At 41.3% G+C, this 112,130-nt stretch overlaps 15 protein-coding genes across 20 annotated transcripts; 10 read left to right on the top strand and 5 right to left on the bottom strand.

Annotated features, from left to right (window-relative positions):
• The first annotated feature begins 23,275 nt into the window (after positions 1 to 23,275).
• LOC6544670 (chromatin modification-related protein MEAF6) lies at positions 23,276 to 24,451 on the top strand. Its single transcript, XM_001971971.3, has 4 exons — positions 23,276 to 23,529; positions 23,597 to 23,810; positions 23,945 to 24,076; positions 24,184 to 24,451. The coding sequence occupies exons 1-4, from the start codon at positions 23,278 to 23,280 to the stop codon at positions 24,366 to 24,368; spliced, it is 783 nt and encodes a 260-aa protein (XP_001972007.2). The 5' UTR covers positions 23,276 to 23,277; the 3' UTR covers positions 24,369 to 24,451.
• Positions 24,452 to 24,484: 33 nt separating this feature from the next.
• LOC6544669 (probable G-protein coupled receptor Mth-like 2) lies at positions 24,485 to 26,579 on the bottom strand. Its single transcript, XM_001971970.2, has 8 exons — positions 26,532 to 26,579; positions 25,912 to 26,453; positions 25,698 to 25,851; positions 25,458 to 25,634; positions 25,160 to 25,399; positions 24,924 to 25,095; positions 24,662 to 24,856; positions 24,485 to 24,599 (listed from the first exon to the last, which is right to left on the bottom strand). Exons 2-8 carry the CDS (start codon positions 26,407 to 26,409, stop codon positions 24,557 to 24,559), a joined length of 1,479 nt encoding a protein of 492 aa, XP_001972006.2. The 5' UTR covers positions 26,410 to 26,453; positions 26,532 to 26,579; the 3' UTR covers positions 24,485 to 24,556.
• Positions 26,580 to 26,985: 406 nt separating this feature from the next.
• Positions 26,986 to 29,969, top strand: LOC6544668 (transmembrane 9 superfamily member 3). Its single transcript, XM_001971969.3, has 4 exons — positions 26,986 to 27,300; positions 27,366 to 27,923; positions 28,106 to 29,070; positions 29,136 to 29,969. The coding sequence occupies exons 1-4, from the start codon at positions 27,190 to 27,192 to the stop codon at positions 29,278 to 29,280; spliced, it is 1,779 nt and encodes a 592-aa protein (XP_001972005.1). The 5' UTR covers positions 26,986 to 27,189; the 3' UTR covers positions 29,281 to 29,969.
• Positions 29,970 to 31,246: 1,277 nt separating this feature from the next.
• On the top strand, positions 31,247 to 32,417 carry LOC6544667 (collagen alpha-4(IV) chain). Its single transcript, XM_001971968.3, has 2 exons — positions 31,247 to 31,352; positions 31,423 to 32,417. Exons 1-2 carry the CDS (start codon positions 31,316 to 31,318, stop codon positions 32,322 to 32,324), a joined length of 939 nt encoding a protein of 312 aa, XP_001972004.1. The 5' UTR covers positions 31,247 to 31,315; the 3' UTR covers positions 32,325 to 32,417.
• Positions 32,418 to 33,324: 907 nt separating this feature from the next.
• LOC6544666 (membrane-bound alkaline phosphatase) lies at positions 33,325 to 35,193 on the bottom strand. The gene has a single exon (XM_001971967.3). It carries the CDS (start codon positions 35,150 to 35,152, stop codon positions 33,599 to 33,601), a length of 1,554 nt encoding a protein of 517 aa, XP_001972003.3. The 5' UTR covers positions 35,153 to 35,193; the 3' UTR covers positions 33,325 to 33,598.
• Positions 35,194 to 35,451: 258 nt separating this feature from the next.
• LOC6544665 (alkaline phosphatase) lies at positions 35,452 to 37,886 on the top strand. The gene is made up of 3 exons (XM_001971966.3): positions 35,452 to 35,602; positions 36,306 to 37,450; positions 37,521 to 37,886. The coding sequence occupies exons 1-3, from the start codon at positions 35,518 to 35,520 to the stop codon at positions 37,863 to 37,865; spliced, it is 1,575 nt and encodes a 524-aa protein (XP_001972002.1). The 5' UTR covers positions 35,452 to 35,517; the 3' UTR covers positions 37,866 to 37,886.
• A 303-nt stretch (positions 37,887 to 38,189) lies between these two features.
• Positions 38,190 to 40,644, top strand: LOC6544363 (cytochrome P450 307a1). The gene has a single exon (XM_001971965.3). It carries the CDS (start codon positions 38,517 to 38,519, stop codon positions 40,131 to 40,133), a length of 1,617 nt encoding a protein of 538 aa, XP_001972001.1. The 5' UTR covers positions 38,190 to 38,516; the 3' UTR covers positions 40,134 to 40,644.
• Positions 40,593 to 47,061, bottom strand: LOC6544362 (serine/arginine repetitive matrix protein 2). The gene is made up of 3 exons (XM_001971964.3): positions 46,000 to 47,061; positions 41,907 to 45,944; positions 40,593 to 41,848 (listed from the first exon to the last, which is right to left on the bottom strand). Exons 1-3 carry the CDS (start codon positions 46,695 to 46,697, stop codon positions 40,819 to 40,821), a joined length of 5,766 nt encoding a protein of 1,921 aa, XP_001972000.3. The 5' UTR covers positions 46,698 to 47,061; the 3' UTR covers positions 40,593 to 40,818.
• Positions 47,062 to 53,591: 6,530 nt separating this feature from the next.
• On the top strand, positions 53,592 to 63,845 carry LOC6544361 (putative mediator of RNA polymerase II transcription subunit 12). 4 transcript variants are annotated; one of them, XM_026977038.1, is made up of 8 exons: positions 53,592 to 53,808; positions 54,011 to 54,114; positions 55,944 to 55,970; positions 57,078 to 57,275; positions 61,542 to 61,786; positions 61,922 to 62,528; positions 62,565 to 63,204; positions 63,373 to 63,399. In XM_026977038.1, exons 2-8 carry the CDS (start codon positions 54,019 to 54,021, stop codon positions 63,393 to 63,395), a joined length of 1,836 nt encoding a protein of 611 aa, XP_026832839.1. In that variant the 5' UTR covers positions 53,592 to 53,808; positions 54,011 to 54,018; the 3' UTR covers positions 63,396 to 63,399. The 4 variants fall into 4 exon arrangements, with proteins under 4 accessions (XP_026832839.1, XP_001971999.1, XP_015013264.1 ...); XM_001971963.3 differs by having other exon boundaries at positions 61,922 to 63,204; positions 63,373 to 63,845; XM_015157778.2 differs by lacking the exon at positions 55,944 to 55,970 and having other exon boundaries at positions 53,612 to 53,808; positions 61,922 to 63,204; positions 63,373 to 63,845.
• An 815-nt stretch (positions 63,846 to 64,660) lies between these two features.
• On the bottom strand, positions 64,661 to 65,728 carry LOC6544360 (bladder cancer-associated protein). 2 transcript variants are annotated; one of them, XM_026977040.1, is made up of 2 exons: positions 65,662 to 65,728; positions 64,661 to 65,405 (listed from the first exon to the last, which is right to left on the bottom strand). In XM_026977040.1, exon 2 carries the CDS (start codon positions 65,315 to 65,317, stop codon positions 65,078 to 65,080), a length of 240 nt encoding a protein of 79 aa, XP_026832841.1. In that variant the 5' UTR covers positions 65,318 to 65,405; positions 65,662 to 65,728; the 3' UTR covers positions 64,661 to 65,077. The 2 variants fall into 2 exon arrangements, with proteins under 2 accessions (XP_026832841.1, XP_015013847.1); XM_015158361.2 differs by having other exon boundaries at positions 65,560 to 65,726.
• A 150-nt stretch (positions 65,729 to 65,878) lies between these two features.
• Positions 65,879 to 67,169, bottom strand: LOC6544359 (CAAX prenyl protease 2). The gene is made up of 2 exons (XM_001971961.3): positions 66,645 to 67,169; positions 65,879 to 66,586 (listed from the first exon to the last, which is right to left on the bottom strand). Exons 1-2 carry the CDS (start codon positions 67,048 to 67,050, stop codon positions 66,084 to 66,086), a joined length of 909 nt encoding a protein of 302 aa, XP_001971997.1. The 5' UTR covers positions 67,051 to 67,169; the 3' UTR covers positions 65,879 to 66,083.
• Positions 67,170 to 67,199: 30 nt separating this feature from the next.
• LOC6544358 (succinate--CoA ligase [GDP-forming] subunit beta, mitochondrial) lies at positions 67,200 to 69,250 on the top strand. Its single transcript, XM_001971960.3, has 4 exons — positions 67,200 to 67,423; positions 67,513 to 67,642; positions 67,712 to 67,811; positions 68,062 to 69,250. The coding sequence occupies exons 1-4, from the start codon at positions 67,373 to 67,375 to the stop codon at positions 69,029 to 69,031; spliced, it is 1,251 nt and encodes a 416-aa protein (XP_001971996.1). The 5' UTR covers positions 67,200 to 67,372; the 3' UTR covers positions 69,032 to 69,250.
• An 84-nt stretch (positions 69,251 to 69,334) lies between these two features.
• Positions 69,335 to 71,531, top strand: LOC6544357. The gene is made up of 2 exons (XM_001971959.3): positions 69,335 to 70,193; positions 70,258 to 71,531. The coding sequence occupies exon 1, from the start codon at positions 69,444 to 69,446 to the stop codon at positions 70,185 to 70,187; it is 744 nt and encodes a 247-aa protein (XP_001971995.1). The 5' UTR covers positions 69,335 to 69,443; the 3' UTR covers positions 70,188 to 70,193; positions 70,258 to 71,531.
• An 8,406-nt stretch (positions 71,532 to 79,937) lies between these two features.
• On the top strand, positions 79,938 to 92,163 carry LOC6544506 (nascent polypeptide-associated complex subunit alpha, muscle-specific form). The gene is given in 10 exon segments (XM_026976867.1): positions 79,938 to 80,028; positions 80,235 to 80,360; positions 85,816 to 85,945; positions 86,980 to 87,308; positions 87,448 to 87,676; positions 87,739 to 88,302; positions 89,394 to 89,432; positions 89,499 to 89,687; positions 89,752 to 89,805; positions 89,865 to 92,163. Coding segments are annotated over 9 exon segments (3,318 nt in total). The 5' UTR covers positions 79,938 to 80,028; positions 80,235 to 80,336; the 3' UTR covers positions 91,625 to 92,163.
• A 5,346-nt stretch (positions 92,164 to 97,509) lies between these two features.
• LOC26526035 (prisilkin-39) lies at positions 97,510 to 99,400 on the top strand. 2 transcript variants are annotated; one of them, XM_015158724.2, is made up of 4 exons: positions 97,515 to 97,763; positions 97,830 to 97,935; positions 98,108 to 98,395; positions 98,963 to 99,400. In XM_015158724.2, exons 1-4 carry the CDS (start codon positions 97,737 to 97,739, stop codon positions 98,986 to 98,988), a joined length of 447 nt encoding a protein of 148 aa, XP_015014210.1. In that variant the 5' UTR covers positions 97,515 to 97,736; the 3' UTR covers positions 98,989 to 99,400. The 2 variants fall into 2 exon arrangements, with proteins under 2 accessions (XP_015014209.1, XP_015014210.1); XM_015158723.2 differs by lacking the exon at positions 98,963 to 99,400 and having other exon boundaries at positions 97,510 to 97,763; positions 98,108 to 98,640.
• Positions 99,401 to 112,130: the final 12,730 nt, after the last annotated feature.

Here is a 112,130-nt window from a genome sequence, read left to right as displayed (position 1 = left end):
TAATTTTAATAGTTAATACATCATCACTCATTTGGCCCAGACCATGGAGGGAAACAACTTTTTAGGGGAAAAAATAAAAGTGTTTTATGTAGTTGGCTGAAATATATAATAAATCATCATCATCATCACGGCAGAGAATCAATACTATGTTGTATATGTACATAAAATAGTTACAAGTACTTAAAATCAACTTCACTAGGAATATATAGGTGCCGTAATTAAATGCGTAATCTAAGCTTATTGGGGAAAGGAACGCGCTTTTAACATTTAAGTAATTTGAATAACAATGTATTAATGGGAATAGTTTATTTTTTTTAATCGTGCATCATTAATTTTCAGCCGTCCAGAAAAGGAAAGAACTTTCAACTAATCGAATAAACAAAAGTGATTTTCGGGAATTTTTAGCATAAAACTATTGCGTCTTAGGGAATGGAATCCCGATCAACAACAAATCTCGCATATCCCATAATTGAAAGTTAAGAAATGGAAGAGGAAGCATTCTCTTTTAAATAAATATGAACTCGTTGGGGCTAAAAGCAAAAGCCTCTGGCCAACAACAAGTGCGTCTTAGGCGGTTGTATTATTTAACACCCAAACGAAAAAACATGAATACGTACAGGGGGGATTACCCTCACATAGTTAATGTGAGAGATATACGGGTATATGCGTAGGCCCAAAAAGCCGGCATCTACAGCTGGCTTGTTGGCCCGGCTTCATGGCCAACTCATCATCGTTTTGCCCGCTTTTGATGGCTCTTTCTGGCCGTTCCCGCTCTTCCCTCTCATTTTTTGGGCGCAACAATCATTTCTTTTCTTTACATTTCATTTCGTTTTTTGGTTAGCCAAGTTTATTTCAAGCTCACGCACACACGCAGTCGGCCAGGTTCATTGACTTCTTACCAAAAAATAAAAGGGGGAAAAGGAACAACAATTTTTGTATCTTTCGGTTTCTGTTTCGGGCTCTGTCGCGTTCTTTGGTTCTTCTTCGTGGCCGCATTGTGTTCTTGTTGTTTTCGTTTTTTAAACATTTCGTTTTCATTGCTGGAGTTCATTGGCCACCAGTTTCAGCACCATCCAAGCCAAAGAAGCTGCCGGCCGCACTTCAACAAATAAATGATGGCTGAAATGAAAAGGCCCAGGAAAGTTACCAGTGGTAGCAACATACATACAAGTATAAGTATTCATTATTTATTACATTGGTTATTGGTTTTGCTTTATTTTTTGGCCAGTAAAAGAAATTCTTCACTTGCCTCCTTTCCCGATTTTTGTTTTGCATACTTCTCTTTGGCCCGTTTCGAGTTCGTCGCCTGAGTCTTTTGTTTTTCGGGTGCTTTGATTGATTACCGGGATCAAGGCATAATAATTCGAAAATTATTTTGCATGACACAACATCAAAAACTAGTTAATTTATTGTATTCAATCTTCACGCAATGGCGGTGCAGAAATTGTGGAAAAAAGGCTAAGGTAGTTAAGTATAATTGGGCACTGAGCTGCGGTTGCGCAACTCAATTCGATTTGCATTTCAAGACGCGGGACTTTTTGTTGGCAATTAATTTCTTCTAATTGTTGGCAATTATGCTTTAGTCAGAGTGGAAATAATGAAGGTCATTGGCTGTCATTTATTTTTAACTTTTAATGTGAGAATGCATAAGACTTAAACACAGCTGTTAAGAGAAGAAATCAGTATAAGACCTTTTATCCGTCTTATCATCATTCCCTTCAATGAATGTTTTTTAAGGTTTAATGAAAATATTCAACAATCAATCACAAGTCCCAGAAGGACTCAAGTCCCCAACCAATCTTAACCCAAATCTCGTAAAGACCTCTGATTGTCTGTTTGTTTGGTGTTTTGGTCGGTTTGTTTGCTTGGTCACTCAACAAATTAAGGAGTTCGCCTCAGTTTGCCACTTGTTGTCAGCTGCTACCAGCAATAACAATCTCAGATCTTGCCATCAATTACGGCTCTGTTGGCAAAAAAAAAAACACTTTTTTTGGCCTTCCCAGTGGGTAAGTAGTTCAACTGCTGCTGTTAATGTTGCAGCTGCTTCTGTTGCTATTTCAACTGCTATTGCTCTTGCTGATGTGAGAACCTGACTCCGGGCCCACGCCAATAGAACACCAGAATACGCCAACTAAAGTTCGCCTTTTTAACTGTTCCTCAGTCTCCACAGCAGCCAAATGGTGGCCAACAAGTGCACTGAGAGAAAGCAACAACCTCTGTATTCCCAATTATATTTACAATCCTTTTCTACCAATGATATTGTAATATACTTAAATAAAGCCAAATTACGTTACTTTGTAACATTCCATATGCCAAAATATATTCCAAAATATAGTGTGTCCAACTGATCCAGATTTTACGGTGCAGTTCTTGGCTTCTTTTCTACGATGTTAGGGGCTGGAAAGGTGTTAAACACACGCGCGAATTTTGCGGTAAAAGCTCTCACCACGCACACACACTCAGATGGAAATGGAGATAGAATTAGAGATGGAGAGACGTAGACTCATTGATAGCCCGCCACTTGGCGGAGTCTCAGCTCCAGTCTTCAGTCTCCAGTCTTCGTTCTTGAGCAGTTGTTGTTATCTATGTGCCAAACCTGATTTACTTCATGATTATGTTTAAAAAATTAGGTTAGGAGCAATGAACTTGCCATTCGTCAGAGGCTGGAATGGCAACAGAATCGCGACCGAAGACTGAAGACTGGAGACTGGAGACTGGAGGCGGAGGAGGACCTGGAGAATCGGGCGGAGAAAGACGGGGAGACAAAGTGAATGCTTTTCTCTGTTTGCCTGTCAGTCTGCGTTCGCCTATCCGTCTGTTTGTCTTAGTAATAGACACCTGTACAGGTCAAATTGGTCGGCTGTCTAAGAACGATTCCGCTGAACGGACTCGACTGGACTTTGATTGGTCCGCCGGTGAATGCCAGTGCCCAGGATTGAAAGGCTGCTCCAGCAGAAGTGGAGGTGAATACTATTTGAACTTAGCCGAAGCTGCCATTTCATACAGGCCCATTTAAAGTTCAACACCAAGTGGCGGTAAATGGGAAACTAAAATGATCATACAACTGCGATTCAAGGAGTTTAGACATATTTTACCTAACGAATTAAGCAGGTCACAGTGTTCAATACTCTTAGCAGAAACCAATCATATCAAACTTGTATAAAGACAAATGATATACCTAGTTACCTAGTAAATAACGCTTTTTAAAAGTAATGGATTGGTTTTTTGAATTTATAGTATGTTATTCAAGCAGTAAGTTTGATCTTTCTTACTGCTAATTAAAGAAGATTGCAAAACTCCTATCTATTAACGCTAAGGATGATTAAATCGAAACCGCGCCAATAAATGACTTGAACGTCTGCTAAAAAACTAAACAAAAAAAGTATCTCAAGGTGCGCTTTGCCATCCGAAGACTGTGAGAATCAATAAGCGATACGCCGATCTGCCGATCCCAACTCGCTGCAGGAATTCACTCTTTTTTCCGCAACGAAATGAAAAATGTGTGCTAAGCCAATGACCGACAGAAGCGGTACGCCAGCGGCAGCAGCAACAACAACCACTGAGCCAACAAACAACCGAGCCAACAAGAGCAACAACAACGGTGCAAGCGGAGCGCACACAAAGGCAGAGCTAACTGTTAACACGAATACGTGTGTACGGCATATTCGCAAATCGCGAAGAGGTGAAAGAGACTGAAGATTGGGGAAGAAAGAGGTGGTAAGAATCGTGAATCGGCCAAAAACCCCCCTCCTTGGCCCCCTCGAATCGACTTCAAGTGTTTGTGTCAATCTCAGCTGCCTACGTCGCTGCCAACGCCTCTGCCGCAGCGGCACTTTATGCTTATGATTACTCCACCAACACTCGAAGCTGTAGGAAAAAAGTCTAGAAATAGAAAAACCACACAGCAGTTGGGGAAACGTTCTACATTTTACTTAATACCAATTAAATGCGATTTGGCGATCTGACCAACGGTAAACGGTAATGCGTGGTAAGAGTGTTTGGGACATTTATTTAGCAAAGAACGATTGTGTTTCGAAATATTCTGTAATCAGATGGAAGATAGAAATAATAGTCTTTCAATTCAAAGATACTTTCAGAAATAGTTTTCTATTAGTTGAACAAAATGAAGATAAGATTGTTTGTCCTGTGGAAAATCAGGTTAATTCCTAATTTGGCTTATATCCTGTTTGCTCTCTCAATTTCGTCCACATAGCTGACCCACAAAACGTTTGAAAATTATTCATATCCCATTGACTGAGGGTTGTCATCTGTTTACCGATCGCATTGTTGGCCATTGTTGTAGGGTATAGTTTGCTCTGCATTGTCTGGCTATTGTGTCTTTGTATCTTTCTATCTCCTCCGAGTTGTTTACTGACCAATTCCGTTCTGCGAAGTTTATAAAGTGTAACAATGAACTCTTAAGCTGTTGTCGCTCTTGTTTTCGGTTTGTGGACTAATGCTGATTGATGATCGAACACATGCGAAATCGGATATACTGATTGTATATTGAAAAGCATATGTCTTTTTGGATTTGGCGTGACAAGGTACTTGCATAATTATGAACCGTTAGATCGGTGCTTAATAGCGCGGCTGTATCCTGTAAAAGGAGCGCTCCCACGATCCAGGACTCCCGATCGTAATTGCCACGGCATCAGCGTGCAGTAACTGTAAACATGCAACAAAAGGATTTCCTTTATTCCTACCACCGGCAACAGCAGTGGCATCCTCGGTGGGATCACCGGGATCACACCTGACGAAATCAAAAGCGTTCACAGTTATAAGGACGAGATCCCATGATGATAATCAGTGAATCAGTCCCAGCATCTGTCGAGGTTTTTCATTTCGATGTGTTTTTTCACCGCTTTCTGGGGTTGGGAACAATAGTCGAATGGGAAAATTTCCCATTCCGCGCGAAAATTCTCGAGTTTTTTATGGGATTCCCTGTCTTCGTTTTTTAAGGGATCCTCCCTTTGATGTGTTTGTGTTCCAGTACCCAATAATTATGTAATTTTAGATGCAGGATAATAGACGAAAATACGAAAGGCGCATAAGGAAGTGTCAGTCCTGGATATGTGTGCTCATTTCATTGAGAGATCACTTTGATTGCCATTTGAACGGAAACGATGACCTGGAAAACCACCGGACAAGGAAAAGGATATGCTGACCCAGTTAGCTCGGAAACGGAACTACTGATCCACTTCTCAGCTAAATGGAACATCACTTATCCCTACAAATTTCCTTTAGCTTTATTTCATTTCCTTTGCTCATTTCCTTAAGTGCGGAAAATCTGTTTATGGTCCTGTCAAAAACGAAGAATTCCCGATAAAGAACACATTTTTTAGGCCGGCCTCATAAATTTGATGGATGACCTAGCAGCAAAGGGACAATTTCCAAGGATCGCAGTTGCCACAAATGATGCAACATCTCGTCACGCCGTCTCAGGTAACACAATCCTGACCATTCCCAAAAACGCAAAAACTCTGACCCATTGTCCAAAAGGAGCGAGACAGACACGCGCAAATTTGACAGGGATAAACAACGCATAAAGAACACAGTTCAAGGACTTTGACATGCCATTACTTTCTCCTCTTTGCTGTTTTTTTAAGAAGGTTGCGGTCATCATTTTCGCCAAACTCAGGTAACAAACTCAGAGAACAGCCCAAAATATTAGCCAACATTTAGGGGTCCGCATTGTGAGGAAAATGGTCTCAAATTTGCCGAAAATATGCGTATGTAATCTTCAAAAATAAACAAGATTATAATAGCTAATTGTGTGCGGCTTTCTGGCATCTGGAATTTGTCATCATGTATCTTAAAAATGATGAATAACCATTTTTCGTGACGTTCATGGCTTACTCATCCTGGGAATCGAAATTCAGTAAGTTGTCAAAAGGCAACTCCCACTCCCTCATTTTTGTGCCGAGTTCCGCTTGCGTATGGATAATTTAAAAACGAATTCAAATCCAATTGAAGCACAAAAGAAAGCAACACCGGGAGCAATTCGCAGCTCAGAACTTCGGACACACAACACCTTTGAATTTTATACCCGTTTGAACACACCTTCTCGGGCCCCAAAAAGCGCGTGGGGCGATGGCAGGTGTGGCGGGATGGGGAAAATATGTGGGCTTTGTTCGAAGCATTTTGCGAGCACCAACTCTGTTTGCCCAACTCATTCGACATAATTTAACGAAGGCGAAAATAAACAATTTGTAGCCTCATTGCTGCTGGTTTTTGCTGACGATCGTCGGTTGCTAATCAATGTTTGGCTCGGTTTCTCGTTTCGCTTTTCTTCTTGCCGAAATTCTTTTCGCTGTCAATGACTCCCTCCATACAGACTGAATGAGTTAGGTTACAAATTAGATTAGATTGTATTAAAAGATATAACACATATAATGTATCCTTCAAACATTTCTCGTAAAGGCATTTAAACCCAACCCAAAATTTCATCTTCCTTGCCAAATATCTCTTCCTTGTATCCCAATTTTGTAATTTCAGCTACTGTGCACGTAAAATTGGGGAATTGAAGTGATTCACTTCACTTTTCAACAAAAACAAAATACCCAAAAAGCGGTTCAAGAACGGCAGCGAAAGAGTTGTGTATACATTTACTCTCTCGCAGGCCGAAAATCTGACAGAGGGGCATAAAAAGCGCGTGTACGGGGCGAGAGTGTTTCGTGTAAAATTCGGTGAGTTTTGGGCCAGCTCGCTCTTTTCCATTTCATTTTCGGCTCTGGCCCAAAATGTATTTAACCAGCAACAAAAAAAGAATACAATATCGTATAATATCGAGAAGGTCAACAAACTGAGAGCCGCGTTAAAAATGGACTGGGGGTGGTGGGGGAAAGAAGACCACTGACTGACTGACTGTTGGTAACAGAGCATGCATTGTTGTTATTTTCATTATATACTTTGTGCGTTCGTTGAACTCCGGCGTTTTTATTTTTTCGGCAGTTGAGCAATCTTTTTTTGGGCATTTTATTTTTATTTTTCTTGGTTTTTCGTGCGCATCTTCGTTTCAAAACGAAAGACTTAAGCGACGAACTTCGGAAAGTGGGCGCGTCGCGCTGTTGGCCTCAATTTTTCGCAGGAAACTAAACTGATTTGCCTACCGTGCGAGGACGAGAATGGGTTGACCAGAATTCCTTGAAAGGAGAAAGGCAGTTAATGGCCAAGAATCGAAACGAACCCTTTGACGGATGATTTTATGGCTTTATGACCGTGTCCTTGCCATAATTAGGGAATTGTTTTCGGACAGTAGCCGCACTGCTGCTATTTCCGCTGAGAAACACGAAGTAGAGTGAGTTATCCTTCTACATCCTGTGTGCGCAACATGTGCGTTACAATCGATTGTCTGGGGTTTGTATAAACACTCAATTTCTATATCCTTTCTTTGCCCGCTATTTCTTTTCGAGGGTAAAATATCATTTTTCTCCATTTCACGCAATCAAATTGATTGAGGATCCACGCAATCCTATATCCCATACCTTTTCATTAGTTGATGGAAAGAGGAAAACGAAGCACCTGACGCCGCTAAACCTTTTTCCCCCTTGGCGGGTTTTTAGCGGTACCTGTACCCCGGGTTCCGCTGTTGATATTCAAATAAAGCAGACTCATGTCCTGGACCAGGTAGCGCAACATTCCTTAATCCTTCCTCAATCTCGTTTTCGACCGAATGAAAATAGCTCTGGGATGTGTGTGTTTGCTTCGCAAGCGGCTCAAAACGAAAGGATTACGGTAAAAATGTTGTTTTCCAAACCATTCTGCGCCTGTTTATTGTTCTATTGTTCCCAAGGAGCATAGAATACACACGGGGAGAGTTGAGGTGTATTGGAGTAGGAGAATTCCATGCGGAATACCTTGGTTTGTAGGCGTCAGAGGCGGAACCGAATGTCGCTCCTTCGATTGCTTCATTTCGTTTTATTTTACAAGTGAGAATTGCGAGAAATGGAAAGGAGCAGCCTCCTCAGCCACATAGCGGGTTTTTCTTACTTTTTTCTCGTTTCTCCCACCGTCGCTGTTCATTATTTAAATTTCACAGAGACAGGAAACTCGTTTCTGGGTCTCGAACGTGGGCATTATGTCAAAAGGATGCATTGTCGCGGCTGCCATTGCATAACTGTAAATGCAAAGCGAGTGGGTTAACAGCAGTTGTCTAAGAGGATGTCAAGTTGGGCAACCGATTCCGGCGGATATCAATTATGACAGCATGTTGAATGAATTTGTTCGAGCTGCCAGGATCGGAAAACGAGTAGTTGGAGCAGCTGGCGCGAAATGGATTCACTTCATTTGGAGGCACCGTTAGGTTCGGTCTTAGATTTTATTCTGGTGATCAGGGAATCCAAGAGGATTATTATCCAGCTTTGTTGAGCAACAGGATGGATGGATACCTCCATCCTGAGCAAACGTAATTTGTTATTTTGGGGCTATGTAAATGCCGGGACATCTGTTTGACAAGCCATGTTACCCTCACGGATACAAAGTTAACTGTAAAATGCTATTATAAAGGGTTTCTTCAGTTCAAAGTAATATACTTTATCTGTTAGCTGTAGGGAATTTATAAAGTACTATTCTATTCAGGCTTTTCTTCCAGCTATCCTTAACCCATATTTGAAAACCTTATTGCTGTATTACATTAAAACTTCAAAATCTTAATTTCTTCATTGATGAATAAAGCAAGTTTAAGCACATTTAGCAAAGCTGCAAATAATTTTATGCGAGGAATAATATGTATAGTCAATGACACCCAAACAGGAATTTATAACTTAATTTTATGTGAAACTATAAATTTTTTGATGAAAATCGAAATTGCTCGCTTTGATCATTAAAGATCATTTCCCTCTAAACGATAAAAAATGCAAATTATATTCAGCGCAAGTTGCCGAAATGATCTCTGATTAATGATATGATCTTTGCCAATTTCGTAGGATTTTTATGATACGTTCCATGCCTTAGAACTACCATAAATCAAAACGTCCATATCTAATGAGCGATCCCCCAAACCCAAAACCATTATTTCAGCTCTATGTTGGATACGCGTGTTATCCAAATTTATGCACGAATTCTCACAATAGACTCGCACACGAAGACAGAGAGTTCTTTGAACTTTGGCTGCGACTATAACGATTATGTCTTCATAGGTTCAAAAAGCTAAGCTAGGGCTTTGAGCTGAGCTGGGGAAACGAAAACGAAATAACATCATCATGACATAAAAGCGAACTACCAAAAAAAAAAAAAAACAAAACTAAAAACTTTAAAAACTAAAGCCCCACAGAGACCGACAAAAGTTCATTCGCCTCACGGTTAGACAAATTAGAAAAATTAATACGCCGCTGAGTTTTCAAAGACCCCAAAAGAACTTTCCCCGCCCCTCGGCCAACCGCAATAGTGCGTTCAAAAATTTGTTTCTGTGTTTTTCTTTCGTGCCTTTTCTTTTATTTTGAGCGGAAACGTAACAAAGTTAGCTGGGACTGAACTTTTGATTTGCTTTCGAGGGGTATATGTATATAGTTCTGTTTTTATTTTGGCAGTTCATTGACCAGCAGACAAAAGAACGACAAGACCAAAGATAAAGCCAGCCCCTAACCAAGAATGGCAGTCTAACCAAATGAACTTTAACACAAAAGCCAGGTTTCAAGATGGAGTTGGGAGCTACAATCAAGCCAAAATTACTCAACTGCTTAGAAGCGGGAAGCGAGATGGCAGCAGCGTTAAAAGGAGACAGAGAACGCGACTCAGTCGGTCATACTTTCAAATTGCAATAAAGACCGGGAAAAAAACTGCAATCGCTGGCTGCAGTCAGAAGAAATAAAATGCAAAGAAGAAATACAGAAAGAAAGCCTTTCTTTTTGCAATGGAAAAACTGGTTGGCTGCTGTGAAAGACAGAGAAAGAGAGAGAACCAAAGAGAGATGGTTGAAGAGACACGGAGATTGGCAACGAAAGTATCTGGGCAAAAAGAATTCTTCTACTTAGATTTTTGCGGAAATTGTCCCTCTCTTTCCATTCCATCTCTCCATCTCAGTCTTCTCTGCAGTTCAACGGAGTGCGTTGAACTTGGGTTCTCCACTCACACACAGACACAGAAGTGGAGTAGCAAAAGAGATGACAAATAATTAAATGGCAGAATGCTCCTCTCCAGCAGGTTTCATTAAAGATTTCGGCTAACTGATAAGGCGGCAAGATCATCAAAATGCTATTACGATTGCAACCGATGCATCGGATGATGATTGTGGAAAATGCACCACGCGCTGGGAATTCTAATGCGTTTCGTATGCCTCTCCATGTGGGTCCTCTCCCCGTCCCCTTCCCGCAGTCTTTCTTCAGCGTCGGCAGGTTGAACTTGATGTCTTAGAGGATAAGAGCTGTTAGGCATTCTTTGTGGTTTGCACATTCTTCGAATGGCTGTTTTGAAGTAGAACAAATCTTTGCTGAAATTATAGTGAGATAATCTATGGAGTCCAAAGGAAAGTCGGAATATTAAGCGAATGCCATAAGCTGAGACAATTGTGGGTCTTGGGGAGCCATGATAATTGTTTGTTCTTCGGAGGGATTTCAGGCGGCTTGCTTTTATGTTTTTATTACCCTAGGATCAGATATTCGTGGAGTAATGGAATGCTATCCATAATAATATCTTCGCATATAGCACTTTTCAGGCTGAACCAATATTCAACCGACTTAAGACCTTGTACATATGTGTACTTAAATCATTTGTTGTTTATCATATATTATATCGTCAAGCCGAACATCCTAGCGGTCATTAAATATACTAACGCACTCCAAGCGGCAAAAAAATAACCCTAACTGAATAGTTTTGGCCCACTTAACTGGGGAAATTCCCCCACTCATCGGAAGAATTCCCCAGAATGTTGACGAAATCTATCAAGTTTTCTTCTGGACGGCCTGCAGTTCACTCACATTTGGCCCTAATCAAAACGGAACAAAACAAATGAGTCAGAGATCTTGTTTACATAAATGTTGTTATAGTGGTTACAGTTGTTAATGCCATGGTCAAAATTAACATGTCGAGCGAAGAAGAAGGGGGATTCTTGTTTGCTGGCTTGTTTGTGACTTATTTTTTGGCCAGTACACTTTCGGTTAGTTGGCTGCAAGTCTGAGTCAAGCCGTTAGCCCAATTCCATATGCGCGATATTTCCCGATTCTGATTCCAATGAAAAGAAACTCTTAAAATGAGTCAGTCGCAGTGTTATCGCAAAAGTCGATGATGAAGTTGTTGATCGGCACAGAAGTCGTTGACTTCATGAGGCCTCCGTTGGTTGTTTACACGCCAAATTATTACAGATGAACAAAAGGCGAAGAACCGCAGCTCCGGCACCGCTCGAGAGTTGGAGTTTTCAAGTCTCCATCAGCAGGTTCAACGACCGTTTTTGTAACACGAACGAAAAGAATGGTTCGAAGAGAACCTTCTTTCTTTTCAACGTTGGCTGTTTGCTGTTGTTGCGAATAAGAACGCGAATATATCGCAAGACAAAGCGGGCGACGATGGCCAACAACTTTCACCAATTTGTTTTGCTTTCGCAGTTCTGGAGACGTCGACAACAACGACAGCAAACGAAAGACTTCGACGACAAACAATTGACAGGCCAAGTCAATGAGCCAAGTTGTCAGTCGGCCAATGCGAAAGGCATCTCCCACCAAAGAGTTCTACATGGATTATACATAGGCCTATGCACGGGGAAAATGTATCATCAAGGTATAATAGAAAGCAACATATATTGTAAATAATTTATCTTATTTATTAACAAGTGAAAAATGTTTTTTTTATTACAAAAATTATTTATTCGAAATATTCGTTTAGTATCAAATGGTTTTTTGAGTGCTCTAACATTTCTATATATTTTATTTATGTACACACCCATCCCACTGGTTCTTTGATAACTTTCCCATTAAAAACTAATAAAGGCGCTTGCAACTTCCGTTTGAGTCGCGCATTGCCGTCATTTGATTAGCAGACAAATAGAACGTCACGTTCTGTTCGGGCCAAGTCAAGATCCACCCCCTTCGATGATATTTTTAACCATGCTGGCCGTGCTCACTAATCAAATGCCTCGTTCAATGTTCTGGAAGCCTCGTCTTCATGCGTAGCGGTTAGCTTACGGTACTTTTCGTTTTCATTGCACGTCAGCAGAAGAAGAAGAAGCGCAAAAGCAGTGGAAGCAGTGGAAGAAGAAGCAGCAGCAGCAGCAGAGCCGAGAATGTTTAGCCTAGATTCGAGCGCAGGTTCGTTGAACTGGCTGCTGGCTGACTCTTCTGGCTTCGTGTGCCTTCGCTCGGCGAGTTCGCGTCTGCGGCTCTTCTTCTTCCTGTCTTCCTGTGCTACCAGCTCGGCCAAGTTCGTTGCCTAAGTCTTTCGTTTTTGCCTGCGATTCGCGCGGAAAGTTAAATGTGATCGATAGCAAAATAAAATGTATGTTACATTTTAGGTTTATTTATATTGAAGTTAAGTATTTCCAAAATATATAGAACTCAACTTTAATGTTACGGTATTAAGTAGATTTTTACTTATAGAAAACAAAAGATACAAACGTTTATAATACATCTGTCCTGAAATGTTCAACATTAGCCATCCTCGCCCAAGTCATTTGTTTACAAATAAAACTCAATATTTAATGTTTTTTATACCTGAATGGTAGTTATAACGAAGAATTTTGCCATACAACAACCAGCTCAGAATAGAAAGAAATTTGCGAAAATGCTAGCCGAAGACGCGGTAGTGGGAAATGCAGCATAAAAAGTTGAAGCAGTCGGCCGCGAATGCAGTTGTACTCGAAGAAAAAGAAGCTGAAGTCCAAGTCAGCAGAGAAGAAGAAGCAGTTAAAGCCAATGACCGCAAGTAACTTACATTTGAAAAATGTGTGCAAAAAGCACAGCGAAAGGAGACATGCATACAGATGCACTTTAAAGAAAGAGGGAGAAAGGCGGTGGCAGAAAGAGAGGCAGACAGACAGATGCAGCAGAATATAACAGTACTCCGCGGTAGCTTCGCGATTCTTTTTGCTACCCAAAGATGCAAACCGGTCGCCAAGAAGCATTTTCCAAGAAAATTATCGAGGGAAAGGCGCAAGGCGAAAAAAAATGCCAGTAACAACTTTTAGGCAAACATCGGAAAAGTTTTCGAGCACCAGAAGTTCTTGGGGAAACATTCACCTAGGCGCACTGATGAAAGCAATCTCCAAAATGCAATTATGAAATACATTACACTTAATGGGCTACTTTTAGGTTTACATTATATTTTAAACTTACCGCAGTCAGATCGCTGGAAGAATGTAGAAGGCAGTTCTAAAAGTGTTCTAGACATTTCATTAAAAATGTAAATTGCTAAAATAATACAACTCGCCTAACAAAGAGATTTAATTAATAGAACAACGGCACAAATACATTTAATAATTAATGACTCAAAGATTGAGTTCAAAATATAAAGGGATCTAAATTTGAAATTGCCTGATTCCAATCCTTAAATCCAATCCATTAGGATTGGAAATGTTTACATATTTAATTTATAGTATTCATTTCTTTTAGTTTTCAACATTTTCCAAGCAATTACCTTCATTGAAGAGTCCCAATCAAACTCTCCTAGATTTATCTATTCCCAACCACAACCCACATATCACTACTATCTCCCGAGTATCGCTCATCTTCATCTGCACTGAAATAACCTTCCAACGACCGCAATTGATGTCAAAAATGCATTTTGTTAACCACAGGAAAAGGAAAATGCCAACTAAAAATTGCAACTAATTGAAAATTGGCAAGCAAAAGATATTTCTTGGCCATAATCACACTCAGTACAGAATGCAGCTGGGAACGCTTCCCAAAACAGCAAAAGCAGCCAGAGAAAAAAAAGAGGAAAAACGTTAGGAAGAAAACGTTCTAACCACAAAAAACAACGGCAGCAAAATGTTGCACAAAAAGAATTCCCAGTGACCTAATTTTGCACTCAGATGCAGTTGTTGTAGCTATCGGTTGCCATTGTATTTGTTGTTGTGGCTGTTGGCGTTAGTTGGCCATTGCCTCTCATTGCTGTTGCCATTTTTTCTATTTTTCGTTTTTGTTCTCGGCCCGGAAGTTCTTTGCCCATGCGCATGAGAGGCCGAGGAACTTGCAGCTTGCAAATAACTGAAATTATGCCCACTCTGCCTCTACCAATTCCACTTTTCTACTTCGACTTTTACGCCAGGCCGCAATAAAATTATAGAGTACAGGAACCGATCGAATCGGCGGGAAGAGGCCAAGTTTCCGAAGAACGGTTTTGGCCATTGGCGCTTTTGGGCAATGCAAAAATTTTCGCAGAACGTGAAATTGTTTGAGTTTGAGTTTCCATGACAGCTAATTTTCTTTGCCAGCGGCCAGATATGGAAAATTACCTTTTACTGCACAATGGGAAAAGGAAACATTATTAGTTCGGTATTGTCATGTGGCGAAATCTGAGCGCCGAATTTTGTATGAATTTCGATTTGGTACCGTATCTCATAGATACATTAGTTATAAATCTAACCCAGTATAACAAACTTTTTGCCCTAAAATCACAGATTAAAGCTATTACTGTGATATAAAAATCGAAGACAATACACATATTTTCCACTTTTTATCCCCCTAAAAAAGGATGTTGTGGTAGTTTTTTCCTTTCTTCATCTCCCGCACATCTTGCTCTCTGGCTTCCTTTGGGTTTCCCCTCGATTTTGAAAATCGTTGCCCACTTTGTATGCTGTAACAGGAGCGTAATAAACACTCGCCTAACGGGGCTTTTCTTTATTTTCGCCAGAGAGTGTGCAACTTCAGTTGCCACAAAGCAAAGGCAACCACGAAACCAAGCGGCAACAACGAGAAAAGCCAGAACGCATGGCTGGAAAAGCCAGAGAACCGATCGCTAAGTGAAATGCTGCAGCGAAGTGCATTATAACCGTACATTTTGCACACAGACACACACACGCACACATACCCACTTGCATGGGAGCTATGCAATTTTCCCCTTTTTGCTTTTAACGCGGCTGGAATACGGATTCTATTTGCCTTCAGCTGCGGCTCGGAAAGCAAAGTTTACTTTGGGTGGTGATTCAATTTTTGGAATTCGATTTGAATAAATTGTATTATTTTAACTGGGCTGAGCTCTAAAATATACCTAAAAAATATTCTAGGGTTAGACTTAGCCGTGAGCTGAATGGCACATATGTATTTCCCTTAAATTCTTCTTTCAATTCTTAAGATTCTATTCTATTTAAAAAAGTTTTTTGTGACCACATAATAGAGCTTTCTAGAGCTTAATAAATTAGTTACTTCAACTGAGTTATACAAATAAATTAAAGGAAAAAAAGAGATACAAAAGTATATCATTATTATTTTATATTTGAAACTATATGGTATGTTGCAGATACCAAAAATGTTGGATATGTTGAACACATTTTCCTGAATTTCTAGAAGCAACTCCTTTTGCTTGCTCTTCGTGTTAGAAGTTTGCCATAAAGTTAAGCGAATTTGATTTTGGACTGCAAGAGAAAGCAGTTTTTTTTGCTTCTTTCTTTCTGCAACGACTGCAACTGCAACTGCAACACCAATACCAATGCCAATAGACCGTCGGATTTTGCGCTGCGCATGCGCAACTCTGTTAGAATGCAATTTTCTGTTTCGCTTCTCTTTCTCCGCTCGTGTGTGTGAGTGTCTGTGTTTGAACTTTGAAAAGTGGGTGAATGTACAGTAATGTTTGCTGCATGCTCAATTGCAATGCTGCAAGCAAGAACAGCAACAAAACGTGGCAAATTCGTGATGTTCTGTCAGGGCCAAAAGCAGCTAGGGAAAAAGCCAAAGGTACAGGGCCAAATAAGGAAATGATTTAGGGCCGCAGGAAAAAGCATTCTCCCAAGTAGATAATCGCATAAGTTTGCATTTGAAAAGTTTTATTCTATAATTTCATTGCGCCTTTTTCGCAATGAAAAAGATAATTGTTGTACAATGCTAGGACATTCCATTTCGCACTTCATTTCTCAAAATCAAATCTCAATCAATTGTACTTTTGAAACCATTAACATTATAGATCGCTAAGTGTTGAAATAGTTATCCTGATCCTGCTAGCGATAATGATTATTCCTAGTGATCGTTGGTACATTGTAAAAGTTAAACCCTTTTCAAACGTTTTCTTATGAGTTCTTTGCAGCATTTGGCTGAGAAAGTTATAGCTTCGCTAATATATTGCTCTACATATATATTTCGCTCGCTCATTGTATTTATTGTGGCCCGCTGTTGCGTTTGTCTTCGAACGGTTGTTGAAGGCCACGTTAATCTTGAACTGTTTTATAAATTGGCACACTTATGCAAAGTCAACGACTCGTCGGCGCTGCTTTCCTCTCTCTAGCTCTCCATCACTTGCTGCTTCCTCTGTCCGCAAAACAGTTAGCTTACTTCGTCCAGCTTCGTGCGGAGAGCCGAGAGCTGAAAGCCGAGCTCAGACTCTGTGTGTGTGTTGCGTTGCATAACTTTCATGCCAACGGGCAGGCAGCATTAAAACGGAGCGCCACGAAAGTTCATTCGCCTCGTGCACTCCATTCGCCCCGTCTCTTTCTCTTTCTCCCCCACCCACTCTCTCGGCCGTCTGGCTCTCTGTTAACTGATTCTCAGCCTCTTGGAGGCCAACGCACAGTCGCGGTCAAGATAATAGTAGCAATACTAATAATAGTAGCTGGAAAATTCATTCATTTAGAATTTTATGTAGCCACAACTGACAGCGAAAATCAAAGATTTCTCTTAGACACCAATATCCAAGTATTGATCTGTATACTTGTGGTCTTGACTGTCCTTAGACTGCTTTGCTCATTTTACTGAGCTGGGCTTTCGTTTCAGTTTTGTTGGCATTGTTGTATTTGCCATTGGCGCGCAGCTTGAAAAAGTTTCTGGTGTGTGCCTTGCAGTGTTGTCTCTTGAAAAAGGAATGTTTGTTGTTTGTCATCGGCGACGTTTTTGGGTGAATGTGTTTTGGGTTTCGGGTAGAGAAAAAGAGAGGGGATTCGATGCTGGAGACGATGACGATGTCGTCGATCTGTGCAGCATTGTTAAAGGTCAGTTCTCTTACCTAACTTTGATTGCACATTTTTCGGTTTTTGTTTTATTTTTCGTCGAAACGTTTGCGTTTGTGCGTTATTTGTTGGTCAACAGCTAAAAGGGTTCGGTCAACCAAAGAGCAAGGTAAAAAATAATAGTTTGACAAGGGCAATACCCAAAAGGTGCGAAATACAAACAGAACGTCAAGTGTCCATTAAACAATTTTGAAGGAAGTTTTTAGAATCATTCAATGGCAAGAGAGGCAAACGACATCAAAGAACCACAGAGGACAAACGTGTATTGACATAAATATATATATATAAATATATATATTTTTATATACATATATAAATATCACATTTTTAGAAAAATGTTCCTTCAAAATCCAATTAAGATAAGTTGAGTTAGGGACTTTAGAACTTCAGTTCTGGAACATTTTTTAATTTCTTTGAATTTCTACATCAGAATATTACAAAAAAATTTAAGAAAATATATTTCCAAATTTAAATGCAGATATTTAGATAATCGCTCCAGAAACATTTAGAGGTATGCCACTCCAAAATCCGATTTATATAGGTTGAGTTATGGACTTTTGAACTTCAGCCTTGGGACATATTTGAACTTTTTTGAATTTCGACAATATTATAACATCAGAAAAATTACAAAAAAATGTAAAAAAAATAAAATACTAAATTTGAATGCAGATTGTTAGAGAATCGCTCCAGAAACATTTAGAGGTATGCCACTCCAAAATCCGATTTATATAGGTTGAGTTATGGACTTTTGAACTTCAGCCATGGGACATATTTGAACTTTTTTGAATTTCGACAATCAGAAAAATTACAAAAAAATGTAAAAAAAATAAAATTCTAAATTTGAATGCAGATTGTTAGAGAATCGCTCCAGAAACATTTAGAGGTATGCCACTCCAAAATCCGATTTATATAGGTTGAGTTATGGACTTTTGAACTTCAACCTTGGGACATATTTGAACTTTTTTGAATTTCGACAATATTATAACATCAGAAAAATTACAAAAAAATGTAAAAAAAATAAAATACTAAATTTGAATGCAGATTGTTAGAGAATCGCTCCAGAAACATTTAGAGGTATGCCACTCCAAAATCCGATTTATATAGGTTGAGTTATGGACTTTTGAACTTCAGCCATGGGACATATTTGAACTTTTTTGAATTTCGACAATCAGAAAAATTATAAAAAAATGTAAAAAAAATAAAATTCTAAATTTGAATGCAGATTGTTAGAGAATAGCTCCAGAAACATTTAGAGGTATGCCACTTCAAAATCCGATTTATATAGGTTGAGCTATGGACTTTTGAACTTCAGCCATGGGACATATTTGAACTTTTTTGAATTTCGTCATATTATAACATAAGAAAAATTACAAAAAAATGTAAAAAAAATAAAATACTAAATTTGAATGCAGATTGTTAGAGAATCGCTCCAGAAACATTTAGAGGTATGCCACTCCAAAATCCGATTTATATAGGTTGAGTTATGGACTTTTGAACTTCAGCCATGGAACATATTTGAACTTTTTTGAATTTCGACAATCAGAAAAATTACAAAAAAATGTAAAAAAATAAAATTCTAAATTTGAATGCAGATTGTTAGAGAATCGCTCCAGAAACATTTAGAGGTATGCCACTCCAAAATCCGATTTATATAGGTTGAGTTATGGACTTTTGAACTTCAGCCTTGGGACATATTTGAACTTTTTTGAATTTCGACAATATTTAGAGAATCGCTCCAGAAACATTTAGAGGTATGCCACTCCAAAATCCGATTTATATAGGTTGAGTTATGGACGTTTGAACTTCAGCCATGGGACATATTTGAACTTTTTAGAATTTCGACAATCAGAAAAATTACAAAAAAATGTAAAAAAAATAAAATTCTAAATTTGAATGCAGATTGTTAGAGAATCGCTCCAGAAATAGCTCCAGAAACATTTAGAGGTATGCCACTTCAAAATCCGATTTATATAGGTTGAGCTATGGACTTTTGAACTTCAGCCATGGGACATATTTGAACTTTTTTGAATTTCGTCATATTATAACATAAGAAAAATTACAAAAAAATGTAAAAAAAATAAAATACTAAATTTGAATGCAGATTGTTAGAGAATCGCTCCAGAAACATTTAGAGGTATGCCACTCCAAAATCCGATTTATATAGGTTGAGTTATGGACTTTTGAACTTCAGCCATGGAACATATTTGAACTTTTTTGAATTTCGACAATCAGAAAAATTACAAAAAAATGTAAAAAAAATAAAATTCTAAATTTGAATGCAGATTGTTAGAGAATCGCTCCAGAAACATTTAGAGGTATGCCACTCCAAAATCCGATTTATATAGGTTGAGTTATGGACTTTTGAACTTCAGCCTTGGGACATATTTGAACTTTTTTGAATTTCGACAATATTATAACATCAGAAAAATTACAAAAAAATGTAAAAAAAATAAAATACTAAATTTGAATGCAGATTGTTAGAGAATCGCTCCAGAAACATTTAGAGGTATGCCACTCCAAAATCCGATTTATATAGGTTGAGTTATGGACTTTTGAACTTCAGCCATGGGACATATTTGAACTTTTTTGAATTTCGACAATCAGAAAAATTACAAAAAAATGTAAAAAAAATAAAATTCTAAATTTGAATGCAGATTGTTAGAGAATCGCTCCAGAAACATTTAGAGGTATGCCACTCCAAAATCCGATTTATATAGGTTGAGTTATGGACTTTTGAACTTCAGCCTTGGGACATATTTGAACTTTTTTGAATTTCGACAATATTATAACATCAGAAAAATTACAAAAAAATGTAAAAAAAATAAAATACTAAATTTGAATGCAGATTGTTAGAGAATCGCTCCAGAAACATTTAGAGGTATGCCACTCCAAAATCCGATTTATATAGGTTGAGTTATGGACTTTTGAACTTCAGCCATGGGACATATTTGAACTTTTTTGAATTTCGACAATCAGAAAAATTACAAAAAAATGTAAAAAAAATAAAATTCTAAATTTGAATGCAGATTGTTAGAGAATCGCTCCAGAAACATTTAGAGGTATGCCACTCCAAAATCCGATTTATATAGGTTGAGTTATGGACTTTTGAACTTCAGCCTTGGGACATATTTGAACTTTTTTGAATTTCGACAATATTATAACATCAGAAAAATTACAAAAAAATGTAAAAAAAATAAAATACTAAATTTGAATGCAGATTGTTAGAGAATCGCTCCAGAAACATTTAGAGGTATGCCACTTCAAAATCCGATTTATATAGGTTGAGTTATGGACTTTTGAACTTCAGCCATGGGACATATTTGAACTTTTTTGAATTTCGATAATATTATAACATCAGAAAAATTACAAAAAAATGTAGAAAAAATAAAATTCTAAACTTGAATGCAGATTGTTAGAGAATCATTCCAGAAACATTTAGAGGTATGCCAATTCAAAATCCGATTAAGATTACTCTACGATTTAGTTTTTACGGCTAGCATTTAGTTTAATCAACAAATGCGCTCATAAAAAGCAAAAAACATAATTTCAGGAACCAACACAAAAGGTGTGATTCTATTTATTATATTTAATACAGCATGCGATGAGTGCAATGACAAAAAGAGCTTTCAAATCGCTTAGAACAAATCAAAAATCTGAAATGCATTCGTGCCCACACACAAAAGAGCAACAACAAAAACACAACGAGTGCAAATTGTGACGCCCCACTGAAACGAAGCGAGCAAGCGAGATAGCGCCATAATGGCCGCGACATTCAACTTGAACTTTTTGCGCACCTGCTCTCTCGCTCGCTCGCACATAGAAAATAATCAAGATCAAGTTTCTTCCGGCATTTTGCACATTGCAACAATAAAAACTGGAGCTTTGCACACAAAGAGCAAGAGAGAGAGCCCGAGAGCGAAGAGAGCAAGCTTAGAAAGCTTGCATTTGCATTTGAATTGCATGGGTGTGTGTGCATGGCAAGTGCATTTCTGTTATCTCCGCTATGATGTCACTATGCCACCCATTAGCTTGCAAGGGTTAATCGCAAATATTTAAAATAGCTTTTCTAACAAATATATTATTTTAAGAGCTTTGTGTTAATTAATAAGGCATTTATGAACGTATCAACCGTTTTTAGCTAAATAAATGGTATTTCGTATTCGAATGTGCCTACTTTTGAATACTTTGTCATCAATAGGAAGAACATCCTAATTGAACCCCCTACTAAACCCATTCGAAAATAGTGTAATGTAAGTTTTATGAAGAACATAAGTGCGGAATTAAAATATAGTCGAAATGCAGCGCCAAGATATTCGTCTTGCTAAACGTTTCATTTTGCAGTTTTCCCTATCTGGCCAAAATGAAGCAGACTCATTTTCACTCGCTTGGCGTTGGGAAAGCGCCGGCTCGGCCTATGTATGCTATATGTGAAATTCTCGGAAAAGTCGAAAACACACGAGGAGTGCAACAACAACGTCATCGTTGCAAGCATTGAACTCGATTTTGTTTTCATTGCCGCCTGAATTTCTAAAACGCAGCTAATTAGTCGAGAGTGTTTGCGTTGCTGCTGCTGCTGCTGCAGTTGTTGCACTTGCAGCACTGCTGCTTCTTTAGCTGTGTTCCACTTTTCTGGCAGTTTTCCACTTTTCCACCGGCCAATGCTGCGACTGCTGCAGATTTCACACGCGGCCAAGCAATTCATCATAAAAATTATAGTAAACTGCCATCCAATGGCACTGATCAAAAACAGTTGCTATAAACAACAAATTATTAGGCCTAAAATATTTGTACGAGTATGTATATAAAGCTATCGAGAAGCTCCAAATAGATTAGGCAGTAGTAACATACTCTTCTTTATAGACAGGCATAATAAACTTGAATCTATTTTTCCCGGTGTAAGCCAGAAGAAGGCGGCTTAAGCCGATCGAGCATCAGAGTTTTCAGTTGGCAGATGTTTGCTTAAAACCAAATATAAATAAGTTTTTCCAAGTCTAAGTCCAGGCCGCGCCTTGTGTGTTTGTTTAAATAAAATGAAAGTTTTTTTGCTGCACTTTTTGTTGTTTCGCGAATAAGCGCGCGCCAATGTTTGACATACATTGAAACGACTGCAGTCTGTCAGTCGATCACTTAGTCAGTGAGTCAGTTAGTCACCTAGTCACTAACTCGATTGTGTTAGTGGAACACGGCGGAATGGCAGACTTTGTTTAGTCAGCGACTTGCAACGGTCGTTGCCGTTTCGCTTTTGCTGGCCGCTGCATTATGATTTCATTTTCTAATCGAGTTCGTCTTCATCCGCAGCCTCACTTTATATTGCATTTCTATGGTCAACGCGAAAGGCGATGTGCTGCAGAAATAAAATCACGCATACGCCGCGTATGACGAAAGTGAAATAGGCGCGACGACGAAGGCCCATAAAAAGCGGCAGACAAAATAAAGCCAAGTAAAAGAGAAAGAGTAGGCGGCAAGAGAGCGAAAGGCGAAAAAAGTAGACGGAAAGAAATAGAGAGCTAGAACGGTAGCTTCACTTTTTTTTCGGCAGTTCAACAAACTTTGAAACGAACTTGGGTCAACAAACTATGCAAGACCCACGGGGAGATCATTAGAAGATCACCATCAAAAGACGCTGATGATGGCGCTACAGCTGAACCGAATCTTTTGTCTGTGGTACACGCATAAATAAAAAATAACAAGACGGGAGGTCAATGGCAGCTACACTAGCTTCAGAATGCAAAGTGGTGAAGGGACAAGCGCTGTAGAATAAAAGCTACAAAAAAGTGAAAAAGAAACATAAAAATCTTACACAAATAGGTTGGTGGTCATTAAGTGCTGTAACTGCGTTCTTTGACCCCGATTATGATATATTTCTTGAGCCGTATTTGGTTTCCAAAGTCCTTATCATTGACAGTAGTAAATAAATGCGTCAGTATAAATATATATAATCGTTCAATGAATTTATTATGAAAGTCATACATGTACTTACTTCATTTGATATATTTCATCGTATATGCAGTACTACAATTTTAAGAATCTATTAAAAATGCAACATAATATAAAACATAGTTAACGAACCGGCTTGCCGAACTTTATAAGCCGCGCCACCTATGCAAGTAAGTTTGAAACTACATTATGTTTGAGTCACAGCTGAAATTAAACCACCGACCAGAACCGATAGTCCGAACGTCTGCTCGGATATCGATATGATGTGTTGTGTGATGTGTAAAGTGTTTACAGCTTTTCAACATCTGGTCACATTGTACAAAACAAAATATAAATTTGTTGAAATTCCAGCATTTTCTATAAATATGAGCTCGCCAACGAGTAAAAATGTCAGCGAAACGAACGGCAACAAGCCCAAGAAGTCGGGCAAAACGAGTTCGAATACGAAAAGCGGCTCCATGGACACACGCGCCGAGTTGGCGGACCTCATCAAGAAGAAGGCCGAAACATCGGTGAGACATAATATAAACAAACCCGAAATCGCACCACTTTATCATTATTGTGTCGCATGAATGACAGGAACAACTGGCCAACTTGGAGCGACAGATCTACGCCTTCGAGGGCTCCTACCTAGAGGACACGCAACTCTGCGGAAACATCATCCGCGGCTGGGAGCGCTACCTCACCTCCAACAAGGCCACCAATTCCAAGGCCGACAAGCGGAATCGCAAGTTCAAAGAGGCCGAGCGCCTGTTCTCCAAGTCCAGCATTACCTCCATGGCTATATGTAATCGTAAGTGCGGTGTATATAAACCAGTGTCGATTGCTTGTGTGATCTATATATTCTTTGTTGCCAAAAGGGTACAGCTTTTTAGCTATGTGTACCCTTTAGTTGTTAAAATTATTCGTATATTTATTCACCTACAGCTGAGCGCGCCAGCGAATCGGATTCCATCACCAATGAAGACTCCAGCGACAATCAGATCTCAATCAATCAGAACACCACAACGGCCCACGATGGAACCACGACAATCAAGAGCACACCGAAAGATGAAAAGGGTAAGGCAGAACATTAGGGAGCTTTTACTTTAGCGCTGTTCACAAGACAGGAGTCTACGTACTTTCTTTCTACGTACTATTCCCTAATTAAACCTATTTATTTACAGATTCACCCTCGCATCGGAACGAAGGAAGTGTAGTTGGCGGAGTGGTGGCGGGATCTACGAATAGTGGAGGCAACAAGGATCTCCTCGGCACACCCACTTCGAATACCAAGAGTAAACTGTCCACGAACTCCAGTGCGACGGCGAAGAAGAGCGGACACATAAACAAGAAGATTCGACATCGATGATGACTGCTAAACACATAAAGCACTCTTTACGTTCAAAGTTTTAAAATTCAAATTTGTACAAGAAATAAAGCGAATGTAGATTTACAATTTATTTTATGTGCATAAAGATTAGAGCTATATTAACTTTATTACTATCTCATATTTTAAACCATAGAGTGAGTTGTGATAAGCATACAAATTGTTTGAGATCATGTTGTTTTCACACTTTCGACACGAGGTTTGTGAAATATCCTAGAAAGAGACATATGTATTAGAGAATTAGTTACTCGAACTGCGGACTCAAAATGACTTACTGCTCCTTGAATAGGGTAAGAGTTTTGCGCCTCAGAATAAATAACACAAATATAATGATGCCTTGGGACCAGTTGAAGTAGTCAAATACCAGCACAACCATTTCTAATAGTTTTTCGCGTTGCACAAAGTAGTTGAAAATCTCAAAGCTCCACGATATCCCCATTATGGTGAAGAGCAGCAGAAATAGTACGTAGCTGTAACGATAACGAATCCATAGCAGTAATCTTATACTGGCATATTCAACAATTAGAATTAAATTACTTCTGTTTCTCCGACTTCATCCCCAGTTCTCTGCCTTCCTGGAGAGCAAAATTCCTAATAGCCCTCTTGGATTCGCTTAAATGCTTGGCCGTCAGGATAAACATGATAAAGTTGAAGCCAATCAAGATCACCATTGGTCCATAGAAGTAGAGCATTGCAGACCAATTTTCAGCTGAGGATGGAAAGCAAAACATTGGCGTGCTGGGGCCACAAGCCGAATACAAAACAGAACCCACTAAAGATCCAGCAATGGCCATTGCCGCCCATGCAAGGCTTCCAATCGTCGCTCTCCACGAATTCACCAGCCAGAAAGGTGACTCCGGTCAAGACCAAAGGCATTCCCCAGGCGAAGCAGCTGTATCTCAGGAACGCACGATCTGACCGATCGTTCATTGAGGTGAGAAATTTCCAGAGGTGCCGGCTGATGACAGATAGCCAAAAGAACGCAGCCATGACGAAGTAGTATCCCAGGAAACCTGACGCGAATGGTAAAGTGGGTCAAGTTGTGTTAAAAGGTGTCACATCTAACCGTACCTGCTATTTGACAGAAACTCCTCGTCAACTGCCACAGATTAAGGAGTAGGAATAGGAATCCGAAGAACAGGCACACCACGTAGCAGGTAAAACACTTGCCCTCCAAATTCATTAGCTTCTTAACGCACAGGTACACGGCGATTGTAAGAACGAAACATATCAACGATATGGTCATCACTAAAAGGACAAGAAGGATGTCGAACTGAGCAGCTCCCATGCAAACTATGGGTTTCACCTTACCAACGGTCTGTCCCATTCTAAACACCTCTACAGGGCAGTTTTGGGGTACAATTCGAATATTGTATACGCCATTGTTATTAAGAGTAATGTGCTGTAGACAGTACTCCCGCTTGTTCAAATAAGCTTGATCGAGGTGGCGCAGGAAAGTTCCATTCTACAGAGGATCAGCAGGAATAAATCATGCCGAAGAAGTCATATTTTCAAGCAGCCATACCTCAAACAACGTGTACTGAAACTCTTTTTCGCGGTTGTCTACGTAAAACATATTATCACAGGCCTTTGGCAGGTCCCACTGCACTATGAAGTCCTTCTTAAAGTGCCTTTGCACCACGGATCCGTCGGCAAGGGTCACATTTAGAATGGGGTCGAGTAATTTCCGCTCTCTGCTGGTCATGTTGGATTCGCATTGGTTGTTGCCATTCATTATGTGGTCATGTGGGCAGCAAAACCGGACGCACGGCCTGACTTTGCAAACACATCCTCTCATGTGACTCGGCACCTGCTCCTTTTCTCCGTTTCCCAGAAGCTTGAATTCATATTTAGCCGTCAAATGGGCGGGGATGAGCACGCCCTCGTAGAGGTACGATCCATCCGAGAACCTCTCGGCCTCCGTGATATTTACAGTATCAAGGAAGTTGCAGTCGGCAATCTCAGCATTCGAAGGTTGCAGCTTCAGCAAGAGGTATGTAATAAAGGATCCCACAAGTATCATCGTTCAACCAACACGCTAATACTCGTAACTACGGATTTTAACTTCTTTTAAATTAAATGAAAATAAATTTTAATTTAAATTATTTTAAATTAAAGGGGACTACAAAGAGGCAACGACATTACTTTGAGGGTGCTAAGCAACTGACTGGACGAACAGTCCGCCATAACTATATTGCTGTCAAAATCTGTTTATCTGGACATTGGGATGTTGCTCATTTATTACTCAACTCAATAATACTCGACTAATGATAATAATCCATAACAGGAAATGAAAATACTGGAACATAATTTTAAAATGATTCTTTAAGTCGAAATGATATCAATGATAATAATACTTGATAAGCATAGAAAAGAAATTATGAGAAATATATTGAAATATGAAATATTATATGAAATATTATATGAAATATAAATGGAATGCCAGCCAGAAACCAGATACCATGGTCTGAGTAAGCTTTCAAAAAAAAAAGCTTATTGAGATAGCTCTTGAGATAGTTTCGAATTCCCGCCATTTCGATAACACCATGCAATGTGCGGTATTTTTGTAATACTCTTACACACGATAAGTTCCCAGTCACGTTTTCGTTGGCATTCACATTCATACGTTTTCGAGATACAACCCTAAAAGACGAGAAGGGAATTATTTCTGGTGTCGGCAAATTTGTGTGTTTGCCACAAAACTGTTTGAAAACGCAATCTTAGCGAGGGATATTGAACCAGGCCGGCAGAGCGAGGTCACCGGGAAGACGCGCAATCGAGGTCACCACCTGCACAAGCCACGATGGGCAGCAGCGCCACGAAAACCACTGTGCCGTTCCGTGCAATTTGTTTATGTCTGCTGATCGCCAGCTGCTACGTGTCGCTCTCCCAGGCGGATGAGCACAACCACAAGGTGAGTCTGGATGCCATATGCCACATCCCTCGAGCACTGACTACATGATCCACTTTGCCGCGCAGTACAATGACCGGGAGGAGGTGGTGCTTTGGATGAACACGGTGGGCCCCTACCACAATCGGCAGGAGACCTACGCGTACTTCTCCCTCCCGTTTTGCAGTGGCCAAAAGTCGTCGATTTCGCACTACCACGAGACGCTGAGCGAGGCCCTCCAAGGAGTCGAGCTAGAGTTCAGTGGCTACGAGATGGAGTTCAAAAGCGACGCCCCCAAATCGGTCATCTGCATGGTCACCTTGCAGGAGGAGAGCGCCAAGGCGTTCACCTATGCCGTGAAGAACGAGTACTGGTACCAGATGTACATTGATGGCCTGCCGATTTGGGGAAAAGTCGGTGAGCGCGACGAGCGCGATGGCAAGTACTATATCTTCACGCACAAGAAGTTCGCCATTGGCTACAATGGCCAGCAAATTGTGGACATCACCCTGACCACCGAGGGTCGCGAGGAACTCAAGCCGGGCTCCCACATTAACTTCTCCTACGAGGTCAACTGGAATCCCAGCAAGGTGGAGTTCAAGAACCGATTCGACAAGTATCTGGATCCCAACTTCTTCCAGCACAGGGTGTGTATAATAAAAAAGCTAGGATAGAACTTATTTTACTCCACGACTTTAAAATACATGATGATTTATATAAATAGCAAGAGGCAGAGGTCAGCGCAATCTAAAAATTATCTAAAACCATTGCTTTCCATTACTTATTATAAAAAGTTTGGTGACTCCTTTTTTTCTGCAATCTTTTATAGATCCACTGGTTCAGCATCTTCAACAGCTTTATGATGGTCATCTTCTTGGTGGGCTTGGTGTCCATGATTCTGATGCGAACTCTGCGCAAGGATTACGCCCGGTACAGTAAGGACGAGGAGGTCGACGACATGGAGCGCGATCTTGGTGATGAATACGGATGGAAACAGGTGCATGGCGATGTCTTCCGTTCTCCGCCCAACACGCTGCTCTTCTCGGCATTGGTGGGAGCTGGATACCAGCTGATTTCGGTGGTTTTCTGTGTAATCATGTTCGCCATAGTTGGTGAATTGTACACGGAACGCGGCTCCATGCTATCTACGGCTATATTTGTGTATGCCGCCACTTCCCCAATCAATGGATACTTTGGAGGATCACTTTACGCCCGACTGGGTGGACGAATGTGGATCCGGCAGATGCTGGTGTCCGCTTTTACAGTTCCAGTATCTGTCTGCGGCACGGCTTTCCTGATCAACTTCATTGCCATTGGATATCACGCTTCGAGAGCCATCCCCTTTGGAACCATGGTGGCGGTCACCTGCATCTGCCTATTTGTCATCCTGCCCTTGACTCTGGTGGGCACTGTCGTGGGTCGCAACTTGGACGGCCAGCCAGATTTTCCATGCCGCGTCAACGCTGTGCCACGACCTATTCCCGAAAAGAAGTGGTACATGGAGCCGCTGATTATTGTGCTTCTTGGCGGCGTCCTGCCCTTTGGATCCATTTTCATTGAGATGTACTTCATCTTCACCTCCTTTTGGGCGTACAAGATCTACTACGTCTACGGCTTCATGTTGTTGGTGTTCAGCATCCTGACTGTGGTCACGGTGTGCGTCACCATTGTGTGCACCTACTTCCTGCTAAATGCTGAGGATTACCGATGGCATTGGACGAGTTTCATGGCAGCGGGCTCCACGTCCATTTACGTGTACGCCTATTCCTTCTATTACTTCTTCTTTAAAACCAAGTAAGATCCTTTTTACGAAATATTGTCCACATAGTTATATATCATTCATATGCATTCCTTTACAGAATGTTCGGTCTGTTCCAAACGGCCTTCTACTTTGGCTACATGGCACTCTTCAGCGGCGCCTTGGGTATTATCTGCGGCACCGTCGGCTATGTGGGCACGAATCTCTTCGTGCGCAAAATCTATTCCAATGTGAAAATAGACTAATGGACCCTGCGACTGCAACCCGCCCCCAGATCTGTATATCATCCTAATCGATTTACACTTGTATTTATTGCGTAGAGTTTCCGTTCTGTTTCTCAACTTTTGCTCCAGTTGGCTCTCCTCTCTTTTAGGTTTCCCACTTCTCATGTTGGTGTGAAAATGAATGCCAGTCCAATATATTCGCACCAAAGATTATAGATTCAGTTTAACGATGTTTACGCTAATTACATATATTACCTAAAAGAGTTCCTTCGGAATTATAAGTCTAGGCGCTTAAAGTGAAAAAATGTAGGAAAGCAATGTGAATTGCTAGCTCTTTCTATTGCATTTACGTTTGGATAGATTTAAGAGTCATTTATAAATATTTCGCATGAATTTTTGTTTTGTAATCTCTTTTTTTCCAATTTGTTTTGCTTGTCTAAATTACTAACCAAGCTTGCTTACACAAAATATTTGATATATTTCCGAAGATAACTTTTATGTCATATATGTGATTTTCTATTACGTATGCTTCGTTGCATACAGTGTACATCGAGTATTTTATTTGAATTGTTTGCCTAGATAACTTATCAATCTATGCAACTGCAACAAAATGTGACGAACTTGTTTGCGCCAATTAAGTTATGTACGATGCAAGAAATGTGCTGATTAGCAATAGTCGATAATCTAATAATAAATTCAATATAAAGCCAAACAAATTGTTTATTGCAATGTATGCCACTACATTTTGTCCATTATCAGGGAACACACAGATCTCTTCACTTTTACTGCTTTTGATTCACTCAGTAACACTGACCCTCAAATTGTTTTCCACTTACTGGGGGGCAAACAACTTCAACCGGCTTATCTGCCCATTTATTAGGGGGCCAGTTCTCGCATTTCACTTCTTTTTCGCTTTGTTTGGGAGCAACAGGATGGCGGGAGTACTTTGGGATTATTCCATGACAACACCATTGATAAAGCCTTTCGGATTCTTGTCGTTAACTGATGAGGTGTGATTTGGTTCAAGTACCTGAAATATGTTTTTATTACGTATACGACTAATCACTGCAGTGCTTACACAGTGTTATACCCTGAGAAGGTTTGGTAAGGTTCCCAGAATCATATGGCTTGTTTTAGTAAGTACCAGCAACTTTCCAGTTCATTATCAGTACTAGTTTTGTATCTGTACAAAGTACTGTTTAATATAAAGTTTCGTTAGCTAGGTTAGCTTAGATCTGAACACACCCTCAAGATAAGAAGTTTTGTTGTGAAAAAACTAGTTTGAAGAGTATTGAGAGGTTCCAGCAGGTGCCACAAGCCACCCTTCAACCAGATTTAGTCTCCTGCTTATCTGGACTTTCAAGAGGCCCAATGTCATCGGACTGCTAGTGGGCACCTACAGAGTGAACGAGTCCCACTAATGACGCGTGTTTTCGGGGCTTTGTCTCGTCAATGGAATGCTTAGATAAGTCGGAAATGTCGCAGAGCCTTTTCATTTCCATCCGTGGTGGAGTGGAAACTGATTGGAAACATATTGATTTCGTAATTTATGCTAATTCTGGGCAATGGAAACTGAAAAGGCGCTTGGGATTATCTCCCCAGAGTTTCCGTTCCGGTGAAATGCGATGAGTTTTGAAGCGATTCAAAAGTCTGGGTGTCATTTTGATGGGCATCGCCCACATTTGGTCAACCAGAAATTTTAAAATCTGATCGCTGTTTACGACTTGATAGACACTTGATGTATTTTTGAACTGGTCCCGCTGATTGGGGGCCAAGAATCGAGAACCCTGCTGACCCAGTTTAAAGGCTTGTTTCGGTCCTAATGATGTTTGTGTATCTTGTTGCATAAATTATCATAAATGTAAATGCACCTGATGACATTTCCCCCTTCAATGGTTAAGAACAGTTATAGAGGTGCGGGAACAGTTATAGAGGTGTGTTTTCTGTTCGATCTAGAGATTATTTTGTATTGGACTCGAGGTCTTCAGCTTATAAAAGCAGAAGTCGAGTTCTTGGCTCAGCTCAGTCCGATCTGAAGAGATATCCGAAGTGCATCATGAGTTTTCTGGGACTCTTGGCTTTCCTGGTTTCGGGTAAGTTTATAAAATATTTATATTATTATTATATTTTCTTACCATATTGGAATACAATATTTTCCTTCAGGTTTGTGTTCTACCGCCCAGGCGTCGCTGGTGAAGTGCTCTTGTGATCCTGGTCCACAGGGAGAACGAGGACCTCCAGGACCGCCCGGACCTCCTGGCAACCAGATCGGCCTTTCTGGCGGTGGATCTGGCTACTGGGGTTATCCACCCACAGGTCCTTACCCCCCAAATCTGCCTTTCCTTCAGGGACCTAGAGGCCTACCAGGACCGCCGGGTCCTCCTGGATATTGTTTCCCATGCCCGGCTGCTCCACCATTGAGAACCTTTCCGCCGCCTGGAGTTCCTGTTCCGCCTTTCATTTCCACCCCAGCTGGCGGCGGATTTGGAGGAGCCTCTGCACTGACCACCGCCGTGGGCAACATCATTGTGATTCCGGGAGGTGCAGGAACGGGATTAGCTGGCCGCGCTCAGTTCTTCCACATTACACCAGATGGTCAGGTAATGCAGATCGATCGACCGCAGAATCTGCCCAGTGAACTATTCGATACACCAGTGAGCCAAGGAGCCGGTGCGCCCATTCCTCCACCTCAACCCACATCGTCATCTCTGTCGGGGATCACACCACCAGCAGTTCAGGTGCCGCCCACTCAGCCCACACCCAGCGATCCGGGAACTCAGCAGCCCACACTATTGCCCGAGAATGTAGAGGAAACTGTGTTCGCGGTGGGCAACCGCAACGACTTCCTGCGAGGTAGCTCCGATGCCAGCGACTGGAGAAGGATTCTCCTCCTGGGAGAGCGACCCACCGATGGCCTACACAAGGGCCAGTCCGTCCAGCAGCCTAATCCCAACCAGCTCGAGAGCAGCGTGGAGAACTTTCAGAGGGCTCTGGTCGAACTGAAGGAGAAGTATGCCACGCTCATCCAACCGCGCACCTCGAACCAATATGCAGTCATCATTTGAAGGGAATACTTAAGATTAAAGTTAGTTGAATAATTTAACAAAAACGGTACTGATAATATCTAAACAGAAGATAAATTACCTTTTGATATGGGAGAAGATTTTTTAAGATGTCTCTTTGTGTTTCCTTATTTATTTGTGTGACTTGTTATGTCGAACTGGTTCTCAAGTGTTATTCGTTCAAACAAATTACGATATCATTTCTTGGTATGTGCGGATAAAATTAGAAACACATATTCGGGGTATTCCCCAATAGATTACGCATGATAATTGTCAACAATGAATTTGCGTTAAATAATATACGTACATACATAAGTACACGAGATTCTCAAGAAAAATTCAATTGCCATAAACTCACGATGCCTAAATAAGATTTTTATTAGCATATTAAGCGCCGGTATTTGACGTTTTTTAGACCAGTCTACCCATTTTAGAAAGTTAATAAGAATTTAGGGTACCTACCCAATCAATTTGATTCGAATCAAATTTCATTTCCTGCAAATAAATTGTATTTAGTGGCAGCCAAATTTTTAGATAGACCTAAAATAGATTTACCTACTTGATAGAAATAAAATTCCTTGAAAGCGATAGGTAAACAATTGTCGAGTCCATGGGATTCACTTTTCAATAAAGAAAAGCGATAATTAAATTTCTTAGAATTTGTGATATGGCAATCACAGATATAAACAGATTTTTTAGAGATGGAAGTCCATCCTTTTGTTGCGTCATTTAGTCTATACACTCTCAAAAAGTTTAACATTTATCACACATTAACGCTAATATTTAATCAGAAGTACAAATATATTTTTTTAAAAGAGTTTTTTTTTCCGCAAGGAATGCCCCATGAATAGCAAAGTCCAATATATTTGTTTGGCTCCACAAAGCGTACTATCAAGATCTTAGAATCTAGAAATGGAAAAGTACCCAATCGAAAGTATGGTAGATAAAAATTCAAAAGCAAATTAATTTCTCATTTTTCAGTTCAAAGTGAAAATATAAATGGTTCTTATTAATATAATCAGATTTAATCGGGCTCTTATTGTCTGCTTATAAGCAGACACTATAAGTACATTTGGTTTTAACATTGATAGGAAAACGTTATTGAAGTATAGGATTTAGAAGTCCCTGATCGAATATCTTTTCTCGAGAGCCGCGTGTTCCAGCACCTGTCAAATGTTGAGTATTCATTTAAAACGATAAGGCGTACGTGAGAATCGTCTAGTGGATGTGCTAATTAAGAGTCCTTCTGTGTGTCAATCAGCTCGTGGTTGCGAATCCTAATCGCAAGCGGTTAGTCCATCGCCCACGCAGGCAGCAAATGCCATCATGTGGGGAATGGTGTTCTGCTCGTAGACGCCGGTGAAGAGATGTGCCCAGGGTCCAGAGGCAAAGACACCCACATCCTCACCGCCATGGGTTTCCGATTCCAGGGGCACCATCGCGGGGAAGAGCTGATCGAAGTCTCCGATGGTGGGCAGACTGGTGGGATCCTCACGCTCGTGGGTCTCCGTGTTGTAAAAGTCCTGGAAACTCTTGCCGTTGGCATAGCTCAAGGCCAGATAGGGTTTGCCGTCCGTGCCCTTCGCCTTGGCAGCTCCAAAGATGTCGCTTCCTCGAGGTTGGTAGCCGGAGACACTGAAGGTGTGCGAGTGATCCGAGGTGACCACAATGAGGGTCTCCTCCGGATTGGTCATCTGCCTTGCCTTCTTGACCGCCTTCGAGAGTTCAGCGGTCTCATCCAAGGCAATCCGTGCCATTGTTTCGTGGTGGCTAATGTCAATCTTACCTCCCTCTACGAAAAGGAAGTAGCCTTCCTCCTCGGTTTCCAGTACTTCAATAGCCTTCTGTGTCATCTCCTCCAAGGTGGGCTCTTTGTTATCCGGATCGTCCAGCTGCTGCAGGTGATAGTGCAGATGGCTCTTGCTGAACAAACCCAACAATCGTCCGGTTTCAGTGGCATTCACCTTGAGCAACTTCTTCTGCGTTTTCACAAAGGTGTTGCCCGCGTCCAAGGCCTCGAATTCCTCGACGAGATTGCGTCCATCCGTGCGCCGTCCCTTGTCGTAGTGCTCCGGACTGTAGAAGCTTCGCTTGCCTCCACCCAGCATGACCTTGAGTTTACTGCCCACCTCGCCGTGGATCAACTGGACAGCTATGTCCTGGAGTCCCTCCGACAGCTCACCGCAGGCCTCCTCCAGGACAGCGTTGTTCTCCCATTCGCGATCGGCGACATGGGCATAGACTCCGGATGGCGAGGCGTGGGTCACTCGGGTGGTGGTCACCAGTCCAGCAGCTTTGCCCGCATCCATGGCCCATTTTCCCAGGGAGAAGACATGGTTCGATTCATCGGCCATCGCCGCACAGTCGCCTCGTTTCACATGCGCATTGACGCCGATGGTTCCGTAGTTCGCCTTCACTCCGCAAAGGTATGAGGTTGAGGTACAGGCGCTATCGGGGACTATTTTGTCCACCGAATAGGTTTTCGATAGCCCAGTGAAGGGGAATTCCTCGAAGGAGAGCTTCAGCTCCTCGCCTCCAATGTAACTCCTAGCCGCTGCCAGAGTAGCCAGTCCCATGCCATCGCCCAAAAACAATATAATGTTCTTGGCCTTCTTGGTATTTCTCACAAACTCCAACTTCTCGCGGATGAGTTTCTTGCTGGCCGAGTGCCAGAACTCCTGGGTTTCCTCGCCGGAAATCGTACGCAGTCTGGGACTAGTGGGCAGGTGTGGATGCATTCGCTCCTCGTCCACGGGCGCCTTTCCAGGAACCGCTGCACCCAAAACCACGGCCAGCAGACCGAGGCCAATCAAGAACTTAAGACTCAGCATTTTCGAGATGCTTTCACCGTGCCAGCCAAGTGAATACTGTACTCCGTGGTTCCATACCACCCATTAATATACCATCAGGTGCAGCTCGTGTGATCGGGATCGGGATCGGGTAATTTACGACACCTTCTTACCCAGACCGTGATACTCACGTTTTTAGGCACTCGAGATAATTAATCGATCGCCACTTTAGATTGCTCAAATCACAAAAACAATCACCTATGCGGCGTATGTATATTACAGGAAGACCGCTTTGAAAAACCGGAGGCTATATAACCGGGCCATTTCGTCAGTTTTGGCCAGTCTCGCGGTCACTCCCGAACGGAGCATTTCTCAGTTTAAAGTCACCGCCCAAGTCAAGTCCCAAGATGGTAAAGAGTAGCCTTATCTTGTGCTTCGTCGCTCTCCTGGTCGTCCAGGCTCGGAGTGATCTAGCCGATGACCAAGAACACGGTAAGTGGAACCGAACGGTATTACGAGGTGAACTGCCGAACGAATCCGATTGGCCAAGACCCAGCTTATCTACAGCCAACTGGAAAGCTCTCTCGTCGTATCGCCTATTCGACTTAGTCTATTCGACTTGGCTAATCTAGAGCTATTTTAAAAAGCATTCAGTCATCGAGTAGCTGCATAATAGTTTATGACTGAACTGTTCACGTGAAGTCATATTAATGATATGGGGCCATTCCCATTAATAGATTTATGTTCAACAAGTTTAGATTCTTGAATTCGATTAAGCGGATCAGGTACTAAACGCTTTTATAGGCTTCGACTGGTAGTTATAAACTAAAAATAAACTATAAATTATGAACCAAGAAGGAAACAACGAATTTTTAATAATTGTTCTTGTTAGAAAAGAATGGTAAAATTGTTACTACAAGAATGAAAACAAAAGGTTGTATTTCCTTCCTGTATAGAAGCTTAAGTACTAAAATCTAATGTGTAATGATGAGTGCACCAAAATCAGCTGAAACGTTTTTAACACGTTTTATTAAGTTATCAAGCGATAGGGTGGTAGCCGAAACACCATAAATAGCTATAATTAAAACTGATTTATAGATCTGCTCGAGATAGGCTGTTTACCACTTCAAAAATTAGTTTTATTGGACCAATTTTCCCGCCGATTAGTTGCTAACCCAAAGTCCGGACTTTACAGCCCAACATCCCCGTCTGCAATCATCACGCGACTTCGAGGCCCTCGACGAGGAGCTGGAAACACGATTCTGGCATGATAAGGCCCAATCGATTCTGGCCGATAAGCTGGCCAGCTATAAGAAGCTCAATGAGAATCGCGCCAAGAACGTGATCCTATTTTTAGGCGATGGCATGTCCGTTCATACGATCGCAGCCACACGTGCTTTCATGGGCGATAGCAACAAGCAGGTCTTCTTCGAGAAATTCCCCTACTTGGGTCTGTCCAAGACCTATGCCGTCAATGAGCGTACTCCGGACTCGGCCAACACAGCTACCGCCTACTTGACCGGAGTCAAGGCCAACTATGGCACCATTGGAGTCAATGCCCAGGTGCAGAGGGGCGATTGTGTGACCAACTCGAGTACCCATGTCCAGAGCATTGGTCAGTGGGCCCAGGAGGCCGGAAAGTGGGCCGGTGTGGTGACCACCGCCCGGGTGACACACGCTTCCCCAGCCGGAGTTTATGCCCACGTTGCCGAGCGGAGTTGGGAGCACGATGGTGAGATTATCAGCTCCAAATGCAGTCCCGACATCAACACGGATATTGCTCGCCAGCTGGTGGAATGGCCAGTGGGTCAGGAACTGCGCGTCATCATGGGCGGCGGTCGATCCTATTTCCGGGATCAGTCCCAGCACGATGAGATCGGCGTTTCGGGCCTGCGAACCGATGGTCGCGATCTGATCGACGATTGGCAAAAGATCAAGAAGCAGCAGGGAGCGGAGGGCAAGTACGTCTGGTCACTGAAGGGCTTGAAGGAAACCGACCTCAGCAAGACGGACTATCTGCTTGGCCTCTTCGACACCTCCCACATGCCCTACCATGGCGATCGTCGGCGCACCCATTATGAAGATGCAGAGCCATCCCTTTCGGACATGACGGAAGCCGCCATCAATATGCTCAGCAAGAACGAGAAGGGTTACTTCCTGTTCGTTGAGAGTGGACGCATCGACATGGCCCATCACGCCACCAAGGCGAGGAAGGCTCTGGAGGATACCGAGGAATTCGCGGCTGCCGTGGAATTGGCTAGGAAAATGACCGACGCGGAGGACACACTAATTGTGGTGACTTCGGATCACTCGCACACCATGTCTATCAACGGCTATCCGGTAAGAAAGTAACTCAAATTTCAAGAAACCAAAATAACTCGTAAACTATGTGCTTCTATCTCCTATTCAGTACCGCCGACAGAACATCCTTTCACTAGCCCCCAATCTGGGCAATGATGAGCTGCCCTTTACCATCTTGTCCTATGCTAATGGTCCGGGCTTCGCTGAAACCTACAGTCCCAAAGATGGACGCATCGATCTTTCCCATGCGGACACAACGAAAGCAGACTTCGAGTTCCAGGCCACAGTGCCCTTGAGCAGTGAAACCCACGGCGCTGAGGATGTGGGTGTCTTTGCCTCCGGTCCCTTCGAGCACCTTTTCACCGGCAACTATGAGCAGAGTTCCATCCCAGCCATGATGGCTTATGCCGCCAACATTGGACCATTTGCCAAGGACAAGATTAACGAGCAATAAAGTCCCAACTACAGTCGCATACTCATAAGGAATACTCAATAAATACTTAAGGGGAAAACCAAATGTTACGCTGGTCATTCCCGGCCAGTTAAATATACAAATATACTTCTCGCAATTTTCCACCAAAAGGTATTCAGGTGCTCGGAGGAGGGCTGGGGATCCCAGGGGCACTGGGGTCTTTCTTGCTGACGGATATTAAGCGGGCCACGCGAAGGCGGCAACTAAAGCTGTAAACAATTTTTGAGCTTGAGCAAATAAATCCGGCAAATGGCTGTATCAGCAATTTGGCAAGTACATGTTTCAGTTACTTGGGACTTTCAGTCCGTTGAATTGCGTTAATCTGAGCTCTCAGAGCAGCAGGAACCAAGTCGTTCTAATAAATGTGTAATTCAAATAAATTCCAATCTCGCCAACGGACATTTGCATCCTGATTATTCATGTCAACCTTCGAATGGGAAAAACAAATGCTTATAGCCAAAACAAACAGGTAGCAAACAAGATAATGGACAGGTAATGTCTCAGCCCGCAGATGGCAGAGCAGTTTTCCCGAGGGATCTGGGCAAGTCTGGCCTACAGTTTACCTGGCTACTGGAGTCGCTTGGCCATCGTTAGTTGTGTTTCGTGCTTCCTACTTGCAAGAGCTCAGCAAAAATGCTGGCTTTTTTGATTTACACTATCTTGGCGATTTTACTGAGTGTCGTGGCCACGTCCTACATATGCATTCTATATGAAGTCAAACGCCGCGTAATTCAGCTCGTTAAAACAAAGAAGTCAACTGAAGTCCATCACATAGCTTATCAAAAGTTTAATCAGGCTCCTGGGCCGCGACCATGGCCCATTATTGGGAATCTTCATCTGCTGGATCGATATAGAGACAGTCCCTTTGCGGGATTTACGGCGTTGTCAAGACAGTACGGAGACATTTACTCCTTGACTTTTGGACACACCCGCTGTTTGGTGGTGAACAACTTGGAGCTGATCCGCGAGGTGCTCAACCAAAATGGCAAGGTGATGAGCGGGCGGCCGGACTTCATACGATATCATAAACTATTTGGAGGCGAGCGGAGCAATTCGCTGGCACTCTGCGATTGGTCACAGCTGCAGCAGAAGAGAAGGAATCTCGCCCGACGCCACTGCTCGCCCAGGGAGTCCTCCTCCTTCTACATGAAAATGTCCCAAATTGGCTGCGAGGAAATGGAACACTGGAATCGGGAGCTGAGCAACCACCTGGTCCCTGGAGAACCGATCAAAATAAAGCCTCTGATTCTCAAGGCCTGCGGAAATATGTTTAGTCAGTACATGTGCTCTATGAGGTTTGACTACGATGATCTGGATTTCCAACTGATTGTTCAATACTTCGATGAGATATTCTGGGAGATCAATCAGGGACATCCGCTAGATTTTCTACCCTGGCTATGTCCCTTCTACCAGCGACACCTGAACAAGATCATCAACTGGTCCTCGACCATCAGGCAATTCATAATGAACAGGATTATCCGACATCGGGAGCTGAACATCGATTTGGATGAGCCAGATCGGGATTTTACAGATGCCCTACTTAAAAGCCTGATTGAAGATAAGGATGTCTCCCGGAACACGATCATCTTTATGCTGGAGGACTTCATTGGCGGACACTCAGCGGTTGGAAATCTCGTGATGCTAGTGCTGGCCTATATAGCCAAGAATCCGGATATTGGAAGAAGAATCCAAGGGGAAATAGACACAATTACAGCAGAGGAAAAGAGGCCAATTAATTTACTGGATATGAATGCAATGCCGTACACGATGGCGACGATTTTTGAGGTGCTGCGATATTCATCCTCTCCAATTGTTCCCCATGTGGCCACCGAGGACACAGTGATCTCTGGCTACGGGGTGACCAAGGGCACCATTGTGTTCATCAACAATTATGTGCTGAACTCCAGCGAGAACAACTGGGTAAATCCTACAGAATTTAATCCATTCAGATTTTTGGAAACATCAAAGGGACCAAACACGAACAATTTTAAAGGTTCTGATTCCGGCATCGAAAGTGATAATGAAAAACTTCAACTAAAGAGGAATATTCCCCATTTTCTGCCCTTTAGCATCGGGAAGCGGACTTGCATCGGCCAGAATTTGGTGAGGGGCTTCGGTTTCCTGGTCCTGGTCAACGTAATGCAGAGATATGATATCAGCAGTCATGATCTTTCGACGATTAAGATCAGTCCGGAGAGTTTGGCACTGCCTGCCGATTGCTTTCCATTGGTCTTGACACCCAGAAAATAATAAATTGCCAATAGATTTGATTATTGGACAAATCTCTCTAAGCGCTAGCAACTAAAGTATATAACAGAAATAGCTCAATATATAAAATCGATCCAAAATAAGATTACTGCAATATCTTCTATCGAACATAAGAAATAAGCTGAATCAAATAGTAAAACTATTTTACTGTTGAGTATATTTTCTATTATTCCACTAACGCAAATACAAAACTTGTATTTCATGTTTATATTTTGTACGATACCATACACGCAAAGTCTTACAGCTGCTCACCATACTATAAAAATTTCACATACATTCGATTCTTGCGGATCTTAATGTTAGATTAATTCGTTAAGAACTTCGTTATAATAAATGACTCAAATATGTTTACTGTGTACGCCGATTGTTAATTCAAGTATAATTCTTAAGCGAACTATTTACATTTTTTATTTTCTTTTAGAAATCAATAAACGTGGTCCGAGTTGGATCATTTATAAATGACATAGAAACTTAAAGCTGAATAAACCTAAATCGACCTCTATGAATAAATGCAACTTGTTTACAAATGGTCAATTAAAAAAACAAAATATTTAGAAAATTAATCTAAATGTAGGTATAAAGGATGCACTTGTTTATAATTAAAGATAATTACCTAAAAAAAAAACACTATTATTAAAAAAAATCAAACTAGCAAAATACGGATCTACTACTGGGTCTCCACAAGGAGCTGCGGCTTAACGTCCACCACAGGCTGTTCGGCTGTCTCTGTTCCCACCTCCTTGAGATCATCGCTAATCTCCTCCGGACTGGCAGTTCCGCATACGTCATCAACGTCCAAGGTCTTGGGCAGCGGTCCCAACTTCTTTAGTATATCCACTGGCATTATCTCCTTTATAGTGGGCACCGAATTCACAGTGAATTGAGACGGCAGTTCGGGTAGAGTCGGCAGCTCGGGCAGGGGTGGTGGTGTGAAGTAAGGAGTTTTCATCGCGGGAGGTGGCGTTGAGTTAGTAGAAACAGGCAAGGGCACAGGCAGCGGCACTGGAACAGGAACTGGAACAGGTGATGGTACCATTGCAGCCGGCTGAGTATAACCCTGATAACCACTTCCATCCAACACGGGTATGGGTTGTGGTAGCACATTAACAGGCACAGGAGAAAGTACAGCTCCACTTGGCATTGGCGGTGGACCACTCAGGTAATAGGGCATCCCATCGGGTACAGGCATGGGCATCGGTAGCGGCGGCGGAGGATGTTTGCTGAAGAATTCCTTAAGCATTCCTTTTGTGACAGCATCGACATGTGGAGGTAAAATTGGCGGGCGGTGACGCAGAAATCCTGGAGGAATCTGAGGCAGGCGGCCGGTCTTCATGAGCATGGCAAAATGCTTGGGATCGAAAGGAGGGCGGTTGGGTGAACGTAGCATTCGTGTGTGCGTCTTCACTATTGCACCTTTGAAAGGATCAAAATGAAAGTATCGGAACTTCGGTTTCTTCTGCACCAAAACAGGCTTTTCTAGATTTGCTGGCTTGGTGGTCAGTGGCGGCGGTGGTGGAGGTAACACAAGTAACTCATCGCGGATCTGTTGCAGCTTGGCGGCGGCTTGGGTGCGACGCTCTTGATATTTCCGCAGGGCACGTTCCACCGCCATTCCAACGACCGCGCGGTCTTCGTTCTCGCTCTCGTAAGTGGGCAGCACGTTATCCACGAAATTTACGCCTCTCCGCTTTGGTTTACTGAAAAAAATTATATTATTATTATTTTTATATACATATATTGAGAACTCTGTCTTACCTCATGTCCTCCACTGGTTCATCTATCGCAGCTGCCACAGTGCTCTTCTCCGCTTCCATTATATCATCACCGGAAGGTACTATCTCCAAAACGTTTCCTTTTTGTACGGCCACCGGCATCACTGACGCCGAGGGCACCATCGATGGAATTGCCTCCATTGGCGCTATAGGAACAAGGGATTCTATGGGCATCATCGGCGCCATAGGTAGTTCCCTAAGAACGGATCCAGATGGCTGAGGTGAGGAAGCTACTTCGCCCATATAATCCCCATATGTATTCGAATAATCTTCAGAGTACTGGGCATACGCTTGTTCCATGTTGTATGCGGAGTCCATGTAGGCGGCGTATGCGTCATAGCCCTCACCCATCGTATCCTGATCTTCCTGCTGCATCAATGACATATTGTAGTAGTAGGCAGCTGCTTCCATGCCCTGATTCTCCTCAAAATAATTTGCGAAGGCCCCTTCTACGGACGATCGAGATCTTGGTGATATAGACCGTGATCTGGACCTGGAGAACGATCTCCTTCGTGTTTTGGACCAACTGCGTCTCATCGGCGGCGATGGTGGTTTGAAGGGTAAGGGGGAACGCGAGCGAGACAAGCGATCACGTTCTCGATCTCGGCTTAGTGAGTGACGACGGCGGGAATGAGGAGGTGACCGTGGTCCAGCCAATTTTGGTGGAATAGGAGATAATGAACTGCGTTTTCTATGTCCTGTTGTTGACGGACGTCTTCTTCTATTTGGACTCCTACTGCGCGTTCGACTCCTTGTTAAGCTTCTACTATGACTTCTCCCCATCTTAGTTCCTCCGACTGTAACTCCTATTCGTTTAGCGTATCTTGGACCCCTTCTGGGCGATGGATGACGCCGACGCCTGGGGCTGGGAGTACGGGACTTGGCCCTCGAGCCGCGACGACGGGCCCTATTTCTAGAAATAGAACGGGACCGGGATCGTCGACGACTAGCTGCTGGTGGTGGTGGACTTCTTAGCTTGGGCTTAGATCGGTATTCGACAATGGTGGGTTTTACAATAGCAATCTCCTTTGCTGGCTTAGGCGGCTCCGCCTTGGATGGTTCTGGTAGATCTGGTTCATCCTTGTCGAAAATTACAGATTTTCTTGTTAGTTTCAATGGCGAGATGGTCAATTTGATGGCTTCCCGATTGGCACTAAAGATGTTGTTAACAGGAAAGACTGTCTCCTTAACTACTTCTTGTGCCTGAACAGTTTCTTGTTCATCGACTGGCTGCTGATCCTCACTGGAATTGCTTTTAAGTTCCTGTTTGCGATATTTATCCATGATTGCGTTGCGCTGCATTAGAAATAAGGATTCCATTTTTAGCAGTTCTTCGGAGATCTCATCGCCCGCATCATAGTTTTCGCGCATCATCTGAATCCTAGCCAGATTGTCCTCAAGGCTCTTTAGTTTGCGAAGGTCCTTGCTAACATTGTTTTTCTTTTGTAGCTGATCCTTACCAGGGTTGTCATCTTGATTTGTGTTGCAATTACCTGATGCTGTAACCGATTCATCATTCGAAGAGTTTTCATTGGCTTCGTCGTCCTCTGAGCTGGAGTCCTCCTCTGTGTCGCTACTGCTGCTACTTGTTGAGGAAGTCTCGGTACCCGAGGAACTTTCTTCGGCTGTGGAATTGCTCAAGGAGCTATTCTTAGAGGTGTCCAGCGTTTCCGACTCCAAATGCTCGGTGGACATCTTAATACTATTCATGAATTTGTCATATAGTTCATGGATGTTGCTCGTGGGCAGCTTCGCATCTTTGGATCGCGGAGGAGGTGTGCTGTTTGCGTTCCACAGAGCATTGGAGTCATCATCATCGCCATTAAATTGAGAAGCTATTGGAGGCAAGGGTGTAGCGTTAAGAGATGCGTTTGCATTTGGAGCGGGAGTAGGAGTAACAGGAGGGGCGTTCTTTGGCATACTGGCCATTGAATCGTCGTTTTCCCAGTTGTCGATGTAGTCATCCGTATCAGGACTTTCTTGCTCTTTTGCGGGTGGAGGAGCATTGGCCGCCACTGCACCGTTTCTAACCAGAACATCGCGCCCCATGGGTCGGGGAGGCGTGGCATTGCGTTCGATTTTTATGGTGGTTCGAGAGTAGTTCATTTGCTGAGGCGGGGGAGTAAGATCTTTTTCCTTTTTAATGCTGAATTTTGTATACTCATCACTTCGTCTTGGCTGGGATCCAGTTTGATGACTGCCATGTAATTGATTTCTATCGTTTTCTAGATCTCTATCCCAATCCTCAACATCACTATCGTGTCTTTGAAGTCGCCTCTCCTTGCTTGAAGGGCGTGAGGAAGATTTCCTCCCGCTTAATACTGATTCGCGTTTGAAAGGATTTATATGTCTTGGTTGGCTTATGTGATGATCGACCTCTGCCCTACCACTAGCAGATCTATTATGCCTGCTATTTGGAACGGACTCAGCTTTAATCTCTTTGGGAGCCTCTTTTCTCTCTTTGTATTCATTAGTGCGACGGAACAACTGCTCTTTTGTAGCCAGTAGAGCATCCAAATGCAAATCGCTGTCTTCGAGCAGGGCGCCAATCCTACTGTGAATTTCACTGGCCTTGAGAAGAGGAGCCAGTTTGTCGGCTTTAGCGACTGGAACAATAGGAATGGACTTAAACGGCGGCGTAGTACTTCTTTCAATAGTTGCAGCTGGAGCTGAAACGGCAGTGTTTACTCGTGGAGGTGAATCGGCGAAAATATCAAAATCCTTGGGCTTTGCGTTATTACCAATAACAGTCTGAGATATCTGAACTTGTGGTGGTGTCATTGGGGGAGTTCCTTCTCTGCTCTCCCAAGATGAAGGCGCCTGGTTTATTTTTCTTGAGTTGTGATCGCTTGCTATTGCACTTTCACTGTAGGAAACATGCGGCGTGCTTGATCTCTTGGACCTATCCAATCCATTTTCCTTCTGCGGATCCATGCATTTTTCTTGATATCTTTCTTTAGTCGTTTCCCGCGAACGCCCCCTTACTTTGTCCTTGTCGCTCTGTTTTGGACATTTCGTTACTGATTTTTCTCTCGATCGCTTTGTTTGCTTATCCTTGGAACGTTCGTCTGATTTTTCTACTAATTGTCCCAACAGTTTGTCCCTTTTACGATCGGATGGCATTTCTTTTGAATGTTCTATTGCATTTATTATTTTTGTTTCTTGTTTGTTGTCTGGTGACTTATTCTGAGTTCTTCCATGCAGTCTTTCCTTAGAATGGTTTCTATCTTTTTCTTTGGAACCCTCTCGAAGCTTTTTGATTGCGTTTTGCTCATTCGTATCCTTATTTTTGTCCTTGGATTCGTTTCTTTTTTCGCTATGCTCTTTAGATTTTTCCTTCAGCTTTTCCTTATCGCCTAGCCTTTCCATGGTTTTTTCTCGACGCTTATCCCTGGATCTAGACCTTTTCTTCGATTTCGCTCTGGTGTGTTCCACATCCTTTCCTCTGCTTTGATCTCTGGCTTGTGATTTTTCGCGTGTTTTAGTCCTCGCCTTATCGCTCTCCCTAGATCCGTCTTTGGTTTTACCTCTGGATTGATCTCTTTCCTGGGACTTTCCACTTACTATAGTTCTAAGCTCACCTCCAGTTTCATCCTTTTCTGTAGATAGAGTCATATTTTTTGCTCTATTATGATTTTTATCTTGGGATCTTTCTCTACTTTTCCGCCGAGACAAATCTCTATCTCTTGATGTTTCTCTTCCTTTTCCTCTGCTTTCATCCTTGTTCTTGAACTTTTGGTGCGTTTCTCTTGACCTCTCCCTAGTTCTTCCTCGATTTTGGTTTCTGTCATGTGATCGAGTACTCGTTTTTCCTCTTACATCATTTCCGTGCTGGGATTTCTCCCTCGAACGATCTATTTCACTTAATGTTTCAGTGGACTTTGTTTCGCCGGGAAGTTTCGCTTCCTTGGAGTTGGGGTCAGCAGTTTCAGCTTTAGTCCTGCAATTTTCATGCTTTGTATTGGAGCACTCGGAAACAAGATTGAAAACAAACGACACTGGCGGCTGCAATGCTGTCCAACTAAAAATAAATCATTATAAACTGAGCTTTCAATATTAAAATGGAATTTACTTACACCACATCCGATTGGGGTCGCTTGCCACGGCCTGAATTGCTGTTATTACCTGTTCCTGGGAGATTTTGCGGTGCATACACACCCGGCGGAGGTCCTTGTGTTGGTGGCCCACCCATCATGGGAGCTCCCATGCGATTCGACGTGGGTGGGCGTCCATAGAATAGCGGCCTCATGCCCCTTGGTCCACCCCTGTTCATTCGTGGCATAAAGCCCATGCGGGGAAAGTCGAAGCAAGGAGCTCGCATGTGGAATCTTAGCGGATTAACGCCCAATAACGGCGTGGGTGGTGCTTGGGGAAGGGCAGCTGCTGCAGCCTCCTCCTGTTTCTCCTTCCTGGCCTTCTGCACATCCTCCACGTTTTTAAGGTCCTCCCCTGAGGAGTCCGAGTCCGAATAGAGGCCTTCGCTATCGTCCACATCTTCGGTTTGGGCATTTGGTGTTCCGATAGATCCGTTCTCTTTGCGGGTCTGTTCCAGAATGCTACCTGGTAGCTTCCGCAGCGTTTTGCTTATCATCAGCTCCTTGGAGAGCTGCTTTTTGACTGCCGGACTCCCGGGGTGATGATGGGGCGGGGTCACTACCTCGCCTGGTTCCAGACTATTGGTGTCATTGTCCTGGAGATCCTCCGGTGGCTTCGCCTGTTTGCCAGTGGCTGGCTGCTCCATTCCGTCGGTCGATCCTCCAGCTGCTTGCGACATTTTTACATCCGGCGACCTCAAATCGGTTTGCCTCTCACTCCGCTCCCTTTTCGCTGGTTCTTTCTTGTTGTTTGCGGGCGCACACGCTTTTCTTTTTCTGCTCTCTCAATGGCGGCGCCGTTTTGCTGGGTTTCCACGCTGCGCTTTGCCTCGCCGAGCGGTAATATTGATTGGGCGGCGCGGGCGGACGTCCTCGTCGGTTGCAGCGGTGCACCAGCTCGGCGTTTGCAGTATCATGTACGTTCCCGGATAATGTTTATGCCATTATGAAAAACCAAAGCCAATAACTTTTCTGCAGCGAGTAAACACTGCTCAATGCAGAACGAAGTCTGGTCACATTGAATCTATCGGCAGGCAGTGCTGCCAGACCGCTTTCTCGAAATTACTTTAAAATAAGCTACAAATATTTTCATTTAAAAACTTTATCACAAAAATAGCACTATTCACTATTCAAAATCCTACTTTGATTTTCAGAAACTAAATTGCAGGTTATTGGCATTCATTATTTATTTGGCTGTGTCGGGATTTCAGAATGTGTTTTCTCTGCAAACATGTTTAAGGAAGGTTTTAATCATAATTCTTGTATATTGCGATATCGCACATTTTCTTTTAAAATTAACAATGCTTAGATATAAAAATGTTTAAAAATCTTATATTTTTCGGTATTATCGATATTTATCGGCACGTTTCTAGTGCGTTCTTGTTTTCGATATAATAGCAAATACACCCTCCTTAACAGTTAGCGAGTGCACGTTCGTGCTAGCGTTGCCACAGTATTGAAGTCGTGACGCTCCGATATTTTGATTTGGATTTTAAATCATAAGCTTTGTATTTACTTAACAACTGTCTTTTACATGCTCGAAAAGTTTTCGCAACTGTGTGTAACGCAATCAAACACCCAAATGCGCTTAACCGCTGCAGACTGCACTTATTTCCGCTTCCTCTAGTTGGCGAGCGGCGCTCACGCGAATGCGAAGTGCAAATAAATGACAAATACAGTTAACATTGTGCCCGCAAAGACACAGTCACTAAACATATACATACATACATACAGTATGCACACATAAGTCAAGCGAATCGTGGAAAATGCGCCTATCCGTGAATATTATGACATTGCCATTGCCCGGTGGGTAAGGGAAATTCGGAAAAGGCGGAAAAGTTTTTCTCTGGCACATTGAGATGCATCAAATATGAAGAGTTCGCAGTAAGTGCTGCGCTTTTCCAATCAGGTAAAGTGTCTAAATAGCACTAAGAAAGTTATACATACATATATACAAATTAACAATGTTCGTACAAAATGTAGTGTATTTCATTTTATCTTAATTAATAACAACAATTAACATACGGAGGTAAAACAAATGGAAGGCCGTAATTAATTAAAGCCTTTAAAACTGCATTTATGATTCATTTTCATCTCAGTGCAACATGGTCGCCTTTAATTGCCGACAGCGCGCTCATTTTTTTTCTTTTGCAGATTTGCATGTGCAACTTTCTCCGACTGCTGACGGCGACGGCGCTGCTGCAGCGCTGCAGCAGATGCGAAAGGTGCAAATTAATTTGTAGCGCCCCACAATAACCTTCCTCACTTTTATCCCCATCATTAAGCATAATCTCCCGCATTTCAAACGATTTTCCATCGTTTTCTACTCAGCTTTGTCGCGTTGCTCGGCTGGAGCTCAACCAAATATAAAAACCCATCCTCAAAATGTGAGGTGTTATCTCATTTTGAAAATCAGCAACTGCTAAGTGGATGCGCAATGAAAAACAAGACAAAAAAGTGCCACCATTGTTTGAGAACGTCGAAAAATCAACTTGGATGTCCCCGAGCAACGCTTGAGTTGAACCTACGTACAAAACTCTTTTGTATCCCATCACCGCGGTTCTTCAAGCAGGGCTTTGACTTTGGGCTTTTATGTGGCCCTCCATTGGCGACCACGAGACTTCTCGAATTTGGCACTTGGGTGCGAAAACCTTGGGCAACATAGCATCTTTGCTTTGTCCTTCGGAGCAGAAGGAACTTTATATTGCGGGTAAGTGGAAAAAAGTCTTGGTGTTCAGAATCACTTAAGGATAAGTTTTCAAATAACTGTTTTTGGAATATATTATATGTCTGTAAATCCAACGTAAATAATATTTTCAACCGATCATAGAATTCCTCTGAATTGAACAACCCAGCTTCCTCACTATTCAACAGAGTATTTATAATCCCAATACCAAAACTTTCGTAAATCACTCTCCTATGCAGCCAGCACCCGCGAACAATATAGCTTCCTCCTCTGCCATAACTCAATTTAATAAACATTTTTAAATGCCGCATTATGCCAAATACGTGCGGCTACAAATATAGCTAATTTTTGCCTCTGCGAGCATATTTATTTTCGTGATCTGGCCGGCAATTAATACCTGAGAAGCGTTAAAAGCGCAACGCTCCGTGGGCATTGAGGGCGGCACTTTGTGTGTACTTAGTTGTACTTGCGGCTGTTTGCCGGCGTTGACAAATGAGAGCGGTAAACGCTCCGCTTCGGTCCGACCAGCGGCAGTTCCAATCCAAAAAGCTTACAGCAATGACGAGTCATTGACATTCGCAGCTGAACTAGAAAACTTATAGGTCCGCATCCAAAAATGTGATAATTGCAGTGGAGTGCGATGTAAATGAAATGACCGAACTAGCGCAAGCCGATGCGGGATGTACTCTAACAAACAAAATAAGCGTACGTTTCATTTTATTAAATGAAACTTCTCAAGGAAGTTGACCACAGTCCATTCAAGACTTAGAGCATGGGTATCCTTTGGCTTCCTAAAAGCACTTTATGAAGCAGAGATTCGCAACATAGCTTGATAGTTGACCTATATAACCATTCTAAAATATATTTACCATTAAATCTACATATTTGCTCATACATTAATTTGTAAGATAATTGGTATTAGAATCTTCCAGAGAGGGTTTAATAAATCCCTAACCACATCCGTTTATGTTCGTGTTAATTATATATATTTGTAAACACACACACCAGTGAGCGTCGCTAATTGGCAGATTTAGAGGAACCGAGAGGAAAAACACGAACCACACAAATGAAGATCTCTGTCAATTTACGGGCTGCTAGGCACACAAAAAACTTCTATTGTTCCTGCCCAAATTGGCTTAATTTTTTTGGGCATGCTTTCATCACATGCCCATCTCCATAGGGATGAATTGGCGATGAAGGGGTTGCGGGCCAGTTCTCTTTGGAGAGGTAACTCCGGATGAGCTTAGCTTCTAGCGCTGAGGTGCTAATCACAGGTCGCACGTTCGTTCCAATATGGCAGGCACAAAAAGGTAAAAAGCGGGGCAAGATGCTCGATTCTTAGAACGCAGTTTCTCCGGGAGCCACACACAGTATATACACTTATACACATGTGGAAGTACACGTTTGAAAAATACAATAAAATCCCCGCGGCAATCGTTGAAGCATTTGAAATCCAATCGTAATTACTGCTTCGCTCACTCTCCCGTGACCAACTCGCATCAAATGCGATGAAACCATTTTCTGCGGGTCTAGGAAGTTGGGATCCCTAATTGGGTGGGGAAAAGTTGTAAGCAAATGAAGTGGCATCTCAAGTGTGTAATTTTATCGGGGAACCTTCTTGAAAAATGGGGCTAATAAATAAGTAAAAGTTTTCAACTCTTTGGATGACATGCAACCACTGAATTATAGTTGAATGGAAGTACTATTTAAAAGTTATGATAGTTGCTAATAACGTTGCAGTAGTATTTTCGCTACATTGAAGTCCATCAAAATACACATTATGTTTTATTTGACTTGCTTTTCAAAGCTCGTAACTTTTTTGGTTTATTTTGGTTTTCTGTTTACAATTTTTTATCGTTATTAGCTAATTTTGGCCAAGTCAAAATGGCGAGGTGCGCTAACGACTGAAAACCTTTGTTGTTGTCGCTGGCGTTGTTCATTTCTGTGTGGCTATTATTTATGAGCTTTTCGAGATTTGTTTTGGTTTTATTTTGCACACAGACACTCAAACATCAACTTGTATCCAGTTATTAGGCACCGGCGCATTGTATTTCTGAGATACTCGCATGTATCCGTCCGATGCCTGCATTGAATTTGCTTTTTTCATTCATTTTTCTCGTTTTTAGTTTGTGTTTTATGTGTGTATTTTTTTTATATATTTTTTTCGATTTTCAGTTTCTGTTTTTTTTTCTGTATTCACTTTACACAATTCCCAGGCCTAAGACGGTGCCAGTTCGCCGCTGGTACCTCGTAGCACCCGGCATCTCCGTTCCCCGTGATCTCCGCGAATAAAGTCGCAGTAGTTCCAGCCGGAGACGGAGCCAAAATCCGAAGCCGGGTGCCAATTTGCGAGTGGAGCTAAGCGCATCTTTCTCTCCTCTTTTCCCATTTAGCTCAGATTCAGTTTGGCTGTTTATGGTTGGGGAGAAAACACCCCGATCGTAAAACTTTAGAGCCCCAACCTATAAGCCCTATATTTATAAACACTTTTCTGATTTTGTTTACTTTGACGGGAACCAATGTTCGCAACTACATTTTGATTATCTTTAATTAGAAATACAAAAGTTGCGGCTTATCTTATTGTTGGGGTTTTTCTAAGCTAAGAATGTGCTTTAGTATTGGTGCTGTTGACTTTGAGCGACTTTAAGCGATAACTAAATATAATATATTCCTATTGATAAGTAAAATGTGTTGGTGCGATGCTCTACAAATAATCTTATATTAACGAGTAAATTATATAGAAACTTAATTTGTTTTTACTTTTTGATCTCTAATAATTGAATCAATAGGAAATATTCACGTCGTTGAGGTTTGCTTATATATCTTATATTTCATGATAATAGGCGCTGTAATCATTAGGCAACGAATTACCATTTTTTAAATTGTTAGTAGCTCGAACTTTATACACTGGAATATCATAGACTTAAGGAATCCGAAACACCTGCTTTGGTATTTCTAGCTGATAAGAATGCAGAATTAGCCACGCTTCTCAACAAACTGCTGTAAAAGTATCTGAAAAGTGGAGTCCAACTATCCAACCCACCTACTTCGCCTCTCCCAACCACATTTTCAATTGGATCGCACAATCAGTGATGCAATGAGAAATGAGTTTGGTTGTTCATTGTGCCATGCAAATTAGGGGACCAAAAACTCAGTGATACAGTAATTAATAATATGGCAGCCACCTGAGAAAGAAATAGTGAATAAAAACCATGGGATTAGCAGTGGGATGATCGCAATTAGAGGGATGCTGTGACCCATCTCCACTTTCATGTTGCATAAACATAATCATAGAAAGCCACTTCGTTTTATTGACTAATCACTTGAGTTTGACCAATCTGAAGTGGGGTTTTTATTTCGTAGGTTGCCCGTTGGTTCGTTGGCTTGTGACATTTTATTCAAAAGCCCTGGGAATTATGCAATTAACGAAGAGAGTCGAAAGACAGATCTTCAGCTTACATAATACCCGAGGCGGGTCCAATGTTGGGTCACCGAAAATAGATAATAAACGAGCATCTAGCATGAGACAAGTTCGTGGAGCAGGGAAAAATCAAAACAGAATCAAAAGACACGAAAGAGAGAAGAAAACTGGTTTCTAGCCAACATGGCGTATGAGCAATATCCTACTAAGAGCACTGGTTCAATAGTGCGCACCGATAGTCTTATCAAGTTTATTATTATTTATATTAAAAGCAATTCCCAGAATTGTTCAAAATCAGAAAACAGCAGGCGGCGCAGCTGTTCGGGCAATCAAGATGAGTATGTGGTCGCCACCAAATACCCTGGCATTCTGCATCTGTGTTGGAGCAATTGCAATGCTTTGCCTAGCTACAATCACAATGGAAAAATTACAAATAAAAACAGAAATACTACAGAAATCTAATGCTTTTTTTTTCATAAGCAACTCGATGTGGTGCAACAACAACTGAGCTGCAGCCAACCACTTTTAAGTCGGGGAGCAAGTTATACGAGGTCTACTCTGCTTGTTAATTTATGTATGTATGTACGAGTATGTGATTGTGTTGGCGGAGTTGTGCGAGTACCTTTAATTTTTAGTGTGTCGCGAGAGCTTTTTCCACACCCATACATATAGGTATGCACAGGTATGTATACCCTACAGTCGGTGGGGCATATCGCTGGCATCGCATTAACATAGCTCACCTATATGGTTCTGCTTCTGAGACGCATTAGCTGCTTCTAATTGATGGAATGCGTAGCAAATCGATTCGCTCAAACAGTGCTCAGCCAACAAAAGGCCCTATAAATAGCTGTGTGTGTGCTCACAGGCCATTATGCCATTTAATATGATTTTATTTTTAAACTCAATTTAATTCGCATTTGGCTAATTGCTCAGCGGCGACGCACAATCACGTGTGTAGCTCAATTGTAGGGTCCACAACAGCCGAAAGCTTTTTCTAAGCCCAAGCTCGGCTTGTACACGGACAGTCTTCACTCGATTAAGGGGATTTCGTACTCCTTAAACTTGCGATATCAGTGCGTGAAGAACAACATGTTATAACAACAAGTTTGTATAAAATATAATATATATTTTAGCTTGCGACCGAGTTGTTTTAATGTTTTTCTCAACTAGTAAACAATGACCTGCATTTTTCAGGCTTCGAATGCGTGAGTGACTACTGTGAACTCACGGATAAACTGCAGGTGTGTGAGTAAGCCAGCCAGCCCGCTTGAGTGTGTTATTGTTGATCTTTTTTGTTGTGTTTTTTGGTTTAACTTTTGTTTTTCGTTCGTTTTTTAGCGCCGTGTTGATCGTGCAGCTGTCTCTGTCCGCCCCAGCTTACCAGTGCACGAGTGTGAGTGTGTGAGTGGCCGCTCTGCCGCAGTCACAGTCGCAGTCGCAGTCGACGAGTGAAAAAAGTTTTAAATCTGGTAGACAAATCTGAAACGAAACGCGTTTGTGGCTTCAGACGGCGAGTGGCAGTCGTACAACAAAGACGTACTAATCCAAAGTTTCCAGAGGCCAAAAGTCCCCCTGCTGAAAAGTTGGTCAGGCAACTTTTTCGAACCAACAAGACCGCTGAAATATATAAATCGCACACCGAAATCCCTCTTACTTTTTGTCGAATATTTGGAAAATCCTCTACGTAAGTGAAGGATACTAATGCATGACTCTGCGTTACAAAATAAGAAACTAAAGCAAGTGAAAAGTGATAAAAGAAAGTGTAGCAAACTGTGCCTTCCAAACTTCAATACGAACTGTTACTGCCGTCAGTTATCCTTGCTTGGAATTTACCTGCCAGGACTTCGAGTAGCCGAGAGTTAACCGATTGTTCCCATATTTTGTAGTGCTATAGATGACCGAGAAGGATACCGTCTCGATGGCTACCGTGCAAATGAAGCCCGACTATGCGGCTAGCGAGGTCTACAGCACCGCCAGCGAACCGCCACCGGTGAGTACAGTGAAGCCTCGAGTGGCCACACTCGCCCTCTTCTTCTTGGGGTGTGACTAGTGGCGAAACTAATTACAAACGATTTACGATCATTATGGCTTTGCACCGAAAAAGTAAATGATCAGGAAAGATCATAGGATAGTCAATCAATATTTGTTTGTCCAGTATGTATTTGTTTAGTCTGCGCTAAGCGAAGCATTTAAGTGCAACTGACCCGCTGAGCGTTGATTGGTCGGCAGCCAAGTGGGTTAGAAAATGCCAGGGTCACCCTTTGACTTATTGCATCCGCTGACGGACCACAGAGCGTATGCGCAATGCGGACTTTTTCTGCAAGTAGCTGCAAACGTGAGCTGCATTTTCACCAAATCAGTCTGCACTGCATGCATAAGCAATTTGCCCCGCCGTTAATGTGCAATTTCAAAAATTATTATTGTCTGACAGCCGAGAGGGAATCGCATGCAACGTGATCGGCCTCGACAATTGTCTGCGGCTTGACATTTCCCTGAAATAGTCCATAGTATCGTTCGTATCTGCAAGATACAAGATATACCTGTACCTGCCTGCATATTTCCTTCTCGGCAAGGTGTGAATGGATCTGTGTATCCGATATGGTGGGACAAATAGAAATCCGCCCGATCCGAATCTCGAAGAGCTCTAATGCCTTAGTCACGACACGCTAATAACGCAAAGCCCAAACAAATACCATATCTATATAGACTGCGCCACCGCCGAGTACTTTGACTTGTTCAACTTGTTTTCCCAACCATGCCATACGCCATATTTATATGCATACTTACTCGTACTCGTATATATAAATCTATTAGATCTCAGGGCGTAGTGGTGTTTGTGTGGGTTGAATTAAGATACAAATTTGCATAAATTGCACCGTACATTTTGCATTTGGCATTCAACAGTCAGCATCCGCATCAGCCATAAATGATTTGTTCGGTTTCATTCACGCGAGGGTTTTCCCCTTCCATTATTATCGCCTTACTAGCGGTACAGTGAAAGCAAAAGGTTGTATAACAGGCTCAATTTCAGTGCCCACTTCCCCTAACCCAATTAAAAAGCTGATGTACACGTATTTGATTTGAGAGATTTATAACATTTAGCGAAAGTACAAAACACCCAAAGAGGTTTTTCATCAGATACACTGCTTTTGGAAAATGGAAATCATTTTTTGAACAATTACCTGTTTTTGTTGAATTTTTAAACACCTAATGACTGCTATCCAAGCCATTACGAAAACCATTAGGGATAATACTCACTGCGGTTGAAATCTGTAAAAGTAATTATCATTAATAGCTACTAAATCTAAAAATAAACTAGAATTGCCTTTATGATGTTCTATGAACATAACCACCATTACTTTCAGTGACTTGATATAATTTAAAGGGCCAATAGCATGACCTTTTCAATAACTGAGTCCATCAATCAATGGGTTACCTAATACGTCAATAGCTCTGTCTTAGCCTTCACAATCGACCCTTGGTCAAAAGCTTTCCCTTTTGTGCAGTGTGTTAGACATGTGTGTTAGGTTTTCACCTCAAGTATTATTAAGCGACCCCACACAGATGCAGTACAATCTCATTAACTTTTTGTCTTTTCTTGTTTTTATGTACTTTTCCCATGCAATGCGTGTGTTTGTGTGTGCACAACACTCGAAACAAAAAACCACAAAAATCGTTTTTCTCTCGTTTGGCTGAAAAATGTGAATGCAAAAAACCGAAACCCAAACCATTCCCGAAACCGTGATTGACAATATGAAATTTTCTCTATTCCCCCGCACTCGCCACCACACAAAAAACAACACTCAAAACCAACCACAGATGGGATTTTTTAACTTTAATCATCAGGTTTGTCGCTCAAGTCTTTTGTCTGCACAAAAATCCTCACAAAAAAGTAAAAACACAAAAAGCAACAAAAATTAAAACCTCATCAAGTAGAGTAGAGTAGAGTAGTGTAAAATAGAGTGCCAGGCGATCCATTCACTTCCACTTCACTTTGCCTGGTGTTGATGATGATGATCACTCACTCCGATCGCAGAGCTCACTCACAATTCACTTTCGCAACTGCATTTTGGGGCCACGCCAGCCACGCACGTAAAGGTGTTAACAAAAAACATTGCACATTTCGAAAAAAAGATATAGATATAACCGAGAAAAAGCGGCCTCACCTGACTGCACCCACACCTAAGCCTCTTCGTCTTCAGTTTTCTCTTGGGCTTGCCACTTCCTCAATTTTGCAGAGGGTTTCCTGTTGCGCAACCAAGGCACCAAATGCGGAATTCGCTTAGCCAGCCTACCATTTTTGTGGATATTCCCTATGCTGCGGCTTTTTGCATCCACTTGTAAATTTTTGCACCTTACGCGGAAAGCATTTATTTTGCATATTAGTCACGGCTTCACTCTGCTGGCGAGGCAAATATTTGCGATGATCTAAGGCGCAGTTCGCTCGATTAAAGCACTTGCCAAAAACTGGAATTTAACAGTCACTTATTGTTCATCGCCTTGGGTTTCAACTTTTAGCTGACTGTTCAGCTTTTTAATTATTAATCTCGAGCCAGCTCAATTCTACCTTTGTAACTCAGCACCTTAAACCCATTGATAATAAAATATTAATGAAACTGCATGCCCCATCTTAATACAGTCTCCACTGAAGTAACCCTTCTACGATTTTTGGTAAATAGGTTATAAGCACTTACAAAATCGTTATGCACCCAGCACTCTTTTGAAATTCTCTAAAACTTCAACGTTTTGAAGGGGAGAACGCGCTTGACCATGTTAAGGTGTATTTTGTGGAGTAAGGTCGTCGCTTTTACCTGACCCCCAAAAAAAAAACCGACACACAGAGAGGTCATAGGCAAATGAGCACGTAGAAATAATAAATTGCATACAAAAAACTAAATATTCATGTTCATTGACAAAAGCACGCAGCTAATGTTACTTTATATACTTTTCTAGGCCTACAAGCGCCAGGCGAATTCGGTGAAAATTGCCAAGATCACCGCCTTCACCATCATCGTGTCAGCCTTCATCCTGGGATCCTTCATCCTGGCCTCCTCCTATCTGCAGGCCAAGGCCTCCTGCGATCAGGTCCAGGCCCTCGATTCTGTGCTGGAAAAGGAGCTAATGCTGGAAACTCTGCAGCAGGTGGGCAAGGTAAGTCGCAAGTATACATATGTACTCAACCTGATATGCCTGGACAATCTGTACAATCCGTTGCGCTTCAATGGTCCGTTGCTATGGCAGATTAGTATCGTGCTCGGGCTCTGAATTTATGGAGTTCAAATTATAGAGTTGGCTAATAATGGCTCGCATCGTTCGACTGCACACGCCACGGATTGAAGTCAGCTCCCAAAAAAAGTTCGAATATTAAGCAAAATTAAATATAATTACCGGAAAATGTAGCTATAATCTGTGGTAGCCGAAAAATGTTCCCCTTCGTGTGGACCTGCTGTAATTTCCCTCAAAATGTTGTTGACTGCACGCGCTATTAGTTCCATGGGATCGTAGACTTTCGACAGGCACTGTACACGAAATGTGATATGAGGTATATGTATGTAGGTGTATTGGCTAAAATCGTAGCAAGAGCGTCAATAGAAATTTCATTTGAAGCCGAAGGGAAATAAATAAATCAGGCGGAATATTTTCATATAATTAATATATTATAAATCAATTGCAAAATGGGCATGTCTGAGATGAAAGTGAATTACCTTTCTCCCAACTAGTAATATCTGTAAATCACTCGGATAGTTATTGGGAAATATCGATTTGCAGTAAATCTAAACGTTTCCTAGTAATTTACTTATACAAAAATATTGCCACATAACTGCCAATTCAATCAAAAGTGATTGAATAAGCACCTCTAAAGCAATTTCGCATATTCACATGTACATAATAGCAAAAAAACGTTCAATTGTGTACTTCCTTGAGAAATTTCACGCATGTAACCACAGCCAAATAGCTGTTAAAAAAAAAAGAAACAACTTTATAGACACAACTTTAAGACGGTGGATATAAAATAGCTGATTGATGATTGGATGACTGGACAAGGAGTTTAATTCAAAGTTAATGACTGGCGGTCCAATCATTTGCATTCGTGTCATCAATATTCAATTAGCCGATATGGAAAGTGCAAAATGAAGCAAATTGTTCACCTAGCATATAGCTTATAATGCTCTGATCAGGTTATTCAACCCGATGTGCAGATGGCTTATGTAAACGAATGAGCGAGCAAACGAATCAGCGAATGCAACGATAAATTCAATCAAGCGAAATTCCCATAATTTGACGCTTAAGTGGACACCAAAATGGTGGAGTTCGCCTTTGCAGCTCGGAGCTTGCGACATAATAACCAGAGAGCAAACAATTGCGAATCAAATGCCAGACGAAGTGAAAGCAGCATTCGGTAGTAACAAAGCGTGTTGCAAGCCACATACAAAGATACAACAAAAATCCACTGAAGCGGGCGTGGGCGCAGCAGTTGTTGCGGCTGCTGCTGCTGCTGTTGCTGCTGCTGATGCTGGGCATCCGAAATGCCAGGGATCATCAGTTGAAAGAGCAGCTGCCACCGGGGATGGTCGGAAAATCGTGAAAGTGATTTTTTCCAATGCAACTTCCCCGGTTGAAATGGAGGCAATTGTTATGTGATCACCCAAAAAAGCCAAACCCTCTAAAAACTACTTTTTTTAAAGTCCCATTACTGGAGCATATGATCCCAATTAATTCGAGTTAATGGATAAGAGTGAAAGCCGCCAACAACGGCCGTCGTAATGAACCATTGTTTGCAGTAGTCTGTAATTCAAAATCAAATATTATTTTATTTAATTAGAGAGCCAAGGCTAACGACATCGATACACAAATGTGTTTCAATATTAGCCCTTAGCTTAATGCCAATCATTTATCCAATCATTACGACACAGTAATCACAAATATTACAGTAGACTTAGTGGTCAGCTAAAATTGTTACTTAGCGTGCTACTAAGGGAGCGCCTACACTGAAACTAAGCAGAAGTAAGACAATGGATCTTTGCATTAGGGATTCGAGTTTTCATAAGAATCACGCTGGCTTCTTAAGAGTTCGGAATGATGTCAATGCACTTGCAGCTTAAGAGCCTCTCCCACTTAAAGGTTATTTCCCCGAATCCAAATGAAGTTCATAAATCCTCCAGCTCATAAATGCGATTTCATACACCTTCAAACTGCTACGTTGATATCGCCTGCTGATGAAGATCTTCTCACGTGGCCATCGCTTGCAACAGCCGTTCCATAATGCAATTTTGCTGTCATTTTAGCGTTTTCTGTTGTTTTTCATTTTTTGGTGGGTTTCTTTTGCCGGCTGGCGCCGCTTGGTACCAACCGAAATCCAACAAAAGTAAGCAACCGCACAACCTTTCGGGCAAACATCCCAAGCATCCAGCAAAAAGCCATCAGCGGACCGAGAGACCAAAGACCGAGGACCGAAGACCAAAGACCGGGGTTCCATTGTGGTTTTGGCCATTGCCGTTGACTGTTTGCCATTTAAGGCGAGTTGCGCGCTTGAGTCTTTCGTTTTCCTCTGTTTGCCTCTCGCACTTTGTTTTTGCTGTTGTGTGTGTGTGTGTGTTTTTTTTGGGGACAAAGCAAATGCTTTTTGGCCTGACGATTATGTAATGTACCGACATACAGGCAGACTGGCAGCCAGCATATAGGTAAATGTAATTTATCTGCTGTTGTGCAAAATCGTTTGGCACTTGGACAAACCGACGGGGAGAAGAAAAACTTATTATGCTGGCTAAGCAAATGGTTTTTTTTTTTATGGATGATTTCCCTAAAGAAATTGCCATGAGCCGCCTCTAGAATTACAATTGCAGCCGGCGACTGACGCACGTCACTCACTCGGGCTATAAATAAAAGTTTTGCAAATTAAATGCCTACCATCCGACTTCGGAGGGCTGTCAGTCATTTTAATTGCACAGAGCATTCAATTTGTAATCATTTAATTGTCATCTTAATGCGACTCGAGTCGATTCCCCACATGTCCCGCACAATAAACAAATTAGGGGCAGACAAATGTTCTCTTTGTATTATAATAGATCTTATCTCCAGACGCGCCTGGCCTTGAAATTCAACTACGAATGTGGAAAATAAACAATCAAATCGAGCGAACTTGTTTGCCGAACTGGTTGGGTTTGGTTTCGATTTCAGTTTTTTTCCCATCCCCCAGTTTGCTGTTTTCCTCTTACACATATGATTTTAAAGTGAAATTTACGGATTGTGTGTCACCTGGCCTGGGAGCACATGACTCAAGATTGACTCAGTTTTTGGTCCATTTTGCATACAGACTGGTACAGACTGGTGTTGACGATCTGCGGCTTTTCGGAGAAATGGAAATTGCGTTAAGTTATAAGACAGGAAAGTTTCTATAGTGTATAAATAACCACTTGTATATTAGTAGCCAATTAGAGACAACAAATGGAGCGCCAATCTTTTCCTGGCCTTCCACAATCGGTGCTATCTCTTAAAAGTGAATGGCAGACTTCCTGATTAATTAGTGAGCAGAGAATCTTCAAAACTAAATAGACATCTCAGCCATCTAGAGGAAATTCGACGAGAACTCGTCTCAGTTCAATGTCAGCCTCTTTTGTCAAGTACACGCTGACCTGCAAAATAAGCCATCCATCCAAACCGGATATATATAACATTATCCACATCACCTCCATCCCGCTTGGAATCCGCCCAACGCCCCCTCATCGTGGCTGGCCATTAATGAGACTCATATAATTTAAATGTATTTTTCGTTTGTTTACTTCTCTGGCCATTGTGGCCGGGCTTGAATTTTGCTTAGCCACGATCCACTCGGGTACAAAACGCAGATATAGCCATTTGTTTGGCTGTGTGATTGTGTGATTATGTAATTTCGTGGCTGGTTCGCTGTTTCGTTTAGACTTCTCGAGCCGCGGCTACAACGAGCTTACTCCGATGGCATTTTACTTTTGGTTTCGGTCGTATGTAGGTTGGGGTCACATCTCCGCCGGGCAATTGACTGCGATGACTGCCACCGGTTCTCTGCCCCTCATTGTTGCGAGCACGAAGAGCTGGCAAGAGACTCAGCGAAAAACTAGTCAAGAAAATAACGAAAAGCAACTTTAAACCAGACACTCAGTTTCAGTTGAGGGCCCAAAGAAAACAACTTTGTCAATTTTACGACAAAACGGTGGAAAATTGGGGAACACAAATCACGCAACCTGATCTAAGACTGAAAATTGGGGGTCGGTAATATATGTTTGGCTGGGGGAATGACGCAAGCAAAGATTATTAATTATTGATTTATAAAAACTAAACTAAATAAATCTAAAATTTCACGATCGTTAGGTAAAGGATTTTTAGAAATAATCATGTACTAGATGTATCTTATGAAATATTACAATTTTTCCATATTTTTAGGAACTTCCCCGTGCTGAACCCCTGCTGGGAGGAGCTGCTGGATCTGCCGATGACTCCGAACTGCAGAACCTGGAGCCGGAAAGTCGCAAGACTGATGCCACCCAGGACGCAGAGGAGCACTCCGACAAGGACAACTCCTACTCCGACAGCGATGAGACCGATGAGCTGCAGAAGTTCCCCGGCAAGATGCCACTCGAGCTGGACTTGAGTGACCTGGCTGCCGCCATTCTGCGCAACAACAAGAAGTAAGCATCATAAAGTTAGCTAAATATTGAAAATAATACCAAATTTAACGTAGGATTTGGTTATTTGTTTAGTAAATACCATTAATTTCTAATGCAAATGCTTGTTTCTCTTGAAACCTTTCTACCTCCCGACAGATCCCGCATGAACTGTGTGGTGGAGCGCAAGCACGCCGAGGAGATCGTCGACTCGCCCTCGAAGACGGTGGCACTGCCCTTCGGCGTCAACCTGACCACGGATCCCAAGAAGGCCCGCATCACCGGCGAGCGAATCTCGATCTTCTGCGACGGCGGCGACGACAAGGACAAGGAGGAGAAGGAGGCCAAGCGCCAGCGGGAGCAGGAGGAAGAGGATTCCGATGAGGATGCCGAGCCGCTGAGGCCCATGTTCATTCCCTTCCAGCGAGTGCCCATTCCCTTCGGACGCATTCCCGACCAGATGCCACTGACCCATATGCCCCAGAGAATGATGCCGCCAGCCATGCAGATGCAACAGCAATTGCCCCAGCAGCAGCAGCAGGGACCCTTCATCATCCGCCAGCTGCCTCCGCCGTTCCAGCACCTGCCCATGCGTCCACCCATGCCACCGCAGGTGATGCAGGCTCCTCGCATGGAGTCCTCCGAGGAGATGCAAATGCCCAAGATCCAGACCGTGCGCATTCACATGCAGCAGATTCCCTTCCGCGAGATTCATATGGCCGATGATGTGCCCGTGCAGATTCCCGCCCAGCAGCAGCGTCAGGAGATGCAGCAGCGCCAGGAAATGCAGCAGCGCCAGGAGATGCAGCAGCGCCAGGAGATGCAGCAGCGTCATGAGCAACAGCAACGCCAGGAGATGCAGCAGCGTCATGAGATGCAGCAGCGTCAGGAGCAGCGTGAGATCCCCCAGATTCAGATCCAGCCCATGCCCTTCGGAATGGCACTGCAGCGTGTTGGCATCACCGCCGAGGATCTGAGGAACATCCAGCGCATGGCTGAGGATCGCATCACCGACGAGCTGCGTCGCCTCGCCGCCGAGGAGGGTGCGGAATCCACTGAGAGCAGCGATGAAGACGTCTCCAGCTCCGCCGAGCAGGCCACCACCGAGGCCCAGACCACGGTGCCCCAGCAGCATCAGCAGCAGCAGCAGACCGCCCAGCCCGAACAGCACCAGCAGGAGGAACAGCACCAGGAAGTCAGCCAGGAGCGACAGGAGCAGCAGCAGGTGCCCCAGATGCGCATCCAGCGGCTGATCCTGCAGCCCCTGCCTGAGCAGCCCCGTGACACCATGACCCCGCCGATGCCCGACCAGCCCCAGCAGCTGCCCTTCGGCCGCATGGTTTACGGACGCAGTCTGGCCCAGCCCGTCCGCATCCCGGTGCCCATGATGCAGGCCATGGAGGGAGGAGCTGCTGCCCCCGAAGAGTCCGAGCGACCTCACTGTGAGTAAACCCATCTACTTTTTGGGATAAGCTGCTTTCAAGTGATCATGAGGGTGGCATCTCTTGGGGCATACTTCACTCAAAGCCAAAGATCAAGTTTATTAATGTGATAGTAATCAATGTTAAAGTCCGTTGTCCAATTGCTAATTCAATATTTTGTACTTCCAGTCGTCCAGCCTCGTTCCGTTTAAGTAACAAGAAGACCGCGTCTGTGATTGCTGCTGTGCGAATCGAATCTCGACGAGTGGGTAGACCGAGAGGAACTAGGAGAGGAGTCATCATGTACCCAACTAAACCCGAAGAATCTAAGATTGTAACCGAATCGTCTCGATTTGTTTTGTAATTAAAGCAGCTTAAAAGAAAAAGTAAAAACCAAAACTAATCAACAAGTTTTAAACATGCCTTTCAACCATATATGGCCTTCTTCAAAAAACGTTTCTCTATATATCATTTTTGTATATTTTATATTAATGCGTGTATAACATTCGAACCAACAACAACAACACAGATAGGTATCTCCTGTGAAGAAGAAAAAATTGTGAAAGTTTTCCATGTATTTTTCTTTCAGTTTTTTTGAATTGTCTACAGTTTTGTTTTTCACATACACACAAATAAATCCGATGGAAATTTTTGTACATAAATTATTATCGTATTTTTAATTAATTAATTGTCTTGTGTAGTTGTTAGTAAATTAAGAACGATGTTGAAGCTGATCTGATCTTGATATAATCAAATTCCAAAACCAACGACAGCGAAGAGAAATTTGTACATTATATATGAACATATATATACTATATACACACTCACATTTTGAAGCGAATAAAATTGTGGATAATTGGAAATCAAATAAAAGGTGTACTTTATTTGGCTACGGGATCTAGAAATATACATATATCGAAAAGTCCTGGTTAATAGGTTTGACTGGACCTGTTTCAATATTAAAAACACAGATTTCTGAGTAACAGTTCCCGCAATTATAAAAACATTTAAACAAGCAAGTGCGGATATTTACCATTAATTAAATTTTATTTCATTACATCTAACACACTTTCCATTTTTAGATACCGCTCAAATCATACAAATTCGCAAAAATCGAACAATATTATTTGTATAAGTTATAGTCGCCCGCATTTTTCTCGTTTTTACATATTTGTGCTTGTCTCTCGTTTACAGTTTATGTATATAATATATATTTCGTTCAGTGTAAGTTATATGCTTGTATATACAGTTTTTGCACGTGCACACGACAGGGTAATTACAACCGATGTCAGCAGCATCCGTTGGCTCAGCAAGGATGCGCAGTGAAATTGTGGTTTGCCTTAATTTTCTTTACAATTACGTTTTGTAAAATGTATTTATATATGTAACATATATGACTAATCGTAAGTTGCATTGACAAGTGGGGTAGATAGGGGTATTTTTGATTTTAAGGGTAGGGCATTTGGGTGGGGTGATGTACAATACGTTTTCGTAGCGCTTTCTTCGTTAAAACTAAATTCGTCTAAGCTTTTAAAACAAAACACGCTTGAATACAATACACTTCATAACCAAAAGAATTATGAGGGAAATATATACGGAGCTGGAAATAATGCAATGGGTCTACTAGACACACAATCTTTGTTCCTGGTCGGACTCACTCATCACTTGTATCACTGATCACTTGATTTCACCGATTTAGTCAAGCTATCCTTAATCCCTTAACTCCGCCTGCTCTTCTGACTTTCTCCGATCTGCTAGGATGTAAAGCTGTAACAACGCGAACGTAATTCCGTAAAAAGGTAGTTATTATTAGCACTTTATCTTCGTTGACTATGACTACTGGGGGTTCATTTTCGAATAGGTGACCGATAAGCGGCGCGATGATAATGACCCTCTAGCCATTCTCGCATTGATGGCCCTCGCAGTTGCCCCAAAAGATGCAGTTCCCGACGCCACTGTAGCATATCAGAGATACGGCTGTGAGGAATACGAGGCTGCAGATGGTGCAGGGCTTTCGTTCCAGGAAGAATCCGACCAGGTATAGGACTATGAACATCACGTGGGTTTCCATTAGGGCTGGATTTGTGGGTTTCGGTATCAGAAGTACGGGCAGCAGGCATTGTAGGCAATACATTCTGTGTGCGGTTGGGTGGGTGCGTTGTTGTTTCTGTGTGGGATCTGGGTTCTATTTGCGTGTGCGTTGACGTGGTCTTCCGCGCGGCCTGCAAGAGTCCCAGGAAACCCCAGGGGGTCGAGGTTAGTCTTAATTGTTCTATAATTACTATCAATCGTTGTCCTGGGCGAAGACCACAAACGCCACCAGACCACGGATCTGATGTCTCAGTTCTGGCACGGGTCGTCGCTCCACGGGATTACCTCCAATTGGGCCTCCTGGCGCTGACCTCTCGGTTTTCGGGTCGTTTAGGTGCTCGTTTGTTGTGTGTCGTTTAAAATCATCACATATTTACCAAAACTTACTTGTCTGGGCCTATCGGGCCCTATCGATATACCAATGTGGGTCTGAGTGGCAGTGTGACCAGCTGTTCGATTCGGATGGGCTGGAACTGCTGGTTCCGCGGAACCGATGAACCACTAATCGCCGCCAAGATTTGAATTATTTCCGCTTAAAACGGCAATTCATTTTAAGATATTTTTTAAAAACAAATGTAAAGAAAATTAAAATGCATAATACAGCTCAGATTTCTGATTATTTTCTTGAACAACAAAACATTACATCTTACTTTCTACTGTTCATTTCTTTTTCTTCGGAAGTCTTTTTTTTTGTGCACGCAATTATTTCTCATGGATATGCATTTTACACCTAAATACATGCAAGAATATCTATGTACACATGGATCAGCCGACATATGGCAGTAGTTGACACATACAAAGTAATTTAATTATACATTCCAGTACAGGGTATTATCATATATCGAAGGGTCAGTGGCCAGTGGTACCAGGAAAATCCATCCAATAAATCCAACTAAGTAGAGAACAATGGCCACCACTCGTCGCCAGAGATCCTGCTGCCACAGATCCTGGAGATCCGGCAGACCCATGTGATTGCAAAATGCGTGCACCAAGATCGGAGCCACTACGTGACCTGTTCGGGCAAATAGAAATGCCGAATAGAATCCAAACAGCGTGGTGTAGATAAACTGGAACAGTCCAATCAATAGGGCTGTGCTCAACTCCACTCCCAAGCTCAGGCGCTCGGCTATGTGATGCAAGTGGGCAACTCCAAAGAAAAGCGGCGTTATGAAAACGGCGACCAGGGGCGAAAAGCTCTGCAGGATCAGGGGCATCATGCAGGCCCGGAACACAAACTCCTCGCTCAGTGGAGCTATCACATGGTTGCGTACCCAAATGATGCTGCTGAAGGATCCTTTCCAGTAGTCGAGATCTGGAATATAAATCAAGCAGTGAGAAGGGCTGATAGGCATGGGTTCTATAGCCAGTACCGAAGTAGGAGCGTACGGACTCGTTCTGCATGTTGACAAAGATGGGTCCCAGGAAGAGCAGCACCGTCAGGCTATATGGTATCACAACAGCTTGCCATAATCCCTCCAAGCGGAAACCCAGCAGCGTGGGAAATGGCACCCGACTGAGGAGCTCCGGCGATGAGAAGAAGTAGACAAAGAACGGGGCTGCCAGCATCACCATGGACACACTGGCGAACCTCCTCTTAATCGTGGTTGGATGATCCCGGTTGTGTTTAGAGCTCCAAATGTAGAGGCTTCCCACGTAGAGAACGGCCAGCACGAAGCAACAGCTCACCGAGGTGACTACCGGGATCTGGGGCAATGATTCCTGGACTACATTTTCTTTCATTGTGACTTCGGCTTCCGTCTCGCTTAGATTTTTCATTCAATTTGTGTTATTCGTCATTCTTCGGTGACCATAAGCCGAAAAAAGTACACAATCGCAGCTGATTTCCAGCTGATTGCAGAAGTAAGACCACTACTTCGTATGAACTAGTTCAGGATGGTAGTGGAATTTGGTATACTTGAGTATATTTTAATAACCGTGGGAAATACACGCACTTTTTGGTCACATTGAGTTGTGATAAGCATCGTGGAACGGCGGCGATTTTCGGTTGTGTTTTTAAACTAAATTGCAGATAGTGGTGTAAAAATAAATAAATACCCAGTTAGCCAAGGTATTCAGTTACCAGCGCAGAACAGCCAAGATGTCGCTCCTACTGAAAGCAGTCACCACAGCCCGCCACATCGTTCATAAGGTTTCCCCGCACATACATATGTCCCCAACTCTGCGAAAAGAGAAGTTGAAGTGACCTTTGTCTTGGCTTTGTTTATCTTTCGATGATAGGTGCCCGTGCGAAACCTGAATCTCCTGGAATTCCAGAGCAAGGATCTCCTCCAGAAGTATGGAGTGGCTATACAGCAGTTCAAGGTATTGGATAACTCCAAGGCAGATGCCGAGGTCGTCAAGACTTTTGGTGAGTGGAGGAACCATGCCGGTGTTTATGTAATCCCTGGGTTAATTGATGTTAAATCGTGTGTTTCAGAGTGCCCGGAATACGTGGTGAAGGCGCAAATTCTAGCCGGTGGGCGTGGCAAGGGAACTTTCGACAACGGCTTCAAAGGCGGCGTCCATATCACCTCCAAGTAATATAAATTAGGTCCATTCTGGCTCTCATTCTCCTTTTATCTTAAAATTAATTAGTCTGTTTATTGATGTTCAACAAATTCATTTGTATATACGATTTATCTTATCTTTCTGCGCATATTGGCAAGGAACATCGTAAAAATTAAAATATGTTTAATAACAGTCAAAATGATAAAAGTGAATGCCAGCGTGGACCTCAATAATGCAAGTGATAAGACTTATACTAATAATTAATTCTAATTTCGGCAGCAAGAGCGAGGTGCTGTCGCTTACCCAACAGATGATTGGAAACCGACTGATAACGAAACAAACGCCCAAATCGGGAATTCTGGTCAACAAGGTCATGGTGGCACGCAGTATCAACATTACCCGCGAGACATATCTCTGCATCTTGCTGGACCGCGAGCACAATGGACCCGTGTTGATTGCCTCGCCTGCAGGGGGAATGGATATCGAGGCAGTGGCCGAGGAAACCCCTGAGAAAATTAAGACTGTCCCGCTAGACATTGGCAAGCCCATTCCGGAGTCGACGCTCTTGGAGGTGGCCAAGTTCTTGGAGTTCAAGGGAGACTCCGTGAAGCGTTGTGCTGAGGAAATTCAAAAACTCTATACTCTCTTCAAAGCTGTGGATGCCGTACAAATTGAAATCAATCCGCTGGCCGAGACGGATAACGGAGAAGTCATCTCCGTTGATGCCAAGCTGAACTTTGACGACAATGCCCAGTTCCGTCAGAAGGATATTTTCTCCATGGACGTCACCGAGGAGGAGTCCGATCCCCGGGAAGTGGAGGCGGCCAAGTACAATCTGAACTACGTGGCCATGGATGGAAACATTGGTTGCTTGGTAAATGGTGCCGGCTTGGCCATGGCCACCATGGACATCATCAAGCTGAATGGAGGCGAGCCCGCCAACTTCCTCGATGTCGGCGGTGGCGTCAAGGAAGATCAGGTGGCCAAAGCCTTCGAGATCCTTACTGCTGACCCGAAAGTCAAGGGAATCCTTGTCAATGTCTTTGGCGGCATTGTCAATTGCGCCACCATTGCCAATGGCATTGTGGCTGCTTCCAAGAAGCTGCAACTAAATGTTCCCTTGGTCGTGCGATTGGAGGGCACCAATGTGAATCAGGCTCGCGAGATCCTGAAGAATTCGGGCCTGCCCATTCAGACCGCCAGTGACTTGGATGACGCCGCCCACAAGGCTGTGGCTGCACTCAATTAGGGGAATGATTCAGTAGAGAATGTCTTCCAGATTAATACGACGCATATTAGCATTTACAAAGGTTGGGCCTTTTAAATATAAGTTTTTATCGACAATATAAACAAAATATGTTATATTCTGTAAAAGAACTATATGTTTTTTCTCTTAAAACAGCTCGATTATGGGGATACCTTAAACATCTAGCAAAAAATAAAAATGATCAAAAAACATGAATTTCTTAACTTAACAAATTATTTTTAAATACTGTTCTGGTATTTCTTAGTAGCGCTGCGCTTGGTATTTATTTTGAGGCATCACGGTATTTTGCATTGATATCAGGGCGGTCACACTGCAGTCCACACCCAAACAGCAAACCAAACAAACATTTCCCCAGGAAACCAGCGAAATTCCAATAGAATTTCCCACTCAAAGGATGCAAAAACCATCCCACTTCGCACGCGAGGATTCCCAGGAGCACCTGCCCACCAGCCACACCCAAAACATCCACACGGTCAACATGAAGAGGCGCACACTATCCGGAAGTTGTGGCGTTGGCGTCTTCGTGTTCGCCTTTGCCTTCATTGTGATTGCATTTGCAACGCCCAGTTGGTTGGTCAGTGATTACCGCATCACGGGCGCCAAGTTGGATCGCCTGGGATTGTGGGTGCACTGCTTCCGGTCGCTGCCGGACGTGAACGACGACAGCCAGCGCAGATTCTTCGTGGGCTGCCGATGGGTGTATGACCCATTTACCACAGGCTACGATGAGATCCGGGGATTCCTGCTGCCCGCCTTCATGATAGCCACTCAGTTCTTCTACACCTTGGCCTTCATCGGCATGTTGCTGTCCGCCATCGGAGTACTGGTCTTCATCCTGTGTGCTGGTCCGGATCAGAAGCACTTCATAACGCTCATTAGATCGGTGGGATATGTGCTCCTCGGGGCTGGAGTAAGTGCAGCCATTGCAGTGATCGTTTTCGCTGGATTTGGCAACCGGAATGGCTGGATGCCGGAGCACGCGAATAATTGGTTTGGCTGGTCCTTCATCCTGGCATGTGTGGGTACTGTGCTCACCCTGGTGGCGTCTAGTTTGTTCCTCAGTGAAGCCCACGTGCAACACAAGAAAAGAATTCAGTTCAAGGAATCGCAGACGCGGTTTGAGCTGGTGCGCGGATAGTTGCCGGTGAGTACTTGACTATATCCAAGTCAGGGTCACTCGCTTAACCTTCTTGCATTGTCTCTTTTAGTCGTGGCAGCTGGCACACTTGCACCAAGGAAAACACAAGCAAGCCAAGAGGAAAACATAACAAAAACATTCCGTCCCCACAAAGAATTCTCACCCTAAACATTACAGTCGAACTTCTCTAAGGCGAACCATTTTAGCTTACATGTTGTGGAAGTGCACGTTTTTAATTTTGTTTTATACTCGGTTTTTCTTACATGTTGTGGAAGTGCTTACATGTTTTTCTTACATTTTGTAAAAGTGCACGGTTTTTCTTACATTTCCAACATACTTTAAAAATTGAAATTCTGTGGTATCCATGTGCATAGGCAATTGTTAAAGTATTCATGTCGGAAGCATTAGTTTTATAATAGTTTAATCGTTTAAATAACGGTGGTGAATTAAAGAAACTAAACAGCTTTGTTATTTTGGATTATCTATTTTTTGTCATATATTCATCGATTTTCACTAACAAATTTATTGTAGTTCAGAGAAGTTCGACTGTACCCGTAGTTTTAATTTAACAAGTTTATGCAATTGACGCCCTCACCGAGTCACAAGCTTTCAGTTTTTGGTACTTATATATCATCCATCCAATCGAACAGATCAGTTCCAAGAGAAGACTGAATGTTTTTCCGAATGAAAACCAGAACCATGCGCAGCTACTATCAAGCAAAGATGCTCAAACAGATGACTCACGTTCATGTAGAGTATTCTACAGTATTTACATATCAATTTTCGCTCAATTAACGCCCAGACACAAACAGCATCCCCCTCCGCAAATGTACCTTTTTTTTTTTTTTGGAAAAAGTCGCAGGCTAGTCGGAACATTCATCGAAATATTACACTTGTGCCTTAATTAGATAGAACTATTATGGTGTAGTTCGTAGCGCCTGAAAACAAATTATTGTTATAAACATACCTGAACGACTGACCTGCGACTAACTATAGAGATCATTGAATTGCATAAACTTCAGCTAAGCTAGTGCCTTAATTAAGTGACCAAGAGAAAGGTAAGCGAATTCCGTGCATTAGATTTAAGAACAAAACATTACCCTTTGAACTCGAATATTCCGCACAAGTTACCTTCTTTTAAAGGTATTAATAAGGTCTGTATTAATAATCCGTCCGTTGCACTTGTATTTGCATTTGTAGCATGTTCTAAACCGAGAATTTACCAATGTATTAAAACAATACATACGTCTTTTACCCTATATACAATAATATGTGTAACATTTTTATGTACAAACGACTTTTAGCTAAAGCGAAGAATAATAAAGTTTTTATTGTATACAACAGCTGAATGCATCTTTAGAGCGGGTTCAAGGCAGCTGGGGTCCAAAATGAGATCCGAAACAATGAATCTCCTCGCCAGTCAGTTTGGTGCATTCGACTTAGTTTTCCCATGGCGTTTGCATTTTGGGAAAACCGAACAAACTTTTTGTTGTCAGCTTTTGTTGCCGTTGTGGCAACGAGTCGGATATGCATCACTTTACTGCAGTAACAACTGATATGCCAACCGATTGTGGGCTGCACCATGTGTCAACCCAGCGATTTCGGAGCTGCCTTTTTGTGTCGGACTATTTGTTAATGATTGATGCAATGGAAAAAAAATGCCTTGATAGAAAATGTATAACGCATATCATTGGACTTTATGAAGCGTAAAAAATGTAATTGTTCTTCATATTTCGTGGTGACCTCTAATTCCATTTAAATGATCTTATACAAACATATAATTTTAAAATGAAATATGAATAGAGTAAAGAGTTTGTATAGAATGATGCAAAATATATCAACGTTTAAGATTTAAAATCAAAGCGATGTATTAATTCATCTTTGACAAGGCTACTTTCAAATGTCTCAAGATTTTCGAAATACTTGATTAATGGTTCATGGAATAAAAGTTATAATCTGCGTGGCGTACGGCCTTTCAAACGTTCCAAAAATCACAAAACTATTAGATCATTTTGTCAACAAAACGACGGAGTCGGAGTCGACGTAAGCACTTAAAAAGTCTTTTAAATGGTAACCATAACAAATTGAAATATATTAATTTGTCTGGCTTATAAAGGCATAATTAGCAAGGCAGGTGGTAAGAAATACCGATCTAAAAAACCCCACCCACGCCTTTAAAACCCGACTTGGCAATGACATTCAGGGAAGAGACGAAAAGAAAAATGTATCTTTTAACGATTGTGAGGACTTGCTGAAGCGTGAAATCTCGCCGAAGATAGTTCGGATTGATGGATGGATTACGCGCAGCACACTCGCTACAAATCTGATTAGCGAAAAAACCTAGTCAAATCAAGCCGGATGTTCGGATGCCTCATGACTGACTGGGTTGAAATAGCCTTGGTCGAGGAAACTGCACCAAAATATGTGCTAAACGCAAATTTATTTACGGATTTTATTATGGCCACCATATCGAGAGTGCGAAGCCTCCGCATTCACTTTTTGGTGACCTCACTCACTTTCCGTTAGAATGACTAACAAATCGGCTTACTCTACTCGTTACACGGAACGGATTAAGAACTTTGAAATAACGCGGCTTAAACCAACTGACTGTGTGAAAATTGTCGAGTTTTGCCGCACGGATTTCTTGATCACGGCTCTTCTGCCTCGCATTTGAATTTGATTGACGGACAGCTTCGAAATCCCCTTTGGGAGCAGTTTGCTGATTACAAGTGATTTAAGAGACAGGGTAATTATAAATGCTCATGGGAAATTAGCGTGGACAAACAGCACTAATTATATGAACTGTGGCCAACATACAAATACTTGTATGTCTTACTTAATTTATGTATGAGTTCTCATATACACATCCGTACCTAAAACTAAAAACCAATATATTAATTTAATACATTTTATTTTGGAAAAATAGGAATTTAACTAAAGGAGAATAAATAGTTGCTTAATTGGTTTTAAGAGGTTTCAAGATTTTTCATTAGCATAAAATGCTGCCATCACACCGTACAGTAGAACACGATATGAAGAACCAGAACCTGAAGTTAATTTCGTGACCGAGCCGAGGCTTCATTAACAAAGGCAACATACCTGTTCTTAGGCGCTGGCCAAAGATTAATTGCCAAAGCTTTGGCCACAAAGAAACATTTTGCATAATATTTTCAATCAAATCGAGCGTCAATGAACGCTTATAAATTGAAATTAAAAGTTATCCGCGGTATTTCTTTTTTTTTTTGCGGGAAGATTAGAAAACCTAAAATTGAAACTGAGAGTTGGGGTGCGCGATTACGCAAAGGTCTCAAAAATAAACTTTTTACGAGTATAATCTATAGGCAAAGCCATTAGATTGATTACTATTTGCCACACGCAAACTTTCCTCAAAACCACGCTTTTTTTGAAGTTGGTAAGTGCGGCTGCTGGTCATCAATAAATATTGATTGAGACGTGAAGGTCGGGTTTGCTCTGGGCTCATTAAAACTTTATGGACTTGTCGATTTTATTTTATAATCGAAATAGAACAACTTTATGGCACTTTACACAAATTGGTCTGAAGCATTTAGAACAGCTTCTGCCTGATTAACCTGTCTAGCCGAATGGAATTAATCAATATTAAGAGCTTTTCTTTATTGGTACTCTGATCTCAAATGTAGCTGTCGTTAATGCTTAGGAAAAAGGATTTTGTTGATTTTTTCTCTGGGTTGTGACTTCTGCTGACGTGGCTGACTAATGAGGAATTTATTTGAATTCCTGTTTTGGCTATTCTAATCGAGATTAGCATGCTTACAAAAGTTTCATAAGAGATGTTTGCAAAAAAAGCAAGTTTGCATCATGAATATGCAATCAAGAAGTTGGAACATTTCTTTATAAGTTGAATGAATCTGATTGTCTGGTTTATATAAAAAGAAGTTCTTTGATGCGAAACGAAAGCGGAAAGATAAAATGAAAAAACTTGTATTGTTATATGCTTATAAAGGCAATGAAATGTTTGACTTGAAAAAAACCCCACACCTTAACGTTGATTTATATGTACATATCTTGCTAAGGATATTTATAGAATCCATTTATTTTCAATGAAAGTTCTTGCCGAAGTGAAGGTAAAAGTCTTCAAAGAAATAGTAAACACGCAAATTTGTTTGCTTTCCTTTGCTGCTGCTGACTTTCGTTGAAAGTGAAAGCATTTCTAAGCAGATTAGCATATCTGAAAAATTTGTTTGCCTTTTTTCTAGTCGTGTCTGGGTAGTTTTTACTTCATTCATTCTTGTCAGCTAAAATGCCATTCCCAAAGTAAGACATCAGCATCTAATAGACCACCCGCAAAGCTAGCCATCTAAAGTTTCGCCTCATATGTGACACTCTATAGGTTAAGTATACGCGGCGTGTGTCAGATAGTTCCTTGAACTTCACATAGTTACCTAAAAAGACGAACGTGGCAAGGCGTCTGAGACAGTTTGGGGGCTTTAAGCTTATGCTTAGTTAATATAGAATGTTATACTTGTATGACAGCATAACCAGTATCATCTAGATGGCCATAATTCTGTCGGCCAGAGATATTATCATTCAAATGGTCCACACCAAAAATCACCGAACACCTAGCACTTGCGTCACCGAAATAGTGATCACCTTTAGATGTGCTTCCAAACTAAAGAAGATGGACAGTTTTTGGGGAAGCACAAAGGCGGAGGCAATGCCATCAGTTCTATGCAAAACACATTTCATAACACTTTTAGATAAGAAACTTGTCTCGGATATGAAAGAAAAGTCCTATTAACACTCCATGCCAGCTGAAACGAGTTCAGGTTCTTGAAACAAAACTACAAATTTCGAATTCTAATTTATGCACACACATTTTGCCCAAATCGAATCAGCAAATTTTTGCAAATAAAACCAGCTACCAAACGAACATCGATTAAAATCAATAAAAATATAGAGAATGTGGTTTCTGGTCCGCCCATCGTAAAAGTTCAGTTGTTTGGTTGGTAGTTCTTTATTCGTCTTGAATTTGTATATTTTGCAAGATTTTTTATGATCTGATTTAAAGTGAGCTTTGTGTGCTAATGACGAACTAGAGAATGTATTAAAGTTACCTAATTGAATTATTTCCATGCTAATTTCTGTTTTCCCTCCTCCAAATGGATCGTAAAATGTTTGCTGTTGCTTTATGCATATTTGCCTTTTGCTCCTCATTAATATCACAATGTGACACCTGAGCTGGGTAAAATATATATATCAATTTTTGGGCCCACAATCTTTACTTTAACTTAAACTAATCGCTGCTTTTATTTGTGCGAAGCTTCAATGCCACTGTTTTAGTTTTCGCGCTTTTTAGCTTAGTTTCAATTCTTTTTAAAGCGATTTTGGGCTTGTATTTCCTGTCCAGAAAATTATGTGTGCAACGCATTATTTTTCGATAAATCACAAGAGATAAAAAATCTGGGCAGGTGAGGCGTTTGAAAGGTGTTTTAAGAGGTTGAGCCACCTGAAATAGTGGGGATTTAAATTTAGGAATCCTCTTGTTTATTTTCGTAAACAATCTTTTAGCTTTTTATGGGCTAAAGGTTTCGTCTTGACCACTTAAAGTTGCGGATTTTTTCGTGTGAGCTTAATTTGGTGTCATAATTCAAGCAAATGCCTCGCTTATAAATTAATAAATATTTATAGTTTTAATGCGCGGCTTAGGCAAATATTAGCTCGAAATATAAGCCCACATAAGCATTGGTCAAAGTGTATCTCTAGTTTTTAGGCACTCGAAACGGAAGTAAGCAATCAAATTCAATCCGTGGAAGCAGATAAATTTCGCTTGGCGTTGACAGTCAACGGCACAAAAGTGTATTGATTGATTGCAAGAAGGTGAAGGAAATTTGTTTGGTGTTTTGTCTGACCATGTTCGACCTTGAGGTTTTTGCTCCACCCCCTGAAGAGTTCGCCCATTCCACGAATTATAGCCAATACATGGAGTTTCAATGTTCTCTCAGTGTTCGGCCACAATTTGTATGCAAATTATTTGTTTATATGTTACCAGATGCTACTACAACCTCTGCCTTGGCGAAACAAGTTCTTGGTGTCTGATATCATTGATAAGATGGCCAAGCGGATTATGTTACTGGCCAAATGCCTAAGACAATTGTGGCCTGTCACTCCATCAGACCCGGTCGTCATTTGTCTTGGCATTATTTCAAATCTTAATTGGCCGCGAATTCTTTTTCACTCTCGTGAATTTCTCACGTATTGTGCGATGACCAATGCGGCGAACAGGGGCGGATTCAATATATTATTCGGGCGCTACTTTATTTCTTTTATTCCAAATATTTCCTTTTACACCTGAAACAAACAAATTTTGAGATCAGTCTTTGGAAACCTGTTTGCTATTTCGACAAGGTTTTAAAATAAAGTGTTTAAGTGTAAATAAATGTTTTAATATTTCTGAGTCTTTGCGTGACCAGAGCGACTGAAGATCTTCAACCTGATCTTTTAGGACCGCTACTGATTTTGTCAAAATTCATATATTAGGCCTGCTATTCTTTTGATTATCTAAAATTTGACTAATGCATTTTTAATGAAACGCCTCGAATGACATCACGTACAATTTGTTGGTCGAGAAAAAGAAACTACCAGAAAAAAGCCTAATAATTGGCAACTTGTCAATGAGCTCTTTTGAAATTCCAAAAGAATTGCGTGTAATAATTACAAAATCATTCTCAGGCTCCTCGGCTTGTTAAATTCCCAGCTGCCATTAAATTCTGCGAAAACTGCAAGCGGATGTAAATGTATCTTTGCCATAGCATCTGTGACGCATCCATGAGTGCGTTTCGCCTTTCACTTTAGGCTGCCTCTTTCAAAAAAAAAAAAAAAATTTTTCCTTTCAACAGCATCCTGACATTAAAGGATTACAGAGGCGTTCTTCTCTTTTGCCATCAAATTGAAATTAAAGTCCAGCAGACTTTACTTTCGGCCGGAAATGGGGTAAGAAGAACAATCGAGAAGAGGCGATCAGGATTGCGAAGTTGATTTATTTTTGGGCCCCAGATTGCACAAGGGCAACATGGCAAGAGTCATTCAACTCCGGTTACATAAGCATCGATGCGTGCAACTGAAGGAGGAAACAGCTGCTGGTTGGGGACGCGCGTTGATATCTGAGATGTGAAGGTCGTCGTCGAATGCAACATGCAACATGGGGACTTGGGATCAAGGGACTTGCCCTGCGCACCCATGACTCATTGGCAGTAGAGCAAGCCATTCGGCTGAACGATTTATGGTAACGATTCCCCATCTCCCCATCTCCCCATCTCATCGGCTTGAGTCAGAGGCGTTGACTTTTGGTATTTGGTCGGCGAGACTGCAGCAAATTGATTTTTTGGTAGGCTTTCTAAATTTGGTGCTTCATGTGCACATTCTGTCTACCCCAAAAATGTTGGCCATTGCGTAGCTGACTCGTTGTTGGCATGAGATATTTATCTTAGCTCAGTTTAACTTGCTCAGTTATTGTTCCTTTTTTTCCATATCGAACTTGACTTGTGCTTGTTAAAATCGTATATTTCTATTTATATTTTTGATTTCTTGATAGTTTCGCCGGCTTATGAATTTGATTAACAAAAATTTAACTTGTTTTGCGACTGATGATAGCTAAAAGTTTTTCGTTTTGGGGTTTTGTTCTCTCAAAGGTCATTTCAAAAATATATATATATTTATCGTGTGACTCGTTGTGGTCATAAAATTTTAATTTTGTGTGGGCTCAAAGTTTGCAAAAAAATTATATATTATATATATACAATGTGTATTTAAATTCCACGCTGTCTCAAATTTGGATTAATCTCAATTTAAATATGTACAATTTCTTTGTCCCTTTTCACAGCCTTAATACTACTGCAACCACTTGCTGCTTTTTGGGTTTATCGCGAAATTATGTTTAATAATTTTACTGTCAATGAAACGCTGTCAAAAATGCATTTACATATGAAATAAAATTAAAGCAAAACAAAAGCCCCGGTTTTTAAATATTTCATTTCGTTTTTCCTTTATTTCGGTCAACTCAAAGCTGCCAAAACTAAAGCAAAAAAGTTTAATAACGATTTGAGAATGTTGAAGGCTTAACAGGATAAAGATACACCCCGTTTACTAAGCGATGTCAAGGTCATTCGTGGCAGGTAAGATTGGAGGAATGTTGAGAATGCATTTAAGTATTTGAGTTTTTACGTTTTTAGTGAGTATTAAGTTTTATTAGCATTGCTTAATATGGCCTATGGCGACTTGCTTAAAATATATATTTGTTTAATAATTTACTAAGCCCACGTAGACTTATTTTTAAAAAAATGATCACCAGCTGCGTTGGACGGTTGCACGCTGAGCCAATTTCGATTTCATTGGATTGCCCTTTCCTTTAGGAGGAGGGTATCTTAGAAGTTTAAATCAAAAGGGTTTTTTTTTTATTAGTAATTATTTACATAATAATTAATTAATATTATTGCAGTTCTGATTGAAGAGTATTTAACTTTTGATTTCCTCCAGTTCTGATTGAAGGGTATTTAACTTTTGATTTCTCCACATCTGCTTACTTCCCTTACTCATTTCTGCTTTTATAGTCGAAAATACTCATACATTGTCTTCCATTCGGTGGGTTTTATCCTTGACTTAAGCATTGCCATTAACTTCATCCTGTTTAATGTCCAAGAGCGAAGAAGCTGATTATTTTCTGTGTCAATTGCTGCATTCAAGAGCAAGCCAAGTTTTTGCAATAAGCTGAAATTATTTCCCCTTTTCTGGCAGTCGAGCCATTTAATCCGCAAAATTTGCTTTAAATGTCAGCAACTCTTTAAGAGATGTATGCAAAAAAATGTTGAGCAGCATTCTAGCTAAGCCGATCAGCAAACGGAAGTGTTTCGCAACTAAATGAAAAGGTGTCTGAATTATGGCAAATGGATTGGTAATCCTATCTGACATTGGGCTCGTGAGCTCATGGATTAATAGCTTGGCTACTGTGTGAGTTCATATCAGGATTTAGAAATATATAAATTCTGGCTCATTTGTGATCAATAGCTGCATAGGTATTTTAATTATGCCCCTTGCACACACAGGTAGAAAAATTAGTATATGCGGAAATCGTGCGTCAGACTTAATAAATCCAAACTCGCCTGGTTTTTTGCACAGCTTTAATTAAATCAATAAACCATCTAAATATTTTTTAGCAAAATATAAAACGTTAACGGCGGGAGCCAGAAGAAGACGACAATCTATCTATATCTATGTATATATTCGATAAACGATAAAATTAAATCAAAATAAACACGAAAAACTCGAATTTTCAATTAAATACAAAAAACGTTCTTTGAACAAACAAACACGCGAGACATTAAAACAATAAAGAGAACAAATGAGATGAGGAAAAAATTCAGTCTCTAAATATTAATGAACCCCAAGAACCTGAAAGTGAACTTAAATTCTTGAGACACGCAAGCACATCCTAGAGAATTCCGAGCGAGAGAGCTTGAGTAGCCGAGCATCGAACGCTTCGAGGAGAGTGATCAATATATCAAGTATACGACGTGTGCCTCCATTGTGGCTTAGTGGCTCATCTCTCCGGCGCTTGGCCAAATAAATTTACGAATCCGGCGAAAAAAGCAAACTCGTTCCAGTCACACTCACACTCTCACACACTCGCACACACACACTCACGCACTTTAAGCCAGGTCTCTGTATGGGTTAGGAGCTGCTCTCAAGTACGATTTTTAGTCTTTTTGTGTCGAGTTGGTTTTTTCGCCTTTTTGTTTCGCGTCTGCCTCTGTTTATATGGCTAAGACTCGATGCGTTCATCTTCAGTTCGTCCACATCGGTCACCACGGTATGAGCTCTAGTTTAGGCTCCTAAAAGTAAATACTAAAACACTATCCAACCATTTGTGATCAATGGCCATAGCAGCCCCAAGAGAACTGTACTAATTGCAAGGATAAACAAGACGGAATATTGCAAATTCCAACTTTATAGTGCGAAACTGTGTGCCTGCTTGCGATTCAATACAACTAAAATAAACCTTTTCTTCTTTTCAAGATTGGAAAAGGGATAACTGAGTTTATTCCATTGTAAAATTCAAAACACCTTAATATTTACTGGCGTTTCTTGTGTCAAAGAAACCATAAAATTCGTTGCAAAATGGCGCGTGCTGCTCTGTGCATGGTAAGTTAAAAGAATACTTAAGAAAAACATTATTTTTTTATTATTCGATCTTGGAAAATATATATATCGCTTAATGTCTAATTGCCTAATTAAAAACGATGGTAGTCTTCAAAGTGAGTTTCTCAAATTTGGTGTTAAAAAAATGTATGTCTTCGTCTGGCCTCCAATTTGATTTTTATTTTATCCCATACTAAATAATGGCATTTAGCACTTGGCTAAAAATATTGTCAAACATTAAATGCAAGTAAACACGTCTGCTTAGTTAGTCTGCTCACATTCGAATGTCGAGTAATGCATGGCAGCCTATTTCGACGACTAGAATATTTGTACATTTAATAACTGATATTCATGACGGAATTCCGTTTTTAACGAGCGTTAACAAGTCCGGGTCAAATTATAACTATTTCGGAACCCCCTTTTCACTGTTCAGTTTATTTGCACAAGTATGGGCTCGAAGGCGACTTTGTTAATAATAGTAATAATAATAGTAATAGCCAACCGGCATTTTTCTGGGCAAACAAATACGAATACCGGCAATTTCGAAACTATGCGATGTATAGGTATTTCTGTTTGCTTTGGCGCACAAGGCAGAAGCAAAAGTATTGCCCAGTTTTTATTTGACTTGAATTTTTTGTGCTGCTCACGCTGCTGGATTTTATTATTGCTGTTTGGAATCGAATCGATACTCGGTACGATTTTGTTGTTTTTAGCCAGGGTTAGAAGATTAGTCAACGGACAAAAATGCGCCAGTAGGGAAATACGTTGTTTATCAAAAATAACGAATTTCTGGGTATTTAACTGAGATTCGGAAAGAGACTGCGGTTTTTGACATTGTGTGCATTATGCAAATTCCCAGTTTTTGTATCATTTGTCACTTTTTGTTGTCCAACTTGAGGTTAAATAAAAGCATGAGTCAAGGACTTGCTTCATTACGAAATACTATCACAAAAGAGTGTTAATTTGATTATGGCCAAAGAATTCTTAGATAATTCTTATCGAAAGCTGTTAATTGTTTTTGCTTGTGACTGCTACCCGTTCTTTATCTGCGGTTTTTCGAGCACCTGAATTCCCCAAAAGGTGCCATAATGATGCTCTAAGTGAGCCGCGATACTATCTCTATTCGGCAGAGAAAAAATGGATTCAGTACGGGGCCCTTGTCACCTGCCAAATTGACCCAAACCACGATGGTCTTTTGGGGTTAGGCTCTGCGTGTTTCGGCATTTATCACCGTCGCCTGCGGCAAAGCCGCTGTTTTGGGCCAAGATATTCTGCCCAACACGTACGCGGCCAACAAACAAAAAGAGGGGTAAAAAAAAGCAAACGAAGTCGGGGGAGAAAAATATTGTTAATGCCCAGCGGCACCACGTTGACAGGGCATCTCATCTTGGCCCACAATTCTTTTTATTATAAATTTGCTCTCCGCTCGGGTTGTGCGGAATTTTAAAGAGTCCGCGGAATTTTCTTTCCCGCTTCTTTGGCAGTGCAATCTGAAGAGATTTAATCTGGCAGTAGGCAAGTTGAGTCATAAAATGGAGTAGCCAAAGCCGAGTTTGGCATGACAAGCAGTTGGCTGCTGGCAAGCTGGGCAATTGAAATAAATTACGGCATTTATTTGGTTGTAAAATGGAGCGTTATGTCCTATGAATAGTTAAGTCTTTACAGTTACAAGAGCTAAAGGCGTAATTCAAATGGCGCATAAAAGAATTAATTCATGAAATGGGCTAGTTCCAGTTACATATTATTCCCAAAGCCAAAATTAAAGAAAGGGCATAACACTCCTGCCTTCCCAGGAAACATGGACACAAAATCATGTTAATGAACTTTTTATCAAGCTGGTCGAACTTCCAGCAAGAACATCATTACGTAAGAGTTCACGAAACCTCATCATCGGTTCTATTATTTCTCCTACTTGCCAGGTAACTTTCGATATTTAAAGGCACAAAAAGGTCGGCTTTTATGTCGCATTAATTTATGAGGCTTCTTTGTTGCCATATGCTTGTGCAAATTTCAGTATGGAATCTGTATCTAAAATACGAATCTAGAAATGCAAATTAGGGCTCGATCGCTAGTTGGCGATTGGAAGATACAATAGCCAAAGGCGGCAACTACGGATATATACAAAGTTTTGGCAGCGATGATGGAGGAAGTCTTTGGGGCTGGTTTAGTTAAAAACGAAAACGCTATACAAAGAGTATTCATTAGGCTCCAAGCAAATGCCAAGAGTTGAAAGTAAAAGTTTAAAATAATATGATGTCATTCGGGATGCTCGACCGCCAAGCCCAACGGTTTATTTTTTAATTACTTTAATAAATTAGAACGAGTCCAGTGGAAGTTCAGTGACTGTCGCAAAGATAATGAGCTACACATTCGGTGGACAAATTCCCAGGTTTGTCTCAGATCAAACTGGCTAATTCGTTTGCCTATCGATGGGTTCTGATCTCATTAGCACTTTTCTGCTCTCAAAGAATTCTAGACGCGTTGCTAATTAAATTCAGGTCTGGATTAACTGGAAAATCCAAACCAGAAGGCCATCGCCCACAGCTGGTTATACTTGTTCCCCGAAATATTTTCGTTTTGATTAAATTAGGTTTTTTTTCTCGAAGATCGCAAAGTTTGTCAAGTTCCTATAAGTCTTTTGTTGCTGCGGGTACCTTTTTTTTGTTGCCAGGTTGTGAATGCGCGTTATGAATGTTTGTTAGGCGTTTTTACTGTATCTCTTTATCTCTTACTTTATGGAAATGTTTGGCGGAAAGCTGAGGCGTGTGTTTAAGCAGGCATTTCACAATTCCCCAACAATGTTTCGTTAAGGAGAAATTTCACAATTCCCTGCAGCCCAACACTGCAGCCCAAATAAAAAACCAAAAAAAAAAACACAAAGAAGATGTCATCGATTAAGGTCGCCGTCCCGCAGTCAGTTGCATTTTGATTCGATTTATAAATTTGTATAAAACAACAGCACATTTTTTCTTGTTCAATTCATTGGCCGCCGGCAAAAGATCGACCTTGAAAAGTATAAATACTTACACGAAAAAAGTTTCGCTTTAACCGCCAAAGGGCAAAAGCAGTCGAGATACTTCAGCGAAAAGTGTGGGGATGACTAAACCGGTTACTTTTCGGTTGATTATGATCGTCATGATGAAGAATGCGCTGTACATCTGAAATCATGTTAACAACAACAGAAACAACCGCCGTGCGTGCGAATAAGTCGATTAATAAATTGTCTTCGTCGAGTTATGCAAACTCTTCAAGATTCATTGGCTCATAGAGCATACTAGCATGCTGGATGGTACCCATAGAACGCTTTGGTTCTCAAGGCGTAGCCATGTGCGTTTTTTGGGTCACAACGTCAGTTGCCACTCGGTTTTGCATGATCTATGCGGCTTGGAATTGATTTACTGCATTCGCAACGCGAAATTCGCCTCTTCGCACTTCTTTCATGACGCGACGTCTGTATACACACATTTTGGCCCACATTTGTTGGCTGGCTATTGAGTTTAATTGATTGGCAATTGATGTGCGGCTTGTGCAGCGATCAGCAGCTCAAAAGCGGGCTTGGCAGCCCCTTCACTCAATTTGAGCGCTTAATTACCCACAGGTTATACATTTGCCAGATTTTGGGCTCACCCATATTTGAAATAAATCTATACCTGAATTTATTTTATAAATACCCAGATAAATTTGCACTATATTCCAGTCCTATCTGATCAAACTAGTTGTACCAATAGTTTGTGGCTGTGACCACAGTTCATTAACAATGACTCTTTTCCCCAAATTACCACCAGAAAGACAGCAAGTCACGTCAATCAATCCGACTTGAATTAAAGAAAAACTTCCTCAATATGTTGGTTTCCCATAGGTGAAAGACGAAGTTTCAAATGCAATCAACTGGCGTAATAAGTTAAAAATCAATAAGGGCCGAAAATAATGAGAAACTTTAGCAATAAAAAGCGGAAAAAAAACAATTTTTATGGAAAACTTGCCCTCAGGCTCGATTATGTGGGTGAGATGGAAACGACCTCTGATGTCAGCAGCTGCTGGATAGCATGGCATAATAAATTAAAAACAAAATGCCTTTTCCATGGACTCCGAAATCTTTGGGCAAAATTTTTTTGTGGTATTGATTAGTGGTTGAGATTTTGGAGCAGGCGATTTGGCAGCAATTTAAACTTGAAGATATGCCAATCAAAAGACAGTTATCCGCCGAGCCACCGATTTGCATTAATGAGATTTCATATTTTACTTTTTTTGCCATTGGAATCTCAATCTTGAATCGAACCGTTTGATGGCCGCGATAGGCAAATAAATTTGTTTTGTGAGAAATTCATTTGTTTTGTCGCCACATTTGTTGGTTTCCTTCACATGGTTTGGTTTCCACTTTGTTTGCACCCACAAAGACGCAAAATCATTGACCTTATCGCAGCTATTGATAGATGGAATCTATGACGGGGGTGTTAACCATAAAATGCCATTGTTTCCCCTTTAATTACTGCAATCCCTCTTTAACCTTAAGGCAAACACACCCTCGACGAAGAGATGGAGTCTCATTTTGGACTCGTACAAGTCCATCAATTCATAAACGAATCGATTACTTAGCATAACGCGAAGGCTATGCTCCGCACCTGATTTTTTGGCTACGAACTCAGCGACATATTTAAGAATTATGAGGTTTTAATTCTATATTAGGATGGGGTTAAGATAACTCGTTTTCATAAGGAAGTCTTGGCGATGCCGGAACTTGGCTTGCCTTTATTAAATCTATGGACAGTATATGCAAATCGATGAACAGATCAATTTCGTATTCATCTTCATCCAAAAGATGATCCAACGAATATTATTATGTGGGACAGTTGAGCGCTAAAACCTGATTACCTGATGCTAAGTGGTAATCGATTTGCCGCTGCCACTCAGAATGCCAGCAAGTGCATTTAGAACTAAGCTAATTGTCCATTACTGTCAGTGGAAGCCAACTAGTTTTTCTTGGTCGACTGTGACAAATCTTGGGAAATTAGCATGTTCTGCCAAATCGCAAACTCCAGTTCCAGTTTGCTAAAAAGTACGTCAACATTTGACGAGTGAGCCAAGAATGCGCTGTGATTTGATTATTATGCCTTTGACATTTTGCCAGCCGTTTTGGTGAACGGATTTCTTCTCTTTTTTGTTGTCTTTTTCTTTGCCTCGGTTTCGAATCGAACCGGATCTAAATGGCTGCTGATTTGCTTGGGCCCGTTGTCGCAGATACAAATAACCAAAAACGAGCTCGGGTTTTAGACTCATCTCTTCACGGAGTATGCAAATTGAGCCGAGCCAAGCGAAGAGTTGGGTCTTTGAGATACTAGCTCGGTTTCTGTGGGGGCGTGCCATGAATGTGACAAATCTTTCGACAGTTGTAGGATTTGGGTTTTTCTTAGACAGTTCATTAATCATTCGCCTGTGTTTTTCTTACACTTTTTTCCAGGCCGTCGCTTGCATTTTTTTGCAATGCGTGTACTCCGCTAAGTTCGATGATCAGAACCGTCGTCTGATTCTCGATATTGACGATCAAAAGACAACGAACCGTCAGTACTACTCGTCAAACATTGACACAAGTAAGTGAATCCGTTTAACAATTTTATATCCGTGCCTATCTAAGCCGCTTGAATCCATCCCAAACATAAAATAAAAATATAACTAGTACAAATCCCTTATCCAAACCATTAACTATGTAAAAATCAGTTGAATTTTGTACTGCCCATCCATTTCTGATCTGACCCATCCATGCAGTTAGTTAGTCTTCGTTTTGTTATTTATATACCACTTAAGTAGTTAACTTGACCAACAAATTGTTATCGTAGTTGTTAGTAGTCGTAGTCGTAGTCGTAAGTATTTGTACTGCCCCCTCCACCCCTTTAGATAGTTCAACCGACTTACATCAATTAATCAATATCCCCCAAATCGAAACCAACACCAATTGTAGTACCCTCTATATATATACATTTATATATATTTCCGTAGCAGCTTTACTAAACTCACCCAGTAGAACTCGTAGTATCAAATTGTAAATATATACACGCTCAACAATCAATCAACCATTACCTATATCTCTCCTCTCTCTTATTGTATGCTACTTTCTCCTCCTCTTACATATAAATTTACACTTCTTTCTACAGTTTTATGTAGGCATTTGTTCTTCAGTGGCCAAAAGTTCTACATGAAACCTCTTTAAAAATGCTTCGCATACTCATAACTCTACCTCACCACCTCAAAATTGATTACTCCGAACAAAAACCGAAAAAATAATTGAAAAATACCCAACCAACAACAGCACACAACAAACACCAACATTTTCCCTATACAACCTCATCTGTTCAGGTTCCTCGTACAAACGTTCAGTTACAGCGCCCTTTAAGAGAAGTTAGAACACAGTCAGTTAGTCGAAAGTCTTAGGGTTATTTAAACACACCATTTACAGGTCCTCACAGCACTGCAATAAAAAAGAAAAAGAAAACACAAAAAATATCAAAACCGCAAGCAATCACACCAAACAAAAGCGTTATACTCTAAACATTACTCTTCCAAACCAAACAAAACCCCACCAAATCAAAAACCAATCCAAATCGACACGAACACGATCACCCAAAAGATGCCTATCGGTATGGCTACGATGTGGGCAAGACCGGCAACTTCCATCACGAGACCCGTGGTCCCGATGGAGTTACCTACGGCTGCTACGGCCTGATCGACCCCTACCACCTCCTCCGGGCAACACACTACGTGGCCGATGCCCACGGCTACCGCACCGTGGAGCCGGAGATGCCAGTGGAGACCTTCCCGCCCCATCTGTACAGCGAGACCAACGGGGGTCCATCGGAGCCCGGCATTGTGCTGCAGTGGGAGGAGCTGTACTTCCCCATCGGATGCGGAAAGTTTGCGAATGGCGCCCAGCACGGCGTTCCATTCTTCCTAGATGATGTAAGGGTTGAAGGGGTTCTTTTCGGGCGGTTTCTGCGCATTTCCTAGAATTCCAACCGTTTGGTTGATGACATTCGTGGAAATGCGTGGAAACGCCAGTAGGACCGCCTCTAATCCGACGCACAAACGTATTTTCCAGTTTAAGAACAAGGGCAGTAGCAACGATGCGATACCATCGTTCTCAGCCAACACAATTGTGATCAAGGGCTCCGACCAGAAGAGTCTGCCCATCCACAAGCCCACTGGTCCACTGGTGCCCCAGGGCACGGGGATCTTTGGCACGGACAAGGGTCATTCGGATCTCAGCCATCCCGGCGATCAGGCGCCGTCCTTCCATTCGGTGAACACCCTGCTACCGGGCAGCAACAGTGAGCAATGAGCTAGAGAAGGGATCTGCGGATCGGAAACTGCATAGTTTGTGTCCTTTTAGATGATGGCCAGTACGTGCCGGATAGTAATCCGTATGTGCATGTGATTGGACCCAATGGCGGAAATGGAGGCAACGGAGGCAGCGGCTCTGGCGGCGGTTTCGGTGGAAACGGAGGATTTGGAGGCGTTGGCGGTTTCGGACCCAATGGCCCGGGTGGCCCGAATGGACCAAAGGGACCCAAGGGTCCCCCGGGACCACCGGGACCACCTGGCGGCTTGGGTCCGGTCGGCGCGGGAGGAGGAGCCTCAGGAAAACCGGTCCACAAGGATGGCGATCGCACTGGCCTGGGCGGCGGTTCCGGAATCGGTTCCGGTGATCGCATCACCACCGGAATCGGCGGCGGTGTCGGTGCTGGCGACCGTTACACCACCGGAAGCGGTGGTGCCGCCGGCTCCGGCGACCGTTATACCACCGGAAGCGGTGGCGCCATTGGTGGCGATCGCACGGGCAGCGGTTTCGGAATCGAAGCCAGTGGCCAGTATCGCCCGGATAATGAGGGAACCTACACGAGCACCTACACGCACACAGAGACCGGTTTTCCTGGGGCCATTCCATACACTCCAGGTTAGCCCTCCAACGATTTCTCTACTCATGGAGAGCTAAATTTGAACGAGCTGTGGAGGAAGCGGATGAAAGGTAACCTGATATGGTGTTACCCAATGAAAAGAGGTTCCAATGAAACATCGATAAATTTCTCATCTTAGTGCGCGATCAGTTCGTTCAAATTTCTCTCTTCAAGGCTTTTAGTTTGTAAGATAGCAATCCTAAACGTATGTCTTTTTACAATAATTCGTACTTAAACTTTAAACTATTTTAAGAAACTATCTGTTTATTTTCAGCCAAGAAACAATGATTTCGCATCTAATTTCAATATTTTCTATACTCCTATTTGCCAATTTTCCCAAAAAGAACATATACACACATATATAAGTCAGGCAATGCTAGGGCACGTTTTTGATTTCAGTTATCCTTTATCAGAGCACCTCTCCCAAAAGCGCACAATCCCTGCACATAAAGTTATCAAATGAAAAGAAAATGAATACCAATTGATCACCACTTCCGTGTCTCAGCGTTCACTTGGCTGAGATCGGATCACAGTTATATCACCCATGCTTGCACCGATTCTTCAGTTCAACACCCATCCACACACAGATACACCCACACCAGCACACCAACACACCAACACACCGAAACACCGACACAAGTACACACATTTATTGTATAATAATTACACAGCACATGAAAATGTACAAAAAACTCGCTTGAGCAATGACTATTAATCAATTCTATAAATGCAACTAACAATTAATACCTGTGATTTATTTTAGTGTGGTTTTCGGTATTCCTGATCCCCAACTAAGCCCATACTTTAATACTAATTCCATCCTACTTGTTTGCTTTGTTGTTACACTTTTTGTTTTGTTTGGTGTCGGTCTAGAATGTAAGCCTGTAATTTTCGAGTGTTACACAAATATCTAGAGCAGTTTTAGAAAACCAGTTGTTGTAGTTAATATATTGTTTAATATATGTATGTAGTTACTAGTAGCTAGTATCTGTAGTAACTGTAGTTAAAACGTGAGCATGTAGAAAGTACACTTTTTACCGGCACAGTTTTTAATCGAACGATTTTTACGATCTTCAAATCCACTATCTAGATAACGGTAAATATAATGGCAACAGCGGACGCTATAACGGTGAGTAATGCTGAAAATCTACGTACTAAACCATGGATACTCATTTCATTCGAATGCCATCCACAGGTATTAACGATGGTCGCTATTATCACGATGATTCGGGCAAATATGTTCACGTTGAAGGCCCCACTGGACCACCAGCACCTCCATATGTCCACGTTGTTGGACCCGAAGGCGGATTCGGCGGAAATGGCGGCAACGGAGGCGGCGGCGGCGTAGGCCCCGGCGGCCCAGGAGGACCTAAAGGACCTGGCGGTAGAATCCTTGACAGCTCCGTGCTTGAAAAACATATTTATTGCAATTTGAACTTGCTTTTCAGGCCCCAAGGGACCCAACGGACCACCCGGACCACCTGGACCACCCGGACCACCTGGTAATGGTTATAAGACGGCCTAAATTGCGCTCGGTATTAAGTAATCGCATCTCTTCTAGGACCACCCGGACCCAAGGGACCCACCAAGCCTGGACCATTCGGACCTCCGGGACCACCCGGCCCACCTGGTAGGCCAACCTAGACACCTTTTATTAACAGATGTTAGAACAGATCTCATTGAATTGCAGGACCTTCTCCCAACGATCCCCGTTACTCGGACAAGGAGACGCCCGGCTATCTGCCACCAAACCAACGGGGTAAAATCTCGAAACCACCTCCATCCTACTCACAAGTCATTGAAATTGAACCACCCAAAACAGTCTTTAAGCCGAATTACGAACAAAATAATGATTATGCTATTAAGAAACCATCCGTAACGACAAAGCCACCACTAACATATATTCCTCCTTCTTTTCCCAACACTCCAAAACCCTATGTTCCCGCTCCCGTTCCCGCTCCTGTTCCCGCTCCTGTTCCCGCTCCTGTACCCGCTCCTCAACCGCCGTCCCAAAAAATAACCACGACGATCGTACAGCCAAAGGTGCCCGTCATCACTATTGAGAAGGATAAGCCACATAAGAGCGTTCCCACACCGCCAGTGACAACGGGTAATATTGAAAACCACACTTACTTGCCACCACCACCGCCGACTCCGAAATACGTGACCCAGACCAAGACCCCGACTGCCATTCCGGTTGCCACTGCGGCTCCGATTCCAATCCGTTACGAACCCTCGACTCCCCGACCCTTCCAAAAGGTGGTGACCAAGCCGCCGCAGATCCAATACCAGACACCACAGGTGCCCGCCGTGGTGGTACCCAAACTACCAGTGACCGTTCCGTACAAGCCCGTGACCCGACCTCCTCCCGTTTACGTTGAACCCAAAGTAACGCCACGTCCCTCTCCACCATTGCATGTGCCATCGATCAGCGATCAGTCCTGTGTTTGTAACGCCGATAAGACGCACTCATCGAAAAGCACCCTTACCTCAACCACAACCACCACCACGAACTCCTATCCCAATCCCGCCTCCGTTGACTTTAATAAACAATTTTCCGGCTTCAATGGACAAGCCAACTTTGGCAGCATAATAAACGCCATGTCACTGACCCAGTTGCCGGTGATACCTCAGGCCCCCGGACAGCCGGCCTTCTATCCGCCGGATAAGATTCCCAAGGGAGCCGTCATCGCCTTAATGCCCGTGGTCATCCTGCCGCAAGAGTACTACTCGAACTGTGAGGAGAACTCAATTAACCAACACTCGAACATCGACTCCTTCCCGCTGGGCGTTCAGCCTGGTGTATCCTTCAGCCTGCACTCGGTGCTGACGGGTTCGGCGCCCAAGGATCAGTGCATGTGCCCATGCTCATGCACCCAGAATCTGCCGGCCAGACTACACAAGAAACGCGAAGCCAGCGATGCTGAGACTCCGCTGGAGGTCAAGGCTTCGGAGCCCGTTGCCGACGCCTCCGCCACCGAAGAGGTCAAAGCCCTGCCCGATCCCGTTCCAGCCGCCGCCGAAGAGGTGAAAACCGTGGTTGAACCCGTACCAGCCGCCTCCGAAGAGGCGAAAGTACTGGCCGATCCCGTTCCAGCCGCCTCCGAAGTGTCCAAGGCTGAGGTTCAACCAGCAGCCGCAGCTCCCGAGGAGGTTAAAGCAGCGGCGGAGCCCAAGCCCGCAGCATCAGAAGAGGTGAAGGTACAGGCTGAACCCGTTCCATCAGCCTCCGAGGAAGTGAAAGTGAAAGTTGAACCTGAAGCGGAGAAAGTTCTGGCTGACCCAAAACCCGAAACCAAGGCGACTAGCGAGACGAACTGAGACAAGGACGAGAGGACAATCCAATACCCCTCCCAAATCCCGCTTAAATCCCATCCCAACCTCGATCCTACCTCCTCCTCGAAAAACTAAACCTAGTCTAAGTGTTTTTAATGTCTGCCAGGCAGGGCCAACCAGCATTTAAGAAGCGTAAATCGAATGGAGAGCCCAGTTAATGTGTTCGCTTTATTATATTAAATTTCGAAAACGATGATAAACGGTTTTGGTAAATGCACTCCAAACCGCCTGTCCACGATGAGTTTCGGAGCTCTCTAATGTAATATCTCCCTCGGATTCTATTTGTAATCTAAGCATTTCCTTCAGAGAGCACTGTGTATTGGCAAAAATGAGAAAATTGTTTTGTGACATGTTGTTTATTATGCATTTGTGTATGCTTTTTATTTTTTATAATTTGTTCACTTTTATTTCTTTATGATTTTTATGAACTTTAGTTTTTAGTTTATTTAATGTCTACGCTAATCATGATTGAGACGGAATAATGAATTGTTATGTCAAAAGAGAAATACTGAAATTAAATAAAAATGTTAAAAAAAATGCATCTGGCCTTATTATTATACCCGTTACTTGCACTATGCAGCCACTTTTTTGGTGGCGGCAGTAATTGCTCTCTTCCCGCTCGCATAAAATTGAGAGCATAAAAATCTAAAAATAGAATTTACTTGCTTGTGTGAGTGAAAACAGTAAACAAAAAAGTTGTGCTAGAAGACGATTTTCGGTCCGAAATCAATTTTGATCTAAGAAACGAATTTGATTAATGTTTTGGTCAATTTCGTTGTAATATGAGCTAAATATTATTTAATAATTGATGCCGTACCCAGGGAACACCACGGGTGGACATTACAATTGTAATGGAATCGTATATTTATATGACCTTCGAGTCGACTTGAAATAATAAATGTTAAACATAAAATATTTTCATGTTCCCCAACTAAGCTAGTTTTCTAACTATTGATTTTCGATATAATTTGCTCCTTTTTTAATTCATTTTATTAAATTTTTGTACTATATATGTATATATATATATGTATATATATATATGTATATATTTATTTTTAGTCGTCACTAATTTTTCATATTTGAGATATAATGCTGAGTTTTGCTTGCTTTTTAAGAAATCGCTACTTTCATTTATGCACTTAATGCATTGCTCTACAATAAATTGTTTTATACATCGTTGTTTTTTATTATTTTTAAAAATATTTTCAAAAACTTTAATGTGTATTTAATGTGTAAAAAACTTCATATGCAATAATTATCATATTAAGGCAATCCAAAATTCGAGTTTTTACTTATTACTAACGAGTACTTTGTACTTGATTGCCAGAGTAATAATAAAGGTTTTTGTTTAGGAAACATATTTTCTTGTAGCCCTATAATTCCCAACTGGTTCTAGCGAAGACTGTAAGACATGTCTTCTAATTTCCCCGTCGAGCAGTGAGTGTAGTGTATGTGTAGTGTATGCACTGGAGTATGTATGTATGCACGTATGTACGTATGTAAGTATGAAGGATGTATGTATGTATATATGCATGTATATATGTATGTATGTATGTATGTATGTATGTATGTATGTATGTATGTATGTATGTATGTATGTATGTATGTATGTATGTATGTATGCATGTATGTATGTATGTATGTATGTATGTATGTATGTATGTATGTATGTATGTATGTATGTATGTATGTACGTACGTATGTATGTAGGTATGTATATATATATACAAGTTTGTGGTTGTCCTGTAAATAATATTGTCGAAATTCAAAAAAAGGTAAAATATGTCCCAAGGTTGAAGTTCTAAAGTCCATAGCTCCATAGTCCATAGCTGATGTAATGTGTTGCAGAAATTCAAAAATGCCCCAAGGCTGAAGTTCTAAGGTCCATAACTCAACTTATCTTAATCGGATTTTGAAGTGGCATACCTCTAAATGTTTCTGGAGCAATTCTCTAAAAACCTGCATTCAAATTTGGTAATTCATTTTTTGGAATTTTTTTTGTATTTTTTTCTGATGTAATGTGCTGTAGAAATTCAAAAAGGTCCCAAGGCTGAAGTTCTAAGGTCCATAACTCAACTTATTTTAATCGGATTTTGAAGTGGCATACCTCTAAATGTTTCTGGAGCAATTCTCTAAAGATCTGCATTCAAATTTAGAAATTAAATTTTTTTTATATTTTTTGTCATTTTTCTGATGTTATGATGTTGTAGAAATTCAAAAATGTCCAAAGACTGAAGTTCTAAAGTCCATAACTCAACTTATCTTAATCGGATTTTGAAGTGGCATACCTCTAAATGTTTCTGGAGCAATTCTCTAAAGATCTGCATTCAAATTTAGAAATTAAATTTTTTTTATATTTTTTGTCATTTTTCTGATGTTATGATGTTGTAGAAATTCAAAAATGTCCAAAGACTGAAGTTCTAAAGTCCATAACTCAACTTATCTTAATCGGATTTTGAAGTGGAATACCTCTAAATGTTTCTGGAGCAATTCTCTAAAGATCTGCATTCAAATTTAGAAATTAAATTTTTTTTATATTTTTTGTCATTTTTCTGATGTGATGATGTTGTAGAAATTCAAAAATGTCCAAAGACTGAAGTCCTAAAGTCCATAACTCAACTTATCTTAATCGGATTTTGAAGTGGAATACCTCTAAATGTTTCTGGAGCAATTCTCTAAAGATCTGCATTCAAATTTAGAAATTAAATTTTTTTTATATTTTTTGTCATTTTTCTGATGTAATGAAGTTGTAGAAATTCAAAAATGTCCAAAGACTGAAGTTCTAAAGTCCATAACTCAACTTATCTTAATCGGATTTTGAAGTGGAATACCTCTAAATGTTTCTGGAGCAATTCTCTAAAGATCTGCATTCAAATTTAGAAATTAAATTTTTTTTATATTTTTTGTCATTTTTCTGATGTAATGATGTTGTAGAAATTCAAAAATGTCCAAAGACTGAAGTTCTAAAGTCCATAACTCAACTTATCTTAATCGGATTTTGAAGTGGCATACCTCTAAATGTTTCTGGAGCAATTCTCTAAAGATCTGCATTCAAATTTAGAAATTAATTTTTTTTTATATTTTTTGTCATTTTTCTGATGTTATGATGTTGTAGAAATTCAAAAATGTCCAAAGACTGAAGTTCTAAAGTCCATAACTCAACTTATCTTAATCGGATTTTGAAGTGGCATACCTCTAAATGTTTCTGGAGCAATTCTCTAAAAATCTGCATTCAAATTAAGAAATTAATTTTTTTTTATATTTTTTGTCATTTTTCTGATGTTATGATGTTGTAGAAATTCAAAAATGTCCAAAGACTGAAGTTCTAAAGTCCATAACTCAACTTATCTTAATCGGATTTTGAAGTGGAATACCTCTAAATGTTTCTGGAGCAATTCTCTAAAGATCTGCATTCAAATTTAGAAATTAAATTTTTTTTATATTTTTTGTCATTTTTCTGATGTAATGATGTTGTAGAAATTCAAAAATGTCCAAAGACTGAAGTTCTAAAGTCCATAACTCAACTTATCTTAATCGGATTTTGAAGTGGCATACCTCTAAATGTTTCTGGAGCAATTCTCTAAAGATCTGCATTCAAATTTAGAAATCAAATTTTTTTTATATATTGTGTCATTTTTCTGATGTTATGTGTTGTACAAATTCAAAAATGTCCCAAGGCTGAAGTTCTAAGGTCCATAACTCAACTTATCTTAATCGGATTTTGAAGTGGCATACCTCTAAATGTTTCTGGAGTAAAAAAAAATAAAACGATGATTACTTTATTTGGTTTTGCAATCAAAAAAGATGCGCACATGCGGCCATTGTATTAAAGAGTTTGTTTAAACTGTATGGTTGGGTTTCAACGCAAATTTGTAACCTTTACCCTCAGGTCAACTCAAGTACAAATATCCTAATAGTCGACTATGAAATACTTACGGCGCAGTCGGAAAATGTGTTACATACCTTAAGGGCGTTTTCATTAGCTATTTTTACTGTAATGGTTGCTGTACTTTTATAGTTCCGCTATTACTGAGTTCGTTTGTCTACAGTACCTTAAGATATTTAAGCCTAAAAGTATACTGGCATTTTAGAAATCTTATTAAATTGATTGACGTAAAATGTAATATTTTGCGTTTAATATATTTTACATCCATTTTCATCTTTCCTGTTATTTCCAATCCCTTAGAAGTTGGATATCAATATAATACACAACCATTACAGCAAGCACTAAAACAGGAATCCAATTTATAAGTTATTTCTTATATAAAATAAGTGTAAATGATGTTAAAAAACCCGTTGTTAGCCTGAAACAAATTCCAGATTCTAACAAACAAAGGGGTAGTAATAGTATACAATATATAATAAGGTTCAATACTTAATAAACACACCTATAAAAGCCGAGTATACGATTATCCAAAATAAGGCTATGCATTTTATTTATTATTTGAATTTTGCAGGGTTCACTGCAGTCGACTTCTGCTAATTAGATTTATCTGCCGCTCCTGGTGCGTAAAATGGCTGTTGTCAAGAAATATCTGGCAGCAAAATTTGCCATTTGCAAATATGTGTACGGCTCTTTTCTGCCCCCAATGCATGAGGAATCCGAGCAGGTCAGGTCCTTGGAAAAGGACCTGAAATCAATAGACAAACAAAAGGAGGCAGTGAAGCCAAATTAAATGGATACCTTCTGTTTATTTTTTATTATTCTGGCGTTCTTCCTCTTTGTTGTTTTGATAGGTAGAAAATGGAATTCATGGCAGTGAAATGCCCTTAAGCTTGGAAGGCTTGGCATCGTTTTCCCTACAGCTTTAAGAAAACAGAGCATAGATATTTCATTAGCATTTATTAAATTATAAACGGGAAATTTTTATTTTTTTAGAAGATGGAAATATGCATCTCGTTGGCGGCATACATGATATTAAATTCTTGATGAGATGGGCTTAACTCTTGGGCTTGTAACAATTTTACCTTGGATGCATGAGTAACCCAGTTTTGGGATATATTTTACGACTATGTTGGGTAAATAACTAAAGAGTTGCAATACCCGCATGTCGCAAAATACCTGATAGTTTTCACACATCGTATCTTTAACTTTAGCTGTGAACTCTTCAGTTGGTTTTAGGGTTTTGGGTGGAGGCCGAAATTCGGGTAAATACAAATACACTATTGAGATTATTTTCAAGCTTTCCGGTACGAGTCGGAACTGGAGTTTTATGAATGAGTTCGCTACAGAATTACAAAATACTTGGCGGCATATTGGCTCCAATTATGCAAGAGGCTAGCACCAAAAACAGTTCACAAAAACCAACAAAAAGTCAAATAAGCTAAATATTTAGATAGCAAACTCTCTGTAGATAATTGGAATTAAAGATATACTAAACACACACGACCTGGCCAGCAGCGTTTTCAGCATTCTCATTCATTGCGAGATGGCGGGAAACTTGAAAGAAATGCGATCTGTGAACTGTGGGTAAATATTCAATGGTTTACCGGGGCGGGGCTTTTCTCTGCCGCTGTTTTTGTTTCAGTTTTGTTTTAGTTTTGTTTTTGCTCTGGCTATTTGTGTTTGCTAAAGTTTTGCAAAGGCAAACAGGTAGGTATTATTAAACCCGGCTCACGCACTGGCAAGATGGGCATTTATTTTGTCACCTGCCTCGTGTAATTGAGAATATTACGCGTATTATTCAATAATCATATGTAATCACAGGCAGAAAAGGTCTGACTGTGACTGCTCAGAATGGCTAGAACTCTTTAGGGCTGCATTTCCACTGGAGTTTCGCTTTGGTCGCACCAACGTGTCGTATGAGTAATAAGCCCGAGCTTCACCTCAAGTGAGATACAAAAGTGCGACAAGTGCGGGAGTTGGGGGCTTTGTTTTGTTTCTGTTGCGGATTGTTTGTCTCAACGTTGACGGCGACTTCAACTTGAGCGCAGCAACTCAGCCGGAAAATGAAAAATATAAATTGGCCCCTTGTCTGAGAAACAGAATTATTTAACGTCCAACAGCCGAGCCAAGCAGTTGTCTTGGTTTCCAAACCTCTCTTGCCGGGAAGTCTACTTAAGATTCTTTATTTGAAAAATAGTTAAATCCAGTGTCATGTTCATCAAGCTGATTACCGTAATGGTGAGTGCTCTCAGGAATATTCAATTTGCCTAAATAGCCGAAAACAAGAGCTCTTTAACTTTTTAGTTGGCCGTAACTGGAGTCTGGAGTGCCGCGCTCCCAGAAAATCAGGTGACAACTGCGACCAGGACGACAACAGGTGATTTGGCAACCGCCGAGACTTCGGCCAAGTGTGAGTACACGATACAAAGTGAAAAATTAAATTTATATACCACTACTGGTTTCTTCCGAGCTTTGAATCTCCTTGAAATACAAGTATATTTATATTTGCGTCATTGTTTTATACCCGCAAAGGTAGTACGTAATTAAACCATCTTTATTCTTCTTTGCCTACAACTTTTTAGTGCTCAATCTGTTTGGAACGGGCTCTGGGTATCCGAACTATGGCTACAACTACAATCGCCCGAGCAACCCCTACTATCCCGGCTACAATACCAACTACTACGGCTCATCGGGATATTATCCAGGCTCGGGATATGGCTCTACCACCTACTACCCCAACCAGGGGGGCTATGGTTCCTCCAGCTACTACCCCACCCAAGGCTATAACTATTATTCCACTAGCAGTTATCCCACCACGAACATCCTGGGCAGCCAAGGAGGCGGATACGGAGGATATGGCGGCTACGGAGGTAATGGAGGTTTTAGGCAATATTCGGGATATTGGCAGCGGGACTATCAGGGCCAGAGGAATCGCGGATATGGCTACTACGATGATACAGATCGCTTTGGGCTGCCAATCTCGAGAGATCGCTCGTATGGCTCGAATTCCTATCGTGGCTATAACTGAGGATCTGCTTTTGTGTCTGTTGTTATTGCATTTTTGTTACCGCCTTTACCCTCTGCCCTCTTGACTAATAATAAAATACGCAACCATATCTAAATTGCTACTAATTTAATGTGTAAGCTGTCGCTTTGGCTTGGCGCGTAATTAATTTGCTTCTAGGTTACATTTCCATGAGGCATTCAAATTACCTGCGGACACGCCCAATTGCACACTCAAATCTGCCCATTTGTCATTCGTTCATATTCATGCTCTCCAGTGCCGGTAAAAATGTGTGTTTCTTGTCTGATCTGTTGCCTAAACTTAATTGACTTTTGCAGCTTCGACCTGAAAGTTGACTATACCTATTACTTGTTTGGCAGCATTGCGTTGCCGACTTTTGGCCTTCACTCACACCACTCTTTTCATTTTTCAGGCTATGTGCGCAGCACTTTTGGCTAAAGCCGCCAGGAACTTAACCAAATGCAACACTCCGGCACGCATTAAAATCAACACACAAAAAGATCGTAAAACTTATATAAGCAATTTATTAGCCAACACATCTCCGAAGACGAAATAACCCCAGAGCCGGCAAACTTTAACTCTACCGTCGCACCGAAAATATCTTCAAGTTTTTGCGGGGAGACAAAGTCTGTGCGGCATCTTGAGTATAGAGCCTTAAATTCGTAGTAAATTCATGTTTATGTTTTCCCCCTCGGCATCTGCAAGCTCGTAAATGCAGCGGAGCACAGTTTTCACTTGAATTTTCTCGGAAAAGTGCCCGAGTCCCTTTGCCAGTTGAGCATGTGCTGAGAGCAATTTGTGATAAGCTAATAGATTTCCCCTGTTAAATAAAGCAATATTTTCCAACAAATTTATGTCGGACCGTAAGAAAATTAATTAGCCCGAATGGAGCGAGCGAAGAAGAAAAGTTAAAATATAATTTGGCAAGGAAATTTCCAGGCTAGGGAAATTTTTCAGTTCAAAGGCGCAAGCATTTTTTAAACAATTAGCTAAGTTTATTACAATAATTCGGATTTTCTCACGAACCAAACGATTTTATCTTCAAAGGGAAAACATTAAGGTGATAAAAGAGGCGCTGAATTGGAATTTCTATATTTTGGCATTCCTTTAAACATAAAAACCTGAATGACAAAAACACTGAAAGGCATACCTTCATACTCAGACTTTTTCCATTCATAACATCTGCGATTTTTTAATCTATTTACCCATTTGCTCATCGGCTTGTCTCATTTGGCTGGTTCCATTGAATGCGCTGCTTCCTTCCGTGCAGTCATAAAATTGAAAAACATACCGACAACGAAGAACCAGGGACACAAGATACAGATACAATACGCTCATTTCATATGGAATTTTTCTTTAATTTATCGCCAAATTGTTTAGAATAGGTACGGAGGCATAAAAACCGAATTCCCAGGTCGTTAAAGAGCACAAATTATGATCGAATGGAATTGAAAGAGAACACGATTTCATTTATATTTGTGTTTTGCCTTGGTCTTCATTTATTTTGCACTGTTTATTATGGCACTGCTGCGCTCTACATTAAAGGCAAATAGAAATAATTAGTCGGCACGAGCTACAATAAATAAAAATAAGGAAAAACGATAAAATTATCTGGCCCGCGGGACAATGGAAATATTCATTTGCCGCGCGGATTAAATGCCGCATCAGGCATTGATAGCTAATGTTAACAGCATTTTAATTAAGGAACAGCGCTGGTAAATAATGCAAAAAGTATTGCACATAATGAGCGCCGCGTCTGTGTATTCAGCACAAATATTTGCATGACATAAACTCTTTTTGCTCCTGCCCCTGAGTCAAAGAGAAAGAAGAAAAGTGTAAAGGGGTGAAATTCAATAAAGACGCGAATAAAATTGCAATTTCCAAAGAAGTTGGTTTAACCAACTCGATATCCATATGCAGTAAAATTCGAAGGGCAGTCCACAGATATTTTCGAGTGGTAATAAAGGGAAAAGGGTCGAGCTGAGAACTACTTACGGAAATTGTTGTATAATTTGCAAATTCCATCCAGCCAGTCAGCAGTCTGCAGAAAATTGTTTTCAGCCAGGGTTTCGTCACGTTCTTATCAGTCTGGTGAAAAACTTTCCCTTTTCCTTTGGCTTTTGGGCTGAGGAAAATGGCGCAACTTTTATATGGCAGTTCATAATTTGACACAGCTGCTGTTGCTGCTTAAAACCAAAACTGGGACCAAGTGTGGTAATTACTTGGACAAACTTGCACAGCAGCTTAAACAGAAAATCGTGGTAATAGTTGGCAAGAGGACAAAGTTTCGAGCTTGGCCAAAAAGATTTTCCTACTCAATGGTCCAGTGGAAAAGGTTGACCAAGATGCTAAAAGGCGTTTTGGGCGGAAAAGAATTCACTAGAATTCCATTGGAAACCAATTTGATTTTGATCAAAAACACTGGCAGGTTGGAAATGCAAATTGGCTTAATTTAACATTTCCATTACTAAAAGGAGATTTATACTTGTTCGTTTACTAAAAAAAATCAAAGGTCTCATCTTCAATTTATGAATCCATGTGAGTTTCATCCAACTGAAACTGGGATTTGTGCAATGCTGAAGGGTTACCATCATTTTCTCCCATTAAATTATTCATACATCTTGAAAGGAATAAATGGAAAGCTCTTAAGGCCTCTGAAAATTATCAGACTTTCAATGTCAATAGTTGCATAATTTCTGCTTCAAAGATTCCCAACAAAATGGATGCTTTAATGTCGCCGTATTAGCCCGCTAATTAACCATTAGATGCTTTTTTCTGGGCGTTTCGCAGCCTCAACAGTATAATTAAAACTCGATTTCATCGCAGTTTTGTTTAGATCGTGGTTTTCGGCTAATTCTATATAGAACGCGCCCGCTTTTGTGTTTGATTTTGGCCAAAGCGAGTTCATTATATGGCATGCTTAACCAATTAGCACCTGCAAAGGCGCCACGTGCTCCAGTTATTATTCCCAAAGAGGCGTAAGTCCAAAGATCAGACGCACCGACCTCGAGATAAACGGGAAAAGCCGGAGAAATCGATATAGCTGACTGATTACCCACAAAACAGCCAACAGCCAACAGCCAAAAGCCATAAATTGTACCTGCAAAACACACAATTGCAATCCGAATCCCAGTCTCTAGTGATAACTTTAGCACGTGCCGTCGGAAGGAAGCCAGACTATAAATGATTCAAAATCATTATCATATCGAGCTCGGTTGTATTTGTGTTTCCCATTAACGGAAAACAAGGGGAGTACGGAAAAGTAGGGAGATCTATAAACTGAGTGGGCGAGAGTAAATATGTAATTTATTACAGATAAATCACAACAAATCGCTTGTTAACATTTGCCGCTCGCAACGAAGCGGAATTTATGCATAAATGCACTAATTGTATGCGTAAAAAACGTGGCCCAAACACAAAATCGATTATTGGTGGAATTTTAGTGCCGATTTAATGTATAATCCGAATGAGTAATTCTCGATATTGAGGAATTTTATTCGCTGGACTTCTGAAAGGGAAGACCGTACAATACACACTTCGCAATCCAAATAATCACAAAAGCAAAGGTAAATCAATGAATGTTGCTTGTGTACATAAAAAGTTGAGAAAAATACGTTCTATACTTATTTTTATTGCATTTCCATGATACTTTATCACGATGCGAAATGAAAATGTTTTCTGATGAAACATTTAGGCTTTGCCGATGGGTAAAGTAAGCTGAAGTAATGCAGGGGTATAATTAAATTAAGAAAGAATTAACAGACTGACGGCTAAGTCAGACCTGTTGGTTCAACTCAGTGGCGAGTTGAAGCAAACTTTTCTGGTACGGATGATAATGCGAATTTAGTTAAATTAGTTTGTATTTAATTCAATTCGCACACCAGCGCTAATGGACGCCATGGTGCCACCGACTCGAAATCTGTTCAAATAAAACTTAAGTATGTGTGGAACTCGGCTGCCGTGGGATGTGATTTTAGTGTAAGAATTTCGAATTAAAGTTTATAAATTTCAGCAATTTTTCATCCTTCAAAGGCCGCAGAATAAATTGATTAAGTGCAATACCTGAGGAAAATTGTGTGCTCTGAAAGCCGATTAAGTTGATTACAGCATGCTGGCGAATTTAATCTGGTTGTGAACTGCAAAAGCGGTTTAAGGGTAAAACAGAGTTTACACTTTTGCCGTTTACGTAACTTTAAAGTAGTTGAATAGTGTGCCATGCTACACAGCTGTTTTGCAAAGCCTTCAAGTGCGGCTTAAATTAAAAGGTGCCACATTGTCCCTTCGCACTTTTCCTCAAATCCTATTAGCCTTTCGGTTCCATTTCGGTTAAGCCCAGTCTGGTTTTTCACCTGCAATTCTCTGCCTTTGGGCTTTTCTGCTTCCTGTTTTTCACTGGACAATCACAGCTCTTTCGAGACCTTAAAGGTGTGTCAATCACTGCTGGACTTTGTCGTGCAAGTGTCTTCCCTGAAGAGTTTTTGTTCCTAAATTCAATTTGCGCATCTTAGAGGGAGCATGAACAGGACATTCGAGGACAATCCCATTGTACAAGGTTACAGTAACGGCACAGAAATCAGTGCAAATTAAATTTCAAGTAGGAATTTAATAAATTGAATTATATCCCGAGCCAAGACTCTGAGGAATTCAGCTTAATTAAGCGGCATAACTTTATTTATAGATCGATAATGAGTTTCATGTGAAATTTGGCCCCTCCTTTTGGGCTCAAATTTTCATTAAGAGCTACATATAGATTTTAAGCAAACCGAAACCCCATTAAAGGGCTTTTTATCAACACTCTTGTGCCGAGAAATTAGTGAAACACTTTGCTTAGCTGTAATTGCTCTGCCTACAACCAGTCCTTGCTGCAAATAAATTACTTGGTGCCAAGTAGTTGCCGCAACTCTACTACCACAAACAAGACTAATTGTCTGTGGCAGGTGGAAAAGGGGCGCGGAAAACGCCATTGGGAACCTGCGAAAAATACAGCGTTTAATGGCAAATAATTGACTCAACAATACAGAGACATTGAAACTTTCACTTATCTGTATCAATTTGGCCGAGGGGGAGGTCATAAAATAATTTGCCTTTTCCCCTTTTTTATTTTGGGTGGATAGCAGCTCTAATCAGTCAGCAAATAGTCAGGTTAAACAGCCGAGACACGCCCAGACTCCCAGCTGAATTGGCGTTGGATTTTTATTGATTTATATTAACGGCACCGCGAAGACAAGGTAAATTGATTAAGATTTCTTGTCGGGCTGCACCTGAGCGATTTTTTTGTTTTTGTGGTCATGCCTACTCTGACGTATGCGTAATTCTCCCAAAGATAAAAAGAAAATAAAATCAACCGAAAAAAATAGTGGGCTGTGTCTGTGTGCGAGTGCGCCTGCCCCTCTTTGTATCTGTGTGGGAATCAATAGAAGCCGGCACGACAAGAAAAAATTAACAGGCTGCCGAGTTTCCATTGCCATTCAGTTGAGTTCGGGAGCTTTAATCGTGCGGTTGTATCTTGCGATCGAAACGAAACATTCGCCCAAATTCGCTTTCAATAAGATATAAATTCGAGCTGTAGCTTATATAAAATTATTTGTGAAACATATCGCCCTAATTAAAATTCTTTAAAATGTGCATTTATCTAAGTGTATAATTAAACATATACACAGTTAACTATTTATTCGCCGGCTGATTATGGCCATTAAGCAAATAAGTGCAGAGTCAATAGCAAACTAACCAGAAAGCTAATTGCATTTAACAGTGAAAGAAATAAATGAGCATTTACTCATTAATTACAAACAAAAAGCCATTTAAATCCATCAGAAAAGTAATTAATTTTTGTGGGGTAAGTTGAGCCCACCAAATAGACTTCCGTTATTCAGAAAATGGTGAAAAATTCATTACCATTACAATTAAGAGCATTAACTGCACACATTGTTGGCATATTAAATAGTTATCAAGCGATCTGAGTTCTCGCCTCAGTAAACAAATAAAAAATCTATTAAAACCGCATACACTCTGTCGATTTGTTTGGCAATTGAGCAATTTAAACGTTCTCTCACTCGGCTAGTAAATTTTTGTTGTCTGCGAAATTTATCAATGAAATTTTAGCATCCAATAGACTTTGGTCACGTGGGCCCATAAAAGAGCATCGAGTATAAAGTGGCTTGTTTACTTGCGTTAGTCAAAGGCTTTGCTTGGAATTTTCCTGTTGCGGTCAGCCTACGAAATACTCAATAACAATGTGTACAAATGTAGTTAGAATCGAATTTCAATTGACCGCAGGCACAGCTAACATATTTCAACGACAAGAATACAAAAGTTATCTGAATTTCCGTGCCTAATAAAATATTTTCCCTGGCACTGCCAACATAATCCTTTTCCGGGCCCCAATGTTTCCGCTCGTCTTTGGTATTTCAAATGCCAGCTAACGAAGTGTGGAGTCAGCTTTGTAAGCCATCTTCTGATTTTCCCTGACTGTCCGGCAGATGGGAACGCTCTCGAGTTTGAATTTGTTGTCTTAAATTCTGCAACCTTCATTTTATTCCTAGAACTCACATAAGTTATTCTACTATGTAGCTAGGACCAGAGAATTTTCAATTAGTGGTGGTAGAAGGTTATTGCAGCTGCTGCGAACTTATCCATGGCAAGGAAATTAAGCAGCGACAAAGAAAAATGCAAATAATAAACAGCAGAGTAAGCTGCTCAGTCCAAAGACCCGTAGCATTAAAGGTTTATACAAATTTAAAGACGTATCTGGAGTTTAACACTTCGTTTACTTGCGTCTCAAAGGGAAAACTCGTTGTACATATTAAACCAAGAAACAAGCACGACATAATGAGAATTGCGGATGAGAAAACACAATCCACAAATGGCCTTTTCCTGTTGTGTCTGTGTTACTCTGGGCAAAAGATAATAAAATCAAGATATGTAGACTGCTTTCATTTTCTTGGCTATTTAACCCGTTGGAATTTGGTTTCGTATTGCTAGGACACTAATTACTAGAGATTATGATAATGCCCCTAATAGAGGCTTCCGTTTTTGTGGCGGTTAAGGTGTGAGATTAAATGAATTTATCCCAGGTTGATTACTGCTATCCTTGCCCACACAGCTTGTCTGGGTATCGCATAACATGATTAATTACATTATCCTTGGAGCTTAATAGCCTGAAAGTTCGGCGGGAGTAATCGGGAAATAATTCCCACGCCGTGGTCCATAATTTACGGGGTTTATTAATTTCGTTTCTAATTAAGCTACTGATTGAGCCGGAAAAGTCGAGCTTTTCGTACAAAAGGCCTCGGGATAATGCTATTAATTTGCACCGGCTTTAAAAGGATTTGCATAGTCTACTTATAGGAGCTTTTCACTTTAAAAGTGTATTACATTTTCTGCAATTTTTCACTCGTGTAGGAGGTAAAGTCTTTCTAAAAGAGTTGTTTGCCCTCGCCTTGATAGGCTTACCTCGGCATTTCATGGTATCTTTTGTTATTTCCCTAATTTTACCAATATTGTCCTTTCTTTGCCACACAGGAGGTTCTGGCATATAAGTAATCCTTGCAGAGCCATCATCAAATGATAACGCTTTGTCAGGTTGGAATCGTTTAATTGGGTCATTGGCATGGGATTTTCCATCCTCTTGGCTTTGTTGTTTCACCTCCTTGTGCAACCTCTTTGGCATTGTCATTGTTTGGCAAAAAAGGTCAAGGAACAGTGGGAATTTGTGATGGCAAATTGTGTTTGCCCCGAATACTTGCTCAAAAATTAGCTGAACCTCTTTTGCAGATAAAATTCAATTGAATCGAGCTCGATGATTACTGCAAGGTTCACTGAACGGGTGGCAGATGCTCTGGGTGATTAAAGACTTTTTTGTAATTCAAGATTTTTGAAGGGGATTGAACAAAAGTTTAAAGAACTTTCAAGGGTAGATAGATGTGGGCAGGAGTGCACAGAACACAAAGTGGCTGCAATTCTAAGGCTCTCGAAGTCAACTTGAAAACTTTGAAAAGTCCTGAATTAATTTGTAGAATTTCTCAGAAGTTGTCTTTTGCGGGTAATTTGAAGTCTTATCAGTGAAAGACGATAGACATTACGGTTGATTTAAGGGATTTAAAGGCGTGAACAACAATTTCAAAAATGTTTGACCTTATAGACGATATATTTCTTATATTTCTTAATTTCAAAAGTACTGTTTTCTCCATTTTTCCTTCAAGTGTTTGTGTTTATCAACAGGACACTGTTTACCATCCTCTATGCTCATGCCAACACGAAGTCTGCCACGTAAATATTTCTACTCGTTTTCACGCTTGTTGACTTTTATTGAAAAAATTTCACTTTTCGCGTTGCTTATTGCTTGTTTTAATGCTTTTGAGAGAAGGGGCCAAGCTAAGGAAAAAAAAGAATGTCGATGAGTAGAGCGATGCAAATTTTTCACCCTCCTCTTGCGGAGGACACTACTTAAAATGTCGGAAAATCGTAATATAGCAATTATTTGCAAATCTTTGGCATTTTTTTCCGGAGAAAAATCTTTTCAACGACAGCAAAAGCAACTTTTCTTTCTGCTCTGCATAATATCGTTCTATTTTTAGCCGAAAGAAAATCATTGGCAGCAAATGGTTGCCTTTAAGCTAAAATAAACTTGGCCAGAAATCCTTTAAGTGACGTCTGTCTACTTTTGTGGAACGGCAGTAAGAGTCCTTTGCAGATGTGTAAGCAAATAAAGTAAGCATATTCCAGCCTGAATACGTTATGAATACAAATTGACTAATGACTATTGAAATCGTGTTCAATGAGAACTGTGGGGCATTAATAATAATAAATATGTCAGTTGCCTCCACTTTGACGGACAGCATAATCAATGCTCACAATTACAATCTTCATGTTATTTTGCGTAGGAGACACCATTCAATTTATACGTGCAACTGCTGCAAGGCAATTACAATAAGACAACTGGTTGGAATTACATTTCACTCGCTTAAATGAAACTCACATCTTAATTAACACATTTGCATAGTTAATAATAGTTATGGCTCTAAGCTAACAAAATTCTATCTCAATAGGTTTTCAATTACATTTCCGCTTTTGTGCTATATTCGGAATATACACTGTTGGTAATTATCTTTTCCTAATTAAATATTTATGGTGACCAACGTCAGGCACTTAATTGTCCCGAAGGCAAAACTACTAGTTGTTGATGTCTTCAACGACTTGATTTGCTCAGTAAAAAACACCCATCAGGTCTAGACAGATCCAGGCTCAAGTTCTATGAATATTTATACCATTTGGACGATAATTAGTTACCTTGATTAATTGTATTGTGGCGGTGTGCTCAACCGCAGAAAGTAACCGACAGTAGAATGTGAAATTTGTTTTCTGCCTGTCTGGAGTTGGCCGTATTCCACGTGGTATTGAGTGTTATCGTTCCTTTTGAACCACTTGAGATGGCCGATTAGCGGCGGAATTTTTTGGCTTTCTGACAAGGACGAAGCCAAGTGTGCAAAATGTCCTTTATGTACATTGAAAAGTGCTGATTAACTTGATTTAGGTCTGGCATTGCCATTGCACTCCCGAGTCTGGGCAAAAGTGCCGTGAACTGTGATTGGGCGGGATTAGATGCACTTCAATTGCTTCGTCGATTGCCAAGTGATGCAAGTAATGTGGGCCCATATGCAAACGTGTTTGAGCTAACAGCTTTTGCAGTGAAAACAAATCTTTGTTGACTATACAGCAAGCAAATATTCAGTTCAATTAACTAAGCAAATTTATAGGCAGTGAGCCTCAATTTCTAATTGATTAATTTAAGCCGGTGACTGGTGTACTTTATGAATTTTCGAATTATCTGGCCTAATATAAATTTTGCTTCAAATGAGTTGCTCAAAATGCAAATCTATGTGGAGGTCAAGTCTGGAGTGAGACAATCTCATGCTGAGTAGGCGTGAATCGAATTGAAATACATTTTTATCGGTGCAAATATGTTTCAATCTAATAATCAGACTTCAACGGAAGCATTTACGGTCCATTTACACCTGTCGTGTGGCAATTTCGTCTGCCAAAGCCAAACAAAAATGTTGTGTTTTGATATGATGGGCCAGCTACCCCCCACAGACAATGATTTTTCCGACACAGTCATTTTCAAAATTTGCTTTAAGTTGAGTGTGGTTTAAAGTTTTCTTAAACGAACCTGAACCTCATCAAAAGGTTTTCTATTTTTCTTTGATCAAACTGCAGACTACACGTGGTCCCAAGTTTTTTTTTTCCCTGCTTCAATCTCAAACTTTACACATATTATTAAAAATACATGTCTCTTTTCGAAATAGGGTTTACAATTTAATGAGTTGCGAGCAAACGTGGTGTGCTTGTTAAATAGTCCTTAGGTCAAACGGATACCGCACGTGAACTAAAATTACTTCGACTAAAATGCAAAGATTTTTTTAATATTTAAAGTAAACCTTTCTTAAAAATGTACATGAAAGCATTTCCGGTTCGAGGGAATTTTAATCGCCATCAAAGATTTCCGCGATTAGATCTGACATGATTTCTTCCCTGCTGTTGACATCAATCAAAGGGAGTTATTTCGTTAAGTGCAGAGAAACACTTTTCAGATTATCTGTTTTCAATTTCCGCCACATTTTCCACACACAAATTTGCATGTGTACGGCAAACCGAAAATAAAAGAATGAGATGGTACAATTTGGGTATTTCTCCTCCGTTTGTTCAACATGATATGTAATTTAATTCCTATTCAGAAAACGCGAGCGTGCCACAAAAGGTGTGTGTATACACACATATGTACGAGTATATAGTAGGTGGCACAAAGGGTGTCTGAAACATATATATTAAGTATGCAAATCAGAGTGTGTTCAGCCATTTGGATTTTGTAGGCGATGCCAAGGCGCCGGGTAGCGTAAAAGCTGATGACTTGGAAAAGCTGTGATAAGTGGAAAAATCGAAAGGGAAATCAGCGGACTTCGTTGGAATTTGCAGGATGTGGAAAACGCCCTTTAATTGCTTATTACTTTTCCGGCTAATTTTTCACTTTGCTTCATAAGCATAAACTCGACGGCGGAATGGAAATGAGCACCATGAATTTATGCTCTCATATACATAAAGAATGCGAATTACTCTTTTTTCCCACCGCTTTTGGCCAAATTTAAGGGTCGACGGAACCTGTTCGATGGCCAACAGGTTTGAAGTGCAACTTGTTGTGTTTTGAGTGCCAAAATCCCCGACTTGAATTTGCCACTTGGCCCGCCTCGTTTTCTTGTTCTTTGAAAAACTCCGCCATCGGCTGGTGCTCGTACTTTTGGCTTCGTGTGCGTATTGCCAACAGTTCAACAGTTGTTCCAGCCGAAAAAGAACCTGCTGCCAACAGTTGATAACGGAAGGTCGTGCGGCCAGGATGCTTACCTGGCTCCTCTGAAAAACCCAACCTCCCCCCGCGGTGAAAGCGAGTTCAGGAAAAGCGAAGAGCGCACGGACTTTAATTGAATTTTCACATGGACAAGTTAATTGTGGCCCACGGCTGAAGCAGTGCAAAAGAGCTATATTAATACCAATTTTAGTGGACTACTGCTTTTTTGCGTGAGTGAACCGGAAGAGGGTTTCGCGTAACTAGGACTTACAGCCCCCGTGGGCATACTGACGTTTATTACATTTGGACTTTTACTGCCACAAATGTGTCCCCTTTCTCTTCTCACCTTATCGGCTTTATTTTCCCCTGTCTTAATGAGGATTTTATTGGATTGTGGTAAGGCTTAACGATGATCACGCGATTTCAAACAGAGTAGTAAAAATTCCTTACAATGGTAAGACCCTAAATACGACACTAAAAACTGTGATTTGCGTGCAACAAAGGGTGCCAAGTCCTTTTTTAATGCCTGCCTTTAAAAAGGGACGAAAATAATTTATTTCGGGTGTGACACTAAAATATCACATAAATATCACAGATTGATTCTAATGAAGTTGAAACACAAACGTAATTAAGCCGATTACAACAACTGGGCAATTTCTTAGGCCCCATCTATTTAAAGGTCGTGACCCGATCAATAATTGGTAGCAATCAGTGTTATCTTTTACGAGCCACGTGTCCAAAGGACCAGACCACCTGGGCAATGTGTTTTGGTAAGCCTTCCTGTGCGTAATGCGCAATTAGAACCCAGGGAAAAAACATGTAATTGCTGGTCAAGACATTATTTTGTTATAAATTTTGATAATATTTTGGGCATACTTATTTCAGCATTTGTGAAATGGCAGCCGCAAAGGGCCGCAAAAAATTGGCAGGATATTACGCAACAGTGTCAAAGGAGAGACGACCTTAGTGGAAATCTTTAGGGAAGGTCATTTGATGAATACCGCGTGAGGTGCCCCAAAAAGGGGAGAAGTGAACTGCGGAAGAAGCCAGCGAAATGAGCTGTGGGAAATTCTTTTCCCACGACAGCCAAGAAAATTTTATCGAGTGTCGCGAACGGAACCGGTAATGTTGGGAGGGCGATTGTGGGAAAACATTTCATCGGGCCTTATGCAAATTAGCAAACTGTTTAAAATAATTCACCTGCCCCCTCGGGCATTATACCAAATTAATTTTTAATTGATGCGCCTTTGAGTACGCCTGACAGCAAGGGCTCAAGTGCCCATCACTTTGCCATTGAACAGAAGAGGGTCAACAGACTTCCGGCCTGCTTTAAATTGAAAATGTCTCTTCCAGGAAAATTAGGTTGAACAAGCCAAGAGCATAAGGCGACGAGTAAACAACATTGAAAGGGTTACGACAAGTTTCCTGGAAAACAATTAGGGAGATAAAGCCTCATGTCAGGGGGATATCTGAACTTCAGTGACATATTCTTAAGCTGTTATAATATAACGACCCCTTTCACATGAGCAATTTAAATTGCAGTCCTCGCTCATCCAAGTGATTATTTAATGAAATAAGACTAGACGGCTGAAAACATTTGTCCCAAAAGACCAATCAAACAAGAAACCGTAAACACACGCCGCCTAAGTTCAGGCTTAAGTCAAAAGTCCGTTGGCACTGTAAACAAAGAGAAAGGATACCCTGCCTCCTTAAGTCAAAAGCTGTTCCCTTTACCCAGAACACAGACCCGAATAAAACATAAGCCAGAAAGCGGAACACTTTCTAAGTCAATTGGCAAAGGTAAGAAGTTCTGAGAAATCAAATGTATTGCTAAAATCATGATGATTTGACTTAATTTCTTATAATCAAGAGATAATATTTTAAACCCAGATCTTATACTTGAATAGTTGCATTAGATGGCATATACGGTTTTAAAGTATTTTGGTAAAATTTGGAGGAACTACATAAATATGAATTTTATCTAGGGGGAAACTTTATAAGCAAATGGAAATACCCTCAGCAAAGGGTATTACAAGGCATCGGCCTACAGTTGAGCTTTTATTGTGCATGTTGTCTTTTCTTGCTTTTCATTTATTTTCTTTTCTTTTTCATTAAATCGGATGCCTCTGCTCGGCGATGGTATAAGCCCGCCATAATGTGGCTGCTGTTGCCCGGCTTATGTGTCGTATGCGTAATATTCAATGTTATTTAAAAGGACAGGATGTGGGAGTCCATTTTCATA

Source organism: Drosophila erecta, unplaced genomic scaffold (assembly GCF_003286155.1).
Source record: "Drosophila erecta strain 14021-0224.00,06,07 unplaced genomic scaffold, DereRS2 tig00000021-arrow-pilon, whole genome shotgun sequence".
Taxonomy (NCBI): Eukaryota; Metazoa; Arthropoda; class Insecta; order Diptera; family Drosophilidae; genus Drosophila; species Drosophila erecta.
This window is presented reverse-complemented; position numbering and strand designations above follow the sequence as displayed.

Bases quoted from the DNA above. Each gene is read 5' to 3' on its own strand.
- LOC6544670 (XM_001971971.3), top strand. From the start codon at position 23,278: ATGATGTGTTGTGTGATGTGTAAAGTGTTTACAGCTTTTCAACATCTG. The intron at 23,530-23,596 runs GTGAGACATAAT...CATGAATGACAG, and splicing joins AGAAGAAGGCCGAAACATCG to GAACAACTGGCCAACTTGGA. The intron at 24,077-24,183 runs GTAAGGCAGAAC...ATTTATTTACAG, and splicing joins CACACCGAAAGATGAAAAGG to ATTCACCCTCGCATCGGAAC.
- LOC6544669 (XM_001971970.2), bottom strand. From the start codon at position 26,409: ATGATACTTGTGGGATCCTTTATTACATACCTCTTGCTGAAGCTGCAA. The intron at 24,857-24,923 runs GTAATTTAATTC...TTATCGTTACAG, and splicing joins ATGAAGTCGGAGAAACAGAA to CTACGTACTATTTCTGCTGC. The intron at 24,600-24,661 runs GTAAGTCATTTT...GTCTCTTTCTAG, and splicing joins CTTACCCTATTCAAGGAGCA to GATATTTCACAAACCTCGTG.
- LOC6544668 (XM_001971969.3), top strand. From the start codon at position 27,190: ATGGGCAGCAGCGCCACGAAAACCACTGTGCCGTTCCGTGCAATTTGT. The intron at 27,924-28,105 runs GTGTGTATAATA...AATCTTTTATAG, and splicing joins CCAACTTCTTCCAGCACAGG to ATCCACTGGTTCAGCATCTT. The intron at 29,071-29,135 runs GTAAGATCCTTT...ATTCCTTTACAG, and splicing joins TACTTCTTCTTTAAAACCAA to AATGTTCGGTCTGTTCCAAA.
- LOC6544667 (XM_001971968.3), top strand. From the start codon at position 31,316: ATGAGTTTTCTGGGACTCTTGGCTTTCCTGGTTTCGG. The intron at 31,353-31,422 runs GTAAGTTTATAA...ATTTTCCTTCAG, and splicing joins CTTGGCTTTCCTGGTTTCGG to GTTTGTGTTCTACCGCCCAG.
- LOC6544666 (XM_001971967.3), bottom strand. From the start codon at position 35,152: ATGCTGAGTCTTAAGTTCTTGATTGGCCTCGGTCTGCTGGCCGTGGTT.
- LOC6544665 (XM_001971966.3), top strand. From the start codon at position 35,518: ATGGTAAAGAGTAGCCTTATCTTGTGCTTCGTCGCTCTCCTGGTCGTC. The intron at 35,603-36,305 runs GTAAGTGGAACC...CGGACTTTACAG, and splicing joins AGCCGATGACCAAGAACACG to CCCAACATCCCCGTCTGCAA. The intron at 37,451-37,520 runs GTAAGAAAGTAA...TCTCCTATTCAG, and splicing joins TGTCTATCAACGGCTATCCG to TACCGCCGACAGAACATCCT.
- LOC6544363 (XM_001971965.3), top strand. From the start codon at position 38,517: ATGCTGGCTTTTTTGATTTACACTATCTTGGCGATTTTACTGAGTGTC.
- LOC6544362 (XM_001971964.3), bottom strand. From the start codon at position 46,697: ATGTCGCAAGCAGCTGGAGGATCGACCGACGGAATGGAGCAGCCAGCC. The intron at 45,945-45,999 runs GTAAGTAAATTC...ATTTATTTTTAG, and splicing joins CGACCCCAATCGGATGTGGT to TTGGACAGCATTGCAGCCGC. The intron at 41,849-41,906 runs GTAAGACAGAGT...AATTTTTTTCAG, and splicing joins GAACCAGTGGAGGACATGAG to TAAACCAAAGCGGAGAGGCG.
- LOC6544361 (XM_015157777.2), top strand. From the start codon at position 55,830: ATGCAAAAAACCGAAACCCAAACCATTCCCGAAACCGTGATTGACAAT. The intron at 55,971-57,077 runs GTTTGTCGCTCA...ATACTTTTCTAG, and splicing joins TTTTTAACTTTAATCATCAG to GCCTACAAGCGCCAGGCGAA. The intron at 57,276-61,541 runs GTAAGTCGCAAG...CCATATTTTTAG, and splicing joins CTCTGCAGCAGGTGGGCAAG to GAACTTCCCCGTGCTGAACC.
- LOC6544360 (XM_026977040.1), bottom strand. From the start codon at position 65,317: ATGTATTGCCTACAATGCCTGCTGCCCGTACTTCTGATACCGAAACCC.
- LOC6544359 (XM_001971961.3), bottom strand. From the start codon at position 67,050: ATGAAAAATCTAAGCGAGACGGAAGCCGAAGTCACAATGAAAGAAAAT. The intron at 66,587-66,644 runs GTACTGGCTATA...TTTATATTCCAG, and splicing joins GTCCGTACGCTCCTACTTCG to ATCTCGACTACTGGAAAGGA.
- LOC6544358 (XM_001971960.3), top strand. From the start codon at position 67,373: ATGTCGCTCCTACTGAAAGCAGTCACCACAGCCCGCCACATCGTTCAT. The intron at 67,424-67,512 runs GTTTCCCCGCAC...TTTCGATGATAG, and splicing joins CCCGCCACATCGTTCATAAG to GTGCCCGTGCGAAACCTGAA. The intron at 67,643-67,711 runs GTGAGTGGAGGA...CGTGTGTTTCAG, and splicing joins CGAGGTCGTCAAGACTTTTG to AGTGCCCGGAATACGTGGTG.
- LOC6544357 (XM_001971959.3), top strand. From the start codon at position 69,444: ATGCAAAAACCATCCCACTTCGCACGCGAGGATTCCCAGGAGCACCTG.
- LOC26526035 (XM_015158723.2), top strand. From the start codon at position 97,737: ATGTTCATCAAGCTGATTACCGTAATG. The intron at 97,764-97,829 runs GTGAGTGCTCTC...TTAACTTTTTAG, and splicing joins TCAAGCTGATTACCGTAATG to TTGGCCGTAACTGGAGTCTG. The intron at 97,936-98,107 runs GTGAGTACACGA...ACAACTTTTTAG, and splicing joins CGCCGAGACTTCGGCCAAGT to TGCTCAATCTGTTTGGAACG.